This window comes from Lotus japonicus, chromosome 4 (assembly GCF_012489685.1).
Source record: "Lotus japonicus ecotype B-129 chromosome 4, LjGifu_v1.2".
Classification (NCBI taxonomy): domain Eukaryota; kingdom Viridiplantae; phylum Streptophyta; class Magnoliopsida; order Fabales; family Fabaceae; genus Lotus; species Lotus japonicus.
The window spans coordinates 76,431,293-76,571,104 of NC_080044.1; the positions used below are offsets into that span (position 1 = coordinate 76,431,293).

General features: G+C 36.6%; 13 protein-coding genes and 2 long non-coding RNA genes across 28 annotated transcripts; 9 read left to right on the forward strand and 6 right to left on the reverse strand.

Annotated features, from left to right (window-relative positions):
• The first annotated feature begins 996 nt into the window (after window positions 1-996).
• LOC130714781 (homeobox-leucine zipper protein ATHB-14-like) lies at window positions 997-7,673 on the forward strand. The gene is made up of 18 exons (XM_057564729.1): window positions 997-1,681; window positions 2,790-2,949; window positions 3,043-3,158; window positions 3,245-3,335; window positions 3,446-3,541; window positions 3,642-3,755; window positions 3,862-3,945; window positions 4,057-4,212; window positions 4,310-4,384; window positions 4,463-4,569; window positions 4,677-4,866; window positions 5,055-5,243; window positions 5,335-5,415; window positions 5,523-5,657; window positions 5,967-6,292; window positions 6,648-6,759; window positions 6,848-6,997; window positions 7,326-7,673. Exons 1-18 carry the CDS (start codon window positions 1,467-1,469, stop codon window positions 7,470-7,472), a joined length of 2,544 nt encoding a protein of 847 aa, XP_057420712.1. The 5' UTR covers window positions 997-1,466; the 3' UTR covers window positions 7,473-7,673.
• Window positions 7,674-10,672: 2,999 nt separating this feature from the next.
• On the forward strand, window positions 10,673-12,363 carry LOC130715089 (kxDL motif-containing protein LO9-177). The gene is made up of 3 exons (XM_057565128.1): window positions 10,673-10,898; window positions 10,985-11,137; window positions 12,163-12,363. Exons 1-3 carry the CDS (start codon window positions 10,765-10,767, stop codon window positions 12,263-12,265), a joined length of 390 nt encoding a protein of 129 aa, XP_057421111.1. The 5' UTR covers window positions 10,673-10,764; the 3' UTR covers window positions 12,266-12,363.
• A 986-nt stretch (window positions 12,364-13,349) lies between these two features.
• Window positions 13,350-17,587, reverse strand: LOC130715088 (YTH domain-containing protein ECT4-like). 2 transcript variants are annotated; one of them, XM_057565127.1, is made up of 10 exons: window positions 17,322-17,587; window positions 16,849-16,925; window positions 16,500-16,659; window positions 16,275-16,348; window positions 15,877-16,183; window positions 15,587-15,786; window positions 14,806-15,396; window positions 14,514-14,726; window positions 14,289-14,432; window positions 13,350-14,194 (listed from the first exon to the last, which is right to left on the reverse strand). In XM_057565127.1, the coding sequence occupies exons 1-10, from the start codon at window positions 17,347-17,349 to the stop codon at window positions 13,958-13,960; spliced, it is 2,031 nt and encodes a 676-aa protein (XP_057421110.1). In that variant the 5' UTR covers window positions 17,350-17,587; the 3' UTR covers window positions 13,350-13,957. The 2 variants fall into 2 exon arrangements, with proteins under 2 accessions (XP_057421110.1, XP_057421109.1); XM_057565126.1 differs by having other exon boundaries at window positions 16,470-16,659.
• Window positions 17,588-25,941: 8,354 nt separating this feature from the next.
• On the forward strand, window positions 25,942-31,860 carry LOC130714715 (probable serine/threonine-protein kinase PBL16). The gene is made up of 6 exons (XM_057564648.1): window positions 25,942-26,480; window positions 27,647-27,942; window positions 28,341-28,476; window positions 29,868-30,004; window positions 30,460-30,583; window positions 31,263-31,860. The coding sequence occupies exons 1-6, from the start codon at window positions 26,417-26,419 to the stop codon at window positions 31,646-31,648; spliced, it is 1,143 nt and encodes a 380-aa protein (XP_057420631.1). The 5' UTR covers window positions 25,942-26,416; the 3' UTR covers window positions 31,649-31,860.
• An 874-nt stretch (window positions 31,861-32,734) lies between these two features.
• LOC130714716 (protein MET1, chloroplastic) lies at window positions 32,735-36,835 on the forward strand. Its single transcript, XM_057564649.1, has 7 exons — window positions 32,735-33,292; window positions 33,971-34,077; window positions 34,189-34,283; window positions 34,441-34,517; window positions 35,175-35,295; window positions 36,337-36,396; window positions 36,468-36,835. The coding sequence occupies exons 1-7, from the start codon at window positions 32,877-32,879 to the stop codon at window positions 36,609-36,611; spliced, it is 1,020 nt and encodes a 339-aa protein (XP_057420632.1). The 5' UTR covers window positions 32,735-32,876; the 3' UTR covers window positions 36,612-36,835.
• A 185-nt stretch (window positions 36,836-37,020) lies between these two features.
• Window positions 37,021-40,438, reverse strand: LOC130714710 (beta-amyrin 28-monooxygenase-like). The gene is made up of 4 exons (XM_057564637.1): window positions 39,512-40,438; window positions 38,527-38,979; window positions 38,188-38,375; window positions 37,021-37,655 (listed from the first exon to the last, which is right to left on the reverse strand). Exons 1-4 carry the CDS (start codon window positions 40,008-40,010, stop codon window positions 37,323-37,325), a joined length of 1,473 nt encoding a protein of 490 aa, XP_057420620.1. The 5' UTR covers window positions 40,011-40,438; the 3' UTR covers window positions 37,021-37,322.
• Window positions 40,439-40,590: 152 nt separating this feature from the next.
• Window positions 40,591-52,260, reverse strand: LOC130714711 (beta-amyrin 28-monooxygenase-like). Of its 4 annotated transcripts, none has more exons than XM_057564640.1 (4): window positions 50,771-52,260; window positions 49,722-50,174; window positions 41,821-42,008; window positions 40,591-41,275 (listed from the first exon to the last, which is right to left on the reverse strand). In XM_057564640.1, exons 1-4 carry the CDS (start codon window positions 51,258-51,260, stop codon window positions 40,973-40,975), a joined length of 1,434 nt encoding a protein of 477 aa, XP_057420623.1. In that variant the 5' UTR covers window positions 51,261-52,260; the 3' UTR covers window positions 40,591-40,972. The 4 variants fall into 4 exon arrangements, with proteins under 4 accessions (XP_057420623.1, XP_057420621.1, XP_057420622.1 ...); XM_057564638.1 differs by lacking the exons at window positions 49,722-50,174; window positions 50,771-52,260 and adding exons at window positions 42,167-42,619; window positions 43,614-44,295; XM_057564639.1 differs by lacking the exons at window positions 40,591-41,275; window positions 41,821-42,008 and adding exons at window positions 48,640-49,034; window positions 49,386-49,573.
• A 164-nt stretch (window positions 52,261-52,424) lies between these two features.
• On the reverse strand, window positions 52,425-55,517 carry LOC130714714 (beta-amyrin 28-monooxygenase-like). 4 transcript variants are annotated; one of them, XM_057564646.1, is made up of 5 exons: window positions 54,508-54,634; window positions 54,221-54,312; window positions 53,857-54,143; window positions 53,522-53,709; window positions 52,425-52,941 (listed from the first exon to the last, which is right to left on the reverse strand). In XM_057564646.1, exons 3-5 carry the CDS (start codon window positions 54,128-54,130, stop codon window positions 52,642-52,644), a joined length of 762 nt encoding a protein of 253 aa, XP_057420629.1. In that variant the 5' UTR covers window positions 54,131-54,143; window positions 54,221-54,312; window positions 54,508-54,634; the 3' UTR covers window positions 52,425-52,641. The 4 variants fall into 4 exon arrangements, with proteins under 4 accessions (XP_057420629.1, XP_057420627.1, XP_057420628.1 ...); XM_057564644.1 differs by having other exon boundaries at window positions 53,857-54,312; window positions 54,549-55,517; XM_057564645.1 differs by having other exon boundaries at window positions 53,857-54,312; window positions 54,508-54,633.
• An 82-nt stretch (window positions 55,518-55,599) lies between these two features.
• LOC130714712 (beta-amyrin 28-monooxygenase-like) lies at window positions 55,600-59,126 on the reverse strand. 2 transcript variants are annotated; one of them, XM_057564643.1, is made up of 5 exons: window positions 58,300-58,315; window positions 57,614-57,705; window positions 57,250-57,536; window positions 56,612-56,799; window positions 55,600-56,070 (listed from the first exon to the last, which is right to left on the reverse strand). In XM_057564643.1, exons 3-5 carry the CDS (start codon window positions 57,521-57,523, stop codon window positions 55,771-55,773), a joined length of 762 nt encoding a protein of 253 aa, XP_057420626.1. In that variant the 5' UTR covers window positions 57,524-57,536; window positions 57,614-57,705; window positions 58,300-58,315; the 3' UTR covers window positions 55,600-55,770. The 2 variants fall into 2 exon arrangements, with proteins under 2 accessions (XP_057420626.1, XP_057420625.1); XM_057564642.1 differs by having other exon boundaries at window positions 57,250-57,705; window positions 58,300-59,126.
• A 3,392-nt stretch (window positions 59,127-62,518) lies between these two features.
• LOC130715537 (uncharacterized) lies at window positions 62,519-66,459 on the forward strand. Its single transcript, XR_009011686.1, has 2 exons — window positions 62,519-62,918; window positions 66,051-66,459. It is a non-coding gene; the product is annotated as an uncharacterized LOC130715537 (long non-coding RNA).
• Window positions 66,460-71,819: 5,360 nt separating this feature from the next.
• On the forward strand, window positions 71,820-75,234 carry LOC130716278 (uncharacterized). 3 transcript variants are annotated; one of them, XR_009011913.1, is made up of 5 exons: window positions 71,820-72,077; window positions 72,424-72,484; window positions 73,333-73,435; window positions 74,415-74,522; window positions 74,625-75,234. It is a non-coding gene; the product is annotated as an uncharacterized LOC130716278 (long non-coding RNA). The 3 variants fall into 3 exon arrangements; XR_009011912.1 differs by having other exon boundaries at window positions 71,820-72,071; XR_009011911.1 differs by having other exon boundaries at window positions 71,820-72,019.
• Window positions 75,235-79,906: 4,672 nt separating this feature from the next.
• Window positions 79,907-83,725, forward strand: LOC130711607 (uncharacterized). The gene is made up of 7 exons (XM_057561294.1): window positions 79,907-80,349; window positions 80,875-80,961; window positions 81,058-81,315; window positions 81,524-81,688; window positions 81,803-81,856; window positions 81,972-82,118; window positions 82,896-83,725. Exons 1-7 carry the CDS (start codon window positions 80,176-80,178, stop codon window positions 83,271-83,273), a joined length of 1,263 nt encoding a protein of 420 aa, XP_057417277.1. The 5' UTR covers window positions 79,907-80,175; the 3' UTR covers window positions 83,274-83,725.
• Window positions 83,726-96,328: 12,603 nt separating this feature from the next.
• LOC130715896 (calpain-type cysteine protease DEK1-like) lies at window positions 96,329-125,680 on the forward strand. Of its 4 annotated transcripts, none has more exons than XM_057566042.1 (31): window positions 96,336-96,837; window positions 98,915-99,165; window positions 99,274-99,456; window positions 100,035-100,170; window positions 100,442-100,572; window positions 100,703-100,817; window positions 100,906-101,914; window positions 102,107-102,217; window positions 104,372-104,430; window positions 104,816-104,975; window positions 105,680-105,953; window positions 106,066-106,216; window positions 106,326-106,437; window positions 106,531-106,696; window positions 106,794-106,864; window positions 106,991-107,082; window positions 107,204-107,366; window positions 107,516-107,587; window positions 108,072-108,449; window positions 108,538-108,653; window positions 108,736-109,033; window positions 109,409-109,728; window positions 110,274-110,625; window positions 111,312-111,632; window positions 111,703-111,807; window positions 111,923-112,051; window positions 123,305-123,685; window positions 123,987-124,124; window positions 124,278-124,514; window positions 124,605-125,010; window positions 125,200-125,680. In XM_057566042.1, the coding sequence occupies exons 1-30, from the start codon at window positions 96,707-96,709 to the stop codon at window positions 124,908-124,910; spliced, it is 6,468 nt and encodes a 2,155-aa protein (XP_057422025.1). In that variant the 5' UTR covers window positions 96,336-96,706; the 3' UTR covers window positions 124,911-125,010; window positions 125,200-125,680. The 4 variants fall into 4 exon arrangements, with proteins under 4 accessions (XP_057422027.1, XP_057422029.1, XP_057422025.1 ...); XM_057566043.1 differs by lacking the exon at window positions 96,336-96,837 and adding an exon at window positions 98,422-98,544; XM_057566046.1 differs by lacking the exons at window positions 123,305-123,685; window positions 123,987-124,124; window positions 124,278-124,514; window positions 124,605-125,010; window positions 125,200-125,680 and adding exons at window positions 112,404-113,690; window positions 113,879-114,182 and having other exon boundaries at window positions 96,331-96,837.
• Window positions 125,681-128,146: 2,466 nt separating this feature from the next.
• Window positions 128,147-129,861, forward strand: LOC130715155 (flavonol 7-O-beta-glucosyltransferase UGT74F1-like). The gene is made up of 2 exons (XM_057565210.1): window positions 128,147-128,897; window positions 129,037-129,861. Exons 1-2 carry the CDS (start codon window positions 128,229-128,231, stop codon window positions 129,766-129,768), a joined length of 1,401 nt encoding a protein of 466 aa, XP_057421193.1. The 5' UTR covers window positions 128,147-128,228; the 3' UTR covers window positions 129,769-129,861.
• A 475-nt stretch (window positions 129,862-130,336) lies between these two features.
• Window positions 130,337-138,637, reverse strand: LOC130711686 (uncharacterized). The gene is made up of 14 exons (XM_057561400.1): window positions 137,889-138,637; window positions 136,962-137,274; window positions 135,815-135,961; window positions 135,598-135,686; window positions 135,414-135,506; window positions 134,481-134,607; window positions 134,269-134,333; window positions 133,993-134,167; window positions 133,439-133,630; window positions 133,258-133,305; window positions 131,976-132,122; window positions 131,796-131,878; window positions 131,119-131,234; window positions 130,337-130,870 (listed from the first exon to the last, which is right to left on the reverse strand). Exons 1-14 carry the CDS (start codon window positions 138,446-138,448, stop codon window positions 130,788-130,790), a joined length of 2,238 nt encoding a protein of 745 aa, XP_057417383.1. The 5' UTR covers window positions 138,449-138,637; the 3' UTR covers window positions 130,337-130,787.
• Window positions 138,638-139,812: the final 1,175 nt, after the last annotated feature.

Genomic DNA, 139,812 nt, shown 5'->3' on the forward strand with positions numbered 1-139,812 from the left:
TTAAGTTGAAGTATTGATTTAGTATTAAATGTTAAATCTAAATTGAGTGAAAATAAATATTATTAATTTATGTTGTATGGTGGGACACGGGTAGGACCCTTCAAATAGTAATTTAAAAAACCATGGGTTGGAGCAAAATCTGCTTCAGTTTCTTAGGAGTTTCTTAAGTCTGATGTGGCAGTACGGACCCACAGGAATAGTGCTGAATAGTGTGTTAAGAAACCAGATAAGAATTTTGGGGTTGGAGTTGCTCTAATTACCTTAGAATTTAGATGCTGTTTGGGGGGTCAAAGCAAGGTCGTACCAAACGCTTGTCTGTATCTTGATGTCTGCTATCCACCTTCACGCCTAACGTACACTGCTAATCTCTCTCTGTCATCTTTCTTTTTTTGGGTCAACTAACTCTGTCATCTAACCACATGTATATCATACGTACATGCATCACATGCCATCTACAGCCTACTGGTTATGATAGCATCCATCTAATGCATGCATCACCCTCACACATCATCAATATTGTGTTTGAAGAACCATCTTTGATGATCATTTTCCCATGAAATAAAACTATACACCCAAAATCCAAATACAATGTATACCCACATTAGTACATGTTCAATTTCTCTTTAATCCCCTGCCAAAAAGGGGCCTGATTTGATTTGTAATTTAAAGTGAGTAAAATATGAATATTATGTTTGTATATTTATTATCACTAGTGTAAATACTTATGAAATTGTGAATCACTATGAACGACAAAACTTCTAATGTCTGCTAAAAACATGTTTCAAAATACTTATGAAATTGTGAATCACTATGAACGACAAAACTTCTCTATACTAAATATTTAACAAAGTTGTAACTATTAGAAACTCGAACCATAAACCTCTACTTAACCTAAAACAATCTTAGGTAGCTTTAATTAGCTACCTGTCCTTTATTGATTCTTTCTCTCCCAAAAAAATTCCTTTCATTTTGGTATCAAAGGGACAACCAGAGAAAGATAGAGAGAGGTTATATACAAACTAGAAAAATCCAAATGAATTTCATAAACTTATGGAGCCACTGCACCAGGCTTTTCATTTTTGTAGTCCCTGTTTGGTTATTTGAGTTTGCACCCACTGAGATACGTAGTGAGTAACACAACACAACACATACATAAAAAAACACACAACAAAACTCTCTTCTATGTTCCATCACTTTCTGTCTCTCTGTTCTCTCTCTCTGTCTCGAGATTGGCGTCTAAGATAGTAGTCTACTAGTATAGGCCAATATAGCACCACCCCTTCTCTTCATTCCTCAACTTCCTTACCAAAGTTTGGATTTTGAGACCATCTGATGCAGGAGAGTGGAAGCTCTCTTGGAGAAGAGAGCCTATCTGAAGAAGAGGACTCAAAGCTACCATTTTTCTGAAACCCCATTTCCTCTAGCTTCATCATTTTCTTGGTTTGTATTTTTCTTTACTTGTTATTATGCCTCTTTCTGTGCTTGGAGACTCATCATCAAGCAAGGACATGGATTCTGGCAAGTATGTGAGGTATACTCCTGAGCAAGTGGAAGCTTTGGAGAGGTTGTATGCTGAATGTCCAAAGCCAAGTTCTTCCAGAAGGCACCAACTCATTAGGGAGTGTCACATCCTTGCTAACATTGAACCTAAACAGATCAAAGTTTGGTTTCAGAATCGTAGGTAAGGTGTTTGTTTGAATGATTCATTGAATGGTTTCAGAGCTTCTACTTCATTTTAAAGTTTTGCTTTTTTACTTTTTTACTTTTTGGGTCTGAGTGTGAGTGTGAGTTGAGTTATCTGGCTGACATTTTTCTTCTCCTCACTTGGTCAAATGGTGACTTTGAGCTTCTTACTCTTAGTAAGGTTTCTTAGCTTGCAAATGGTAGTTTATATTGTCATTCAGTATTTTTGCCTTTTTTTTTTTTGCTTTCATGCTTGGAATGGCATTTCTTTTAATAAACTTGGAATACCATGAAAAAAGGTTTCATTTTTTCATATGCTTTTACTGTTTAGGTTCAATTTTGAAAGAAATATTCTTATTTGCTAGAAAGAGAAGAGTTTATCATGCCTTCTTGAGAGAAAGACATACTGGGAAAGTTACTTCATTTTTATCATTTTCCTTTTAGACATTATAGTCATTAAGATTATCGTTATTAGTTATTTTCTTAGAGAAAGGGATTTCTTTTCTGAGTGGAGATAATGACAACAAGTCAATTACTCCTGCTGTTGAAATTTTCTCTTCTGCTTTCCTCTGACTCCCATTATTTAGGCCATTTTATCATTTTTGAGAAAGATGCTGTAACAGAAATATTGTTATGATCACCTTTTGTTTTGGGGTTGGTTGTGGATGGAATGAAGGATAAAGACAGCTGAGTTTGATGACTTTAGCTTTTACTTTTGACTTTCATATTTTTTAAAACAAGTATTTGATTCATGCCTCATGTTTTGTTTTAACCTCTAATTTTCCTTCAAAATCTTGTTCCTGCTTTAATATTTTATATATTTATTAAATGCAAATGAATATTGATTTGTCATGTTTCCACTCTTTTGGCTTCACTCAGTAGTTTTGGTCTGCTTGTGGTATGATGAGAAAAGAAAATTGGGAAACTTCAAAGAAAGAAATGAATAATGAATAACTATCATACAATGTTGTGGCAAATTTTAAAGGAAAGTGGTTCACACCACATTCTACTTGACATGCTTTTTATAATGGAAATGTAGTTAATGTAGTCTTCAACACTGTTTCCTCATTGTTAACATGACTGATGTTGCCAATTTTCTTCTATAGATGCCGCGAAAAGCAGCGCAAGGAATCATCTCGCCTGCAGACAGTGAATAGAAAGCTGACTGCGATGAATAAGTTGTTAATGGAAGAGAATGACCGTCTGCAGAAGCAGGTCTCAAAGTTGGTTTATGATAATGGATACATGAAACAACAAGTGCAGACCGTAAGTACCTCTCTCTTTGGGTAGTTGCTCTTCTTAATTCTCCTTCTGAATGTGTTGTTAATGAAAAATCTTTTTTTGATTATGTCTTGGCAGGCATCTGCTACTACTACAGACAATAGCTGTGAGTCTGTGGTAATGAGTGGTCAGCAACACCAACAGCTATTCCCCAAAACTAAGCATCCCCAGTGGGATGCTAATAACCCAGCTGGGTAAGTAACTCAATGTATGCTAACAAATTTGTTCGACATATATTCACTTAATTGTGTCGGGATGTCCTAATTCTCTTTTATGCCAGTCTTCTCGCAATAGCTGAGGAGGCCCTGGCAGAGTTCCTTTCCAAGGCTACCGGAACTGCTGTCAACTGGGTCCCAATGATTGGGATGAAGGTATGATCTTCTGATAATTCTTCATGGTCATTGCATGTATAAATTGTTCTTTGGTACATTTCAATATTTATATTTTCCTTGTCATGCTTTCTAATTTCTCTCTCATGTAGCCTGGTCCGGATTCTATTGGCATCGTTGCTGTTTCCCGCAACTGTCGTGGGGTAGCAGCCCGAGCCTGCGGCCTTGTGAGCCTTGAGCCCGCAAAGGTGTGTAGTATATTGATGCATGTGTATTGTAAATTTTCTTCTTGTCACTGAGCAATGAGACTTCAATTTTGTTACTTAATTTCATACTTGATTGTTGCAGGTTGCTGAGATTCTTAAAGATCGTCCATCTTGGTATCGTGACTGCCGATGCCTCAATGTTTTGAGCATAGTCCCCACTGCAAATGGGGGCATAATAGAGCTCTTGTATATGCAGGTCTAATAGTTATTTTAATCTACAAAAGATGTCTAACTGCAGTCTAAATTACTTTTTGATTTCTACTATGTTGTTTTCTTGATATTTGGGTTTGGATTTTCCTTAGACCTATGCTCCTACAACATTGGCTGCAGCAAGAGACTTCTGGACACTACGATACACAACAAGTTTGGAAGATGGAAGTCTTGTGGTACGGAGCAGAATCTTGACTGTTGTGTTTTTCTTGATTTAGGATGTGACTTCCTTCTTAGCAAGCATTTGCCTTGAGAAAATAACTGCCTATTGTTTATCTACCTCGCAGATTTGTGAGAGATCCTTGACTTCTTCAATTGGTGGTCCAACAGGGCCTCCTGCTTCAAGCTTCGTAAGAGCTGAAATGTTTCCTAGTGGCTATCTAATTAGATCCTGTGAGGGTGGTGGATCTATTATTCACATTGTTGATCACGTTGATTTAGATGTGAGGATGACGATGCAATTGAAGTCATTTTAAGATTTCTACATTTTTGAATTTTGCTCTCCTAGTCCTAAGTATATTAACCTTGTTGTTGATATAGATTCGGAGTGTTCCTGAAGTATTGAGGCCCCTCTATGAATCACCTAAAAATTTGGCTCAAAAATCAACTATTGCTGTAAGATATCTTACAAGTGACAGATCTACATGTTTGACCATGTCAAAATTTGTTAACAATTCTGAATATACTGTACAGGCTTTGCGACATGTAAGACAAATTGCACAAGAATCAAGTGGAGAAGTTCATTATGGTGGGGGACGTCAGCCTGCTGTCTTGAGGACATTTAGTCAACGACTTTGCAAGTAAGACCATATCATGCTTTGTTTTTCCAGAATCATTGCAAAGTTGGGCATTTGACTAAGCTTTGCCTTCCTTATTGACCAATAATTATTTGAAATTTGATTCTTAGAGGGTTCAATGATGCTGTCAATGGGTTTGCGGATGATGGTTGGTCACTGATGGGTAATGATGGGGTGGAAGACGTGACAATAGCCATAAACTCATCTCAAAACAAGTTTTTTGGCTCTCATTATAATACATCGTTGCTCCCACCATTTGGAGGTGGGGTCCTTAGTGCCAAGGCATCAATGCTGCTGCAGGTACCTCCTAAGCAAACAAATACATGTGCAAATTATTATTTTTGTTGAAATTAACTCTAGTAAAATGATAATTGATTCCTAGGACTTTTCCTCCATGAGGTCCCATATTTTAACTTGCTGTCATCTTCTGGATTTTCAGTTTATTTATTTATCTTGGTTATTATTGATTACAAGACGTTGCTCTGCAGAATGTTCCTCCTCCTTTGCTTGTTCGCTTCTTGAGAGAGCATCGTTCTGAGTGGGCTGATTATGGAGTTGATGCATATTCAGCTGCATGTCTTAAAGCTAGTCCTTATGCAGTTCCTTGTGCAAGGCCCGTTAGCTACCCCAGCAGCCAGGTCATTTTACCCCTTGCTCCTACTGTGGAGCATGAGGAGGTATTAATCTCTTCAAATTAGTGATGACCAGTGAACTTTATTCTGTCTTGCTATTATGCATGCTCATTTGCCACCCACTGTAATGATGCAGTTCTTGGAGGTAGTTCGTATAGAAGGTCATGTTTTTCCCCCTGAAGATTTGCCTTTGGCTGGTGATATGTATCTCTTGCAGGTAAATGTCATTTGTCTACATATTTGTTTAAGTATTTAGCTGGAAACTATTGCTTTTTCATTGAATGATGCTTATTTACTTTTTACTTACGCTACTTGATATGGCAGCTGTGCGGTGGAGTTGATGAAAGTGCAATTGGAGCATGTGCACAGCTGGTGTTTGCGCCTATTGATGAATCATTTGCAGATGATGCTCTCTTACTGCCTTCTGGTTTCCGCATCATAGCATTGGATCCTAAAACAGTTCAGTTACACTCTAAGCTATTTAATAGTTTTGAAGGAATATGGTTATGAATTTTTGTCGGTTATTTTCCTTTCTTTTTCATTAGCATTTTAACTACTTGGACCCTGAAACGTTTTGCTTCGTTTGGAAATGCGTAGTCTCTGAATTGTTATGAAATTCCAAATTCAACCATGGAATTAGTAAAGGTAGAATGTTGTAGTTTATGTAAATGCATGTGTATAAATCCATCCTATATACCCTTATAGTTGCCAGTCTTTTTTTACTATCAAGGTACCTTGTTTCACCCCCCCCCCCATTTTTCTTGTCAGGATGGGCCGGCTGCAACTAGGACCTTGGATTTGGCATCGACACTGGAAATAGGATCTAGTAATGCTCGTCTAGCTGGTGAAGGCAATTTGAACAACTACAACCTGAAGTCGGTCCTTACAATTGCATTCCAGTTTTCCTTTGAGAACCATTTGCAGGACAATGTAGCTGCTATGGCTCGCGATTATGTGCGTAATGTTGTGCGATCTGTTCAGAGGGTTGCCATGGCAATCACTCCCTCTCCGTTCAGTGCCCAGCTAGGGCAGAAGTCCCTTCCCGGCCCCCCTGAGGCTCTTACTTTAGCACGATGGATCTATAGAAGCTACAGGTTTGTGCCATTAGTCTTGACTCCAACTCTCTTTTTGCTGTTATTAATTAAGCTTCCTCAACCATTTGATTTTCTTGTCTAGAGTTGTCTTGAAGATTAGTTAAAATTACTTGTCTGTTATTTGCAGCTTATAATTTTATTTAGGTTCTAATAACAAGATTTTGTCTGTTGAGAATTTTGACTTCATACTTATAACCTGCAGTTTGCTGTTTAGCTATATCCTGTGTGATTATCTGGTGACGGTTCATCTTCAGCCACAAATTGCATGGATATAAACTCACTTGATTCACTGGAAGTGAAATTTTACCATCTTTTTTCTTGTGTCTGGTCTGATAGAAAATAATGTTTCTTTCAGGGTCCACACCGGCACTGAGCTTTCTAGAGTTGAGTCCACATGTGGCGATGCAATCATAAAGAAACTTTGGCACCATTCAGATGCAATAATTTGCTGTTCTATAAAATCAATTGTAATGACTTGCTGCTTCTCTATTAAAGTGCTTGTCATTTGCGCAATAGCCTCTATTAATTTGTCTATTGATGCCAAAATTACTGCAGGCATCTCCAGTGTTCACCTTTGCAAACCAAGCTGGACTTGACATGCTTGAAACCACTCTCGTTACTCTTCAAGATATAATGCTCGATAAAGTTCTTGATGAAGCTGGCAGGAAGATTCTCTGCATGGAGTTCTCCAAGATAATGCAACAGGTGATTAACTTTGTAAACTTCAGATTATCTGTTTTGGCAGGGCTTAAAAATTAGTTTAATGGCATGTTTAGATCTGACTTTAGACTCAATTGTAGAAGAATTTCCAAACATGCTATAAGCCATTTTTCTTATGAGTGCTGGATTGAAATAAGAAATGGTTCCGCATTGGAAATTGCAGAACAAGTTATAACAAGTTAAAGAATCTGAGATTTTCTAGAACTTGGGGTAGGAAACTAAGTTATAACTTATAACATGTTATTTCTATCTTCTACATGCATATGTTTGAGCTGTGATTAGTGTCTTATGCAATAATTTCTTTACATTTCAGGGATTTGCATATCTGCCAGCTGGAATATGTGTATCCAGTATGAATCGACCTGTGTCGTATGAGCAGGCCATAGTATGGAAAGTTCTGGATGACCACGATTCCAATCACTGCCTTGCCTTCATGTTCATGAACTGGTCTTTTGTTTGATGGGGACACCATCATTAAGATACTTATATCTAGTAATTTATTTTGAGTACTTTCTGTCACAGACAAATGTAGTATGGTTATGTGTGCCATTAGTTCTACCAAGTACCAAGTATGTTCCTTTCTAAACTGATGACTGTATAACTATCTTGTTGCCTATGTAGGCCACTTATAATGTGTTTGCATATATGTTGCTTTTTGTCCCCTTTTATGTTTTATTCATAGGACTTTCCGTGTCAAAAGTTACTGCACGTCTTGGTATAATTGATTTTGATAAAATTGATTATGGTATAAGTAAGATGAAAATGAAGTGATTTATATTTTGATATGTTTATGTGAAAAGTGATTTCTGCAGGTAATTATTGTGAAATCAAGTTACTAAGCGAATTGATTATGTTCATTGCAAAATCTGTTTTCTCTAACTTGTCTGCATAATTGATTTTAGGGTTAAATCAATTTTATAAGTTGATTGTTAAATACATATATAATCTGCGACATTGGTTAATGAAAATTGATTCTAAAGCTTTCTAATGTGGAATCTAGCACTTATAACAGATGTTAGGTGCTTTTCAAGCGCATTTAGGCCCAGTTTGAAAGAGCTTATTTGATAGCATAAGTGCTTATGCCGGTGTTTGGGGGAGCTTATGCAAACAGTTTATGACCTGTCATAAGCTGTTTTGAGTTTATTTTCATAAGCTATTCATGATAGCTTATGAAAAAGAGCTTATACATATTTATAGTTTTTTTTTAATTTATTTCAATAAAATTTTTAAAATAGCTTATGAATAAGAGCTTATGACCATAAGCGCTTAACTAAGCCGTTTTTCCAAACGGGGTCTTAATCCTCTGTATGGAAATTAGTTTGGGGTAGTGTGAGTCCCATTGAATATTTGTTCTTTTAATTTGTTGAATCTCTGACTTGATACAAATTTCTTTCTTTTTTGAAACCCGCTATTATGATACTATATTCAAATGTAAATTCATCCTATCAAGCTTAATTTCAATGAATTGAAAACAAAATAGATAAAAGAGTTAAAAAAATACTTAGAATCCCAATACAACATATTGAAAACAGGGACGAACATCCCAGGATGCAATGTTTTGTTATATATTTTGCCCACAGATTGAGTAGGATATTTTGCATTGTTATTCTTCCCCAAACATGTCATGATGGTGTTTTTACTTGCTTGTGAAGCAAGTGTGCATTGGTTTCAACAGATTTGCATTATGAGGTCTTAAGAAGGAATGTTTTATGAATAACTTTCCATCCATTTATCACTTGTGTCTCTATTTTTAGTCTCACCACAGATTCAACTCACATTTCTCAGTGCACACGGTCTGTCAGTACCACTGCTCTTTCTTTTCAAACAAGTAATCTAATATGATTCTACTGGCAGTGGGTTTGTAATGTTGTATTAGTTTTTCTAGTAATAAATTATTTAAAGGTTCGTGTTGTGTTTGTAACAATTTTTTTTTTAATATTATGAACGTATTTAAGATTTAAAATACTTGAAATATATGATAGAAATATAAAAGAAAATATGAAGGAAACATGAGTAAAAATTAAACTATGAAATGTAATGTTTCATATTGTCAGGTTTGTATTAGGATCTCCCTAGCATATTTCAAATTAGTACATTATTTTTTATTCCTGTTTGGGAATTTATGGTACTTCATACACACAAGTGAAGGACAAAAACAACTTTCTTAGTTGTACAAAGCTATTCACAGGGAGCCATGATACATTAAGTGCGAACAATTTCCTAATAAATTCTTCATTGTACACATTATATGGGGGATTAAACACTCTAATTATCTCTCACTTTAGCTAGATGGGAAAGAAAACACATGAGGCAGTTTAACAATTAGATGTAAATTGTGGGTAGTTTTTGTGTGAATGTTCTTACATGTTTAGAAAATGATTGTATGTTTTTTCTAACTCTCAAACTTATGTTACTTATTACCCGGTTTAACTTACTTAACAATAGACGTGCATTTCATGTTTTTTTCTTTGTATTAGAAAAATAAATTGCACTCTTTAAAAATTGATAGGTAGACTTCTCTCCCTCAACAATGAAATTTATAATTCTAATAAAAATATGTAAAATATAAAAAAGGACTCATTTATGTATCGGTCATTACTCATTGCTCTTACCTATATAGTCAAATCTGTCAAATCCTGACCATATCCAATGGACTCGGATGACTTCAAATTTCATGGTTTTACCATATTTCAATAATTACCCGCAGCATGGTCGTCACACCTTTTTGTCAAACCCTAAGGCCATTGTCCCATCAATGAATCATGGTGGCTACTTGTGTCACTTTATAACCTTTTCTCCAAACTAGTTAATTAGCTGCCCTAATTTACAGAATGTGTTGATCATCACTTTTTAGAAACTAAGCTCAGTTCCTATTTGTTCTGTGATGGCTGCCATGAAAAGTTAATTAAATTTAATTCGTAAGATACTGGACGTGGGGACCCACCGGATCTTCTGCTGTGTTTACAGCGGTAGCAGGCTAGCAGCTAGCCTTGTAGGCTGTAGCACCTTTACCCTAGTCCATATGTAGTTATGTACGTTTACAATGGCATACCCTATACAATGTCATTATGTATGCATCAAAAAAAAATTCATCATGCATGATGATAATTCCAGAAGACACAATACTATTTTTATTTTTATTTTTAATTTTTGTTAACCAAGTTTTTAAAGCATTTTGTGAGACCAATTCATCGTTTCACTGTCAGCGCACTAAACAATAGAAGACTAATAAATGAATTTTTTATTTATTTGTAAAAGTTCATAATTAAACCCTCAACCACTTACTTAATAGACAAAATGTTAAACCACAACGTTAACCATACTTGATTATTTTGAAAGTTACCTAAAATGGCTTTAAAAGACAGTAGTAGTTCAACACTTCGTCCCTTAAGTAAGTAGTTGGAGATTCGACTCTGAACTCCTGTGAATGGAAAAAAAAAAACTCATTGTCTAGTTTTCTACCGCTTAGTGCGCTGCTGTGGGGTGATAGATTTGTCTCACGACTATCCGATGTGAGGATACCTTGGTAAACATCGGGGAAAAAATTAGAAGTTTACCTTACTTATTGGGCTTTTTAACCACGAGGCTTTTTAGATCAGGCCAAGAGCATATCATATTGGGCTGGCCCAGTTTTATGTTGTATTGTATCACTCGCGCGAATCGAAACTGTGCGTTTCGCGGAAGGGGAAAATCCATAGATGAATTGATTAATCAGTTGCAATTGCAGTTGCAGTTGGAGTCGGAGGAAGACGATGTCGCAGAAACAATCGGAATCGGAATCGGAATCGGAATCGATGAGGTTGGGCTCGGAGGAGGTTTCGCGTGAGTTCAAAACCCTCATCAATTCCGACGATCTTCAATCCCTCAACCATTTGCAGCACACGATGTACGCACGCACGCTCGCTTCTCTCTCATCTCGCTCTCTCTCTTGATCGGATACATTCTATTCTGAACTTCTGATTGATGTTGCAGATTGGGAAGGTTGCAGGACAGTAATGCTGTGTTATCGCATTTCAATGAGTTCTCTCAAAATTGCTTTGCTGAGATTTCTGGAGACATAGCCACAAACACTCGTGTATTGAAGTCTATGAAGTCTGATCTTGATTATATCTTTCTCAAACTTAGGTATTGTTGTTTTTACTATTTCATGATGAAGATGAAGATGAAGATGAATTCATATTGATGATGATGATGATGATTGTTGTTGTTGTTGCTATTGGTATTCATATGCATTTTTTATAGTGTGTACATGATCAAGGGTTGAGTTTACTCAATACTAGATATCAGGGATAATGTAGTTAGGATGCTAAAACATTATATATAGTTTTGTGAATTTGAGACTAGTGGCTTAGTAGGGACGGAACCAGAAAAAAAATTGGATGAGGGAGGCGAAATTTTAACACATTAAGCAAAACTAAAAATGTTAAATTAGAAGAGGTAGTAGAAAAATTTATAGGGGCAAATATAGTATCAATATACTATGCTATTAAGGAAAAAAATTCTCTTCGGGGAGCAACCACCCCATTTCTAGGACGCTTGGGTCCGTCCTTGTGGCGTAGTAGCCGCATGGAAGTAAAATTTGGGAAGATGTAGAGAGTGGAGGAACACCAATGATGTGTGTTGAACCTGGACTTGATGTTGTATTTAGTGATGACAGTGAAGGATTGGGATTAGGATAGTAACAAGGGGACAGAGAGGCTGATGTAATGAGCAGCAAACTGCAAACTGCAAAAGGCTCGTTGTGACTTCCTGATGGAAGAAGCAAGAGATGGAAGTGATGATAAATATGGAAATGAATATTATGAGGAGTCCTTGGATTCTTGAACTAATTTATATTTTTCCAATGAACTTAGGACTTCCTATAATCTAGAAGTGTTTATGTCTGTGCTATAAGTCTAGATTTAGCCTTTACACCTATTTTGGTTGTGAAGTGTGTAATATTTGATGAACATAACAGATGATAAGAGGAGGAAACAGTGAGAGAAAAATGATTTTAAGAGGTTATATAAAAGAACTTCCTGTGTGTGCTTGCTAGTTGCAACCCCTTGTTCCCTTTTTTTTTCGGTGGCTTCTTTTCTCACCTATTTTACATTATGAAACCAAATAATAAAGCATGGTTTATATTTTATCCTTTTTCAAAAAAATTGCAGAAATATGAAGTCAAAAGTTTTGACAATATTTCCAGACGCATTTCCTGAAGATTCAATGAACGAAGTGGTTGATAGGAGACCAGATCTTGAAGTTCCTAAGTAAGCAATGCTGTTATCCGAACACAAATTAGAAACAGGATGTTGTATGACAGTGTTTTTCTTTCTTCTTGCTTTTCTTATGGTAATAAACATGTTCAAGCATATTTGAAGTAGAAATCTAGACATGCGGGTGAATGAGTGGCGTGAGATCATCTATTGACCCAGAACGGCAAGGGTACTTTAACATGGTACTTTAGTATTCAAGGGGAGAAATTCTTAAACATGGTACTTCAGTTTATGACATAAAAAGGGGTCAAAGACCAAACCAAATTGAACTTAAAAGAGAAGATCATCAAAGAATCTGCATCATGCTTTACCAAATGATCCATGTAATCCCTACATTAGTTGAAGTTGAAGCTTGAGTCTTGATTGTCAAGACTAAGCTGAAGCAGGGGTGGAGAGGTGGGAAACCTTCATTTTAAAATCTTATACGCAAGATTAATCAGATCTGACTATTAAGTATTGGAAGCTACTGTTGATATCGGATAAGAATTGCCTAAAGCTCTGCCTAAGCAACGCTATAATACCCATTCTGGGTGGAAGAAAATGACAACTTGGCTTGCTGCTCAACTCATTCCTTCTAGCATCGGGCCATCACATCCCACTTTGGTGCATGGTTATGATGAGGCACTATTTCTTTTAGTCAAATTAGTTAAGGGGTGGATAAGGAAGGAAGGCTATTCATCGCAAAAGGGACCATGGAAGAGAGAAGCTCAAGAGCAATCTATAAGCTATCATCATCAACCATTGTATTAGTGATGAGTTAAACAACATTGATCCTCCAGCAAGTAATATATAATAAAATGACAACAGATCTAGAGAAACACAAAGTCAATCACTGGCACTAAGTTTGTTTAAATTTTGTTATGTCTTACATCTTATAAATGCCTGCAAAGGCATCAGATTTCAGGAAAAAAAAAATGGTTTAACGGGAGAAGATAAACTTCCTTCTTTAGACTTGTGCCGGGGCTACGGGAAATATAACTCTAGCTAACTCTACCACCCGCTATCTAGGCTTTGAAAAAATAATAGCAAGAGAACCAAAAGTTCTAAGCAAGTTGATTGTGAAAAGTACATTAAGAGCAAGATTACTGAACTAATGACCTTCATAGCCAGAAAGTACCCTATTACAACAATGATTGTCCACAAAGATTTCTTTCTCTATCGCGAGCGAGGCAACCATCAGATAGTAAATTAACAAACATGCTAAATTGGACAAAACCAAAAACTTAAAAGGCAACTATATTTCAATATCTCCTACCTTGCATCTAACCCTGTTGAAAGTAACAAAAGCTGCTCTGCAACAAGGTAGATCTGAATTTACAAGGCAGGAAACGACCAACCAAGGTAAAGAAAAAAGGTAGGATAAAAAAAAAAGAAATCCAGAACAAAAAACCAAAAGATAAGAATATAAGCATCTTAAGCAGAAAACCTAAAAACCCAAAAACCCTAGGAGTAAGAAAAACTGTTAGGAGCTACCACTGTAAACAAAACCCAACGAAATGGGGTTGGTGCGCATTCTATGAACTAACTCCACCGAGCCAATCTCAATATACAGTTCTTTATCTTCACAGGGTCTATCAATTATATCCTCAGACTGCAAGAGAAGGCAAGACAGATCCAGTCAGGCAGATCCAGGTTGCTAAGTATCATATTGCTACGGATTGGTGGACCGCCATCTTAAACACAGCAGATCTTAGCAACCATTAGCAACACCATTGACTACAATCTTACTCTCAGATACAACTGGTTTAGCACCCTTTGGGGCATCTCCAGGTTTTGCCACAGTTCCATTGTCCAAGAGTTTGGGATCCTCACTATCCTTCTCAGACAGGGTAGACTCCTTCAGCAATTCCGAGGTAACTTCAGATTTTGGAGCATTAACCTCCCCGTTGACCTCTATCTTCTCCTCAGTAGGTTTCCCTTCCCAAACCTGCATCAATAAATTAAGATGACAACAAACGGTAAGCACAGATCAATTTTGAAATGATCTTCAAAACTATAGAATGAATCAAAAGATGTCTTGCCTGCTTTGGGAATTGTTGCTTTGCTTTCTTCTCCAAGATTGTCTTCTGACGAGCCTCATAGAATCCAAAATCATCCAGAATGCATGTCTTGCTGCTATATTCCTTGAAAATTTTGACCAATTTCAGACCTGGCTCCAGCATTATCTGCAAACATAAACTTTGTTGATCAAATGAAAGCACAAGATTACAAGTAGACACAAAAATACAAGAGCAGAACTTATTTACCTCTTGTGTATCCCTACTGTTGGTGACAGGTTTGTTCTCATTGTTGTCCAAGGTAATGTGCCTCAACAAATTGTTGGGAACATCCTTCACAATGTGCCACTTCAGAGGGAAACAACCATTCCACTTGTCCTGCTGCCAATACTCCAGACTCTTGTTAAAATCAACTGGACCAGTCATCTCAGCAAGCCCAACAAATTGTCCACTGGTATTAACCTGCACATGAATTTAACAAATGAGACAAAAGAACAGATCAACAATGGACACTGTTCGACCATAGCACACCGATACTCACCGAGAAGAACAGGAAGACAGGGCAGCCACCAGGTTTCTGCTGGGCCTCCTGATATGCAGCATCAAGCTTTTTGTTACCATTTTGTGTGCTTGCCCAAACGTTATACTTGATGCTTTTATGGATATCATCCTCGCTATAAGACTTGATGACAAAAAATTTGGCATCAGTGTATTCTTCAGAGAAATCAGCCTTGTTATATTGTTCACGGTCTGGAATATTACTGGTCTTGTCTTTCTCCTCTTCTGTGGTCAGATTTGCAGGCAAATTTTGCCCTTTGACTGCCAGAATAGTTGGTGCAAAACCCTTTTGGTTCTTACCACCCTTGGCCCTAGGTCCCCTGTTCAGCTCATTCAAACCATCAGCATTCTCATTGCCATAGCCAAAGTAACCACCACTTCTTCCCCTGGTTTTGTATTTGTTGTCAACAGCTAGCCATGCCCGTCCATTTGAGCGAGAATCATACTGTGTTCCATAACCCATTCCAGACCTGACAGTGTTTCCATACTGACCATATAATTTGTTCGGATACATCCGGTTAATGAAGCCATGTGTTGCACCCATGGCAGGCATTGGTCTCGGATGATGCAAGCCCTAGCAGAGAAACACAAATAACAAAGATCACAAATTATGAATAAATATTTATAAAACCAATCCAGATATACGACTAGACAGTTTGCTACAAAAAGAAAGATATACAATTGGTAGAACAAGCAATAAACCCTCCTGCGCTCAAGCCATGATATATAACAGAATCACATGTACTAAACAAAACACTGCTTACCATAAATTGAGAATTTGGGCGGTAAGACTGGTTCCTTGAAGCAGTATTGTTGCCACCTGATATTGAAGAGGTGTTGGTTGTGCTACTCACAGGTCTAAGCTGCCCGTCTGAAAATAGTGGGGCATCTAGCCATGGGTTAGGTGAACGAGCTCCATCAAAACCAAATCTTGGATCCTGATAACCAGAAGCAGGGCCGCGACCTGGCACAGTAATACTTTGGTATGAAGCACTGGGAGTATAAGATGAATACTGATATATCAGATGATTGACATGAGCTGCATCATTATTACCTTTTGGACTACCACCACTAGGGACAGTATTGGAGTTTCCATTAGCTGCATCCACAGGAAGAGGCTTTTGATCAGCAGCTACAGAGGTTGAAATCTCGCCTTGAGGAAGGACTGAAGTTGGTGTGAATGGCGCACTGGTTGGAGTCAGTGGCTGGAAATAGGGAGGATACTGGTAGTGTTGAGGCCCATACAACTGACCATCATTCCCCATGGTTGGAACTGGGGACCCTGCTGGTGAATAAGGACCGTAGGGTGCATACCCATATCCATGGTGATACAAAAGAGACCCATTATCACCATAAACTCCCTGTCAAAATGTTAGGTGAGTGAAACAAATTTAGCTAAGGGTTTAAATATCAAAAGGGACAAAATGGAAAAAATGAGGGAAAAATACTCACAGAAGTCATGTCAAGTCCTTCCTGATTCACATATCTAGAGTAATCATCCCACTCATTACCAGTCCCATCATAACCTGCAAGAAACAAAACAATTCAGCTTGCATAAAGTTGCAAATACCCATCTAACAAAATTAAACCAAGACATCCAAACAATCACTATTAGTCATTTCTTTCAGTTTTCACCCATAAACTCACCACCATAATAATAAGCACCCATAGACTCACCACCATAATAATAAGCAGTGGATGCATAACCATTTGGCACGTAACACATGGTGGGATCAATAAAATCCTGCAACACAGGTGTTACAGACCGTTCATATGATGGGATCTGACCATTAGCAGCATTACCCGAATCAACCGTTCCATATTGATTCCCAGAGACCTACACAGAATTTCAAAAACTCTCAATATCATTCACAGAAAAATCACACAACAAGCTACAAATATAAATAGATATCACTCCATTCTCAGCAGTCAATTCAGCAGTATTCCAAATGCTACAACGATATCACAAAAGAATTCAATCAAGAATTTCCCACAAAAGCAGCAACAAATAATCAAAAAAAATTACCTTCTTGGTTGGCTCCGGAATTTCCAAGGGCTTGGCCTGAGTTTCCAACGATAACTTCTGCAGCAAATCTGATGCTTCTGTGTAAACCATAAGAATTAAGGAAGATAACAGCAACACAGTCGAAAAATCAAAATTTTCAAATACCGAAAACCCTAATCTTGCAAAACACACAAAAAACCCAGAAAACCCCCAATCTCAAATCCACAACAACCCGAAACGACTCAATTAGAACAAGAATTCAACCTCGAAAATCAATCCCAATAAAAATTCAAGCAGAACAACAATCATAACACAAGAAAACAGAGAACCCATCAATAAATCAATGATTTGAAATCAAAAGAAACCCTAAACGATAACAGATCATGAGAAACAGACAAATCCACCCGATCCAATCGGCGGTGGCCGACAACAGATGAATCAGAATCAATAAACAAAGAAGAAAGCAGGTAAAATCAAACAGCGAAGAAGGATACGATCAGCAGGACTAGCAACGGTAGCCATGTCGAAATCAAATCACAAGATCTCGTCCTTCAACCGAATCTGAATCGGAATCAAGCAAACAAAACCCAAGGGTTTTAGGTTTTAGCCCCAAATCAAGAGTTGAGAAACCCTAAAGAGAGCGCGATGAGAGAGAGAGAGAGAGAGGAGAGAGATAGAGAGAGAACACGAAACAAAGAGAGGGTCTCGCTCGCACACGCAGCCGCCAAGGGTTTGGGTTTTTGGGGAGAGAGGGTTTTGATTCTCCAAAAGCTGTGATTCAAATAGCACCACCACGCTCTCTTCTACTACTCTCTTTAGGTCACCCGCGGGTCACGTTGTGATCTCATTGCTGCTTTCTCATTGGTGGATCTGTACACGTGGTGTGTTTTTACTGGGTTGATTTTTTGGAAATAATTTTGAAGGGGGTTTTTTATTGGGTTGTGTTGCGTGTTGGGTTTGGTTGGTGGGGAGGTTAGTGTTGCCCATTCTGAATCTTGGAGATGCGAGTTTTGAGTAAAAGTTAGAAACCCTAATTAGAAAATGACACGGATGTCCTCGTCCAGCTGGACTTGTGGTAACCCTTCTAGCGTTTTTTCCTTCGGGGACCCTTCTGTCATGTGTTCCACCTCATATCATCATCTTTGATTTTGATTTTTCAACATAAAAATACAAAAAAAAAAATGTAACATTTTATTACAATTTAAATTTGTAAAAAAACTAATTAATAATTATTTATAATTTTTTTACTTAGTTTTATATCAAATAAAATTTAAGTATTAACTAAAAAAATCAAGAATATATCAATATCAATACCAATCAATAATATAAATGATAACTTGCTTTTTTTAATACATAATTTTTTTGACAGCTAATGTACAATTATAGTACATTGTTATTTATCTTAATTTCTTTAATTAATACTTAATATTTTTATTATTAACATTAAAAATAATAATATATTTCCAAACCATCATGGAATTGATTATTTGTCAATTGTGCAATTTTTTTTTTGGTGTAAGACAGATGTCTTCCTTAACATGCAATTTTGTTCAAGCCAAGTAGGGGTGTAAGCGGGTACGGTTTGATCAGCGAATTCAATCAAACCGATCCGAACCAAACACATTATAATGGGTTAGATCAGATGATCGGTTCGGGTTTTCTTTTTTTACTGCATTCGATTACCATCAGTTCGGGTATCAGATTTGAAAATTGAAAAATCGATCAATCCGAACCAACCCAATGAATTGAGAATTGTTTTTTACATTTAGTCCAAACACTTCGGCCTATTACATTGGTCTATTTATATTTTTATTATAAATGTTGGTTTTATTTGTATTATATGGATTATGTCATTATCGAATGTTTTGTTCTTTGAAATTGTTGGATTTTTCTATGTTTTTTTTATAACATTTCACGTTTTTATAATAATTTTCGTGCAAATTTCTAAATAATGTTTTTTTATTTCAAATCCGACTATCCGATCCGAACCAATCCATTTGGGATTGGATTGGTTTGGTTCAGACTTAGAAGCAAAAATCAGTAAATCCGAACCAACCCAAACTGAACATGGTTGATTAGTTCGGACATTTAAACTCCCTAAATACAAACCATTCCGGTCTGATTACACCCCTAAAACCTGGAATATTCACATTATGGTGGGACTAACTCTCCCAACGAGGATTTTTTTTCATCCGCAAGACTCGAACTCGAGATCTTGTTTAAGGGAAATCAAGCATGTCTCACTTGAACCAACCACCCGTTGGTATCAATTGTGCAATTTCAAACATCTACAAATTCAAAAAAATTAAACTTATATTTAATTATTATTTTAATTTAACCTTATACAAAATAGGTTTTAATGTTTAAATTCCACCAAAATATCTCATTATAGATTTTGGCCCTAATATATTTTTTCCCATTTTATGTCTTAAAAGTATATGGCTCGTTTATCACACTATATTATGTATGATAGTACAAGGTTATACAATACATTATGGGGTCATATATTGTTTGGTGCTAACATTGTATTGCATAAGCTTATACACCAATCCCTTTTTATACATTAAAATGATAGATTATTTAATTCACCATATGGATGATCGATAAGGTATGATAAGAGTGTACAGTATAAGCTGCATGAAAATATTTAATACATCGCCGCTGCCACAACCCTGCATCATCGCCACCACCATAACCCTTCACCATCACCACCACCACCCTTCACCTCTACCACTGTCATTTCCACAACCACCCTCCACCACTACCACCACCATTGTCACAGCCACCTCGGCTGCCAACATCATATTTCACTACCACCATCCTCATTTTTATAATATTTATCAATATTCGACATTTCAGGAAACATATACTCATGTTAATGTAAACGAAATGATAAGTTGTACAATGTACAACCAAACGTTGTATAATATTAAAACTTTATCAGTCCTAATACTGTTAGACCTAATATTGTCAGCTTAATACTATCAGGTCTCACACTATCAAACCTTACTACACTGTATACCAAACAGACCCTTATTTTTTATTTTAAGACTTGTTTGATACGTAACTTTAATCATGATAGTATGAGCTTAGACAATACATTATGAGATTATTCATTGTTTGGTGCAGACACTGTATTATATATATTTATCCATCAATACACTCTTATACATTAAAATGATTAATTATTAAATTCATCATATGGATGGTGGTGGTGATATAAGGGTGTGATACATAGGCTACTTGAATTTATTTAATTCACTGCCACAACCACCACAACACTGCCTCCATCGCCGTTACTGCCACTGTTATTGACTTATCGCTTCTACCGGCTTGTTGCACCATCGTCACAACCATCACCGCTACCACTATCACCCTTTGTCATCGCCACCACCATCACAACCAACTCCACCATCGCCATCCCCATTACCACCACCACGACTGCCCTTCGTTACTACCGCCACCATTTCTAGCACCACCACCACACAACATTGTCACCACCACCGCTACTACCATAAACAACTCCATCACCCCTCACAATCGACTCAACAACACTCCACTACAACCATTGCCACTACCACCACCACTCTAACGCCACCGCCATGACTGCACCCTCCATCGTCGTTGCCACCACCACTGTGGTTGTCGCCACCACCATCGTAACTACCACAACCATCGCAACTACCACCACAACCCTACCTCCACCACCCTCCACCACAACCATCGCAACTACCACCACAACCCTACCTCCACCCCCCACCACCTCGCTACCGCCACCACTACCATCACAACTACCACCCTCCACCACCACCGCAATCTCTACCACCACTACTATCAATCACCAAACATATGATTGTATCGATTTAGATGATATGATAAATCATGCAATGTATTACAAATTATTGTATCGTATTAAATTTTTATTAGATTTATTTTATCAGACTTAATACTATCAGATCTTAAACTATACATCATACAAAACGAGCCCTTAGTCTCTATTGTTAGTAAAATATCGTTTAGGCGGTTGACTTTCATCTCAATCAGCAACTACACACTAGCTCAGTGCCACGTGATAGTTGACGTAGATGCTTACTAGGATACTAAGGTGGATTTTAATAAACATATTTATCAATGTACATATGAGATTGCCACTTTTAGTCATTTTTGAAAAATTCATTGGGTTTAGCAGCAGCTTAAAATCCAAACACGTGAATCACCAAAATTGATTAGATCGATCAACTAGCAAATAAACCCTTGATATCCAGACCAATAATATCATTATTCGTCTAAATGAGAACTATTACATTATGAAAAGAATGAAGAGTAATAAAAGTGTGTTTAAATATCAATCGAGTAAAAGGGAAAATATTTTTATCACAATTTATAAAAATACTTTCATTTTACTTTTTATCTCAAAGTAAATGCTAACTTCGATCGGTTAGCATTGATGCCAACAGTTATCTAAATGATACAAATTCTTAAAACTCCTGCTTTATCAATTTGGAATTACTGGTGGACACACTCAAGCCAAATATGTATAGCCCTCTTCCTAATTTCGAGTTCTTTATGCTTGAATTGGGGTGCTCTCAGGACATAATTTGTCCACAAAACATGACAAGGTTTACGCATGCCATGCACAAGGTTAAAACAACACTGTTCACTAACTGTTCCTTTATCATAAAATGTTGCAAAGAAGATCTGATTGAGGCACTTATGATGCAGTTCAGCTACACAAGCATTCACTTGTTCATCATAGGTTGTTAACGGCCAAGTTGAATACTCATCGGATGGCCCAGGTGCTTCATATGAAAGCCCCTTTTTGACTAACAGAGCAGCAAAGATAACCATTAAAAAAAATCTGTTGAATGCCGCCATGAAATTCTTAAAGATGAAATCTGGTGTTTGGCTACTCGAAATGGTGTTAGTGGAAGTGATTATGGAAATCATATTTATAGCTACAAATTAATCTTAAACATTACATTATTAATGACTTCATGGTTACGTGTCCAATGAAACAAGCTTAGAAAATTAATGATTCTTTATTAGTTTTAATTACTTAACGCCACTCTTTATGCACTGAGTTAAAGAAACGCGATTATTATTGTTCACATCAAAACGTTTTATTTTTATTTTTTAATATCATCCGTTTTCAGATTGAAAAAAATAATTGATTATGAGAGAAGTTGCCCCATATATGATTGGACCTAGGGTAAACCACTAAAACCCATTGCTTTAGGCCCAATATTTCATAAGTGTCATAATTATATAAATGTTTCAAAAAAATAATTAATTATATAAATTATATTAATATAGCTATTACAAATGGACATAAATATATAGTAATAGGAACCTACTTTTTTTATTAATCGTTAGTATATTTTCTTCCTAACAAAAGGAGTATCAAATAATTACAGTTAAAGTATAAATTATTCTATGATTATTATTAAAAGTAAATATTTTCTTCCGAAAAAATTAGCATACTCTTGGTATAAGTACTATTTCTAATTAAAATGTTTATCTTCCATTATTATTCATTATTGTACAAACTGAAAACTCACTAAAATCTTGACACCCATATATATCAGGAACCTCTTAGAATAATTTAATTAGTATTTCATACCCCAAAAGTTTAAAAGATAAACTAAACATAAAATTCCAACAAATTTTCAAGAAGACATTTTTTTTTGTCCACTAACAAGAAGACCTTATTGTAAAATTCTCTTGAGTCTTATATCTATATTGGGCCGGCCCTAACCTAGAAACTCCAATACATGATTGGATGGAAGAGGAACCATTAGGATTAACAATTTCTCAATTTTTTCCTCCCTAAATTATCTCCACAACCAATAACAACCAATAGTACTTATGATAGATTAATCCCCTGAAGTTTTGATATAGCGTTAATTAAGTAGGTATGTTTTTTCAACAAATCATTTTTCATACACATCGCTCATGATTGATTCTTAAACTAAAAACACAAATATCTATCGATATGTGCTAGAACTTATTGGTAACGATTTCTTATTGGACTTATCCATAATAAAACATCACTAACATTATTTCATACATGTTAATCGATTTTCACCTCGTAGGAAAAAGCTTCTAATGTTGATTTTTATTCTAGTGTCCTTTGGTTTGTTGACTTAATTATAAGATATATCACAGAGGAGGTTGGCCTATTGTTGCTAGCAGCTAGCTAGCTACCATAAGCCTTTTCCTTTTCAGGAACTTTACTTCTAGTGCATGGGAGTGTCAAAATGTGACACATGACAACATTTGAGTGGCGTGATAAAATTGAAATATGGGGAAAATTGTTTAACACTTAATCTAACATTAAATATACAAAATTGACAATCTAAGTCCACACAGTGGAATAATATGGGGAAAATTGTTTAACACTTAATCTAACATTAAATATACAAAATTGACAATCTAAGTCCACACAGTGGAAACAAAGAGGACCCACCCTTTTACCATAAAATGAAAATATTTGTTCTTGTTGAGTACTTTTTCAATAGTATAACTTTGGAATGCAAATGGTCAAGATTCAAGAAGCTAAGGAGGTGGGACACAAGACTACTCTTCCCAACTTCCAAAAAATTCTACTTTAGAGGTTGGTATTTGGTGTAACAAGTAGTTCAAGTACACGTTTTGATACACCGTGAAAAATTATAATAAAATTATAATCACATTAAGTAACTCTATAAGTTATGAAGAATTATTTATGTTTATTGTGATTTTAATTGATCAAATTGTGAATTTTACGATATTCTAACATGTATTTAATCAAATTTAGTAATTTAACATGAGAAAACAGAAAAAGTATTGGAGAATCTATGTCCAATCTTGACCGAATTTAAAGGTTGTATTTTTTCCATTCTGATTTGAATATGACCTGCCGACTAGTTAACAAAAAGACAGAGGATGAGACAATAGTAAGATAACTACTACTACTTTCCTAAGCAATTGTACTGCTTTAGCGTAAAATTATAGTTTTACCACTTCTATTTGTGTTTAATGACACATGATGGCTTTTAAGGAAATGTAATATGTATCATTTTATGTCGGTAGTGAGAGAAACTACACATGAATATATGCCAATCTTTTGTTAAATGTGTATCAGGGTAGGGGTGTTCATAACCGAACCAATCCAAACAAAACCGACAAACCGATCCAAAAAAACCGAAATCCAATCAAACCGAAAACCGAACGACTGAAAATTGAAAAAACCGAAATTATTTATTGGATCGGATCGGATTTCGGATTTGATTTCCAAAACCGAACCAATCCAATCCAAAACCGAACATTCACAAATATGTATACTTTTAGTAATACATATATCATTCCATTTACACTTACATAGTACATATTTATTGATTATATCACACATGCTTATTTATAAAATTACGTTTTAATAAAAAAATTTCAAGTAATTATTTGAACTATATACATGCATCAAAGTAAACAATTATAATCATAATTTAAAAATATGTTACTATGTTATAGTTTATGAATGTTATATTAATGTTATAAATTATGTATCGTTGTATTTATCATATATTATATATTTTTAAAATTTATACAATACAATTTCAAAGTATAAAAAAGTGAAACAAAAACCGAATAATCCAATCCAAACCAAACCGCTATAGATTGGATCGGATTGGTTCGGATTTGAATTTAGTAAAAAATCCATTGGATGACAAAATCATTAAACCGATGAGATCGGATCGGATGATTTTTCTCCTCAAAACCGATCCAATCCAATCCGCGAACACCCCTAATCCAGGGTACTGTTCTACTGAAATCGGGAAAATTCTACAAGCCATCACGTTTGAAGCTCCCATCCCATGAACAAACATACATGCCAAGAAAGAAATTTTCCCCATGCTCCATTATATTGGATCAATTTTCTTAGCGAACGGCAATTCAATCATCTCCAACAAACTGGATGGAAGATTTAAGGAACGAATCTCCTCAGAGATTTGAGTTGAAACTTTAAGCTCTCCTAAATGTTGTCGGGGTAGTGCTTTCAAACATAAGTTGTTCAGGTTGTGTCATTTCTGACACTCAAGTTAGTATCCTTTTGTAAATTAATCAACGATCAAACCTATATTTATATGTGTGGTAAAGTTCGTACCTTAGGTGTTATGTCGTAATGAAGTATATTTGTATAAGTCTTTATGAGATAATGGTTGCTCATAATATAAGCAATCTTGTTGTGGTGTTTGCTGACTTGAGTTTGTTCAGATGTGAATTGGATAAGATGAAACTCACTTCTGATCATCACAGCTGATCCACATGAAGTCCACTCAGACATGGATTATTTGGAGTGCTTTGAATGATATTGCGTTCGATAACCTTTTTGGCCGACCGGCACAAGTACAATATATATTAAAAAAAAGTTTTAAACAAGGTAATTTTAACATAGTAAATGCAAAATACTTATTAAATGTCTGTTGTAATGGTTAAAAATAACTATTTAAACTTCTAACTCAAAAGTTCAATTACTGAGAGCCACAGTCTTAGTGGACTTTTTAGCTTTAGCTCATCCTAGTGTTGTGAGAGCTATTTAGTGGACAATAGTTAGTTTTTTTTTTAATTTTAATTTTATTGTTTTGTTTTTGCACTGCATGAAAGTTATGACACGAATTTTGTTGCTAAACTTTGAGATATTTTTTCTAGCCAAATAACTCACTTTATAGGCTATAGCAGTTTTGATTGGTTTAGGACAAAAGACAAAAGACAAGGATTCTTATATGGAAGAAGCATAAAGGTTAAGAGAAAAAGAAAAGAAAGCAACTCTGGTTAGGTGCGGTGGTTGCAAGTTTCCAAGGTAAGAGAACAAGGATTGGTGAGAAGTGTGAACCAGGACAAAGAGAAGAGAAGCAAAATAATTCGTGTACATTCAAACTACGCAGACACTCCCACATATGTCGATCGTGAGAAAAAGAAAATAATAATGTGATATGTAATATGATAAAAAAAAGAGATTGTGAGAAAATGGAATGTGCGTAATTTTGATGTGTCTAACTGGTTTGAGTGTCTAGATGAGAAAAGGGAATAAGCACATGAGTGATCAGTATAAAAGAAAGGGTGATCATGTATATATGCGTTGGAATGGAGAGTGATGGAAGGAAAAAGATTGGTGTGTGTCCATTATCAAAATCAAAACATGCACCTTCTATGCGCACTAACATCACCAAAGTGCACATTTTGAATGTGGGCCCTTCCATCTTCCCCCATAGCCAAGCCAACTAAGAGTTATCACCCACATCATCAACACTCACCTTCTCAACCCATCATTGCCATCACTGAATTCTCTCCCACTCTTTCCTTTCTTCTTGCTTTCCATTTCCCCATTCACACACTAAAATGAATCCCCTTCACAATACCAACAACTAGATGCCAATGTTTTAGATTTTTTTGCTTTAGTAATTATGTGTTTGTCTCTCCCTTGGTCTAAAATCTAAACCATCTTTTCTTGAAGGGTGAGAGAAAAATAGAAAAAAAGTTCTGATTTTTTGTGTGATGGGGTGTTGGTAAAGGAGCTGGTGCAAACTGCAAAGCTGTGTTTGGATTTGGCATAATGGGAAATTGCTGGTGTAGGTTGGAATCATCAGATTATAGAGTCTCATCCAATGTAAAGTCAGGTTGGTTTCCCATTTACCAAAAAAATTCCTTTCTCTATTTTGAATAATTTTCCTTTGTTTGGGTAATCATTATTTATCAGTTCCTGGAATGGTCAGTGTTTTTTTGGTGTGTGTCTTTGTAAAGGCTCTGACCAGATCAGATACCATGTTTCTCTCCTTCTGGTTGTCTCTCTAGAAATGGTTTTTTGATCTCTTTCTTTCTTTTGTTTTTGCTCTACTTTTTTGTTTCAATATGAGGCTTTCATATTTTTTTAGCATTCCAAATTTCCTATTTCCCTACTTGCTTTTGTGTTAATCATCCTTTGTGCTTTTTTGTGTTTTAATTGAAGTTTTCTCTCTAGTTATTAAGGCAATGTTTGGAAATCTTTCTATAGTTAATTTTAAAAACGAAAATCAATTATCAGGAGAATGAGAAGTTTTTGTGAGTAGTTATGCCTCAATTGATTATAAGAATAAATAAGCTAATCTACGAATCAACTAAGTCTCAGTAGAATTTTTTTATGTAGTGCTATAGCTTCAAAACTTTTCCTTTAGGCAAGCTAATATCATGCAAATCATTAGAAGAAAAAGTGAACAAGAAAACGGGAATCAGCATATAAGAGTCACATATTGTCTTCTTCAATTCTTTTTAACTTTTCTAAAGTGGCTCCAATGTAGAATCTGTTAATATGACCCCTGATCACCTTTTCCTTATGCATGCTTCCAAGTAGGTTGGCTAGCTTGTAGTTTTTAGAAACCTCTAACTCTATTGGTTGGGTTTTATCTTTACTATTTTCTATGAAATAATGAAAACTATTGGTGGGTTTTTAAAATATTATAGGTTGCTTCACTATTATAATATATTCCCATATCCATGCTTTTGAAAGATAACTTTTTCTTATATGCCTATTTTGTCTTCTGTGGAAGATATGAATAGGAGTCGTGTAGACATGATCACATTGGAACATTTATTTTCAGTCCTCATGCCAGTGTTAATTTTTTTATTTATATGTCAATAATGATTTGTGCACAGTCACAATGCACATCTAGCAGAAACTTCAAAAAATTACATTTCTAAAACTAATATTTTAATGTAATTTTTTTAGTGATTTGAAAACTGATTTACAAAACCAGGTAAATCAGGAAAACTGATCTAAAAGTCATTTCTCTTATTGATGCATCAAAAGAACAAAACCAGGTAATCAAACAAAGGCATGATGATAGTAAGTTACCATCCAACCCTGAAGAAGTAGAAGACCTTCGCCGCGATTCAGCAGCAAATCCATTGATTGCATTCACTTATGATGAGCTAAAGCTGATCACTGGAAATTTTAGGCCAGATCGTGTGTTGGGAGGAGGAGGATTTGGAAGTGTTTATAAAGGTTTTATTTCTGAGGTGTTAAGACAGGGGCTTCCTTCTGTTGCTGTTGCTGTTAAGGTTCATGATGGTGACAACAGTCATCAAGGCCACAGAGAATGGCTGGTATATATCTACAATTTATATTGTTGAAATCTATTTCGGACTCAACTTTTTGCTGTTGAATTTTCCTAAATTCATTGCATTGCAGACAAAGCTATTAAAATTATCTGACCAGAATTAAAAATTTGACATCAAATATACAACGAGTTTTGTTACATATAGGTTGTTTGATCATTTGATCTAATCAGTGTGAAGCTCTGACCGCATCAAATTTAGGAAACTTAGATTGTAGGAAATCCAAATTCATTTTCATTGTATTAATTTGGGGTGTCTCAAGGTGTTTACTAATCATTATTGTTTATGAAATCATGTTACTGACAATTCATGATGATGTAACTAAAAAATGATACATTGGTTATAGAAGTTTTGTAAGATTTATTGAGATTTCCATTGCTTTCTAGGCAGAAGTCATATTTTTGGGGCAGCTTTCACATCCAAATCTAGTGAAATTAATTGGATATTGCTGTGAAGATGAGCATAGGGTGCTAATATATGAGTACATGGCCCGGGGAAGTGTGGAGCACAATTTGTTCTCAAGTAAGTATATTATGTCACCTTTTATGAATATTGAAATTCTGCACACTCTTATTGATATTACAAGCTTGGACATTACTGGGACATGTTTATTAAGATGCCATCAATAATGCATCTAACCATGGCTAGCAAGGAATTTAAACAATGTCTAGAAGGATGCCACTTGATTTTTTAGATGCATCTCACCTTATTGCCTTGTCTAGGTTGTCTACAACAATGTTGACCCTTGGACATATAAAGTGACTTTATTCCATTTTTAAAGTTTCTACTTTCTAGAATAATGCCAAAGTTAGAAAAGTAGGTGAAGCCATTCAACCCTGGTCTTTGATACTTCATTAAGAAATGTGATTTGGATGGGTTTGATGAGGATATAAACATGTGTGACGGAAACTAAAAGGAACAAGCTGGTTATATGATACATTTACACTAACTCTTTTTCAATTCATCAATTCATCAATTTTCTTTTTCTTTTTATATCCTATTAGATATCATATATCTTCTATCTTATATTCTTATCTCTATTTAAGTGTGAGTAAAATTAGAGTGTGAAGAAATTATTTTCCTATAAAATATGACAAAATAAATCTACAACCTTTACTAATCATATATGATATCAATGTAAAAGATACTGGATCAGAATTCCTTCACAATTTGAGAAAGTTAGTGAAATTAAAATGAAGAAAAAACTGAGATGTGAATCAATAAAAACTCTTTTATTTTTGGTGTTTAATAGAAAAAAAAATCTGCAATGGTTAGACCGACGGTTAAATTCGTCCCTTTTAGAGTTCAACCTCTTTAAAATTTGATTATGCAAGGTGAGTCAGAATAAGCTGAAGGGTAAGGAATCCTGTCTCATTTTAGTGGATTGACGAGTTGACCCGATAGCCTAGATTAGACTTGTTTGCCAATCTTAATTACTTAAATAAAAATATAAAGAAAATTATGAGAGTAATGGGAAAAATGATGATAAATAATGTGGTAATTTAAGAGTGTTTACAAAATTATTTCAAACTCAAAATGAGCTCAATTACTTTAACTAAACTCAACATGGAGTCTCTCAAGACGAGATCCACTTTATTCATCTACCTAATTAATTTCATTTTACTCTACCCGATTTTAAAACAATCAAGCATTAACTAAACTCAACATTTGTCTAAATGATATGATATGATACTACTCCATTAACCTTTTTTTTTGAGTGACTGCTCCAAGGACTTGAGCTTGGTCAAATGGGTCAAAATGGTTTCTCTTCATTTTTGTTGCTCAGCCCACTGATCGAGTTGTTCACGTTGGCCCATTATGTATAAAAAATCATGTGTTCCTTGGTCAATTTGCCTGTTTACTTTTTGTTGTTCCATGATCTATTCTAATGTGTGTTTACTTAAATATTGCAGAAATTTTGCTTCCCTTGCCATGGTCCATAAGAATGAAGATTGCATTTGGCGCTGCAAAGGGACTTGCATTTCTTCATGAAGCAGAAAAACCTGTCATCTACCGTGATTTTAAGACATCAAATATCTTACTAGACCAGGTCAGTAATACATGTTATTTTTATATAGCATCAAATAGCATAAATGTTAGTTTTAATCCTGAACACCAAAGGCTACAAACTAGAGCTGGGTACGCGGGTGGACCGCCCCGCACAAGCCCGCCCCGCGTTGGCTCGCCCCGCGTAGGCCCACATTTTAGCGGTCCTCTATTTTTCGGGCTATAGTCCGCACTAGTCCGCGGTTTCGCGGGCCGATCCGCGGGCTTTGACCTCCCTCACCCCCTTTTTGCCCTAGTAGGCCCGCCCCGCATTGACCCACCCCGCGTAGGCCCGCATTTTAACGGTCCTCTATTTTCCGGTCTATAGCCCGCACTAGTCCGCGGTCTCGCGGGCCGGCCCGCGGACTTCGACCCGCTTACCCAACTCTACTACAAACTTTCCAAAATAAGCTTGCTTTTAACTAACCGTCTTTGTTTTTTTACATGTTTCAAAAACAGGACTATAATGCAAAACTTTCTGACTTTGGCCTCGCTAAAGATGGACCAGTTGGAGACAAATCCCATGTTTCTACTCGAATAATGGGAACATATGGCTATGCTGCACCTGAATACATTATGACAGGTAGAGTAACTTCAGAAGCTGGAATTCAACACTCATCTATACAAAAATATTCAAATGTGACCCAACTATCTCAGAATCTTCAAGACACATTGACTATTTCATATTATTAGTCTAACACGCCTCTCCATTGCCCTTAATATGTTGAACAACCATGATGCAAATTCATTACCGCCTAGGGCATATCCATGATTTATTCGATGGGAGCGGAATAAAAATATAAAAACGCTAGTTTTATTTTGGGTCAGACTAAGAATAAAAAAAATTCTATATAAAAGTACATATAGTCGGCAAAGAAATTAAAATTTTTGGGGTTGTGACCCCTATCGGTCTCTTAGATATGCCCCTGATAACATGTCAATAAGCAACACTCGATCAAGAGCTTAATTTGTGTTACATGAAGACACTCTACAAAAAATGTTAAGATGAGATTTCAATTTGACTAGAGATAGAGACCACTAAAAGACACATTATAGCAATTATGATGTCATATACATATATGAATTGTTACTTAGCCGCCCGAACAATGTACATACTATATTTTTGTTTTTATATCTCACTTCTTATTATATCTATCACATATTACATTTATTTTTGTGTGTTCTTTTCCTTTCTCAAGTCTGTGCAATATGCTACCAATTATTTTCGACATGAATTGGCATTATAGTTATCTATTTTGCAGGTCATCTTACCCCTAGAAGCGATGTTTACAGTTTTGGTGTTGTTCTCCTTGAGCTTCTCACGGGAAGAAAATCACTAGACAAGCTAAGACCTGCCAGAGAACAGAACCTCACAGAATGGGCACTTCCATTGCTGAAGGAAAAGAAAAAAGTACAAAACATTATAGATCCAAGGTTAGAAGGTCATTATCCAGAAAAAGGATTTCACAAAGCTGCAATGCTTGCATATCATTGCTTGAACAAAAATCCAAAAGCAAGGCCTCTCATGAGAGACATTGTGGATTCATTGGAGCCTTTGACAACATACAGTGAGGTTTCTATTGAGAAAACATTGACCATAGTCGGTGAGGTTCCAGAAGCTGAATTGAAAAAGAAAGATGAAAAATGACTCAAAGACGGTGTTTTCATTCTCATCATGTTCATAGGGAGAGGTTTTGCCTTAACTTCTTGTGTTTGTTAACATGACATAACAGGCAATTTCTTTCTATTCTAGCTATCCCTTTCTTTGCTTTCTTCAACATGGACTGCTGTATGAACTAATGTCAAATTAAGATGAAAAAACAAGCAAAATAGAGGCAATACAAGATATGTTCTTAAGCATCCTTTTGTTTTGTTCAAATCTAATGCCATTCCAATATTAAAAAAGAGTACTTCATCTCTCTCTCCCTGTTTATTTTTAGCCAAAATTGTTTTCGAAGTATCCTTATTTTACTTGTTTTAGAATAAAACAATAAAGAGCATATTACAAAATTCATGAGACAAATTTATGGTGTCTACCTCCAATTGAGTTGAATTTGTTTCTTACTTCGAATTGGCGTTGTTGCTGTGTTGGGATAGTGTAGTTCGTTTCTTTTATTTCATTGATTAAAAAAAGGGTCACAAATCTCTTGTAGAGAAAAAAAAGATGATGCATCGACGGTGTAAAGTTTTTTTACACCGTCAACCAACTCAGATTTCAAGGATATACCACGTCAATTAATAAAATTAAATTAAAAACAGATTTTCTCACATCCTTGAAATCTGATTGATTGACGGTGTAAAAAAACTTTACACCATCGGTGCATAGAAATTAAACTCATCTTTGTAAGATCTTGACACATAAATAAATATTCAATTAAATAATTGTTTTCGATTTATAAATTTATTCAATTAACATAGTAAAATATTAGCAAACAAAGGCTGAAATTATTTCAATTTAGTTAAGTTAGTTGTATACATTTTTGAAAACTTCAAATGGTGAAATTTTATATTTTCATTTATTTTGCTAACTAGATTGATTTTAATCATTTTTTTAATTTTATTTATAGTTATATAGTAGTATTCTATAAAAGAACCTTATATGACCTAGGAATATTCTAGTTATTAATCCTCTTTTATTTTCCCTTTCCCTAAAAATAATAATTGGAATAGTACACGTGGCATCATACCAGTGAATTGAATGGATGTGCCTTGAGAACCACTTCAGCAATCTTCATTCAGAACCTCTCATCTTTCTCTTTGTGGCTCAAACTCAACCTTCAAACTATGCAACAACAACACTTCACTCTTCTTCCCACAGCTCAAGAATTCACAGAGAGCTCAAAACAGAGACAACAAAGTTCTGAGCATACATAACCATGTCATTATCCACCACCACTAGTGGTCACTCTTCTCTTTACTCTGCACTCACATTGCCAAGAACCACCCATATCCACTCTAAGCAAAACCAAGCTCTGTTCATTCCCACCACCAAGTTGTTTTCTTCCAAAAGTGGTTTTTCTTACTGTTTCTCCAACACCCATTTGCATAGGCCGTTCCTTTTTGCGGTTAAAGCTTCACCTGAGGTGGGGTCAGAAGCACCAAAACAGGGGAGTGACAAGGGTGAAGGAGAAGAGGAGCCATATGAAGAGTATGAGGTGGAGCTGGATCAGCCTTATGGACTCAGGTTTGTGAAGGGTAGGGATGGTGGGACTTATATTGATGCTATTGCACCAGGAGGAGCAGCTGATAAGGCTGGAGTTTTCACTGTTGGGGATAAAGTACTTGCCACCAGGTATATATGCTGTTTTTTCCTTGCTCTTTATGCAAGTTTTTTTTTTCTTGAGAGAATTAGATTGAAGGTTTGTGGGTGTGTTATAACTTTGATATTAGTGCTAGCATATCATTATACATGTCCAAGTTGGAGTCCTTATTTAGTAAAGGTTGGCTCATGGTTATATGGATTTTGATATTGCATCAGGTGCAAGTTTGGAAAATCCTTTTATAATTGATTCTGGCTTCAGAATCAATTATGGGGAAAAACTTTGGGGAGTAGGTGTAGTTTCTAGGTTCCGAAATTGATTCTGGTGAAAGCGAAGCTGATCCAAACATGTTATTAAAACTAGTGAAGAATCACCTCCTTGAATATGACTTTAATACTTCAAAATAATTTAGGCATATCATACCATTCAGGTGATCATGAAACTATCCCATGTGTATTATATGGGTTGCTAGGTTCAAAATCACGGCTCACAACCGTGATTATGGCTGGCCACGTCATCATGGTTTTGGAGGTCTCTATGATTGCATCGTGACATGCATTTGTCCACAATGTCAACTGCGACCCCCACAATTTAAAACTTTGATTGGTTGTCCTTTTGTATATAAGAACTTAGAAATTCTTTTGAGAAGTACGATTTTATATTTTATGTTTGAGTAGTTGAGATATGACCAAAATATTCGCTATCTGCAGTGCAGTTTTTGGGACCGAGATTTGGCCAGCTGCGGAATATGGAAGGACAATGTACACAATTCGCCAAAGAATTGGCCCGTTACTCATGAGAATGCAGAAGAGATATGGTTAGTTTGTTATGCATGCATAACTTTCACTATGTGCCCCCTCAAGTGCTAGTGCATTCTCTTGTGAACTTTGCTCGCTTATCCCTGAGCCATGCTCTATCTTTTTGACAGGAAAGATAGAAACTGGTGGTGCGTTAACTGAAAAGGAGATTATCAGAGCTGAAAGAAACTCTGGTGTAATCAGTAACAGAGTGAGGGAAATTCAAGTAAGTTTCATAAAACTGCACAATTGTAATTGTAATTCTTAAGTTTTCAAACCTTTTTGTACAAGAGTTTTTCTCTTCTGTCAAAAGATTTCACTGCGGTATTTCCATGTGGGCTACAACCACTGCCATTCATTCCTCAAACTTGTGAAAATTTCAGATGACAAACTACATGAGGAGAAAGGAACAGAAAGAGCAGAGAGAAAATGATTTGAAAGAAGGATTAGTGCTATATAGGTAAGATTTGGTAACCTGGAACCGTTTTCTTTCTGAACCTCTATGCTTGATTTCTTTCCGAATCTCTTTGGTTTATGCAGTTTCCTTTCTTTCCTTCATTAGTCTTGTCCTTAACATTTCATATGGAAGTGTATTCTTCTAAAGGGATAAAGTGAACTTCTTGTCTTGAATCATTACTTCACGCGTCCTTTCAGCAACATACATACATAGCTATAAAAATCTTCAAGGTTATGCTAGATTTAAAAACTTTTTCCTTTATAACTCCATGGCATAATAAAATATAGATTTAAGAGTAGGTCACTTGTTTCTTATTTGACAAGAGACATGGCAGGAACAATATGTTTATATAAAAATTGTAAACTGTATTTTGTATCTGATAATAACTGTCTTCAATTGATATATAATATATTGTTATTGCCCTTCACTAGCTAGTATTTTGGGAAATTTAGTTTTGAATCCTGAAAGCTTTCTTCTCTATTTCTCAGTCAATCGATTACTTGATTGGATCCCTGCATGCCTATGGCCAAACAGTTATTTAAAGAAGAAAAACAAACTTCAAGTTCCAAGCATCAATTTCATTATATCTACACTAGGGCTAAGAGAAATAATCATATCTCTCTGATATTCTTACTGTGCACTCTGGTTTAAATGCTAAAGGAATGCCAAATACGAGGAAGCGCTAGAGAAATTTGAATCTGTTTTGGGGTCGAAGCCAGAACCTGACGAAGCAGCAGTTGCAAGTTACAATGTTGCTTGTTGTTACTCTAAGCTGAACCAGGTATATGTTTGTTCAAATAATAAATTACATGCTGCTGCTTTTCGCTAATTGATACATTTGTTTTGGATTGTACTTGTTGAGTGAATTTAGTCACTGTATTATACTTGCTCAATAGATTTTATCCCTCTATGTTTATGAGTAACAAACTTGGTCCAATAATTTAGAAATTTATCAGTCCTTGGTATGTATAGCCAGTGAGCCAAATTTAGAAGTTTAACAAGTCAGGCTTTGAATTGTTGAAAGTCCAAGTTAATCACCCACATATGTCGTGGAACAGGATCCCTTATCAATTTTTTTTCTAGTTTTATACCTACTAAGTCAGGCTTTGAATTTTTGAAGGTCCAAGGTAATCCTTCTACAATTGATTCTAAAGCCAAAATCAATTATAGGAAGAAGGTTTGTGAATAGCTCCTGGGTGTCGGAATTGATTATGAGAAAAGAGAAGCTGATCCAAAAATGTTATAAGCTAGGTGATGCATGAAAATACCATCTACCATTGACCATTCCATTTAAAACTTTTAGCTTTAGAAATTTTTGAAAATTGATTTAGTTGATAGATGATTGTTTTAATGATGTTTTAACTCCTTTAAAGTTTGCACTTTAGAGGATAAACTGCAGAATCATAATTAGAAAATAAACAGTTGGCATTGGATTAACTTCAAAGTTTCTCATACAACTCATGTATTCTATTACAATCTCAACTGTTGATTTTGTAATTTATTGTTATCCTTGCACTATTGTCTAAAATGCACCCTTCACTTTAGAGGAGCTAGATCTTTCTTTTTTCCCGATTGAATAACTAATTTATATGAAAATTTAAAAAAGTGTGTAACATAACGAAGAAGAAACGTGGCCATATGAAAAGGAGAGCCCGCACCAATGTTAATCCACTCAGAAGAACAAGGACTAAAATTTGTTATAAGAGTGGATAAAGGATAATACACTTCTTTGTTAATCCATTTTCTTTTCAACAATGGATCCAGTTGTTTCATGTATTTATCTAATTAATATACTAATAGAGTACAAATTTCTCTTGAACAGATTAAAGCTGCACTTTCTTCACTTGAAGAAGCTCTGAATTCTGGTTTTGAAGACTTCAAGGTAATCATCAACCTATAGCAAGTTCTATTATCTTATTTGTAAGCCACCTAACACTATTGTTGTTTTAACAGAGAATCAGAAGTGATCCAGACCTGGCCAACCTAAGGGCATCAGAGGATTTTGATCCCCTTATAAAAAGATTCGACGAATCATTTATCAATGAGAATGCCATCAATGCCATCAAATCTCTTTTTGGCTTTAATAAGAAACAATGACACCTTTGTGTGGACACAAGCGTTCAGTTTGGCTGACTAAGGAGTTGGTTGAGCTATATGATACCATGACATTTTATTTCCCCATGTATAACTTTACAGTTGACAGCAGGTCTCTCATTTTTTGCCCCTTCAGTGGGATCCTGTATTATGTATTATATAAGAAACTTTTGATCAATATAATTGTCCATTTCCAACAACAATAAAAATCCCTCATCACATCCCAATAGCTGTTTCAGCTAATACTTTGTTAAATATTGTTGCTTTAGTCCACTCACATGATCCTAGAGAGTCCAAGGTTCTGGTAGTGCAAGCAGTAAGTTACCATTTCAGATACAATGATGGAAGGTTTTAAGGGGAGCAGTACCCTGCTGTAGAGAAAATAAGATTCACAAGTTCAAAATGTAAGATATTTTTCTCTAACACATGCTCCACATAAGGTAATCATTTTCGAGTAGGAAACATTCACATTATGGTGTGTTAGCTCTCTCAGTAGAGACTTTTTTTACACATAAGACTCGAAGCACTTATCTCTTTGGTTGCTTGCAAGTTGCAACCACAAAGCTCTCTGTAAATTTTGGTATCAAGAAAGCATAGATATGAAGCACATACTATCCATCAACTTGAAGACAGGGTGAATGATCAGGGGAAAACTATTGATAGGCAAATGTAACATTTTAATATAAGGTAAAAACTTACAAATGAAGCTAATAATCAATGTATTATGTGTCTGGAGAAGGTATTTGGCAAGAGAGGTGAAGGTTGAAGTTGAATCGGGAGTCCTTTTTCTGGTTCTAGCAAGGGATCATACTTGAACTTCTCATCATGAAGCACTAAATTCCACTTGAAACGCTTGACTATATTATGCATAAACACAAGTATCTCTAACCGAGCAAACTCTTGCCCCAAACACATTCGAGGTCCTCCTCCAAATGGAACGTATGAAAAGGGTACAGGCCCTTCTCCTTCAAACCTCGAAGGATCAAAATTTTCAGGATTCGAGAAAAGTGTTGGATCTTTGTGTGATGAACCAGTGTTCCAAAGCAACTGTAAAAAAATGCATGCATTAGAAGATATGATGCCATGATCATCAAACATGTTTCTCTTCTTTTAGCTCACATGCACTTGTTTCACTGTTTATTTATTTATAAAGAAGCATTGCCTCAATAATCTTATTCAACAGGAATCAGCATTGTTAAACCTCAAAAGAAAAATGAAGCTCTTGTTCTAACTTAACATAAGAAGCCTCGAGTAATTCATGTAAACAAAAACAGAAATCAAAATTGAAGTAAGATTAAATTAAAGTTCAACTGATTTAGTGGTTTAATTAAAGTTTCTTTGTTAAGGTAAGAAAATAAGACTGTTACAGTAGGGAGTAGCATAATGACACAACTAAAAATACAAATTTGATGCATGAGTTTGAAGTAAAAATTTCAGATTGGATAGCATTTGCCTATTTGCAATCATAAGCAAGAGATGCTCCCAAGTTCCAAGGAGAGATTCCAATGAATGCAGAGTGAAGAAAGCATGATGATTGATGACACTTTAACAAACCCTTAACAAGAATGATGAAACATACCTTCCAGCCTTTAGGAATGTTATAATCAGCATAGGTGAAATCCTTTATCGCTTCTCTGTAAGCGCCTCTGACTGGTGGCGACAGCCTCATAACTTCAGATACAACATTCCAAGTATACTTCATTTTCTGAACATCCTCCCATCGCAACAACTCACCTTCCTCCTTCCCTTGGCTAATTTCAAGTTGTTCTGTCAAACAAACAACTTCAACTTTATCTTTATCAAGTTTTAGGTAAGAATATATGATTGGACTAAGAGTTATTGTCAGCAGCAACAGAACATATCTATTAGAAATATACAATCTAAAACTACATAAAGTAAAAAATGTTTCATTGAAAACCTTTCAACACAAGTTCATAAACTTGAGGTAACTGTCCGAGATAGTTCATGACTGATGATATCACTGATCTAGAAGTATCATGACCAGCAAAAAGCAGTAGTAATATGTTATCAATAATCTCCATGTCCGACAAAAACCTTCCATTGGCATCAGACGTAACAAGCAAATGTGATAAAAGGTCTTGGGTAGGCGACGCCCTCTTTTCTTCCAAGTTCACTTTCCTTTTCTTAAGAATCATTTTAATTTCTTTCCGTATTGCATCCGCAGCTTTCATTGCCCGATGAAACCTTGCTCCAGGCAAGTTGATGGGGAATGCAATGATCCCTTTCAGAAATACATCAAACAGTGAAGAAAGATTTGGTACCTGGCTGTCTTCAATGCTTAAAAATAAGCAACAAGCCAATTCAAACGTGTATAGCTGTATTATGGGATAGACAAGCACCTGCACCTTCCCTTCAAAATTGTAAGGTAACAAAAGTATTAAACTATTGATTAAGACATTCTTGTTAATTTTCATTTCTAATGCATAACCAATCTCATTTATCAAAATAAACTAATAAAGTCAACACTATTTCATAATCAGTAAACTTGTAAAACAGGTTGCCTGTGGCCCTCTTAAGACCAGTTCTGATCAAAGAGGACATATATTTGATAATTTCTTTATTTCATGATAAATGTAAAAATAAAAAGTTTCTAGCTAGTGCATGAAATTTGTAAACCTGTCTGTTAATGATGTCGCATTACTATCAACCTTTTGCTCAACCATTGATTCATAAATTCAATCAACAAGGTAAAAATTAACTATCATGTTGTCTTGAACTCATCATAAATGTCCAGTAGCGAAATTCTCCTATGGCCACTTGTTTCAATCAAATGAATGGAACATCTGAATTCAATATTCTTACCCAAAACACATTTGAATTGAATTAATAAATTATCATTTCTTTTTGCAACTGAAATTGAATTGTTAGGCTATATTTCTTACCCTCCCAGTGTGTCTTTATATGGCGCTGAGCAATGCTGTCCATTTTAGGCACAAAGTTTCTGAGTGTTTCTGCATTAAGAAAGCTCAAGAGCAACTTCCGCGTCATCTTTGCTTCATCACCAACCCTACTAACCAGAGACTGGCTCATCAGCTTCCTCACTGACCCGGGCCACCAAACTTGGACATTCTTGTTCTCATTGCTAAACAAGAACTTGTGCCCAGCTGGTCCACACAACACAGCAAGAAGACTTCCAAACAATGATGTCTTGAACACCCTCGAGTCATACTTGTCCATCCTCTCTTGTATGAACCTTGTTGGGCTGCCCTCGAGACTCCTTTTCCGAAACTCAAAGGTTTCTCCAACAACAGGCCATCCTGAGGCTCCCGGAGGAAGATGACGCAGGCTCGGACGGTTTCTGAGTTTGAGAAATTTGGTTATGAAATGCAGAGAAAGGACAAAGAGTGCCAAAACTGCTAACAGCTTTGCCACCTCTTCCATAGAGTTATTATATCAGTATAGTTTGAACAACACAGAGTGCAAAAGAGCTTGTTCTTTGGAATCTGATCGAACAGGAGAAGCTATAAATCAGCAAGGAAACCTTTCAACTATCATCAGATAAATACTATAAAGCCTTAAAGTTTCATTTGAGTCTTTGAAGAATCAAAACAATGCTAAAAGTATATCCACTATCCTATGACATGTTGTTGATTAAATTAGTCCATCTTCATGGGTTGAATCAGTCACCAGAATATATAATTTGAAGTAAAAATGGACTGATCAATATTATATAACCTCCAATCAAATAAAAAATGATGAAACTTGAACCAATGAATGGAATGGAAGCAAGAATTCAAGGGGAAATGGGGATTAGAACAGCACCAAGGACTTTCTGATGCAGGCATTGGTGGATGATGCTAGACCCTCCCTCGTTGGAAATCATGGAGTCAAACTTTGACTCTCTCTGTAGGTACATGCTGTCTTATTCATCTAACTAATGTTTTGTTTGGTTGAGTTAAGAAAAAGAGAAGAAAAAAAGTAGAGTAGAAAAAAAAGGTGAGAAATATAATAGACTTGTAAGTTGTTTAATATGATAAAGAGCATTGCTAAACGGCTCGAAACAAATTTAACGAATAACAATTACAACCAATCAAATTCACACCACACTGTGCACACACAATACAACAGAAAGATCTCAGGACTTTATCTGATCTTCTTATTTGGTTTTGGATTTCAATCACTCATCTCTCTATTTTCTTGCACCCTCAAAGATCTCTGTATATGTTGGCATCAAGAAAGCACACACACATATATATATATATATATATATATATATATAGACGTGTGTGTGAAGCAGATACAATTCTTCACATGAGGATAAGCTGAATATTAAAGTATTGATAAGCAAATGAAACAGATTAATATAAAGTGAGAACTTAGAAATAAAGCTTCTAATCAATGTATTATGTGTATGGAGAAGGTTGAAGTCGGATTGGGAGTCCTTTTTCTGGTTCTAGCAAGGGATCATACTTGAACTTCTCATCCGGAAACACTAAATCCCACTTGTAACGCTTGATTATATTATGCATAAACACAAGTATCTTTAGCCTAGCAAACTCTTGCCCCAAACACATTCTAGGTCCTCCTCCAAATGGAACGTATGAAAAGGGTGAAGGCCCTTCTCCTTCAAACCTTGAAGGATCAAATTTTTCAGGATTCGAGAAAAGTTTTGGATCCTTGTATGATGAACCAGTGTTCCAAAGCAACTGTCAAAAATACAATACCTGTATTAGAAGATATGATGACATGATCATCAAACATGTTTCTCTTCTTTTAGCTCACAAGCACTTGTTTAACTTTTTTATTTATTTAAAAAGAAGCATTGCCTCAAGAATCTTTTTCAGTAGGAATCAGCATTGCTGTACCTCAAGAAAAATGAATTTTTTGTTCTAATTTAACACAAGAAGCCTCATGTAATTCATCTAAAAAAAATCAAAAACAGAAATAAGAATTGAAGTAAGATTAAATTAAACTTCAACTGATTTAGTGGCTTAATTAAAGAGTTTTTTTTTTGTTAATGTAAGAAAAGAAGACTATTAGTGAAGGGAGTAGCATAATGATACATCTAAAAATACAAATTTGATGCATGAGTTTGAAGTCAAATTTACAGATGGGGTAGCATTTGCCTATTTGCAATCATGAGCAAGAGATGCTCCCAAGTTCTACGGTGTGATTCCAATGAATGCAGAGTAAGAAAACATGATGATTGCTGACACTTGAACAAAGATCTTACAAGAATGATGAACCATACCTTCCACCCTTTAGGGATGTTATAATCAGCATAGGTGAAATCCTTTAAGGCTTCTCTGAAAGCACCTCTCACGGGTGGCGACAGCCTCATAACTTCAGATACAACATTCCAAGTGTACTTCATTTTCTGAACATCCTCCCATTGCAGCAACTCACCTTCCTCCTTCCCTTGGCTAATTTCAAGTTGTTCTGTCGAAAGAACAACTTAAACTTCTATCTTTATCAAGTTAAAAGTTTGTACATATGGTTGGTCTGAGAGAAGTTGTCAACAACCGAATGTTACTATTAGAAATATACAATCTAAAACTACATAAAACTAAAAAATGTTAAAGGATTTAATTGCAAACCTTGCAATACAAGTTCATAAATTTGAGGTAACTGTCCGAGATACTTTATCACTGATGATAACACTGATCTAGTAGTATCATGACCAGCAAAAAGTAGTAGTAATATGTTATCAATAATCTCCATTTCGGGAAAAAACCTTCCATTTGTATCAGATGTACCAAGCAAATGTGATAAAAGGTCTTGGGTAGGTGACACCCCCTTTTCTTCCAAGTTCACTTTCCTTTTCTTAAGAATCATTTTAATTTCTTTCTTTATTGCATCTGCAGCTTTCATTGCCCGATGAAACCTTGTTCCAGGCAAGTTAATGGAGAATGTAAAGGCCCCTTTCACAAGTTCATCAAATAGTGAAGAAAGATATGGTACCTGGCTGTCTTCAATGCTTAAAAATAAGCAACAAGCCAATTCAAACGTGTATAGCTGTATTATGGGATAGACAAGCACCTGCGCCTTCCCTTCAAAATCGTAAGGTAACAAAAGTATTAAACAAATTTGTGTAAGCGTGGTTGCTTATAAAGAGTTATAGAATAGGGAACTATAAGGTTCGTGACAATGAGAGTGAGGGAAAAAATTTCAGTACTCTCGTAGTATGGAGTGTTCGGTCCTCCTTCTACTCAAATCATAGAACCTACCCATTTATGATTAGTTATCCATATTTTTTAATTCTTTTTTGGGTTTAATTTTTATATAAATTTGAATGCAATTTTTGAACTTTAAGGACCAAAACTACATAATGTGTATAAGTCAGGGTCCAAAATTGCAGTTAAATCAATTTTCTTGGTCACATGAGAGGCATGTGCGTTGCCACATAAGCCTTCTCCGTTAACAATTAGACGGAAGGACTAACGTTACAAACCGGGAGGGAATGTGAGGGACTATTCTTGTAATTAATTTAGGTGAGGGATTAAAATCGTAGTTTCGGTAAACGTTAGGGACTAAAGTTGCAATTAAGCCTTGATTTTATTATAGAATTGACTCTTCTCTAGGCATGTTGCACTGAACCATGTTAAATTTCAGTGTATATTTCTGTGATGCTTTTATCCAATTACTAGAGGAGCATGTGAGAAAAAGGGTTGTGGTTCTCTCCAAGAAGATTGGAAGAGATGCGGTATTCACCACAAAGATTGAAGAAAGGGAAATGGTAATCCCCCAACAGGAAGTTCCCTCTAGCTACAACCCTCCCAACCCCCCCATAAAATCTCTTGCATACAATGATATCAAACTTTTGCTCAACCATTGATTCATAAATTCAATCAACAAGGTATTGATGAACTATCATCTTCAATTGGTCTCATTGTAAATGTCAGTAGCAAAATTCTCATATGACCACTTGCTTCAATCAAATGAAATGAAAATCTTAGTTCAATATTCTTACCCAACACACAATTTAATAATATAAATTAACTATCATCTTGTACTAAATTTGAATTGATTGGCTAAATTTCTTACCCTCCCAGTGTGTCTTTATATGGCGCTGAGCAATGCTGTCCATTTTTGGCAAGAAATTTCTGAGTGCTTCTGCATTGAGAAAGCCCAAGAGCAACTTCCTCGTCAACTTTGCTTCATCGCCAATCTTGCTAACAAGAGACTGGCTTAAGAGCTTCTTCACTGTGCTGGGCCACCACACTTGGGTATTCTTGTTCTCATTGCTAAACAAGAACTTGTTCCCAGCTGGCCCACAAAACACAGCAAAATGACTTCCAACCAATGATGTCTTGAACACCCTTGAGTCATACTTGTCCATCCTCTCTTGTATGAACCTTGTCGGGCTGCCCTCAAGACTTCTTCTCCGAAACTCAAAGGTTTCTCCAACAACAGGCCATCCCAAGGTCCCCGGAGGAAGACGATGCAGGTTCGGACGGTTTCCGAGTTTGAGAAATTTGGTGATAAAATGAAGAGAAAGGACCAAAAGTGCCAAAACCGCAAACAGCTTCGCCACCTCTTCCATAGAGTTATTATATCAGTATAGTTTGAACAACAAGAGTGCCAATACTGCAAAGAACTTGTTGTTTGGAATCTGAATGAACAAGAGAAGCTATAAATCAGCAAGGAAGGCTTTCAACTACCATCAGATAAATACTCTCAATTTCAGATAAAGCCTTCACGTTCCATTTTAGTCAAAACAATGCTAAAAGTATATCAACTATCGTATGACATGTTGTTGATTAAATTAATCCATTAATCATGGGTTGAATCATTCACTTGTAATATATAATTTGAAGTAAAAATGGACTGATCAATATTATATATCTCCAATCATGAAACTTGAACCAATAAGGGAATTAGAATCTCCCGCAAATATTTGCATACAGCTCCTGCTGCAGAAATGTGGTCCGTCTGATCTATCCAAGGGTTCAGAAACTAACTACAATAAAATGGCTAAAACAATTTCAGACATCAAAAGACAGCCATTAGATACATCAAGTGGTGCAGAAATAAAATGCAAAAACTAAAATTCCTTCTCCCTTGCATTCCTACGCTCTTTCCTCCATGAACTATAACCTCCACCATTTCCTTCTCTGTTTTTTTTCCATTTTTGCTCATGTGCCTGGTATGAAATTGGCACAACTTGCCTACACTCACTAATTGAAATTTTTATTATTGTATTCTTAAGTCTATTGTTCTCTGTCTGTCAAAAAAGTGCAAACTTTTTCCTCCAGCCCCTCCAGCAATATTGTTGACCGTTTGATAGATAATTTATTAGAAAATTAAACATTAGTTATTTTTTCATTTATGTGACAAACACTTAAAAATAGGTTTACTGCTGCCGCAGGTTGTTTCTTTTCTTGGTCTCTTCAGCCACCACGCTCCAGATCTCGCCGTCGCCGGCTCCGATTGATAGACGATGGGGTTAGAAATTCTCAAGTATTCCAGTTTGTTTGAATCATTAAGAAGGTTAATTTACTATCTCCTGGGACGACAACGACCACCACCAATATTTGAACTCGAACTCCTCCCATTACTCCCTGAAGAACTGGTGGTTGGAATCTTGTCATGGCTTCCAGTAAAATCTCTCATGCGATTCACTTTGATTATTTCGGGTTTGGTTATGATTCTTTCACCGACACTTACAAGGTGGTCAATGTGAAACGTCAGGAGACAACACTCAATGTTTACATCATGGGTGATAATTGCTAGAGATAATAAATTTTCCATTGAAAGTTGTGATCCCTTAGGTTGTGTTTGGATGAGGGAATATTTGAGGGGAATGTAATTTTAGAGGATATTTCAAATCCCTTCAATTAAAATACCCTGTTTGGATATCTAATGTGGATAATTCTCAAATTACTAGTAATTAAATGAAGTATTTTACTCAATAGGATTTAGGGTAATTGAAATCACCTCAAAATATGAAGGAATTTCAAATTCTTGATCTCTCCCTTAACCCTATCTAAATTCATTCAAAAAAATTAATCTCGGCTTAAAACCGTAAAATCGGCCATAAACTCGAGAGTCGGACAAAAACTCAAAAATCGGCCCAAAACCCTAAAATTGGCCCGACACCCAAAAATCCGGCGAAAAACTGAAAGTTGGTCCAAAACCCTAAAAATCGGCCAAAGTCTCAAAAATCAGCCGAAAACTCGAAAGTCCGCACAAAACCCTAAAAATTAGCCGATAACCCTAAGAATCGACTGAAAACGTGAAAGTCGGTCCGAAACTCAAAAATCGACCCAAAACCCTAAAATCGGTTGAAAACTCAAAAATCGGCCGAAAACTCAAAAATCGGCACAAAACCCTAAAAATCAGTCCGACACTAAAAAATCGGCCGAAAACTCAAAAATCGGCACTAAACCCTAAAAATCGGCCGTTAATCCTAAAAATCTGGCGAAATGTGAAAGTCGGCCCGAAACTCAAAAATTAACCCAAAACCCTAAAATTCGGCCCAAAACCCTAAAAATTGACCCGACTCTCAAAAATTGGCCGAAAACTCGAAAGTCGGCACAAAACCCTAAAAATCAGCCGACAACGTGAAAGTCGGCCCAAAACCCTAAAAATGGGACCAACTCTCAAAAATCGGCCGAAAACTCGAAAGTCGACACAAAACCTTAAAAGTCGGTTGATAACCCTAAAAATTGGTCGAAAAAGTGAAAGTCGGCCCCAAACTAAAAAATCGACCCAAAACCCTAATATCAGGTGAAAACTCAAAAATCAGCCAAAAACTCGAAATTCGGCTTAAAACTTAAAATCGGCCCAAAACCCTAAAAATCAGCCGAAAACCCGAAAGGTCTAGTTTTAGGTTTTTCGGTAATTTTTGAGTGTCGAGCCAATTTTTAGGGTTTTGTGTCGACTTTTGAGTTTTCGGCCGATTTTTGAGAGTCGTGTCGATTTTTAGGTTTATGGGCTGATTTTTGAATTTCGAGCCGACTTTCACATTCTCGGCCTATTTTTAGGGTTTTCTGGCCATTTTAGGGTTTTGGGCCGCTTTTTAGGATTTTGTGTCGACTTTTGAGTTTTCGGCTGATTTTTTAGAGTCGGGCCGATTTTTAGGGTTTTCGGCCGATTATTGGGTTTTCGGCCGACTTTCGGTTTTTCGGCCACTTTTTAGGGTTTTGTGTCGATTTTTGAGAGTCTGGCTGATTTTTCGGCCGATTATATTAATTTAAAATAATTTAAATGAAGGAAATTCAATTATATTACCCAAACACATAATTTTACAATTGAGGGAATTTCACCATTTTATCCAAACAATAAAATTTGAAATTCAAGGGAATTCAATTGAATTCCCTAGCATTTAAAATCCCTTGAATTTCTACAATCCCTCATCCAAACACAACCTTAGTCTTGGTATACAAAATGTGAGATGTTTTAGAAAGTTGTGATCTCTTTAGCCATAGCATTTTTCTGTACTGGACAGTTACCCTCCGGTCACATATATAAGCAAAAAAGACATTTTAGGTTCATTCATTTAATGAATGTATCTAGTCATTATTAATGGTTAGATACATTTTTTAAATGAATGAACCTAAGATGTTTTTTTTTCTTATATATATATATATATATGACCGGAGGGTGTATTACCTTTTCCAAAAAAATAAAAGATATTTTCTTATCACATTTCTCTCATATTCATATCTCTATATAAAATAGGCTTAATCCAGTTTTTGGTCCCCATCTTTTGTCATAAATATGGCTTTGGTCCCTCGCCGGAGCAAAGGTGGGGGCAGGTCCCCAGTTTTTGGCAAAATAGTTGGCTTTAGTCCTTCTGGCCGGTTGGGTCAACGCCGGAGCTCCGCCAGCTGACGTGGCCCTTGCCACGTCAATTAGTGAACCTCGCTGGATTTTTTTTTCTTTTTTCATTAAATTAAAATTAAATCAAATCACAAAAATTAAACATTAATTAACTCTCACCAATTAACCTCCTTTTTAATTAATTAAAATCCTCACCCAGATTCTTCTTCATCATCATCACCATCATCCTTACTCATCTTCTTCTTTTCACTCTCAAACCCAGAAATTTATGGACACTCCATCCCCAACCCCAACCTCATCTTCGCCACTGATTCTTCACACAACACCAACCACACCACGACCCCCAAACCCATCTTCCCTTTCTTTCTTTCTTTTTCACGCTCTCTCTCTGCTTCTGTTACTAGGTTTCTCTGCTTCTTCTTCTTCTTTTTTCCTCTGAAACCCTAGCCACCTCTCCTGCGCCGCCGGCCTCTACTCCGCGCGTGGCTACGATGGATGGCCCGGAATTGACCAGATCTGGGTTTTTCTTATTTGGATTCAGATTTGGCGGCGAAGCGAAGCTCCGGCATGAGATCCAGCAGCTCCTTGACAGAAACTTCGGGCGAAGCGGTTTATTCACCACGACGTCGACAACAGGAACGGCCTCCCGGCGATCAGGTGCTCTTGCCGGCGTACGGGGGCTCCCAAATCAAGCTCGATGACAAAGAGTTTCTTTTGTTCAGGGATGAGGATATTCTGGGAATTTTGGGTGCTTGAGATCGGGTTTGTGCATACAGGGAAATGCTAATTGTGGATTGTTTAGAAATAATCTAGGATCTCATATAGAGAATGCAATTTGGTACCAACATTTATAAGGGAATTTTTTAAGCAAGTTTTGCTTCCTTGTATTCTGAGTAATTGCAATGTGAACTTTATTTGATCTCGTGTTTCGTCTTTGTTGTTTTAGTTCTCATTGTGCAATATGTTAATTTCTCTTGGCTGCTAACCTTTTTTTTTTTTTGAAATGTTGGCTGCTAACCTCAAAAAAAAAAATAAAGTTGATGATGTTGTTAACTAATTTAATAATTTGTGTTTTAATTTTTTTTAAATGAAAAAGAAAAAAAATCCACGTGGACTCATTAAATGACGTAGCAATGCCACATGAGATTCCCGGAGCTCCGGCGTTGACCCAATCGGCCGGAAGGACCAAAGCCAACTATTTTACCAAAAACTGGGGACCTACCCCCACCTTTGCTCCGGCGAGGGACTAAAGCCATATTTATGACAAAGGATGGGGACCAAAAACTGGATTAAGCCTATAAAATATTGATAAGTTAATGTAACAGTTTAATATAAAGTGAGAACTTAGAAATAAAGCTTCTAATCAATGCATTGTCATTGTGTGTATGGAGAAGGTTGAAGTCGAATTGGGAGTCCTTTTTCTGGTTCTAGCATGGGATCATACTTGAACTTCTCATCAGGAAACACTAAATCCCACTCGAAACGTTTGACTATGTTATGCATGAACACAAGTATCTCTAGTCTAGCAAACTCTTGCCCCAAACACATTCTAGGTCCTCCTCCAAATGGAACATATGAAAATGGTGGAGGCCCTTCTCCTTCAAACCTTGAAGGATCAAAAGTTTCAGGATTCGGGAAAAGTGTTGGATCCTCATGTGATGAACCACTGTACCAAAGCAACTGTCAAAGAGACCATACATGCATTAGAAATAGAAGATATGATGACATGATCAACATCAAACATGTTTCTCTTCTTTTAGCTCACATGCTCTTGTTTTACTGGTTTTTTATTTATAAAGAAGCATTGCCTCAAGAATCTTTTTTCACCAGGAATCAAAATTGTTTCCTTGCTACTGATTTCTTCTTATCTCAAAAATACAAATACTGTTTTTCCTTACATATCTCTGTTAATTTTGCATTATTTCCTATTGCTGGACTCAGTTTGTATCAGATTCCAATGAATGCAGAATGAAGAAAGCATGATGATTGATGGCACTTTAACAAAGCTTTTACAAGAATGATGAAACATACCTTCCACCCTTTAGGGATGTTATAATCAGCATAGGTGAAATCCTCTATCGCTTCTCGGTAACCTCCTCTCACTGGTGGAAACAGTCTCAACGCTTCAGATACAACATTCCAAGTGTACTTCATTTTCTGAACATCCTCCCATTGCAGCAACTTACCTTCCTCCTTCCCTTGGCTAATTTCAAGTTGTTCTGTAAAAAAAACAACTTCAACTTATATCTTTATGAAGTTTTAAGTAAGAATATGTGGTTGGACTGAAAGAAGTTGCGAGCAACAGCCGTTACAACAATTTAAAACTGCAGAAAACTAAAAAAAGTGTTCAAGAATTTTGTTGCAGACCTTTCAACACATGTTCATAAACTTCAGGTAACTGTCCAAGATACTTAATGACTGATGATAACACTGATCTAGAAGTATCATGACCAGCAAAAAGCAACATTAGTATGTTATCACTAATCTCCATTTCAGTCAAAAACCTTCCATTGGTATCTGATGTAACAAGCAAATTTGATAAAAGGTCTTGGGTAGGTGACACCCTCTTTTCTTCCAAGTCCACTTTCCTTTTCTTAATAATCAGTTTAATTTCTTTCGTTATTGCGTTTGCAGCTTTCATTGCCCGATGAAACTTTGTTCCAGGTAAGTTAATGGAGAATGTAATGATCCCTTTCAGAAACTCATCAAATGTTGAATAAAGATTTGGTACCTGGCTGTCTTCAATGCTTAAAAATAAGCTACAAGCCAAATCAAACGTGTACCGCTGTATTATGGTATACACAAGCACCTGCTCCTTCCCTTCAAAATTGTAAGGTAACAAATGTATTAAATATTGATTATGACATTCTTGTTAATTTTAATTTCTAATGCACCAATCTTATAAATCAAAATAAACTACCAAAGCCAACACTGTTTCATAATCAGCAAAATTGTAAAACAGGTTGCCCGTGGCCCTCTTAAGACCAGTTCTGATCAAAGAGAACATATATTTGATAATTTCTTTATTTTAGGATAAATGTGAAAAGCAAAAGTTTATAGCTAGTATAAGAAATTTGTATACCTATCAGATAATGCTTAATCCCCCAACAGGAAGTTCCCTCTAGTTACAATCGCCCCAACCCCCATAGAATCCCAGGCATACAATGATATCACACTACTATCAACCTTTTTCTCAACTATTGTTTATAAATTCAATCAACAAGGTGTTATTATTAAGTAACTATAATCTTGTATTGAACTCATTGTGAATGTCTGGTAGCAAAACTTTAAAATAACTACTTGTTTCAATCAAATGAAAGGAACATAATTCAATACTCCTACCCAACAGGCATTTGAATGGAATTAATTAACAATCATCTTGTACTGAATTTGAACTGATTGGCTACATTTCTTACCCTCCCAGTGAGTCTTTATATGTTGCTGAGCAACAGTATCCATTTTTGGCACGAAATTTCTGAGTGCTTCTGCATTGAGAAAGCTCAAGAGCAACTTCTTTGTCAACTTTGCTTCGTCACCAACCTTATTAACCAGAGACTGCCTTAACAGCTTCCTCACTGAGCTTGGCCACCACACTTGGACATTCTTGTTTTCATTGCTGAACAAGAACTTGTTCCCAGCTGGCCCACAAAACACAGCAATAAGGTTTCCAATCAGTGAAGTCTTGAACACCCTTGAGTCATATTTGAGCATTCTATCTTGTATGAACCTTGATATGCTGCCCTCAATACTTCTTCTTCGAAACTCAAATGTTTCTCCAACAATAGGCCATCCTGTGGTTCCAGGAGGAAGATGATGCAGGTTTGGATGCTTTCTGAGTTTGAAAATTTTGGTGATGAGAGAAAGGAGAAAGAGTGCCAAAACTGCTAACAGCTTTGACACCTCCATAAAGCTAATCAAGTGAATAAAGGGAGCAACAGAGAGTGCAAGACAATTGTGGGAAGCAGGAAAACTGAGACTGAGCCATAAGATCTTGTTCTTTGAAGAATGAAATTTATAGTAAAAGTAGATCCCCTGAATGACATTTTGCTCATTAAATTAGTCCATCATGATCAATTAACCTAGTCCCCAGAATGTATAATTTGATTAAAAAAATACACAGCTAAGAATCTCAATCATTTTGAATTATTAATTTGATTGTTTACACAGCTAACATGTTTATGGGAGTAAAATGGACTACTCAATATTATATATCTGATATCTCCAATCAAATCAATAATGATGAAACTTGAGCAAGTAAACATTACACAAGTTGTATATGTCTCTCCAAGTGAAACGACAAATGGAATCAAGTATTAAGGGGAAATGGGGATTACAACAGCACCAAGGACAAGCAGGCTTCAATTTTAATGTAGTGTCTGACATCATCACATAAAAAAACATTAATTATTTTTTTTAATTTATGTGACTAACCCTTAAATAACACTGATTGATCATACAGACATACATACATACGCACACCCCACACATAAATATATTTTCAACTTTTATATATTCACACCAATTTTTTTTCCATATGATTTCCATCAACTTTATCTTCTTATATTTCTTTTATTTTCCTATGACATCCTTGTCATATGACATACTTTTCTCTTTTCTATTCACATCTCTATTCACAGTCCACACCTAGTGCGGATGTGCAGCACACACTATAACAGAAACACTTTGATAATTGCTGCTAGTATACCTTCCTGCTAAACCAGTGAAGCTGTTCAAGTCCTAATCTTCCCTCAGGACTTTATCTGATTTTCCTATTTGGTTTTGGACTTGAATTTCGATCAATCATCTCTCTCTCACTCTCTCTCTATTTGCTTGCAACCACTAATATCTCTGTATATGTTGGCACATCAAGAAAGCATTGATATGAAGCAGATACAATCCTTCACCTTGAGAGCAAGGTGATGTTCAGTAGAAAAGTGATGATAGGTGAATATAACATTTATAAAGTAACTTTAGCACTAAAGTACATTCCACCATAATATGTTTTTGTCAATGCTTGCAAATTATAAATAGACCAAATCATTTTCGTAACAAACAAAATTACACATATAATTCATCATTAAAATCATTTCAAATTTTCATGCATTCCATAAAAAGATAATAACATAATGCATAAATAAATTTCATACAACTATTTGCACTCACATTATTATATTAATATTAACCCACGCTATGCGCGGATCACCATCTAGTTTCTTTTTTTTCTAAACAATCTAGTTTCAGTATAATGTGAAAATTTATAAATAAAGCTCTTAATCAATGTATTAGGCTAGAAATGGGAAGGTTGAAGTTGAATTGGGAGTCCTTTTTCTGGTTCTAGCATGGGATCATACTTGAACTTCTCATCAGGAATCACTAAATCCCACTTGAAACTTTTGACTATGTTATGCATAAACACAAGTATCTCTAGCCTAGCAAACTCTTGCCCCAAACACATTCTAGGTCCTCCTCCAAATGGAACATATGAAAAGGGTGTAGGCCCTTCTCCTTCAAATCTCGAAGGATCAAAATTTCCAGGATTCGAGAAAAGTGTTGGATCCTTGTGTGATGCATTAGTGCTCCATTGCAACTGCCAAAAAAACCATACAAGCTTAAGAAGATATAAATATGATGACATGATCCAAATCAAACATGTTTCGTGCATGAGTGTGAAGTAAAATTACTTATGAGGTAGTGTTGAGCAATGTGCTGATAGTAAGTGGAGACTGCAGAGTAATTGTTCTTAGTGGAGAGTTAAATTTGTCCATTGTTATTAATATTACTGGAGATATTTAGTGCTTAGTGGAATGATTAAAATGAGTAGATAAGACTCTTCGATGATTGTAACAATCACTTATCATCATATACATTCATGAGTATGACTGATGCTCAAATGTAGTGAGAAAAATTCAGTTAATGAACACTTCCTCTTACTCTATTTTCTACAAAACTATGCAGTACATCTAAGCCTATCATATTCTATCTTTTCTTGAGTGATTTGTTCCTATACCACCTCTAGAATACCACCCACAGGTAGCATTTGGCTATTTGCAATCATGAGCAAGATATACTCCCAAGCTCCAAGTTGTGATTCCCATGAATACAGAGTGAAGAAAGCATGATGATTGATGACACTCGAACATTGCTTTTACAAGAATGTTGAAACATACCTTCCACCCTTTAGGGATGTTATAATCAGCATAGGTGAAATCCTTTATCGCTTCTCTATAAGCACCTCTCACGGGTGGCGACAGCCTCATAACTTCAGATACAACATTCCAAGTGTACTTCATTTTCTGAACATCCTCCCAATGCAGCAATTCAGCTTCCTCTTTCCCTTGGCTAATTTCAAGTTGTTCTATCACAAAAAAAAAAAACTTCAAAATATCATGTTCAGGGTAAGAATATATAGATATAGTAGAGTGGTTGCCACTGGCCAGCAAAATTACAACACAACAATCTTACACAGCAGATTTTTTAAATGTTCAGGGATTTTATAGCAAACCTTTCAACACACGTTCATAAACTTCAGGTAACTGTCCGAGATACTTCATGACTGATGATAACACTGATCTAGAAGTATCATGACCAGCAAAAAGCAATAGTAATATGTTATCACTAATCTCCGTTTCGGTCAAAAACCTTCCATTGGTATCAGATGTAACAAGCAAATGTGATAAAAGGTCCTTGGTAGGCGAAATCCTATTTTCTTCCAAATCCACTTTCTTTTTCTTAAGAAGCATTTTGATTTCTTTTTTTATTGCATCCGCAGCTTTCATTGCCCGATGAAACCTTGTTCCAGGAAAGTTAATGGATAATGCAAAGATCCCTTTCAGAAATACATCAAACAGTGAAGAAAGATTTGCTACCTGGCTAGAGTTTCCAAAGCTTAAAAATAAGCAACAAGCCAATTCAAACGTGTATAGCTGTATTATGGTATAGACATGCACTTGCATCTTCCCTACAAAATTCAATCAACAATTATATCACACCACTATCAACCATCGATTCATCAATTCAATCAACAAGGTATATCTTCGAATTCAGGTTAGGCCTAACTCTACCCAAAAAGCTAGCTCAAGGGTGAATTAAGCCTAACCCAAATTCTAAGATAGTATCAGAGACTTGTTTCAATCAAATGAAAAGAACACTTAACTCTTAACCAACAGATTTGAATTGATTGGCTAAATTTCTTACCCTCCCAGTGCGTCCTAATATGGTGCTGAGCAATGCTATCCATTTTTGGCAAGAAATTTCTAAGTGCATCTGCATTGAGAAAGCTTAAGAGCAACCTCTTTGTCAACTTTGCTTCATCACCAACCTTATTAACTAGAGACTGCCTTATCAGCTTCCTCACTGAGCTGGGCCACCACACTTGGACATTCTTGTTCTCATTGCTGAACAAGAACTTGTTCCCAGCTGGTCCACAAAACACAGCCATATGATATCCAAGCAATGATGTCTTGAACACCCTTGAGTCATATTTGTTCATTCTCTCCTCTACGAACCTTGACGGGGTTCCCTCAGGACTGTTTCTGAGAAACTCAAAGGTTTCTCCAACAATAGGCCATCCTGAGGTTCCTGGAGGAAGGTTCAGCTTTGGATTCTTTCTGAGTTTGACTATTTTGGTGATGAAATGCAGAGAAAGGACAAAGAGTGCCAAAACTACTAACAGCTTGACCACCTCCATAGAGCTATATCAATTCAATAAAGGGAACAACAGAGAGTGCAGAAGACAATTATGGGATGCAGGAAAATTGAGGCTGAGGCATAAGATCATGTTCTTTAAAGAATAAAATTTATTTATACTAAAAGCATACCCCATCAATGACATTTTTTCATTAAAATAGTCCATTGTCATAGATTGAATTAGTCCCCAGAATATTTAATGCGAAGAATAAATTGATTTTTTTTAAAAAAGTTACACATGTTAGAACCTCAAGCATTAAGTTAATTTGAATATTGTATATCTCCAACCTTGAGGAAGTAAACATTATCCAAGTTTGATGCGTATACGTCTCTCCAAGTGAACTGAAAAAGTGGATTAGAATTACACCAAGGAAAGAGAGGGTTTCACCGGCGGCGGCAGCGAGACAGGTGGAGGGTGCGTGGTTTATGGAGCTTCTCCTCCGTTGCCGCCGTCTCCACATTTGCCCCATAAACTTCAGAACCTTATCTGATTTCTTATTTGGTTTTGGACTTGAATTTCAATCACTCATCAGCCATCTCTCTATTTGCAAGCTATAGAAGAATATTGAATTTGTGTTTTGCATTAATTAATATCAGAGTACAAAGCTATGCATATATAGTACATGATAAGAAACCAAATACCTAATAAGATGAGAGTCTTTACAACTTTGAAATTTAAAAGCTTCTAATCAATGCATTATGTGTATGGAGAAGGTATTATACTATTAGGCTAGAAATGTGAAGGCTTAAGTTTAATTGGGAGTCCTTTTTCTGGTTCCAGCATGGGATCATATTTGAACTTCTCATTAGGAAACACTAAATCCCACTTGAAACGTTTGACTATGTTATGCATAAACACAAGTATCTCTAGCCTAGCAAACTCTTGCCCCAAACACATTCTAGGTCCTCCTCCAAATGGAACATATGAATAGGGTGTAGGCCCTTCTCCTTCAAACCTTGAAGGATCAAAAGTTTCAGGGTTCGAGAAAAGTGTAGGATCCTTGTGTGATGAACCAGTGCTCCAATGCAACTGCAAAAAGACCACACATGCATTAGAAGATATGATGACAGAAGAAGCATTGTCTCAAGAATCTTTTTTCACCAGGAATCAGCATTGTTGAAATTCAAAAGAAAATGAAGCTTTTGGTCTAATTTTAACATAAGAAGGCTTAAGTAATTCAGGTAAACTAGAACAGAAATATAAATATATAAAAATTGAAATAAGGTTAATTTAAACTTCAACTGATTTAATGAAATATTTCTACAATTGATAGCCAGAATCAATTATGGGAAGAAACTTCTATGTTGGTTTCAAAATCGATTTTGAGGAAAGAGAAGTTATCAAAACATACTAGAAGTAGCATAATGATACATCTAAAATAACAAATTTGATGCATGAGTGTGAAGTAATAATTGCAGATAGGGTAGCATTTGGCTATTAGAAATCATGAGCAAGAGATACTCCCAACTTCCAAGGTGTGATTCCAATGAATGCAGAGTGAAGAAATCTGAAGAAGACATGATGATTGATGACACTTTAACAAAGCTTTTAGAAAAATGATGGAACATACCTTCCACCCTTTAGGGATGTCATAATCAGCATAGGTGAAATCCTTTAAGGCTTCTCTGTAAGCACCACTCACAGGTGGTGACAGCCTCATAACTTCAGACACAACATTCCAAGTGTACTTCATTTTCTGAACATCCTCCCATTGCAACAACTCCCCTTCCTCTTTCCCTTGACTGATTTCAAGTTGTTCTGTCACAAAAACCAACTTCAATATTTATCCTTAGAGTAATGATTCGCAGACACCTATGCAGTGCAGATACCAGAAGACACCCCAAAAAATTACATTCCGAAAACTAATTTCAGAAAACTAATTTTAAAATCACACTCTGGAAACTAGTTCCTGAAATGCAAAATCTTACATCAGGTTTTAGAAACAAATTTCCGGAATGTATCTTTTAACATTCCTGAAATTGGTTTCTGGAAGTATTATATAGCAAACTACATACCAAAATTTCCAGAATGAAATTAGTTATTGGAATATAATTTATTGTGTTGTTTGCTCAATGGCCACACTGCGGGGGTGTCCACTGATCATTATTATTATTATCTATATCAAGCTTAGGTTATCAGCAGCAAAAGCATGGGACTACAATCTTATACTGCAGAAAACTAAAAATGTTGAAGGATTTTAGTTCAAACCTTTCAAGACATGTTCATAAACTTCAGGTAACTGTCCAAGATACTTCATGACTGATGATAACACTGATCTAGAAGTATCATGGCCAGCAAAAAGCAGCAGTAGTATGTTATCAATAATCTCCATTTCAGACAAAAACCTTCCATTGGTTTTAGATGTAACAAGCAAATGTGATAAAAGGTCTTGGGTAGGTGACACTTTCTTTTCTTCCAAATCCACTCTCCTGTTCTTAACCATCATTTTGATCTCTTTGGTTATTGCACCCGCAGCTTTCATTGCACGATGAAACCTTGTTCCAGGCAAGTTAATGGAGAATCCAATGATCCCTTTCAGAAATTCATCAAATAGTGAAGATAGATTTGATACCTGGCTAGAGTCTTCAGTGCTTAAAAATAAGCAACATGCCAATTCAAATGCGTATAGCTGTATTATGGGATACACAAGCACCTCCACCTTCCCTGCAAAATTGTAAGGTAACAAAAGTATTAATCTATTGACTATGACATTCTTCATACTTTCCATTTCATTTTTTGGCCTAACACATGCACGGGAGCCAATTATGTTCGAACCAGGAACATCAACATTTAATGATTAGAGAAGTCATTCATTTGATAATTTTTTTAATTCAGGATAAATTTGAAAAGCATAAGTTTACAGCTAGTGGAAGAAATTTGTATACCTATCTGCTAATGCTGAATCAAATAAGTTGTTGCAAGTGTTGGAATTAACCCAAATTTCATTGAAGACAATTTTATCAATAGGAAATTGCCAAAATTTGGATTTAACCCAAATTGCTGGCTTCTCCGTAGAATTAGTTGTGACTAAAACCAATTTTGTAATTGCATGTTTGGAAATTCAAAGTCAAGATCAATTATGAGGAAATAAAAGCTTATCCCAACATGCTATAGTTGATTTTCAAACATCTATATAATCGTCTAAAAGTCATCCCGGTTAAACAGAATTGATTCTAAGGCTCCTAAACCTGGAATCAAACACACACACACTTAATTCTTAACCAACACACATTTGAATTGACTTGCTACATGTCTTACCCTCCCAGTGAGTCTTTATATGTTGCTGAGCAATGCTGTCCATTTTAGGCAAGAAATTTCTGAGTGTTTCTGCATTGAGAAAGCTCAAGAGCAACTTTCTTGTCATCTTGGCTTCATCACCAACCTTATTAACCAGAGATTGCCTTAAGAGCTTCTTCACTGAGCTTGGCCACCAAACTTGGACATTCTTGTTCTCATTGCTGAACAAGAACTTGTGCCCAGCTGGCCCACAAAACACAGCAATATGTTCTCCAAGCATTGATGTCTTGAACACCCTTGAGTCATGTTTGTCCATTCTCTCCTTTATGAACCTTGATGGGCTTCCCTCAAGACTTTTTCTTAAGAACTCAAAGGTTTCTCCAACTATAGGCCATCCTGAAGTTCCAGGAGGAAGATGGTGCAGGTTTGTATGGTTTCTGAGTTTGAGAATTTTGGTGATGAAATGCAAACAAAGGGCAAAAAGTGCCAAAAATGCTAATAGCTTGGCCACCTCCATAGAGCTATATCAGTATAGTTTATCAAGCCAATAAAGGGAACAAACAACAGAGAGTGCAAAAAACAATTATGGAATGCAAGAAAACTGAGGCTTTGAGGCACATATAAGGATCATTAGATTTGGCACCCCACTCATTAGAAATGTCACCCCACTTACGGAAATTTAGTTTCCGAAATATTTCGGAAATAAGGTTTCCGAAGCATTTTTTCACTCAAAAGTGGGGGGTTACATGTATTTTGCATTACAAATCAGTAATTAATTTCGGAATCTAAGGTTTCGAAATAATTCGGAACTTGAAAATCAGAAAATGGGGGGTGTGAAATCTAATGGTTGGGGTGGCAAATCCAGCTCTCATATATAAGAGCTTGTTGTTTGGCATCTGACCGAACACTTATTAAAAGGCCTTAAACTTTTAACTACCGTCACATAAATAGTCTCAGTTTATATCCATCAAGATATAAAGCAAATCTTGTTCCTCCATTTATTATTTTTTATGGTCATAAGTGTTCCTCCGATAATAAACACATCCATGTAAGCAATGAAGTGTTGATCCCTTGATCACAATAAAAATGAAACAGAAGTTTAAGCCATATAAATGATATCAATTTAGGTTAGTATTGCTATTAAAGAAGGTTGGGACACCCGTTTAAAAAAAGTCTTACTCCATGCCACACTCATAAAATTACAGGGTTGAAAGCGGATATTTTTTTTTACGAGTGTCTCCCTAACAATTGACTTTTTCAAGGATTGAACTTGTATTCTCATAGAAATCTAATTTGTCTACCACTGAAACAACACTTTATTAATATATTTATGTCATTATTATTAAATTAAATTAAGATTTTGATGCATATGCATTATCAGCGTTAAATTTCTTTATATATGCATCTAATAAATCTAATGATTGGTCGCCACATAAAATGTAACTTAAATTTAATCTAAATAAAAAGAATGTAACTATTTTTAGTTTTAAAAAAAATCACAACTGAAATTGCATCAAATTAACCTCTTTATATAACATGTTTTTATGAGTGGATTGCCTGAATGTTATATATCTCCAAATCAAATCAATAACGGTGAAACTTGAGGAGTAAGCATTACCCAGGTTGAAGTTGTGTACGTCTCTTCAAGTAATCAAGTGAACCGACAAATGGAATCAAGCATTAAGGGGAAAATGGGGAATATAACAGCACCAAGGGCTTAGTGGGATACATTGACAAGGCCACTTAATTATCTCATTGTTGGAGTTATGTTTTGTGAAGAAAAGTTTTATTTTTAATTTATAGTTAACCATTTTTTATGAAAAACAAGTTTGTATGAGTTCACTTCCAACGTTACAGGTATGCCCCAGAACTGTATGGCACATACACAGTTATTTGGAATAGTCTACTCTCAAGTGGCTGAATAATATTGTGTTTATTTCTTTATTCGTAAATATTTAAAGAATTCACATAACATATAGAGAGACTGAGACAAAACTTCATAAACTTGACAGAGACAAGTACTGGATGCTTCATCCATTGATACAATCCATGACAAATGATGTGGCTATTAAGGGAACACACTAATCAATTGTGTTTCTCGCTCTCAAGAGACAAGAGCCACTAATAAAGTTAGGCACGGTTGAAGGTTACTTCCTCTGTTCCTTATTATAAGGTCATTTTTAAGTGTTTTTTTTGTTCCTAAATATAAGTCCATTTACAATATCAATGGAGCATTAATTATTTTTTTCCAAAATTATCCTCATATTTAATATGAAAGAGACAATGAGATTTTGAAATAATAACTTGGAAAGAGAAATTTATAAGAAATTAAATAAGGGTAATCTAGATAAGTGAATAAATTCTTTTACAAATTTATTACTTGTAACTATTTTTCTTAATCTAAGAGAATTGGATAAAATGGACTTATAAATAGGAACAGAGGGAGTAATTAACAGTCAATATCAACGTTTTATGATTACCTACTGAAGTCTAAAGTTATGATAATTAGATTAGGATTCAATCCATATCAATAAAAAATATAATAAATATGATTTCTAGGTATTAAATTTATTTATTTTTAGGTTTAGAAAATCAGTCAAAAAATTGTCAATACTGATGCTGAATATAAGAATATAGCACTATAACAACCTAAACCTATCTTACTTCTTACCAATATAATATATTAATCGACTTAAAAAAAAATATATATATATAATATTAATCGGGTTAAATTCTAGTTTCAATTGGAGTTTAGGTGACATGTAAGTTTAATTTTTTGATAAACTCAACTAAACTCTAAAAAATTAAGATAAAACTTGTGAGTTCACGAGTTCAACAAAAATGGATCAAATTTTATTTTTTTTTTCAAAATTATGACATTTCACAACTCGTTGTTTACCGTAATATTTTTATTCTTTGTAAACCCTTATCTCGTTGTCCCTCTTTTTTTCTCTAATATTTCTTTTTCAAGCATTTTGAGTCATTTACTCAGATAACCTCACGATTCATATTACTATTCTAAGTTACTTGTTATAATTTTGAAATGTGAATTATCTGAAATCACGGTCACAGCTAAAAATGATTGATGACACATGAATGTGAAATTTTCCTAACATTCGGCACGAAATTCAAATATGTGATTTCTTGTAAAAGAAAAGATGCAAAGACATTTTGATTTGAGGATTGTGTTAGTAATCATAATCATTTTCTGTATAGAGGAATCATAATTCAGGATGAGAAAGAAGGCATCATATATAAATACATTATGGGGAAATCCAGATAAAAGTAATATACATGTAATTCAAGACTATCTATGTGTGTACAATATTATTTTCAAACCCCTTTCCTATAGAATCCTTCACCTCTACCTTGGATTTGCTTGCATCCTAGAACGCATGCCTCTTGGCATGATAATTCATCTGCAAATCTTATTTTCATGCAAATGGGATTGCATTGTTTCAAACACTCTGGATATGGCACCTTGCCAATACTAACCTTGTCAGCCGTTAAGGGCACATCTGCGTTTACCACCTCCGCCACCATTAACATGCATAGAGCCAAGATTATTACCACACCTAAGGAGGATTTGTTAGCCATTGTTCTAGTTTATTGTGTGCTAAAGAAAAGTAAATTTATCGAAATACCATGTAGAATGAAAATTCACCTTGAATGTTTGTGGTCAAAAATCAATGTATGACTTGTTCATATGTAACAGAAGATCAAAACGGTTTAGAAACTATTTTGGGCCTTATTAAAAAACTATCGAATTTTGGCCCAAGCGGGAACGGGCCGTAGGCTAAATGAGTTGGTAGATGGGCCGCACCCATATACACAACTCTAATCTTTTTGTAATGTGTTGGCTTAAAATGTGTAGGGTTAATAGTCAAATTAGTCTCTGAGTTTATAAGCGAATTTGATTTTGAGAAAAAGGATGATGCACCGACATTGTAAAGTTTTTTTACACCGTCAATCAATCAGATTTCAAGAATATGTCATGTCAATTAATGAAATTAAATTAAAAGATAAATTTTCTCACATCCTTGAAATCTGATTAGTTGACGTGTAAAAAAAACTTTACACCGTCAGTGCATAGAAATTAAACTCTTTGATTTTAGTCTCTCCGTTGAAAAAATGACGCATGACGTTTAGTGACAGTTTTTTGCGGGTCTATAAATGACATTTTTCCGTAAAGGACTAAAATCAAATTTGCTTACAAACTCAGGGATCAAATGTGAAATGCAAGGTCAAAAGTCAAACCTTGAAGATGAAGAAGAAGATGGAATTTGCAGAGAAAAATTGAGAGGAAAATCGAAGAAGAAATGGTGTTGAACAGCATGGTGGTTGTGACGGTGGCGCGTGTGTCATCGGAAGCATGGCAATGGCTGACTTGCATTGAGGAGCCTCTGAGCAGTGAGCAGCTCTTCGATCTGCTCTGCACCTTCCCTTTCCATCAACTTGGTCGCATCGCTCTCTGCTTCTGCTCCTTCTTCTGCCTCCCTCAAGCTCATCCTTTCTACTTCTCTGATTCTGATTCTGACTCTCTCACTCTCTCTCACCATTCTTCTTCCTCCAACCTCAATTTTGATGATTTCTATTACCATTCCCATTCCGATTGACTTTGCTGGAATCAGCATCTTCTCGTAAGTAACTTTTTTTCATCTGGGTTTTTTCTTATTTGATTGAAAGTCTTGTACTTTATATGAATTGGGTTGGTTTGCTTTTGCAGTTGTGTTGTTGATTTTATTGCTCACTGAAGTATTATTGGTTTATGACTTGATTGTTGACTTCCATGAATGTGTATGTGTTGGTTAGATTAGAGATTTTTTTCTGAAAAATTGAAAAGGCTGATGATGGGGCACATGAGGTCAAAACCCATGATGATCATGAATTAGTGAATTACTATAAAACTGCATATGATTTACTGTACCTCATAAAACAGGTTAGAAAACCAAACTCCATAAGTAGTTTAGAAATGTATGATCAACATTGAGGGTTGGCTAGCACCGTCAAAAGCGTCTTTGGTCTAGAGTTTGATCCTTATTACCTTTGGTCAGGTATTCTAATAAAAGTTGAATTTTGAGACGCGTGGTAGGTGGCCTTCCATGCTTCAATTCCAATAGACTCTTGCGTGAGGGGGCGTTTTAGGAGTGTAATATAAAAACTAATCATGTATCTTCACCCAAATGATAGTTTCCATGAAGATATATTTTGTCCAGCCATTTGTGTCCAAGATTTTTTCCCCTATGCTGCCCCTTTTGTTCAAGTTCTAACATTGGAAACCTATGTAGCAAATGAATGTTGTTATTGTAGAAGGATGCTGAACCTGGTTACTATGACTGGAAAAGAGTGTAGCAGTAGCACCACATCATTTAGGTGTGTGACGTATGCCTCTAAAGGATGAGTTGCTAGTTTTTGGGAGGAGATGCTTTTGAGGCATAGATCTAGCTTGATCTAGAAAGCTTCTTTATGCATGTTGTTGACACTATGGTTCACCAGATAGTCAATCTTTATGTCCGTTAGATTGGACAATTCATGAGTTTTAGTATGCACTGTGATCCCGATCACAACCAAAGACATGATGTGGATTTGTCAGGATTGAGCTAGTGTCGATGAGATAGCATGATCTCGCCATTCTTGTCAATATGCCGTTTTAAAAGAGTGAGAGAACTGGACCTACCAAAATTTTAAGACCGTTTCAAGCCTTAATATGTACCTTCTTTTCCATTTGGTCCCTTCAATTGAGTTCCCTCGGAGTCACCAAATAGCTTAAACTTTTGAAATAGTTGGTTCATGACAAGCTGTTTCTACTTGCTGGTTTGTCTAGGTGAGTGTTTTGATTACTGCGTTTTATGTGTTGTGCTTGCCTGACTCTGTTTTTCTGGTTTGATTCTGTTCTTAACTATGTGTGACTTTCTTATGCATTCGCGATAGTATTAGTCATAATTTAAAGGTTGTTTTTCTCATCCATGTTTTCTGACTTACATACATATGTATGCATGTATGTTAAGATCAAGTGTTTTTCACTTCTCCTTCCCCACTGTGGCCCTTCTATCCTAAGTACGTTCTCATTTTTCGACATGTTTGATGGTGCAAGAGTGGAATCATTTTACCTCTCTAAAAAAAAGTGTTTCTGCATGCCTCATTGAATTCCTAGCCTCTTTCCCTTAGTTGATTCATTTTGGCATTCTTGAGAACCCTTGGCTGATTTTATGAACATGAATTCACAACTGAAATCTTTATAGGGAGGAAAGCTACATATATATTGTATGGTAAAAACTTATGTAGTTGAAGAGAGCATTGTTAAGATCTCACATTGGCTAGAGATGACCAAAATATTATTTATAAATGGTAGAGCAATCCTCACCTCTGAGCTAGGTACAGTTAGGCCTAACCTGAATTTGAAGATTAGAATCAGAGCTTATCCTAGTTCCATTTATTTGGGTCACCCATAATTGGTCACCGCAAATGTCCTGTCCTGCAAGCTTCACGCTCTAGATGTCCAGTCCAACGCGTGATGGGGGATGTTAAGGTCCTACATTGACTAGCATATGACCTAAATGTTCCTTGTAAAGGGTAGAGTAATTCGCATCCATGAGCTATATTTTTGGGTAGAGTTAGGCCTATCCTGAATTCGGAGAAGGTCAACATTTGAATGAAGTGGTGATCCATTGATAGCATAAGATCTTAGCATTCCCTTCCAAGGCACTCCCAAGTCCCAACCCTATTAATTCTCTTCACAAAATAAAGGTCATCCGTGTTTATCAATTGCCTTCTTGAACATATTGGAATTTAGAGTTGTTAGTATTTTCTCCCATTCCTGGTCTCCTTATCCTTCATTTTTATCTCTCTTTCTCTCTAACTTTTGTCTGCTCTTTTTTTTCCTATAGTATCTAGTGAGTTTGCAGTTAAACTCTTGTTAAATATTTATATTTAACTAAACTGACATTGGGTTCTAGATAAGCTTGCTTGTCAGCAACCATAGAAAGGAATTGGACATTGCCTTGAGAACATCATTGCCACCAAATCATTCCCTCCAAAGTGGATGTAGTGACTATTCCATTGCTGGACTCATTTTTCAATAGCCATTACACCCTGTGTATTTTCTAAGATAACCAAAATATCTCGTGCGTCAACCATTACACTACTGCCACTCACTACTTCCATCATGGCCTTCATCATAACAGCCAACATCACCGCTTTAGAATAAGTCTATCCCTGGCCATACCAAATTGGATAAGAAGAATGATTTCAATCCTTTCCTTTCCACCTACCATTTACATCATGTCCATTCCAGTGAACTGATAGCTAAATCGTTCAGATGGAAAGCCACAGAATACCATTTCGTTCTAGTTTTGTCAGTATTATCACAAAGACTGTTATTTTGTGGTTGAGAGATGTTATTCCAATTATCTGTAATACGTGTACGGCGTACCCCTTGATTGCTAATTCAGAAGATGTAAACTTTTTAGATTTAGTTCTTGTCTTCGTGCAGTTAAACAGAATTTGAGATGCAAGAACTTTTGTTATGCTAGAAATTTAGTTTATATATTAAGAAGACAGGTTTTTTGCAGCATTGTTCTTTGTTGAAAACTTGAAATGTTCATTTTTGGGTATTTAAATCATAAGAGGTTGTTGGAAGGATTTTTGCATGGCATTTATGCAAATTCTGTGAGAATGAAGAAGCCTGTCACCATGATCCTTAATATTTTGTTGTGAAATATCATTACTCTTTATTATATCTCTACTGACTGTGTTTTATGCCCTTTTGGTAGGAACTTGCCATTTTATTAACTTCATGAAGAGATGCAGCGGTAGACTTTGTGTGATAGGACACAAGAGACCCCCAATTGCAGTCTGGTTTCTCATTCAATCCCTTATCTTATTGTTACTGAATGATGGAAAGTTTTTTTGTCAGAATAAGATGACACTGAAGGCTTATGTATTGTTTAAGCCGCCTTCTTTGTATAATAGCATCTTTTACTCTTAGATTATTGTAGTTGATCAATTGATCTCTTCATATTGTATACCTTTGATGTATAGAGTGATTTGTGAATTGTGAGTGTTAATATAGTTTTAAATTTCAATTCAAAAGAAGTGTGGTTGAGTAAGTTACTTCTATTCAGAAGGTTTGTACAAGATAAACCATCATTACATATTTCTTAAATTTTGACCTTTGTTTTACTTGTTTCTTTCATTTGACATCAAGCAGTTGGGAGGCACATTTGCTCATGAAGCTAAAGAATAAATGATGGTAAAATACAAAATTAAGGCATGCAGTGCTTCTCATAACCTTCATCACATATTTCTGAATGTCTTTGCAATATCCTTTTCAATACAAAAATTCTTAGTAAGTTAATTTCCACTTCTTTGGATGCTTGTTTACCAATTGACCTTTGGATATGTTGAGATTGGTTCTTAATATCCTCACATTATTTTACATCCAATCTATGAGATGAGTTGAAATTTTCTAAAGACAATTTACACTTTAACTTTCTTCCATTTGAAAAATTCATCAATTGTAAATGCATTTACATGTCACAGTTCATTCTCGTCAAGGAGATAGCATGGTAGACAATAATTTCCCCATCTTTATACTCCCTTTCCTTACCCATTTTATTTTTATTTCATATATATCTGAACATTGGATGAGGTGTAAATGCGTGGACTATCTTTTATGATTCTCAACCTTTTCTTTTTATTGTCATCATTTTAAAATTTTCCTTAAGCTACTTTATGAGTTAATTGAATAATTTTGAAGTATTAAGTTTTGAGTTAATTAAATATTTGTAGTATTAGTATCGATCCCACATAGCTTTGCTGACTCTGCATGCATTTCCCTTTATGCTATGTGCTGTCAGAAATGCTCCCTTAAATTACGCCCCAAACATATTCAGAGAGTGATGGTAATCATCCACTTCGACGACCAAAACCTTCAAAAGACACCCCTTTTCAAAGATACACCATTGAAAAATAAAGAAAAGGTAACGCTTTTAGATTTATAGTTTACATTTACATTTTTCCATTTTAGAACCAACCTATTCTGATTGACTTTAACAAACTCGATATTAATATTGTTTGGTTCAGAATTTTTTTTCTTTTCAGATTTATATTATATGTTAACTAGAGGATGTATGGGTTGGGTAGGGAAGTTCCGGGGATCGAATCCTGACGGACACAATTTATCTTTTCAATATAAAAAAAAGAACATAAGAATAAATCGTGATCGTTGGATTTAATTATTAATGGTTAAAATTAAGACATGAAGTCATGTAATTTTTTTAGTGGTCATGTGACTATTAAATTGTTTTAATCTTGACAGTTCATGATTAGATCTAAGATTGTGATTTATTCTCATGTTCTCACATAAAATCATATTTCTCATGAGATACATCCCATCCGAGGTTAACTACCCTTTTATATGTAAGTACCCATATATTACTTATATATATATATATATATAGAACATTTAATTATGTGTTTTCACATTTTCAAAAAAAAAAATTATGTGTTTTCACATTTCTATTTTATATGTTCCACTTTACTTTTGTGGAGCTCTTTTTAGCGAAAACCAACTTTTGGTTACTTTATTTGCACAAAGTATTTGTAATTTTTTATGCAAGAGATAAGTCAATAAAATATATATTTTCCAATAATCTTTCAATCATTAGAGCAACTATGCTACTAATGCTAGTAAAGTTTGGTTCTTAGCCATGATCAATGGTGAGTGTAGGAAAGGGAGTACAAAATGCATGTTTGGTCACATGATAAGTGCATTTATGGAGAAGATATGAGCATTGTATAGGGTGTTACAAGCACCATGTTGAACCATAAAACATTAAAACTACATTTGCTTGAACACGTCATTTTGTAGTTTTATAAAATACGTCCGCCTCTGCGCCCAGAATCACATATTACCAAACGAACACATACACATAACAATGAGTGTATTAAATTTCAACCTAAAATATACTATTTCTTGCTTCTGAAATACATGATTCTCATAAAAAATTATTTGATTGTATGTTAGAAGTCCCACATTGGCTAGAGATAGAGCATAGATAGCCTTTATAAGGGTAGTGCAAACCTCAACTCTTGAGCTAGCTTTTGTGGTTGAGTATAGGCCTCCCAATTTCTAATATGGTATCAGAGCATATCCTAGATCCAGTTGTTGTTTGTTGTGGAGACCTCCCATTATTGGGCCACCCGTTGTTGTTGATCCCACGTTCCAGGTTGTTCAGTCCTGGACGTGAGGGGGTGTGTTAGAAGTCTCACATTGGCTAGAGATAGAGCATAGATAGCCTTTATAAGGGTAGTGCAAACCTCAACTCTTGAGCTAGCTTTTGTGGTTGAGTATAGGCCTCCCAATTTCTAATATTGTACCTTATTTAACATGTGTTCAAACACACTTTAAAATTACCAACTTATGATGTATAGCTGGTACATATTTAAACCTTTTACGATGAATTTGAAAAAAAAAATGACTTTCAATAAAACTTACACATGTAAATAGCATGAATTATATGTTTTTAATATGGCCGCATATCGGACCCATTTTAAAAGTGTAGTGTTGGCATTTCAATTTTGTTTTAAGAAAAGAAAAGCTTATCTAAATATATATAAACATTCCCAACTAAAAAGAAGAAAACATGTCGTCCCCAAATGACTATTGTGATCAAGTTTCCCAGCTTGTACTCAACTATATGTCTAATGCAACTCATTTCAATCCTATAAGTCATAAGAAAGGTCTTCAGGACCATTTGCAAAAAGTTTCCACTTGCCCACAATCATAGGACCTTATAAAAGTGCAATGATTTGATGAAGCCGATTTTGTATCAATGCCTTTACCTATTGGGTCCAATCTTTCATTGCATGCATGTGTCTTGGAAGTTCACATTAATATTGGAATAATTTGATTAGCCATATTTTAATTCGGATGAACTAAATCCCGGGATATGGGAAATGGAAATGCGTCCTTCAAAGCAACACCGACACTGACACAAGAACATGCTCTGTTTGAGCATTATCGACGAGTAAAAATCAGCACCACATAACATAATCACATATTGTTGACAATGCATTATGAAGTAAAGATGCTTTTCTATGGTTCTTTGAAATGCAGAGCCTATTTTATCTACACGATGAAAATTGTAAGCACATTTAATTTGTTTGCAAATAAATTTGATTTTTTTTTCTTTTAGCAATCCAAATATATACAAGTTGAGATCTAGATAAAAAGCCAATCACTCGAGATAGTGTAAGTGATGAGGAGAATGGTAGGTGGAATGACAATCTTTGGGTGGCTCCATCATGTTTAAGCTCCAGGGGGCTATACTTGCAATAACACTCGACCCCCCGAGTTAGGGGGTGGCGATATGCAAGGAAGAAGATGCGAGATTATATCTGCCCTTTCGCCTTTTATAGGCTTTAGCTCACGGAGTCAAGGTTTGAGTAACATTAGGGGTATGAGTATGAGGTATGTGAGGAATCTAGGGCGGTCGATCTCTGTTGGATTGTCAGACATGGGAGCCTTGGCATTGTCGATCGAATGGTGCGTTGAGCTTTGTGTGGCATCTTTTCTGAGCATCGCATCTTCTCCTTAAGCAAAGGGTCGCCACTATAAGAAAACACGTTATTACAAACGACTTTTTATTGATGGATGCAAAACCATCATGAATTACGCACTTTATCGACAAATAGGTCGTCGGTAATAGCAATTAACCAAAAAAATTGTCTATGACATTGTAGGAAATTATGGTGCGTAAATTTATGACGACTTTGATTGTTGAGTACATATTAACATGAACTTATTTTCTGGCGGCAAAGTTGACCACAAACTTATCAATGGTTTGGACGTGGGTAAATTATACAACATATGTATATTAAAGTCGTTGGCAATGTTCTAACTGGTTGGATTGACAATAATCTATGAGTAAATTCGCATGAAAGTGTCGGTAGATTACCGACGGTCAAAATCGTCACTAACCTATATAGCTTAAAGTTCTCGATAATCTTTATATAACTTCAAATCAGAAGTAATACATCACTTAATTTTCACATCTCTTCTTCCAACTGTCATCCATACCATTACTTTCCTTATTTTTTATTTTTTATTTTATAACATAGTTTCATTTTAATACTTTTTAATTAATTTGCAATTTAGAGTTATTTTTTATATACCGGTTAGCTTGCTATTTGAGGTTTCACATAGGTTAATTATAGATACCTAGTATTTGTTTGATTCATAATGATATATTTTGTATTCTATCAAAACAACAAAAAATGATATATTTATAACATATATAGTGTATGATATTGAGGGCAAAAAAACATATTGTATGATAGTATTATTTTTTTTAGACCTGTGTGTATGGTGTTTACTTGGGTCAACAATGATATCATTGGATTCCTTTTGAAAGTTTCGAAGATATATTCAGCCGTTGCATGCGTAATTCCCTGTGTATTCAAACTGGCTAAGACCGTACGTACACACAATCGATTGATTCGGTGAAGAAAGAAGGTCACGGGTGAACGTGCGTTCCTGTGCCTCTGATGATGAGTGATTGTACCACGTACACGTGTATGGTTAGTGATGCATTTTCATCTTGTGATCCATTCATGGATTCTTCTAACTCCTTTTTCACTTTCATGCAACTGTGTCACTGCAGCAACCACCATGCTACATGACGATATCCCTGTGACTTCACCCTGTTAGCTACTATTATGGGTAAAGGATATATAACAATGACAACTCAATTACACTAATCATAATCATTTGATATCAAAATCACTTTCAAGTTTGGTTAAGTTGAAAATGGAGAGAAGTTAATTAAGTACTGAAAAGGTTAGAAAGTTATAAGAATATGTTTTGTTAAGGTACATTTTTTCTAATTTAATTTATTTATTTTTAAGACTGAACTTAGATGCATTGTTATAATCATAGTACAAAGCTTAACCATCATACCAACATAAGTAGGCACACCTAGCTGTTAGATCTGGATTTGAGCCTCATCACTCAAAGTGTGAGAGTTCGAATCCCTGATGGACAAAATCTCAAGTTGCACTACTAGAAAACTCGCTATTAGCGACGGATTTTTAGCGACGGGTGCATATCCGTCGCTAATAGCGACGAAATCAGCGAGGGGTTGCTGTTTCTTCGAATAATTTTTTTTAAAAAACTTTAGCGAGGTAATTAGCGACGGATATGTTTCGTCGCTAAGATTCCGTCGCTGATTCCCTCTCTAGTCTTCTTTTCTAGTCTTCTTTTTTGACATTTTGATACTCCGTCGCTAGATCCGTCGCAAAACGAAGATTTTTTGAGAAATGCGTTAGCGACGTAACGTTTTCCGTCGCTAATTCTTTGGATTTCTAATAAAGCAAAAAAATTTGCCACATCCAAGAGTTGAACCCGGGACTAGGGTAGTGTACAAATTGAGTCAAACCAACTGTGCTGTGATATTTTTGTTGATTGTAATAGAACAAGAATGTATATTAACTTTTGTTTTCTTTTAAGTTTCAAAATTCACCAAAACTACTCTGGATCTTTAACTTCCCAAATCACACATCACTTCACAACTCAACACTCATCACTTAAAACCCTAACGCGCCGCACCTGGAGACTCCCCCGCACCTCCGCCGTTGCGACGCTGCACCTCCGCCCTTGCACCGCCGCCGCAACTCCACCCTTGCACCGCTGCTCCATACACCATCGCACTCTTCATTCATTCCTCTCGATCAGGTTCAGGTGCGGTCTTCATTCTTTCCAAATCTTCTTCTCGAAATCACCTCTCGATCAGGTTCAGGTTTTCCCCTTCAAATCTACTTTCTATGTTCCTCCTCGTTGCTATCGTTCGCTTCACTCTTCCTATTTCGAAAACCTAGCCTCTGTACTGTTCTTTTTTTGTTAATTTTATGATAAATCATGAATGTAGTGTGCATGACATAATTACATGGATTTAAATCACAAAAACTTAACCACCTTGGTGCCATTAAATGGAGAAAATGCTTGGGTGCCATTAAACCTAGCCTCTGTATTGTTCTTTAAATTTGGGATCTTTTTTCAACTGGGTCGTGTTGAAAATGCTTGGAAAATTTTCATGGGTTTTCAGTTTTTATTTTCTGACATTTTTGTGTGTTTTGCTGTTGAAGGATTGCGTGTGATCTACATTACGGGGTTTGATCGAGTTGGGTTTTCTCCAAGTTTCAAGAGGTAGTTTCTCTTCCTGTGATCCTTTTCTTCTTTGTCTTTTTGAGGTGTTAGCACTTAGCAATAACAGCCAAAAGAAATGGAAATTGAAAGTGTGGTTGAGAGGTTTGGCCTTTGGGAGGGTTAGTGATGGTAGGAGAAGGATTTCTAATATGGGATATAGTTTGCATAGTCTTCCTGTTTTGTGTTGACTGCTCAGGGCGTAGCTATTCTACATATGGTGGCCTCTCATGGGAACTTTGATGGGCATTTATTTTTGAACTTTTGAAACCCTGCATTCCTGCAAAGTATAGTCATCATTAAATTATAATAAAGAAAGTTTGAATAAAGTGGGAGGAAAAGGCTTCATGCTGTACCATTCCAGCTTTCCTTTTTTTCCCTGTTATATGAGGATTCAAGCCCATGCAATGTAAACTTCTGTCATCATTGTGGGTTGGTCAGCCTGGAATATGGCTATGCAGCTAGATATTGTATTATGCGATAAAATTATTTTTCAAATTAAATATTGTTCTCTGTTCTTAGCTCCACTTTGATCTATACTTCTTGTTTGGAAATTTGTTATTCTCTGTTCTTAGCTCCACTTTGATCTATACTTCTTGTTTCTGGTTTATGTCCACTGTGCAGAAATTAATATTAAACCAATTTTTGTTAGAGTTTTGTTTTACTACCCTTGGATGATGTGTTTCCAAAAGATTCAATTTGTTGGTTAATCATATTTTATAGATGGCATTGTATTTGGCTGGTTAAAATATTTTTAGTCATTGTTGCTTCTCAATTGAAATGGGTTCAAATATTTTTTCATGGCTCTAATCTTAACCCAAAGTTTCTTTCTTTATTGTATTTGGCTGCAGAGTTCTGTGAAAGAAGGAGATAATCCAGATGAGAAAGTGTTGGTCTTGAGTTCAGAACTAGAACACCAAGCCAAGAGGAACCAGAACAGCTTTTAATATCAAGGTTTTTTTACTCAATCTGTCACTAACTGTCTTCTTCTCAGTTCAGTATGGTGAAAACTATGATGAGGTTATTATTATAATATGTTTTAACTATATGATTATTCTTTTCAAGTGTGGAAAACTTTGACCTCTTTTTAGTGAAAATTGCACAGTAAATGAAGCAACTTTTCATCCTCTTTACAAAACCTTTTAGTTAATCATGGTTGTAATCATGGCTTGTGATGTTTTCACCTTCTACTTGTGTACATTAGTGGACATTATTACAAGTACGTCTCACTTTTAAATCTCTTCCATTCGTTCCCTTATAGGTAAGCCTGTTGCTATAACTTTTCGGGCATACTCAATTTCTTTTTGGCTGGTTAGTGTGTGAGACATGGCCGTGCCAGAAAATAGGAAGTGGATGGATGCTAGATTAGATGGTCGTAAGCGCCTGACAGAAGAATTTGTTGTAGGAGTTCATGAGTTTATCAAGCATGCTTGTGAACATGATCAGTTTCATTTAAGCTTTAATTTGCTTTTAGATTTAGGATCCATTTACTGAACTACTACCATATGTTGCTTTGAAACTCTGCCTGCATGAGTTAAAAATGAGGAGTCGAGCCTTCAAAGTTCTGTGTAGCAGCACCTTGTTTTGTCAATTTAGAACTTAGGCATAAAGGTGTGATGCTACAAGTGTACTGAAATTTGACTTATTAAACTTGCAACTAATAAATCTAGAGGTAGTTAGATAAAATAGAAAATCTAAGCAGTGTCTAACAAGTTTTAAATTGTAAAGTTTGGATGTATTAAATTGAATTGTAATTTTACAACAACTAAGGAGTTCCATTCAGCATCTTAGTTGCTGGTTTTTTCTTTTGACTGCAAGAAGTGTGTTCTGGTTTATGGTATTTGTACAGGACAGGTATGTAGCACAATTGGATTTGGCCATATTTTGCTTTCTCATTTTATGAACATTTAAACTAATTTACAATTTTATGCAGAAAATTTCAAGTGACAAGGATCTAGGTTGTTGGGATGTATTTCTGAAGACCCATCGATATAAAAAAGATCCCACAAAGTTTGTCTCCCCAGTAGCAGAACAAATTGCAGTAAGTTAACAACATTTAAGATATTATAATTTTCATGTGATGTTTCAAGTGTGGTCCTATTTACATCTATCTTTACATCTAATATCTAAATGTTATTTTAAGGCTGATTATGAAAGAAGTGTTACTGTACGAGACTCACAAGAGAATGTTGAAGGTGCCAACAAAAAATCTGATGATGATATCTACTTGGAGGTTGTTGGAGGTGTGAACACAAAGGGGAGGATATATGGATTGGGGCAACTAGCTGAAAAATATAAACGTTCTGCAACAACTGTTGACATCTCACTTTCAGAGCATGAGACCATGAGGCATCTTGTTTCTAAATTATCAGATGAAAATGCGATGCTTAAGGATCAAATGAAGAGTTATGATGAGAAGTTTGAATTCATGCAGAGATTCATCATTGAGAGAACCAGTCAATGTCCTTCAACCTCTGCTAATCCACCTACCAACCAGCAGAATCCAGATGATGGTGATGATGATAATGAGTTTGAAGATTAGTGTAATGACCTTCCATTACTACCAAACATGTTCTGTTACTGAAGTTATGTATTTTGATTTGTGCTTTGGTGATGTCTTTTATGTTTGTGTTATTGTACTATGTTGTCTTTTAGATTTGTGATATGAATTGTACTGTGGTTATGAAGACAGTGTCTATTATCTTATATATGTTGACTTTATGTCTTAATATGGATGTGAAACTTTTATTCGATATTAGTTTTTTTATTTAAATTATTGAGGATTGAATTTGATTCAGGAAAAAAAAATTCTGGTCAAAAAAATAAATATGGCCTGGAATTCAGTTAGAATTTAGCGACGGATTTCTGGGCGACGGATTTCTAGTACAATTAGCGACGTCATTTAGCGACGGATTAGTGTCATAATTAGCGACGGATTAGTGTCACAATTAGCGACGGATAATTTACCATTTAGCGACGGATTTTATCCGTCAATTAGCGACGGTTGAAAACAATGATCCAAAACAAATTAGCCACGGATTTAATCCTTCTCTATTAGCGACGGACCAAAATAATCAGTCGCTAAAGTTTAGCGACGCCACTTTTTCAGGGGGATTTAAATTCGTCGCTAATTCCGTCGTTGAACGGTTAGCGACGGATTTTGCAGCTTTTAGCGACGGATTTCATCCCTCTCTAATAGCGAGTTTTTTAGCAGTGTTGGTGGACATTCATATTTAAAGAGATCCTCTGATGCGCTCTAGTATGCTATTCGAGTGAATTTTTTTTTTAAATGTAAATGTTAGTTGTCAGTAAATTTGTCATCCCTCAGGGTTCAAACCCTAAACTCTTCACCCATCATCTCATCTCAATTCTCAACTCTTATGTCTTCGAGCTCTTACTACTTGAGCTAATCTTCAAGAGACGAGTGAATCTTTGTTGGCTCCATACGGGTAATGAATGAGACAATCCTCTCATATAAGAGATCCACATTATGTAATTGACGCACCATGTCCATATCCATATGCTTGCTTGTGAGGGTTATGATGGATGGAATCTAAGTTCTTAATTATTATATCATATATATGATCGGATTCACTCTCCTGTCTTTGACTCTGCTTTCACGATCTTCGATCCCGTCAATAGTTCACTCATAGAATGGAATAAGGAAAAGAAGACCCTCACCTTAATTGGGTGCAAATTGTGCATGGTATATGATTGCAGGTAGGTTATTGAAGTTGTGATAGTTTTCATTGTATCTTCGAGAGGCAGGTGTTTGCAAAATGGGCATAACTCGTTGGACCAACTTATTTAATCCATTTTTGGGGGGGCTCGGTTAGGTATCGTCAATCTAATATCTCACTTTTAGCCAAAAAAAAAAAATTGGCCCATTAATTGATGGGCCAATGCGAGTCGGTTCATGACAGAGGCTCGAGCCATACATTAAAAGTATGAAAATATTTAAACTATATTGTTTGCATTTGTTTAATTGTAGTTTAAGATATTTAAACAATTTTTTTGGTTGTGTTCAAGGAGAGATTTAAGTGAAATTGTGGTTGTGTTATAATAGTTATAGTGATTACGGCTATATAAGTTGAAGTGATTTATTGGGTTTAGAACTTTAGATTCATCTTTGTATATAGGCAGATAAATAACAATGCTGCATTCCATATGTTCTATTTCCTTCTCAAGCTCTCATTTTTTCCAACTTTTTTATTTCTTTTTCTTTTCTCTCGCACCTACATTCTACAAGACAAGTGGTCTGCAAATCAAGGAAATATATCTCTAAACTTGTGCTTTCGTTATTCGGAAAGTAATCTTAATTATTTACTCCACAGTCCACATGTTTTGTTTATTGAATGATGCAGAATTACACTGTGGTTCCGGTAAAAGATAAAAATAATAATGGCATATGATTCAAAACGATAACATATTTTAGAATTGGAACAAAAGAATCTTTGTCTTTAGATTAAGTGATTAACACGAATAAAATAAAATAAAAGCATGATCGTGGAAGAAACGCCAAGTTGCCCAGACGATTCTCTATTGTGTTTTTTTTTACATGTGTTTATAGAAGTTCAGGAAATTATAATTTGCTTTTTTTTTCAACAAATGTATTTCTTAATGATCGAGTTTATGATTTCACTCTTGCACAAGTCTAACTTGCTTACTATTACACCAACACGTTGTTATTAGTATCTAAGAGTACAATAACGTGCATGCAATATCAATAAAATAAAAAATTTCCTTGGATTCCCTTGTGATTGATTAATATATAACCAATCATTATATGTTAATTTACTGAGAAATGGACCCACTCATTCATTTACGAAATGATGAATTATTGATTGACATTCATGTTACTGTGTTAGAGTGGACAATTAATTAGAGCAGAATTTCAACCTTTAGGCTTTGTTTGGTAAAGAAGAGAGAGATAGAGAAGAGAGAGTAGAGAAAAGAGAAATTGAGTAGAGAGAAACATGTGAGAAATAGAGTGGATTTATAGGTTGTTTGGTATAATAAAAAGAGAAGAGAGATAGAAAAGAGAGAAAGTCACTTTTTATAGTAAATGACATCTTTACCCACAAATATATAAATATTTATATAATATGATAAAATGTGGTAGGGTTATATCTGAAAAGTAAATTAAAGCATTCACTCTTCTCCAATTTCTCTTCAAAAGTCGAAGACCCAAAAAAGGTGGGTGGACCCACCATAAAACTCTCTCCTCCTCCTCGTGTCAGTAGAACCAAACGAGAGAGGGAGTTTATCTCTTCCCTATCTCTTTCTCATGTATCTCTCTCTCCACAAAGTCTCATTTAACAAACACAGCGTTAAAGTTTGGATGTAGTTCGAATTTATTTCATTGTTTTCTCATATGAGTTGTTTCCACATCGCGAATCATTATGCTGATGCGTAAAGGGTTTTCTAAAATTTGGTATTTTTGCTTTGAGACTCTCTTATTTCATTCGAGATTTCCACCTATTATGCACCTGCATTTTACTTAGGACTTCATTTTGCACTTCAGTCGTCATTGCACATTTGTGCTCCCGTAAGTGTTTCAAGCGAAAGCTTAGGTGCACTTCTTAGGTTGCAATCGGGGTGTGGCGACAATTTTGTCTCTTGCCTTTGTCATTGCCATGATTCGAGCAGGGATCTCGAATGTAATAATGCTTTGTTTAATTGAAATTCCACCTCATATGAGGAGGGTTTGTGGATATCGCATGCATCAGAGGTTCTTGCCTCGTACGGGCGGTATGAACGTACCTTCATGTTGATTGAAGGTGTCGCGCCCATCAACGACTTTGCCTTGGATGAGGGGACTTTAGGCCTTATGCATTAGAAGTCCTCGCTTTAGACGAGAGCCTTAACGTCCCTGCAGGAGAATGTGCATTCTGCGGTCACCATTAACCCTTTCTTCTCGTCGAACTCCATGTTTGTAGAGATTCTACGTCATAGTCGTATCTCTCTTTCAAATCAAAATTCTTCATTAAGGAACCCTATACCCCAAATTAAAAACTTGATCACAACTTTGGGTTGATGTTGGGTCAAAAGCAGTGGAATGAAGATTGCGTTAGGGGCTAAACGACAAGGAGGGAGAGCAGGTTCATATCTAAAGAGAGGGTTCTATATACACAGGCTTAGGGCAGAGATCGACAGAACCTAGACGACTGTCTTGTAGATGCCCGTGGTAGTTGGTTGGAGATTGGGAGCAAGGAGCAAGTGGCGGACGACGTCCGAATGGTTAAGCTCCCAACATTGATGATGATGACATGGAAGGAACAAGATGGTGGTTTTCAATTGGTTAGTGGCGACGATGGGTTAAGACCGTGGCATGTCTTGTTGTTCACTTTTATGTTTTGTCAAGGGTGAATACGCAAATAAAAAGAGTACTCCAATCGGTAATAGGTAAACAATCCTCGATTCCTCGCCATCTGATAAAAAAGTTGCACCGATGCAAGACCTAACTAGTAGTCCACATTAGAAGCCCCATTTTATTTTATTTTATATTTTGAGAAAAAAGAGATAAATTCGAAATGTAAAGGATGAAACGGTAACCTGATTCCAAATACCTATATTGGTTTGGTTCTGTCACAGGCACAAATTCACACAATTGAGTGCCTGTTCAGTGAAACGACAAAACTAATAGAGTGTGGACACTGCAGTATTCATGAATGATGATATACAAAACGTAAACAGATCAGAGACCCACCACCATTTTTATCTTCTTTATATATTAATCTTCTTTCCCCCATCCTTTTTGGTTTTCCCCCTCGTGCAAATAATAAACTCTTCCAATAACAAAAAAAAAATACCAATTTTTTATTTTCCTTAAAATTGACTGAGTGAGTGTGATTTTTAATGTTGTCGTTAACCTGAAGTGAGAGATAAAGGCTAAGGAAAATGACAAGAAAGAGGGACCTAGAAAGTGATGGTTTTTGGTTAATTAATTAAAGTTTAATAATCAAAGAGAAAAAGTTTGATGCACCGACGGTGTAAAGTTTTTTTACACCGTCAACCAATCAGATTTTAAGGATGTGAGAAAATCTCTCTTTTCATTTAATTTCTTTAATTGACATGTCACATCTTTGAAATCTGATTGGTTGATGGTGTAAAAAAACTTTACACCGTCGGTGCATCAAAATTAAACTATTAGTCACTGAATTTATAAGCGAGTTTGATTTTAGCTTCCCTCAGATAAAACAACGTTTAGTGACGGTCAAAATCCGTCCATAATTGTAAAAATGACCACCACATAACTTCATTTTTACTCAAAAAAAAAGTAAAATCAAACTCGCTTAAGTCAGCGACTAATTAGACCATTAACTCATTAAATTCTAGTTAATTTGATTTGATTAATTAAAGTGAGAACATAATGGGAAAGGAGAGAGAAAGAGAGAAATAAGGGTAAAAGAAAAAGGAAAAAGGTTTGCAATTTTAGGAAGTGGTGGAACAAAACAAAACACACTCTGTGCTGTGTAGTAGTGGGTTCCCCTTCAGAGAAAAGTGGGATAGAGTAGACCCACTGGGTTTTTCTTCTGTGGTTGAAGAAGGAGTAGAAGGAGGAGAAGGAAGAAGAGGGTGAAGAGTGAAGGGTCTCTCTGCAAGGGTTCTGTTTGTGTGTGTGTTTGGTTTGAAGTTTCAGGCTTAGAGGTTGATTTGATTTGAGTCTGGGTTTTGAAGGTGGTGTTGTTGTTATGGGTTCTTCTGGTTGTGGTGGTGCCACTAGTACTGTGGTTGTTGTTTTCTGCATATGGGGTCTCTTGATCTCATCACTCTCTTCTGCTGCTAGGCTCAGTGCTTCAAGGCAGAAGCTTGAGGTTAACAAGCATTTGAATCGCTTGAACAAGCCTCCTGTTAAGACCATTCAGGTTTTTCCTTCAACCCTTTTCACCTTTTGTTTTGGGTTCTTCTCCTTTTTCCCTTATTCTTCTGTTTCTATCTGTGTTTTGGTGCATTTGTTTTGAAAATGAAAAAATAATCACTTTTTTTTGCCCTATGATTTTCCCTTGTTTGCTGAAATGGTTCTGTATCTTTCAAACATTTTCACCTAATCATCTGAAGCAAGCTGCTACTACTGTTTTATTTTTCTAAGATTCTGAGATTTTTTTTTCTCTTTACTTTACATAAAAAAAATTGGATCTTGTGTGCTTGTTTTTACTTTCCTCTTTACACTCCTCCCTTCCCATCAAAAGGGAAAAAATCATAGCCCTTTTGATTGGATTTTGGAGTATTGAAGAAGGAACTGTGTAATGATTTGCCTCCACCCTTTCATAATTTTTTTTATCAGCTACTGTGTATAATATAAAGTAGAAAGATACTAGCAAGGTTGGTTTCTATTTTGTTTAGATATCATTTCAGATGTTAATAGCATGATTTTGTTGTCATTGTTGCAGAGTCCAGATGGGGATATAATAGACTGTGTGCATGTTTCAAAGCAGCCAGCTTTTGACCATCCTTTCCTCAAAGATCACAAAATCCAGGTTCATTTTCTTCATTCAAGATCTGTTGTACACCTGTTCTATTTTTCTTTCTGTAAATCTCTCAATTTTATTCTAACTATATGCTTTGTTGATTAGATGAGACCTAGTTTCCATCCTGAAGGGCTTTTTGATGAGACCAAGTTATCTGAAAACAAGGAAAAAACAAGTGCTCCCATCACTCAGTTGTGGCATTCTATTGGTAAATGCCCTAAGGACACAATACCTGTTAGGAGAACTAAAGAGGAGGATGTTCTTAGAGCAAGTTCAGTCAAAAGATATGGAAGGAAGAAGCACAGATCAATCCCTAAGCCCAAGTCAGCAGAGCCTGATCTAATTAACCAGAGTGGTCATCAGGTAAAAATGTGTTTTGAGTGCCTTGTAGAGCTTTTTGATTTAATTAACAAGCATGACTGCATCAGCTTGTTTTTCCTCAGAATCAATTCTGGCACCCAGAAGCTACTCAAGAAGCTTCACAACAGAATTGATTCTGAAATTTTAGAAGGATTTCCTAACATGAGTAGCTTTGGACTGATTTTTCTTTGTTTTTGTTGTTGTTGATCAGCATGCAATAGCATATGTTCAAGGAGACAAGTTCTATGGAGCAAAGGCCACTATAAATGTGTGGGAACCCAAGATACAACAACCTAATGAGTTCAGCTTGTCTCAGGTGTGGATATTAGGAGGCACATTTGGTCAAGATCTTAACAGCATTGAAGCTGGTTGGCAGGTACTAAGAATCACTATGCATTTATTCTAGTGCGGAAACTGGGTACAAGTTCTTGATTTGCGATCCTCATTCGCCTTGTAAATTCTTATGCCTGCATGTTCATGATTATAACAGGTTAGCCCAGATTTATATGGGGATAACAACACAAGGCTATTCACTTACTGGACGGTAAGCTTCTATTATTTTATCATTCCTAGCCTTGTGTGAGTTTCATTCTGTTCTAATTTTTATGTTCTGAGATTTCAATTTTGTTAATCGCGAACTCACTTGTTGCATTTTGCAGAGTGATGCATATCAAGCTACAGGTTGCTACAATCTTCTATGCTCAGGGTTTATTCAAGTCAACAGTGATATAGCAATGGGTGCAAGCATTTCTCCGATTTCTTCATACCGAAATTCTCAGTATGATATCAGTATACTTATCTGGAAGGTATAGCCTAAAAAATCCTCACCTCAAATTATTAATCTGCAATAATAAGCCAGCTAAAGCAGCATCAATCTCATCATTTTGCCAACTAGGTATTTCGTATGTGGACCATTGTAAATGTCCCTAGTGCTTGGCTTCTTTGAAACCTATCATCGAACCCCTATGGGTGTGAAAATGACACATGGAAGATTCAATATGCCCTTGTTTGATAATTTAAAGCTATGAGAACCATGAGTTTTTCTTGTTTTCACTAATTAACTGGCTAGTGAAAGCTTTTCTTTACTTGGTACTATAAGCATTCATGGTGGCAGTGGCAGCACTGTAGCAATCATCTTTGTAACACAGATCCTAGGGAGATCTATTCCCAATTTCTTTTGACCATGATAGGATGGACCCCTATTTTAATTGATGACAGGACACTAATAATTCAGCCTTCAGGAACTTTGACTAGTCATGAATGGCTTATAGCTTGTTTGAATCAGCTTCATTTTTCTCAGAATCAATTTTAACACCCAAAAATTTCTCATAGAAGCTTCTTCCCAAATTGATCTTGGCTTTAGAATCAATCATAGAAGGATTTCCTAACATGCAATTATTCTGATACTTACAATTGCACAGCACATAACACATTAGAATTAAGGTGACCTCTCTATGAACAATGGATAGTCATCCAAAAATGCTCTTTTCTAATGTTGGCAAACAAAACAAGATACTTGAAATCATGGAATTTGTTACTCCTATTAACTAGTTATTTTTATTTTCTATTTTTTTCCCTTGTAGGATCCAAAAGAGGGACACTGGTGGATGCAATTTGGGAATGACTATGTATTAGGTTATTGGCCTGCTTTCCTGTTCTCATATTTGGCAGAGAGTGCTTCCATGATTGAATGGGGAGGAGAAGTTGTTAATTCTCAGCCTGATGGTCACCACACCTCAACGCAAATGGGAAGTGGTCATTTTCCTGAAGAGGGATTTGGCAAAGCAAGCTACTTTAGGAACATTCAAGTGGTTGATAGCTCCAATAATCTCAAAGCTCCTAAAGGTCTCGGCACCTATACCGAGGAATCAAACTGCTATGATGTTCAAACAGGTAGCAATGGGGATTGGGGGCATTTCTTCTACTATGGAGGCCCTGGTAAAAATGGAAATTGTCGATGAGACTAACAAGAGATTAGAAGAGCCAAATGAAAAAAAAAATCACCCTTTTAGCATGTTTGGATCAGCATCTTTGTCATCAGAATCAATTCTGAAACATATTATAGAAGAGTTTCTGAACATGCACTTTGTATCAATCAATCCTAGTTTTAAAAACCTTTCTCTTCTATCTTGTATACCCTTCTGTAGTGGAAAGTTTTGACTGTTTTTTTTTTAATATTGATGAACTCTCCATGCCAACTAGTGTGGGGAAGTGTGGCCAAGTTTCTTTAAAGCCTAAAGAAACAGGCCTTGATAACATGTTTGTATTTTAATTGTTTGTCCACTCCTTGCTCTATAGGGAAAGAGTGTTTGTCAATTGCAATGTATTGAGTTAATTACCTAAACTAGAACTTGCACTTGTATTGAGGTACTTCAACTTGTCTCATGATTTTAAATGATATAGTTTGGTACCATGCCCATGCTTAAAGAATTGGTCAATTAAAGTAAGTGAAAAGTATGTGAGACCAATGAAAAGGAATTGAAAAGTGTGTGTGACCAATGAGAGAAAATGTGGTTTGCCTTAAGCAATAAATTAACTAAATAAAGATTCTAGAGGAAAAGGGGTTGCATGTGAGTGGCTGACATGACTTTTATTTGTGCATTTCAACTTTATGGAAAAAGGCTCCACCACCGCGCATTTTCAATCCCTTTCACCAACCTGCAAATTTCAACCCTTGTGTACGAGTATAGACAGTGAACATGTGGTGCCAAAAAGTCCTTGGCCCAATTTCTTCTGTTTGGATTGAATTTTCATGTGTAAGACAATGAATAAATGTGTATTTGAATACTAGTTGAGTGTAAACATAAATGGATTTTTATCATAATACATAACAAAATTCCATTATTTTTTATTTTGAAATTAGTGCTAATATTCGTTTACATTGATAATCGTGGATATCTAAATATAGCCGAATAGATACGTTCAGCTGAATCCTGCTCAACTGGATCCTGCAATGGAGCTCCGTTGAGTTTTGCGCTTAGAAATTCGGGAAGCTGATGAGGAGTTACGTTCCAACAAAGATGAAAAAGTAGTATGTTTGGATATTCGTTGATGTCAGTTCTAAAGGGCGCTAGTACTTTGAGGTTATGCAATGAACAAATTTTTCGTATGTATTTAGGATGAATGTGTTTTCACATTAAATTAATTGATATCCAAACACACTTAAATAAAACATACACTTAAGCATTGGATATGATGGACATTAAAAGTTTAGTAATGTTTAGCGTTAGATTGTACAATATTCTCAAGCTTAAATAGCCTGTCCTTTGTCATAATGGAAAGGTATATCAATTGAAGTATGTACAAGCCAACCAGATACATTCTAATCATAATATATAAAATTGCAAAAAAGAGAAACTAAAGTGATTAAATCTTTAATAATTTCTGAGGTAAGGACCTGACAAAGGAATCGTGACTCACTGTACTTAAATGCAGGGAATCTTTGTCATTAGTTTTTAATGTAAAATTAAAAGAAAAACATGATGTAAGAGAGATCATAGGATATAAGACTTTTGATTTGGATTTCATCACTTTGCTTTTATTAAAACTCCTGCCCCACCCCTATATTGTGAGCTACCTAATTTTACTCTATATAAGGTAAAAAGATTAGGTTGATCTTTCACCATTCAAAATATTAATGATTACAAAAAAAATTAGATGCTTCACAGAGGTTGAATTGACCTTTTGGCAGTGTGCTAAGCACCGCTGCTATATATCCACACTGTTGTTACTTGCAAGTTTAGGTATTGTAAGGAAAACAGTAACACATTGATTGTACCTTATGGTAGATCATAGAGTAGTGGGATAAGTAGGGGATAAATCCAAAAAAGTGTTTTTTCTTCAGAAAAAGGCTTGACCTGATGGCCTTGAACCTAAGGCATTTGTAGGCCCATAATTTTCTTCATCTGTTAGCAACACATATTTGGGCTTATTTATTATGGAGATCAAGAACCTCATCCCTCAGTTTGTTTCCATCGAGTTTGTTCATATTTATAGACAAACAAATAGTGCTGCAGCTATACCTTGGTGGTCTGGTATGGGCTGATCAATATGTATATTACTTAGGCTGACCGAATCATGTATTAAATGGGCCGGGTAACCCATGATCCAGCCGGATCAAAACCCAACTATAAATAAAGAAGGACCGCCCAAGCGGCAGGATCCTATCATTTTCACGCATTTTATTCGCTTTGTTTACTCTCGCTTACTCTCGATATTGGTTAGCCTTAGTCTGCGGTTCCATACCGGAACATTGGCGCCCACCGTGGGGCCCTGGATACTTTCCTAGGCTTCAATTTTCACCGCAATGGTGACTCGATCCGGGACGAATGGAGAGAGGAATCATGTTCAACAAAATGATGTTCCTCCCGATGTTCTTCAGCGGATCATGGACGATCTCAATGAACTTCGTCAACATAATCAACAGTTACAGAATCAACTTACTGATATCAATCAGACTCAATGTTTACGAGAGGGCGATCGAAGAATGGCTGAGACGGTGGTGGACTTTCAACCTTTTACAGAGGAAATAGCGAACACTGCTGTCCCAGACAATTTAAAGACATTGAAACTCGACTCTTACTATGGCGATTCAGATCCAAAGGACCATTTAGTGTATTTCAACACGAAAATGGTCATTGTAGGCGCATCAGACGCGTTGAAGTGCAAAATGTTGCCATCAACTTTTAAGAAATCGGCGATGATTTGGTTTACAACTCTACCGTCAAGGTCAATTGTTAATTTCACTGAATTATCTACAAAGTTCTTGTCTCAGTTTTCTACCAGTCGTGCACAAAAAGTAACTCCGGCGACATTATTTAATGTTCGTCAAGGACCAAATGAGACTTTGCAGTCTTACATGGGGCGTTTCAATCAATTATCTGTTCATTTGGAGGATAAAATGCCAGAAATTTGCATTGCAGCTTTTGAATTGGGCTTGAAGCCGGGTGGTTTGAACAGTAATTTGAGTAGAAAACCGGTGGAGACAATGGTGCATTTGCGCGAAAGGGTACAAGGGTACATCAGGGAGGAGCAGAGTGATCGGATCAAGAACAACCGCCCGAATGCAGCGGTTCCAGGGCAGAAACAGCAGTTTGAGACGAAGAAGGGAGCGGTTGCAGATCAATATTCGAAGGGATGGACCGAACGTAGCAACGCAGGGTATAATAATCGTAACCGTTATGACGGCCGATTTGATAACCGTTCTAATTTCAAAAATCGTGCTCAACCGTATGGAGTGCGTGGGCCAGGACATTCGATGACGTGGACTCGGAATCAAAATGACCGTGCAGTACCTTTGGCGGTTAATTTGACTGAAGCTTTGCACACGTGTTTGGAGGCGAATGTTATTCGTTTTCCACGGCAGCCAAAGCCGTCAACGGGTTACGTGGACAAGAAGAAGTGGTGCGAGTATCATAGGATTTCAGGGCATAATACTGATGACTGTTTTACTTTGAAGAAGGAGATTGATAAATTGATAAAGGCTGGGTATATGAAGCAGCTTGAGGGGCGAAGCAATTCAGATGAAGCAGGAACTTCAACAAGACGAACCGAAGATGGAAAAGAGATTGAGGGCGATAGTCAAGATAGACAGTCAGATGGAAAAGCAAAGGGGCGAATTCATTATATTTTTGGTGGATTTCGTGGCGGAGGAATGACTAATTCAGCTCGTAAGAGGTACGTTCACTCCATTAATGCTGTTTATTCTAACGATTGGGGAAGTTGGGCAACCAATCAACCCGATATAACGTTTACTGTGCGAGATTTTGAGGGAATACAGCCTCACGAAGACGATCCAATTGTTGTAATGCTGAGGATTGCTGATTATGAAATTGAGAGGGTACTTCTGGATCAAGGAAGCTCGGCGGATTTGATTTATGGTGACGCTTTTGAAAAGTTGGGGCTAAATGAATCTGATTTGTTGCCTTATGATGGTTCTTTAGTGGGTTTTTCTGGAGAAAAAGTATTTGTTCGAGGATATGTGGAATTGAAAACTGTCTTTGGAGAAGGGAAGAATGCGGAGGCATTTGCTATTAAGTTTTTGGTAGTAAAATGTACTTCACCGTACAATGTACTTATTGGGAGGCCATCACTAAACAGATTGGGGGCGATCATTTCTACAAGACATTTAACGGCGAAGTATCCATTGAGCAAAGGAGGAGTTGGAATTTTAAAGGCTGATCAAATAGTTGCTCGAAAGTGTTATTCAGAAAGTTTTAAGCAGTATGGGCACATGGGTAAGAAAGCAGTGAAAGAGGGGCATCGAGTCTATGAGGTGGATTTAGAACAGTCAGAAATTATTTTGGATCCTCGAGAAGGATTCAGTGAGTACAAGATGAAATCAGAAGAGGAAACTAAGGCGATTCAAATTGATGAGCGAAACTTGAAAGTTGGTGTCAATTTAACTACAAGTCAGGAAAACAGGTTGGTAAAATTATTATCTGAGAATATGGATTTGTTTGCATGGAGTGCAAGAGATTTACCAGGAATCGATCCGGAATTTATATGTCACAAATTGGCTTTAAATCCCGGGGTGAAACCTATTGTTCAGTTTAAAAGAAAGATGGGTGAAGAAAAGGCAGAGGCTGTAAAGGTGGAAACAAATAAGTTACTGGAGGCTGGATTCATTAGGGAAGTAAAGTATCCAACTTGGTTGGCGAATGTTGTTATGGTGAAGAAGGCTAATGGCAAGTGGCGAATGTGCACAGATTATACAGATTTGAACAAGCACTGTCCTAAGGATTCTTATCCTTTACCGAATATTGATAAGCTTGTGGATAGGGCATCTGGATTCGGAATGCTTAGCCTCATGGATGCATACTCAGGATATCATCAAATAAGAATGTATCAGCCTGACGAGGAGAAAACAGCTTTCATGACAAATCAGGCGAACTATTGCTATCAGACTATGTCGTTTGGGCTGAAGAATGCGGAAGCAACATACCAAAGGTTGATGGATAAGGTGTTTGACAAGCAGGTGGGGCGGAACATGGAGATTTATGTAGACGACATGGTGGTCAAGTCAGAGGAAATGATGGCGCATTGTTCTGATCTCGAAGAAGCTTTTGGCGAACTAAGAAAGCATAACATGAGACTTAATCCGAAAAAGTGTTCGTTTGGAATTCAAAGTGGAAAGTTTTTAGGTTTCATGATCACGAGGAGAGGAATTGAGGCGAACCCTGATAAGTGTAAGGCGATACTCGATATGCAGAGTCCAACCTCAGTTAAAGATGTGCATAAGTTAACAGGAAGAATAGCAGCTTTATCCAGGTTTCTTCCGTGTTCTGGGGAAAAATCAGCACCATTTTTTCAATGCTTAAGGAAGAACAAAACTTTTCAGTGGACTGAAGAATGTGAGAGGGCGTTCCAAAGTTTGAAGGATCATTTGTCCAAGCCACCAATTTTAGCCAAACCAGTTCCAGGTATTTCATTATCACTGTTTATTTCCATCTCTGATAATGCAGTTAGTTCAGTTTTGTTGCAAGAAAATAAGGATGATATGAGGATCATATATTTTGTGAGTCATGCTCTTCAAGGAGCTGAAATTAGATACCAAAAAATTGAAAAGGCTGCATTAGCTCTAATCATATCCGCCAGGAAATTAAGACCTTATTTCCAACGCTTTCCAATTGTGGTAAAAACAGATTTGCCACTTCGCCAAGTTTTGCAAAAGCCTGATCTGGCTGGACGAATGGTTTCCTGGGCTGTTGAATTGTCAGAATTTGAAATCACTTTTGACAGGAAAGGTCTAGTTAAAGCACAGGTATTGGTGGATTTTGTTGATGAAATGTCTTCTAGTGAGAAAAATATGGAAGTTGGCGAATGGAGTTTGTCTGTAGATGGTTCGTCTAATGTCAAGGGAAGTGGAGCTGGCATAATCTTAGAAGGGCCAGGTGGCGTGACAGTTGAGCAGTCACTCAAGTTTGACTTTAAAGCAAGCAATAATCAGGCAGAGTATGAAGCTATAATTGCAGGTTTGAAGTTGGCGATCGAGATGGGGGTCAAGAGCATAATGATTAAAACAGATTCTCAGATAGTTTCCAGGCAAATTCAGGGTGAATATCAGGCGAGGGACGCACAGCTGGCTAAGTATTTATTGAAAGCTCAGGGATTGATAAAGCAGATAGGCACAGTGCAGGTCAATTATGTTCCGCGGGAGGAGAATACAAGGGCGGATATTCTATCAAAGTTAGCAAGCACCAAGAAGCCGGGAAACAATAAGTCAGTTATCCAGGAAGTTTTAAGTAGCCCAAGTATCGAAGAAGATGAGACAATGATGGTGTTAAATTTAGCGAATTCAGATTGGATGGGGCGTATCAAACAGTGTTTGGAGGCAGAAGGCTCTAATGTGTTGACATTCTCTAAGGATCAAATTCGCGAGGCGAGTCGTTACACATTGTTGGGCGATCAATTGTACAGAAGAGGGATTGGAGTTCCTTTATTAAGATGTGTCTCTAAGGATGAGGCGGAAAGAATCATGTTTGAAGTTCACGAAGGTGTGTGTGCAAGTCATGTAGGGGGAAGATCTTTGGCGGCGAAAGTGCTCAGGGCAGGGTTCTATTGGCCAACTTTACGAGGGGATTGTATGGAATATGTGAAGAAGTGTGGTAAATGTCAAATTTATGCAGATTTACATAAGGCGCCGCCTGAGACTCTTAGCTCAATGAGTTCATCGTGGCCATTTGCAATGTGGGGAGTAGATATTCTGGGACCGTTCACTCCAGCAGGTTCTCAAATTAGATTTATTTTGGTGGCGGTGGACTATTTTACTAAGTGGATTGAGGCGGAATCAATGGCGAAGATAACAGCAGAAAAAGTCAAAAAGTTTTATTGGAGAAAATTGGTTTGCAGATTTGGCGTTCCAGCAACTATCGTCTCAGACAATGGAACACAGTTTACAAGCAGGAGTGTGAAGGATTTTTGTGCAGGAATGGGAATTGAGATGCGTTTCGCCTCAGTTGAGCACCCTCAGACAAATGGACAAGTGGAGTCAGCGAATAAAGTCATTCCCAATGGAATTAGAAAGCGTCTAGGCGAAGCTAAGGGATTATGGGCTGAAGAGTTAATCACGGTCATTTGGGCGTACAATACTACTCCTCAATCAACTACTGGCGAATCACCTTTTAAGTTGACTTACGGGGTAGATGCGATGATACCAGCAGAATTACAAGATGTAACTTTCAGGGTAGCAACTTATAATGAAGAGCAGAACGACATGAATAGAGTGGTTGATCTCAATTTAGCAGAGGAAACGCAAGCAGAGGTTCGTTTGAGGCAGGCAATGGTAAAACAGAGGTCGGAAAGGCGATATAATTCTAGAGTGGTTCCGAGGCAAATGAGAGTTGGTGATTTGGTTCTGCGCAGGAAGGCAAAGGGGCCTGATGATTCGAAGTTATCACCTAATTGGGAAGGACCTTACAGGATTCTGCGTGAGCTTGGTCAAGGGGCGTATCATTTGGAGGAGTTATCGGGGCGAAGGGTCCCAAGGGCTTGGAACGCACAGCATCTCTGTTATTATTACAGTTGAAGTGCAGGGTGGTTCGTTCGGTTTGTTTGGTTTTGTACAGTTTGTTTCAGTGTATGTTTGTCCAAGACTATGTTTCGTTGTTTCAGTTTGTGTGTGTTGAAGTCTACGTCTGTTGGTTGTATTGTTTAAGACTATGTTTGTTGTGTAAGACTAAATTCGATGCACTCTTTTCTCTACCCCAGGCGGGAGAGTTTTTAACGAGGCATCAATTATTAATGAATAACAGGTATGCACTCTTTTTTCTACCCCAGGCGGGAGAGTTTTTAACGAGGCATAACCTTTTTTTAAAAAAAAAAATGATCAAGGGCGTATCATTTTACTTATCTCTTTTACCCATAGCGGAAACTTATCAACTAAGGTCTATCAATTGGGCGACGTCAGACAATTGAGAAAAAAGTAAGTCTCTTAAAACAAGAGCATCCGGCCACGAATTCATAAGCACAGTCTTAAATTGGATTTAAGCTTGTCCAAACTAAGCACAAGTCTCCACGCGAACATACCAATGAAATCAAATATGTTGACTTTGATTTCCATGAATAATAACTATGTCAAAAATGAAAATTTGACTAAGTTATATACACAAAGGCCTTATGATTCCAAAGTAGTTGATTAAGTTTAAATTTTATAACATTTAAAGAAATCTATTCCAGAGTATTTTACTATGTACAGTAAAATGTGAGAGTAACGAGTTCAATTAAATGACGAAGGCGGACCGATTCGGGTGAAAGGTTAGTAAACGTTATTTATGTTAAGTTATATTTTGAAGTTATATGATAACTTGAATAACTAGGTAAAATTATGCTTATATTTTTTGAGTCATATGATAATCCAGGTGACTAAGTAAGGATATGCTTAGTTATAGAATTAGTTATTGTGATAGTTGTTTGGGTGAGTAAGGGATAGTGTTATTATAGAAGTTATGACAATTTCAGAAGTTATTACAGTTGATTGAGCGAAACGGTTAGATAGAGGGCACTCATGTGGATACTGAAGAAAATTTCATTATGATAAAGGAAATTGTTACATAAGGTAAGGAACGTTGAGTAATTTAAAGTAGAAGAGGCCTGTAGCCTTTTACATTGTCGGTTGAAAGAGATGGGGCTAACAAACTCAGAGCCTAGATCATTCAGATAGTTTCGCCACCTCCTTCTTTGTCGTTGACATTTCCTTCATCATCTTCTTGGTTTTCTTCTTCCTCTTTTTCTTCTCCTTCATCAACTCTTTCCTCATCCGCGTTATCCGGGCCGATCAATTTGCCATTAACAATGCGGGCGTAAGGGTCTGTTCCCGTCAAGTTGATCGCCAGGTCAGGATTAAGGAAAGTGACTTGAGTAAGTGCTTTAGAAAATCCAGCTTCAAACTGATCCAGAACGGAAATTTTCAAGTCAGCGATTTCGGTTTTCATCTGGGAATTTTCTTCAAGCATTTGATTATGCACAGTAGTCAATTGAGCGCAGTCAGCCTTGATTTTTTCATTTTCCTCATTCAAGGTTTGGAGGGTAGCATTGTTTTCATAAGAGGTTTTCTTCATTTTTTCCAACTCTAAAGCCAAATCCGCGGCTTTCTTTTCATTCGCCTTGTTCGACTTGTCCAGCAACTTGAGTGTAGCTTTCATTTTTCCAATTTCTTTTTCCTTCTCTTCAACAAGTTTGGCTGAAGCGAGACCATCGAATCCGGCTGATTCAAGGTCGATCATCTTGGAGATAGCAGCAATCTCCAAGCCCTTTGTCATCATGGCTTGACAAGCTTCCTTCAAACCTAGTTTCCTCATCTTATCACGGTCCGCCTCGAACACCAGATTTGTTTCCACCAGGGAGTTGAAATCAATTTTGGAGTCCCAAATTGAAGTTACATCATCCGAGGATAATTCCTCAAACTCTTTCAGCAAGTTTTTCCAACAAACGGGTGGGGTGCTTAATGAACAGCCTTTGTTCGCCAACGCAGATTCGCCTTTGCCCATGAACTTCTCCAGTGAGGTTTGGTTCGAGGCTTTGCTTTTGATAGAGGTAGGATCTTCATTCTTCTTTTTCTTTTTTGCGGGGCGGCCTGATTCAGTACCAGAGTGGCTGGTGGCATGTTCGTCTACCGACTTCGCGGGGTTCCTTTTTTCACGAGCAGCCTGTTGTTCGCGGCGAAATCGAAGGATGTCTTCTTCAGTTAGGCGAGCCATTGATCCTGCAAAAGAGTGAGCAAGAGTTAGAACTTGGTAAAGTCTTCTTATGTAATTTAAGGAAGGGGCGAAACAGGTTAGAATGTCTTACCAACATATTTTTCAACTGCATTTTTAGAGAGAGCAACCATAAAATCTGTAAGGTTTAAGCCTAGGCCAGATAGAAATTTGCGGTCTACTAATTCCTCGGGGGTAAGAGCATCATCGGGAATTTTGATGATGCTCTCGTATTGGTTCGTCCAATAGAAAGGAAATTTTGGGCTTCCATCGGCAAAGTAAAATATGTCTTTGCAAGCATCAGATTCGCGAAGTTTGAAAAATTTACCTTTGAAGTGTTTGTAATGGCTTTTATACAGGGTGAACAATCCTAGACCCCTAGCGGTGGCGAGTGAGACATATTCGCCCTTCACATTTCGTCCGCATGTTTCAAAGAAGTAAAAAAATTTGTTGCTGGTAGGTATGATGTGTAAGGTTTGACACAGGACTTCAAAAGCTTTTAAGTAGGCCCAGGCATTACCATGGAGTTGAGTGGGGGCAACGTTCAAAAGGGTTAGAACCGAGCAAGTAAAGTCAGAGAATGGCAAATCATACTTTAGATCGGAGAACAGACTTTCGAATAAGTAGGTAAAGTTTCGCCCTTGACCATCTGTTTTCCCGAAACAACATGGTTCATCAGGGGCGCATGGAATTATGTCTAGGTGGGCATCTAGGCCATCTTTCCTAAAATTATATTTAGTGACTAAGTCGATGACAGCTTTTGGGGTGCAAATCTTTGAAAATTGTTTTTTAATTTTACTAGAAACCCATAGAGAATCAGCAGGAGATGGAATGGTGGAGTCAGAAGCTTCCTTACGAGTACGTTTAGTAGTCATTTTCAAAGGATTCCTGAAAGGAAGAGTTTCAAAGTGTGAGAAGAAGAGAAAAAGTAGTTTGAATTTCTGGGTGGAAATGTCAAACTTTGATTTTCTGGGTAGAAAGGTAGAACATTGTGTTGAGTTTCTGGGTTTAGTAGAGTAAGTTTGTGCATGTGAGGCTAAAGTTTTAAAAACAAAAAAGAAATGTAGAAATTAGAAGAGGATGAGGTTTACCTGCGAAGGAGAGAAGTTTGAGCGATTTCTGGGATTTTGGTGATGAGTGCAGTGGGGTCGTCGAACGTTAGGCAAACTTGGTGGAGAAAATAGAAAGATTCTTACCGTTGTGGATGATCGGAGAGGATGATAAGGGTAAGAAAAGTGAAAATGAGAGTGTGAGAGAAGGGTAAGAATTTCGGATCTTATATAGAAAGGGGGAGGGGAGATGAAAAGGTGAATTGAATGGTGAGTAAAGGGACGCGTGTCCTCGCGTGTGGGCTGTGTTCGAGGCAAAAGTTCTGACGTTTGGACCAAAGGGATACGTTGGTCTGAAATTTTTTGAATTTGAAGGGATGTGATTTGTTAAGGGAGAAGTGGTGAGGGGTATTATAGTCTAAAGGCGTGACGTTTCGAGACTAGGTGCGTTTCAGGAGGAGGTATAATTTTTCGTTTAAATTTATAACACTTTATTACATTTATTGCAGCTTTGATGATTGTGTTAGTGGAATTTCGATATATGTGATAGTATTGTAGTATCAAGTTCCCAAAAATATGCAGGAAATCTACTTGATGAACTTAAAGCAAGTAAAGTAATAATGATTTCGAAATCTGCCACGGTAAGGGCATGTGAAGTGACAGCTGAGTGGATGTGACAAGGTTGGTTCAGCGTGCAAAGATGATATTCATTATGTGTTAGTTAAGATTTATAAATATTTGAATTTACACGCCTTTATTGATATTTTATGTGATGTAAATTGCTGAGGGCTTATCAAAGACACTTTCGCCTTATACTAAGCCTTAGTGTCTTGAGGGCTTGTGGTCTGGTATGGGCTGATCAATATGTATATTACTTAGGCTGACCGAATCATGTATTAAATGGGCCGGGTAACCCATGATCCAGCCGGATCAAAACCCAACTATAAATAAAGAAGGACCGCCCAAGCGGCAGGATCCTATCATTTTCACGCATTTTATTCGCTTTGTTTACTCTCGCTTACTCTCGATATTGGTTAGCCTTAGTCTGCGGTTCCATACCGGAACACTTGGGTATCTATAGCTTCTGCCATGGAACATTTAACTCAGTGACATTTAAGCTCTGTGTAATAAGGCAAGAATATACTAAAGAAGTGAAGAAAACCACTTTTTGATTCCAACACCAAATATTCTCAAAGGGAGAGATCAGAGATCCATTCGGTTCTACAAGGCTGGAAATAAGATTATGAATTAGCTCAATCAAGATAACATGATGCAATTTACCAAGAGTCACCCATGATCATATCCCATACATCATTCACTTTGAAGTTCCTATTAATAATTTTGACAAGAGACAATAATGCTCTGTTTGGTAGAGAAGAGAGAGATAGAGAAGAGAGAGTAGAGAAGAGAGAAGTTGAGTAGAGAGAAATAGGTGAGAAATAGAGTAGATTTATTGAGTTGTTTGGTAGGGTAGAGATAAAGAAGAGAGATATGAGAAATAATGAGGTGGAAGAGAGAGAAAAAATTAAGTTTTGATTAAAAAAATCATTTTTAAATGCAAAAAGTGAAAAGTTGGGTGTCAGATACAATTAGTGGCGGTTTTCCAGAAACGAAAAAAAAAAAAAAAAGAGAGAGACAGCCCATCTCTTCGCAATTTGCGAAGAGATTGAAAAGGGCAAAAGTTCCACCCCCAATCTCTCTCTCACCTATCATTTATACTAACCAAACAAGGTAATTCTCTCCTATCTCTCTCTTCCATCTCTCTCTTCTAACTCACCTTAAACAAACAATGTGTAAATATTGACATAAGGCATCTTTATCACAAGGCACTTATTAAATATTAATGATGAAACAAATATTTTTAAATATCTATATTTTGGGATCCATCTTATTTTTATTTTATTACATCATCCATTAACACTGTTACATTACTTCTATTTTTTTTTTCTTCTGAAAAGTAGATGTGAATTTTCTATTATTATTTTCCTACATCGGAAAGATAAATTACACCATTCAGAAATTGAGTTTTCCCTATCCAACTTATATGTCCCTAACTTTTACCACTTGAACTATTATTCGGAGACAAATAAATAAATCCAAGTTAAGACAAATATTTTTTGGGACATTTGTCTTGATAATAAAATATCACACACACTCTCTCTCTCAGACACAGAGGAGAGAGAAAAAGTTAAAAGAGTTTTTGATTTTATCTATTTATTTATCTTTACTTGAAGTAGTAACTGAAGCAGAGAGAGAGAGAGAGAGTAGGGTTTTTAATCTTGTTTACAATAATAATTCTTACCCACTCAACTCTGCAACAATCTCAGAGAGACTGACTTTCAGTAACAGATTCATACCCAATTCCACACAACATACAAACAAACAATTTCACTCTCTGCTTTTTCCTAACCCTAGCTACCTCACCTCTTAGCTTAGCTTAGCTTAGCTTAGCTTCACTCTCAAACCCTAACTAGCTTCACCCATTTCAGCTCAATTCACCATCATCATCATCATCATGCTGCCATTTCATTCCGCAACAATGAAGTAGCTGCATCCTGCATCGCCCTTTTCCTTCTTCTTCTTCTTCTTCACATGCATCATCATCATCATCACTGTAGGTGCATGCGCTTCTTCGTTTGAGAGAACAGCAACATGGAAGAAGAAGGGGGTGACCATGGGGTTCTCCTGGCTTCTGCGATTTGCGGGACCCTCTTCTCGGGTTTGGCTGCGGCTTCTTTCTCCATACTCTGGGCTGTCAATTGGAGACCCTGGCGAATTTATAGGTAAAACTAAAACCCCTTTCCATTATTTTCTCAATTTCTGTTTATAATTCAGCTATGTTGTGTAGTTTTAAGGTTTAATTATCATGATACACTGCAAATGCTGTTGAATTGTTTGTTATGATTGGTAATTAAATTCATACTTGTTTTGAAATTAAATGAAATTTACTGGCATTGGCTGCTTTAGGGTACTCCTGTTGTTAGTGACAATTTAATTTGGGAAATAACTTAAATTGTCAGGGGGGACTCTCTGGATTTTTGGATATTCTATGGATTATAACTGTTTGGCTCCGGTCTTGAATTATGAGCAGTTTGATTTTTGATAACTTGAAAGAGATTCTATACACTGGTATTTACGGTCGTATCGCGATCTTGATCTTTATAATCTCGAGTGTTTTTCATTTTTGCTTCTTTTTAAATTATTTTGTGGGATTCCACGTGGAGATCGTTTGCTGATGTGACGGATGCCAAATGTAAGATGAGCAGCAAACCGGAAACGTTCAATTTTTGGTATATTTATGGTTATTGTAGAAGACAACCTTATCTGTCGATGTCTTATACTAAAGCATCAAAATTATTAGAATTTGGTTTACAATTTTACCATAGTTATATGTATTAGGCTTATAATTTTATGATGGATGCTTGAACTTTGAATATTAAGTAACAATTGACGAAAACCCAAAAGTGCTCATGAGATGTCAACATTAGGGTTTTTTTTTGGGTTTCTACATCTGAAACATAATGAAAAGGTCTGTTGTAGTAAAACCCCCGGCTTCTTTGCACTTTCCACGCCTTCTCTGTCCCAGACTCCGAGCTGATCTATTGTTGAGTGACCAAGCTAACCCATCGAGCAACTGTTGGCCAGCCACCTCGCATCCCTTCAGTGACCCTTCCCTGCGATAACCATCTCTCTTGTCTCAGTTTTCAAAGTCCAGCAGCTTTAGGATTCTGTCTTACATTTCTTTGTTTTTCTGGTTCTTGTGATTTATTTTGTCTATCTGGTCAGACATGGCGATTATTCTCTCTTAGTTCCCTTTCCCTCTTTTTCTTTGTGTTGTTGGTTCTATTTTGTATGTTTTGTTTAAGACGCCTATGAATTGTTATTGGTAATTATGAATGCAATGAATTTTGTTTTTGGAGTATTTTTTAGCATTTGTCTATATATATATATATATATATATATATACATATAGTACACATAAGTTGTATAAAAAAAATCAGCATAGCGACCATCCTGCTATTCACTATATCACTATAGCATATTTGAGGTTAGCTGTGACATGCCGCTATTCCGGGTTGACAACACTAGTCCAAAGCGTAGTTATTAGTATTCGTGCGATTCAAATTGCGAATCGATACATTCAAGGGGTGTAGAGATTCAAATCGCAGTGTATCAATTTGTGTCATGAATGGGCTGAATCGTTATGTATCGCAAGAATCGCGAACAATGAATCGGACGATTCATACACATAAGCAGTTCTTCGGGAAAACGGGTCGGGTTACGTAACTTGTTTTCATTTTTGCGGGTTTTGTGCTTCTTTTTATGTTTTTTAAATATAAAGGGACAAAGGGGGTCGCTTCCCTCGAAGGACCCACATAATTCGCTCAAAGGACTCCAAGCTTCACCGCTTCATCTTTTTTGCTGTAGCATGAACGTGCTCTGCTCTCCCTTTCTTTGTCAGCCTGTTTATTCTTAGTGAGTTGATTCAGGTCCGTCCCACTTTGGCCCGAAATCCCACTTTCTTATGTTTTGCGGATGGTTTGTCAGCTTGTTAATTTGAACGTGCTTTTTTTTTTATTATTACGGTTGCTACTGCAGGTTTATTATATTATTACTGGTTGCTGCTGCTATTTTATTTTTATTGAGATAATGATTCAATAAAGATTATGATTATGTTCTACGATCAAAGCATAGGAAGTAGGAAAGTAATTTGCACTTTGTCATCTTTAACCTATAATGTTTTGGGAAGAAACTGTTGTTTTTTGCTGATCTAATAATGCAATTAAATTACGCTGAATTTTTTACCCTATGCTGGGCTTCTTTACATATGTAATTTTATTTGTTGGTTTCTGTTTCCAGTTGGATCTTTGCTCGGAAATGGCCAAATATCTTGCATGGTCCTCAACTCCATTTGCTCTGTGGTTTCCTGAATCTTTCTGCATGGTTTGTTGTTGTTTCTCCAATTATGGTGCTTATCATTTGGGGCTCCTGGTTGATTGTAATATTGAATCGAGACCTGATCGGTTTGGCTGTAATAATGGCCGGCACTGCTCTTCTATTGGCATTTTATTCTATTATGTTGTGGTGGAGAACACAATGGCAAAGCTCTAGTATGTATTTGCTGACCAGTTTGTTATTTAATAAAATTTAACTTTATGTCTTATATGTTGGCTCTTGCTATAATCCTTCTAGCTAATATTCACATTTTTCGTTCACAGGGGCTGTTGCAATCCTGCTTCTTCTGGCGGTTGCTCTACTTTGTGCATATGAACTTTGTGCAGTATATGTTACAACTGGATCACGAGCATCTGATCGTTATTCTCCTTCTGGTTTCTTTTTTGGAGTTTCAGCAATTGCTCTGGCGATCAACATGCTATTTATTTGCCGAATGATATTTAATGGTATGTTTTTGAGTCACTAATTGTATGCAAATTGTTAGTGATTATTATTAGAGCCAGAGGTTAAAATATATCATTGGTCATTATGTATGATTCTCATTTTCAATTTGGTTCTTATACCAAAGTTTTCAATTATCCAGTTATGTACAGTTACTTTGAATACTTTCAATTATCCGGTTATGTTCCCTGAGATTGCCATGGTGTTGCTGTAAATTACAGGGACTAAGTTGAAATGATTATCACACATAGGGACCAAAATGCTATCTTTTTGGTCCCTATAAATGATACTCATCTTATGTGATAACTCCAATATAGAGTATTATAATAGCAGTTGACTAAACTAAAAATGGTTATATGTATAGGGACTAGATTGATAACTTTTTTATAGGGACCTAATTGAAAAGTGTCATGTATAGGGACTAAAAGTAAATTTTAACCATTGTTAAATTATGTCTTGATTATAGAAACATTGCATCCTGATGTACGTTGATGATGTAGATGGTTTCCAGTTGTACTTACTTTATAGGCTTGATTCTGTTTTTATATAATGTGAAAATTCTTATTACCATTATTCATTGCAGGGAATGGTTTGGATGTGGATGAATATGTGCGAAGAGCGTACAAATTTGCTTATTCCGATTGCATTGAAGTGGGTCCTGTGGCTTGTTTACCTGAACCACCAGACCCGAACGAGTTATATCCTCGGCAATCTAGAAGGTTTGCTTTTGTTCTAGTTCTTGCTCTCAACTTTGACTATCTAAGTGGAGACTAAACAACTCTATGGTATTTAAATAGTTTTCATTATTTGGTGTTGGTCATCTAATTACCTTGGTTTGGCTCATTTGTTCTCTATCTTCAGACAATGACTGAATGGTTAAGCTTTAGTTTGGCTTTTCAAATCTCAAATATTTATGTGGATATAGTGATTACTTGATTTACTTCAGTGAATTTTCTTTCAAGTTCTTATTGGTTTTTATCTTCTTGGCAGGGCTTCCCATCTTGTACTTCTTTATCTTGGCTCGGTATTTGTTCTGGTGGTATACTCCATCTTGTATGGTCTAACTGCAAAGGAGAAAAATTGGCTTGGAGCAATCACATCAGTTGCTGTTATTGTTCTTGGTTATTTAATTAACCCTTACTGTTATCAGTTATATTGATCTTTAAAGTATGCCTGCAAATAAAATTCTGATTCACTTTATAGCTCTGTTTAATTGATTTGCTCTTTTTCTGTGCATTTTTTGTCCTGTAGACTGGAATATGGGAGCATGCCTTTATGGTTTTCAACTTCTTAACAAACGTGTTACAGTACTATTTATTGCTGGAACATCTCGGGTGTTTCTTATCTGTTTTGGAGTACAATACTGGTTAGTTCCTTCATCTGAAATGTGTAGTCTTTTAACCTAACTACATTTACTAATGGTTTGTTTACTCATCTCTACTTTCCTCGTATAGGTACCTGGGGCACTGTATTAGTTATGCTGTTATGGCCTCTGTACTTTTAGGAGCTGCTGTTTCTCGCCATTTATCAGTCACAAATCCATTAGCTGCAAGGAGAGATGCCTTACAAAGTACTGTAGTTCGCCTGAGAGAAGGATTTCGTAAGAAGGAGCAAAACAGTTCATCTAGCTTCTCTGAAGGCTGTGGCTCAAGTCTGAAACGAAGTAGTAGTGTTGAAGCCGGTAATCTTGGAAATGGCACTGAAACTGCCAGGGGTATGACTGCAGGTGATGGGAGCAATGGGAACAATGCCATGTCTCAAACTGCTAACTTGCCTGATGGAATAAATAGTGATAAAAGCATAGATAGTGGAAGATCAAGTTTGGCATTACATAGCAGCTCCTGTCGCTCAGCTGTTCATGAGCCAGAAGTGGCAACATCATCTAATGATAGAAATTTGGATCACAATAATTCCTTGGTGGTTTGTTCCAGTAGTGGCATTGATAGTCAAGGGAATGACTCCAGTGCATCAAACTCCGCAAATCAACAAACATTGGATTTTAATTTGGCTCTTGCATTCCAAGAAAGGTTGAAAGACCCTAAGATTGCAACTATGCTGAAAAGAAGAACAAGACATGGTGATATAGAACTGAGTAGTTTATTACAAGATAAAGGCTTGGATCCAAATTTTGCAATGATGTTAAAAGAGAAAAGTTTGGAATTAGATCCAACTATCCTGGCATTATTGCAGAGGAGTAGTCTGGATGCAGATAGAGATCATCAACAAAATACTGATAATACAAGTGTTGATAATGCCATACCTCATCAAATTTCATTATCTGAAGAACTGAGGCTACATGGACTTGAAAAGTGGCTTCAGTTGTGTAGACTTGTATTGCACCACATAACGGGTACTCCAGAACGAGCATGGGTTCTGTTTAGTTTCATTTTCGTACTTGAAACCGTCACTGTTGCTATATTTCGACCAAAAACAATCAAAATTATTAATGCAACGCACCAGCAGGTTAGGGCTTAGTCTCACCCTATATTATTTCTTGCTTGTTTTGGGGCAATGATTTATATTCAAGAAAATTTATTTCTGGAAGCCTAATTTATTTATTTTGTTTGTTTGGTTTTGGGGTGGAAATCGTTAAAACCTAATTGTCAATGTCACATGTGCTCATCTTGATGTTTTATAAACCTTTATTGCTTGTAGTTTGAGTTTGGCTTGGCAGTACTGCTGTTGTCTCCTGTAATATGTTCAATTATGGCTTTTCTACGATCACTTACAGCAGAAGAAACGACCATGACATCGAGACCAAGAAAGGTACTGGATTGGCTGATTTTGGATCAAATATGCGCAATTCTTCTACTGAGATGCATGAATTTGATTATCCACTTCTTTTTATCTTATTTAAGTAGGGGTTGCTCTGTCTACTTGACTAGTGATTGTAATATAGAAAGTGCTTCTGTTCCTTTACAATGTTATTGGTCTGAGTTCTGCAGTATTGTAGTCTTTTGAGGTTTGTTCTCTTGTAGAGCACATGCATTAGCTTTAGACGAGAGTGCTAAGTTGACTGCTGATCTCTATCATTTCCGCTTCCCTTTGTAGTTTCTCATAAAAATTGCCAATGATTCTTTCAAAATCTTTTTAATCTGTGAAGAAAATCTATTTGCATGTTCTTTCATGTAGACTTTATATCATAATCCTGTAGAATGAATATTCTGTGCCATATGACTTCACAAACAACCATAACAACAACATCCAAGCCTTTTTCCGCTGGGTCGGCTACATGGATCAGCCTACGCTATAATGCCTTGTTATAAATTAAGTTTACAGATAGGTTATTTACCTCTAAATCCTTCTTAATAACTTGGCCTATAGTTTTCCTAAGTCTCTCTCTATCCCTAACTGTTGGAGGAGAACCGGCATCAGCCTTGACTCTCCTAGATCAGGCTATGATACCATGTTAGATTTCATACAAGCATAGTAGTCAATCGCGGCAAATCGCGCCGCTATAGCGCCGTCGCGTCGCGTCGCGGCCCCTCCCCGCGATTCTGAAACAATCGCGTCGCGGATTGCTGTCGCGGCGCGATTTGCGGCCGAAATCGCGGTCAATCGCACCAGATCGCGGCGCGACAGGGAGAAGAGAAGAGGAACTCACGTAAAAGACTAAATTGCCCTTGAATTTTTACAATTAGGTTAAACTTTGAGGGTACTTTTGGTATTTCATTCTGAATAAATGAAACGCGCATTTCACTTTCTTCACTATTCATCTTCTTCTTTCTTCTGCGAATCTGGTCATTGTGCGATGCGACCTCCTTCAGCCACCGCCGATCAGCACCCATGGCCACCACCCGACCTCCGACAAGCACCGCCCACTTCCGGCGACCACTGTGCGGTGACTTTCAACCAATCTCCGGTGACCACTGCCCCTGTTTCCCTTGGGCCTCTGTTATGCTCTGTTTTTTGTTATCTTTATATTCCTCTATTTTTCTTTCCTTTCTTTTCCTCTTTATTTTTCCATTCTCAATCAATTCATTTTGTTACCTTTGGTGCTGGAAGATCCTCCTATCCTCTCTATCATTTCATCAGGTTATGAATTTTAAGTTATATTTTATCATTTTTTAGTTATTATATGTATATATGTATATAACTATATACTATTTTACTATTAATTATATAAAATTATATATGAAAAATCAGAATAGCGGCCATCCCGCTATCCCACTTTTGGGGTCGGCCGCTACGCGCCGCTATCCGGGATTGACTACTATGCATACAAGTTAGCGAGAGGGAGAGAGAAATCATGAAGTAAAAACTCTGATTTCATTACTGTATGATTATGATACAAAGAGTTTAACTATATAAAGCTAACCGATTATAATCAGTTAGTAACTAACTAAACTTAACGACCCATGTGCACCCATGTGTTAATACAAGCTTTTGCAACAGCTGAACTAACAGAGTTGAGTTTATCATCCTGTACAACAGGAGTATACTAACAGCTGTTAGAAGTATGATTGTTAGTTTGTTAGTTGCTGCTTAACTATAGTTAAGAGTTTGTTAGAGGATTAACCGTAGTTAATAGCTATTGGCACTGATTGTCGTGGGAATGCTTTTAGCTACAGTACAATTACTAAAAGTTAACTACAATATGGGATTCCATATAGTCCTTGTGTTTGTTTTCATGTTCCTCATTTATATGTTTAGCCTGGATAGAAATTATGTTGTTCAGTCTGTTACATTTTGTTGCAATGCATGCGTACTATTTCAGGATGATATGTGATACATTATTTATTTGAAGTTTGATTAATAACTACTAATATACTACAGCAACAACCAAGTCTTTCCCCGCTAGATGGGGTTAGCAACATGGACCACACTACGCTATAATATAGCTAGTCATGTATTAAGTTCAAAGATGATCTTCTAATAATATACTATCCCTGATTTTCCTTCATGATTTGCTGTCTTCAGTATGGTTTCATTGCTTGGCTGCTTAGCACATGTGTGGGATTGTTGCTTTCCTTTTTGAGGTATGCCCTGCTATTCCAGAAAGTCATTCATGCCTTTTTATTTTATGACCTTATTTTGACTGAAATTGTTTATGGAAAACATTTTATGATTGCAATTGAGTACATAACTTATATTCACAGCATATTGAATTTTGTTAAAAGTAATATTTAGTAGGATTGATATCAAATTATGACATTTACCAATTCCTTTCATTTTATGAAACAATGAAATCTATAGCATTTTAGGAGAATGATGCATTTGCTTATGAAATTGAACCAGATTTTTGTTTTGAAGTTTTCATCGTTTCATTCCAGTTAATTTAGTTTCTTGTTGGTCAGGCAACCACATAATAATGCTCATGCATTTGTTTTCATGTTATTAATTGATCTTTGTATAATTTTGCAGCAAATCTTCTGTCCTCCTCGGATTGTCCTTAACTGTGCCACTAATGGTGGCATGCCTTTCTGTTGCTGTTCCTATATGGATTTGTAATGGTTACCAATTTTGGGTTCCCCGTGTAAACTGTACTGGAAGCGCTGGAAATGATCGAATTCCTCGTACAAAGGTTAATGCACTGCTAACACCTTTCCAACCTACCATGTCCTTTATGGTGTCTATAAATTAATTTTTGCTGTCTTTAGCTTTATCTCCTGATGGATCAGTTTGTTTTTCATTGTAAGATATGTCATACTTACATATCTATTTTTTTCTACTATCACTAGACCTTAAAGGCCATGTATTTACTTCTTGTTTGGCTTATTTTTCTTAATTAAAATTTCTTCTTATCTGTTTTTCTCTCTTAAGTTGATGTTCTTTCCCTTTCAGGGTGACATCCATGGAGTAATATTTCTCATTTTTGGGAAATGATAAATGTGTGATCACTTGCATTAAATTTATTTAATTTTCTTATAAGCTAGTTTATTGTAGGGAAATGGTGCCTAGGTGGCTAGGTCCTTGAAAGTTGAAGTGTTAATTAAGAAAATAATAAGAATAGATATAATGGGATCTGATATCATCCTCCACATAGACCACAAGGTAAATACACTGATTGAAGGATGAGTGTTTACAGAATATAATGGGATCTGCTTCACTGCGAATCATATCAACATCAATGAAGCATGTACTTTAGTTTACATGACTGGTAAAATGGAAGGTTGTAATTCAGGGAGTCATTACTTAGGGGGGTGATTTTTATGCATTTTGTTACACTTGTTTTTGGCCAAGTAAATTCCTCGTAAATGCCTAATTTCATCTTGTTTTCTTTTACAGGGTATAGTTCTCATTTTTTGCATGTCAGTATTTGTTGGATCTGTGCTGGCTTTGGGAGCAATAGTTTCTGCAAAGCCCTTAGATGATTTAAGATATAAGGGTTGGAATGGTGATCAGAAAAGCTTGGTCTCCCCTTACACATCATCTGTTTTTCTTGGCTGGGCAATGGCATCTGCCATTGGATTAGTTGTTACTAGTGCGCTTCCAATAATTTCTTGGTTTGCAACATATCGGTTCTCCCTTTCATCTGCTATCTTAGTTGGAATATCTGCAGGTATTTTCTCATTTTGTTTATACTATTCACAGATTTAAACACCGATGTATACACTATTTTTTATTCCAATTGCTGATTTCTTTATTTTTATACCCTTTTTTTCTCGCTGCAGTTATCCTTGTAGCATTTTGTGGTGTGTCTTATTTAGAAGTTATCAAATCTAGGGAGGACCAAGTTCCAACAAAGGGTGATTTTTTAGCTGCTTTACTTCCTTTAATCTGCATTCCAGCAGTGCTCTCACTTTGTTGCGGATTGCTTAAGTGGTTGGTAAAACTTTCTTGTACTTGTCAATTTATCTGTATGGTTAATTGACACCATTGTTGCTTTGCAGTTTGATGTGTTCCTGATCTTTTCTAAAATGTCTATTTGCAGGAAGGATGATGATTGGAAGCTTTCTCGTGGTGTATATATTTTTGTTATAATTGGGCTGATGCTTCTGCTTAGTGCTATTTCAGCTTTGATAGTTGTCGTCAAACCTTGGACTGTAAGTTAAATTTACTTCGTTCTGTTGAATATAATATCACCAGCTTCCCTCTTCCAACATTTTGGCTGAACGTCTTCTTTCCTGCTACTACAGATAGGGGTAGCTTTCCTTTTGGTTCTTCTTCTTATGGTACTAGCAATTGGTGCCATTCATTACTGGGCCTCAAACAATTTTTATTTGAGCCGGAAACAGATGGTCTTCGTTTGCTTGCTTGCCTTTCTTTTGGCTTTGGCAGCATTTCTTGTTGGGTGGTTTGAAGGTGCTAGCCAAATCTATTATATTGGCATTGATATACATACCTTAAGTAGAAAGTGCCTCATCTGCTAATGTTATCTTCTTTATTTTCTACTTTCTAGATAAACCATTCTTTGGAGCATCCGTTGGTTACTTTATATTTCTTTTTCTTCTTGCTGGGCGGGCATTGACAGTGAGTTCCTCATTCAAATTTTCAACCTTATATATAATAGTCAGCATGTTCTGAATCTTGAATACTCTAATGCTTCATCTTTAATTTGCTTAGAGGATTCATTCTTTTATTTTTTCTGCTGTCCAGGTTTTGCTTTCAAACCCTATTGTGGTATATTCTCCCCGTGTTTTGCCAGTGTATGTGTATGATGCTCATGCAGATTGTGGAAAGAATGTCAGGTTTATCCATATGCTCTAAGTTTGGTTATTCCTTCTAAAATATTTTGATTGATTCTTTCTTTAATTTACATATATCTGATTTATTACTTTATGATCCTCTGCTTGTATCTGCTATATACAGTGTGTCCTTTCTCATGCTATATGGGATTGCCCTGGCTACTGAAGGCTGGGGGGTGGTTGCCAGTTTAAAGATTTATCCACCTTTTGCTGGTGCAGCTGTATCAGCAATAACACTTGTTGTTTCATTTGGTTTTGCTGTCTCCCGTCCTTGCCTAACTCTTAAGGTTTGAGTATTAGTTGTGACCATCATTGAGATTTATAAGCTACTTCAGAATTCAAATGATTGGATTCATAAATTTCTTTGAAATCTATCATAATCTGCTGAATGATTACATCTTTATAATTGAAGTTCCAACCTTTCTATAATATACAGATGATGGAAGATGCTGTTCATTTTCTCAGCAAGGAAACTGTTGTTCAAACAATCGCTAGATCAGCGACGAAGGTCTGTAATTTTTTTAATGAGATTGCAGGACCCTACTATGCCTGTATTTTTATTTTATGCTTGTGCTAGTCTTAGCATTGTTTGTAGTTGGCGTACACACCCACACAGACATAACTAAAAAAATTCTTTGCTTAAAATATATTTTACTGCTTTATAGTTAGTACCTATGTATATTTGTACAGCTGAGAACTTTTTTCCACTGGCATAAACATGTGATTTTTGCTATATTTATTTTTAAGTACTGTAGTTCACTCTCCAATCATCCCGAGTTTGGAGAGTTTTTAGTCCTTGCATCCGTTTCTTGTGCATGCATCTATGCTTTGAGAAAAAGGGTTTTTGTCTTGCTAGTTATATCCTGACAATTAAAATAAAAAGCCTCTAAACATATGGAGATGTGTTAATTGCTTGAACTGTACTCTTTGATATTGGACCCTGCACGTCAATGTACTTAAATAAAAGTTGATGTTATTTGTTTGCTTTGTAGACCAGAAATGCATTATCTGGAACTTACTCAGCACCACAGAGATCAGCTAGTTCGGCAGCACTTTTGATTGGAGACCCTACTGCTATGCTTGATAGGGCAGGGAATTTTGTGCTTCCCAGAGCTGACGTCATGAAATTGAGAGACCGTTTGAGAAATGAAGAATTGGTTGCAGGTTCATTCTTTAGTAGATTAAGGTATGGAAGGACATTTCGCCATGATCCGACCAGTGATGTAGATCACAGAAGAGTGATGTGTGCTCATGCGCGGATTCTAGCACTAGAAGAGGCCATTGATACTGAGTGGGTGTACATGTGGGACAAGTTTGGTGGTTACTTGCTTCTGTTGCTTGGTTTGACGTCCAAGGCAGAACAAGCACAGGTAAAAGAACAATTGTAGCTGCATTGCATGCAGTGGATGATATCTAGTTTTAACTCGTCTAACAATGATAATCCATTTTTCCTCGTAGGATGAAGTTCGTTTGAGACTCTTTCTTGATAGCATTGGATTTTCTGACTTAAGTGCTAAGAAAATAAAGAAGTGGATGCCAGAAGATCGCAGGCAATTTGAAATCATTCAGGAGAGGTACTATCTCATACATCTTATATTAGTAAGTGTAGGACTTACAAGCTATTTCTATCTAAATATTTTGTTATGAATTTTCTAGTTACATAAGAGAAAAGGAGATGGAAGAGGAAATCTTAATGCAAAGGCGTGAAGAGGAGGGGAGAGGGAAAGAGAGGAGGAAGGTCCTCCTTGAAAAAGAGGAGCGCAAATGGAAGGAGATAGAAGCTTCTCTGCTCTCCTCCATTCCTAATGCTAGCAGCAGAGAGGCTGCAGCCATGGCAGCCGCAGTGCGTGCAGTAGGTGGTGATTCTGTTTTAGATGATTCTTTTGCTCGTGAGAGGGTTTCAAGCATTGCACGTAGGATACGTGCTTCACAGTTAGCTCGCCGTGCCCTTCAGGTTCATTAACTGTCTTTGCTATTACTTCTGAACTCTGATGGTAATTTGTAGTAGGAATAAAAAAAGAATAGGCATAGGACATGGACTATAATGGACATTCCTTTTATCTATCATCTTTCATGTGGTTAATAATGAAATGTTTACCATTCCTATATTTGGCATTGGATACTCATTCCATTCCCACAATCCCATTGCAGCGTATCCTTGTTTGTTTAATGGGTTACTCACCACAAAAATTATGGCTTGAAACTGCTTAAAAAAATTATTATATTGACCCTGCTTGTGGTAAAATATTTTAATTAATTAGGGTAACTCTTATGGAGATTTTCAATTAATGTGGTTCTGGTACTAATGACTATTTGGTATCTTTGGCAGACAGGAGTGACTGGAGCAATATGTGTTCTTGATGATGAGCCAACGGCAAGTGGCAGGCATTGCGGTCCAATTGACTCCAGTCTATGTCAAAGTCAAAAGATTAGCTTCTCCATTGCATTGATGATTCAGCCTGAGTCTGGTCCTATTTGCCTTTTGGGCACGGAGTTTCAGAAGAAGGTTTGCTGGGAAATTCTCGTGGCTGGTTCTGAACAAGGTATTGAGGCTGGACAAGTTGGGCTTAGATTGATTACTAAAGGTGATAGACATACAACTGTTGCAAAGGAGTGGAGCATTGGTGCAACAAGTATTGCAGATGGAAGGTTTGGCCTTTCACTTTATTATACGTGTCTCATGTTTGGTTTTCTAAAATTGAAGTTTACATCTTTCTGAGTTTTCGAGTTATCATTTACCTGCTGTTGACTTGTTCTAGGTTGATTCCAAATGTGCAACAAAAAGTTTCTGAGTGTAATTTATTGCTAATATTATTATTTTATCCAAAAGCATTTTCTAATTACATGGTTTCAGTTACTTGTTACAAGTCTTTCCTCAAGATTAAGCTTTAAGATTTCATCAATAACTTTGAATCCAAAATACAAAGATTCTATCTCTCTGTCAGCTTCTTTTAGATGTGCAAGATAACTAGATCCAATTAGAGACTGTTAGCTCCAACTTTTGCTATTTTGGCTTTGTAAATCTGCATGAGTCTTTTAGGACTCTATTTAATGTGTGAGATTCTTAGGAAACATTTAATTTTCTTATTTGCTTGCTCGATTATGCTTGTATTAATATATTTTTAAAATGTCGTTTCTACAAATAAGTTATTGTTGTACTGCTAACATTTGTGTTTGAATAAATCATCTTGCAGGTGGCATATTGTAACAATGACAATTGATGCTGATATAGGTGAAGCAACATGTTATTTAGATGGTGGATTTGACGGCTACCAAAATGGATTGCCATTGTGTGTGGGTAGCAGCATTTGGGAACAGGGGACAGAAGTGTGGATTGGAGCTAGACCGCCAACAGATATTGATGCATTTGGTAGGTCAGATAGTGAAGGGGTTGAATCCAAGATGCATATTATGGATGCTTTTCTCTGGGGAAGGTGTTTAACAGATGATGAGGTTTCTGCTCTCTATACCTCAGTGGCTTCAGCGGACATCAGTGCACTTGACTTCCCTGAAGATAATTGGCAGTGGGCTGAATCACCTTCTAGGGTATGCTTCTGCTCAGCCCTTCACTATTTAAATGGAAAGGAAGCATAAATGAAATTCTAAAAACAAATTACATCACGAAATGGAAGAAAGCATAAATGAAATATTAAAACAAATTGGTTTAATTGCACTTTTGGTCCCCCAACTTTATCCTTTCTGCGAAAATCATCCCCCAACTAAGAAATTAGCAAAAAGGATCCCTGAAGTTACCCTCCGTTAACACATTTGGTCCCTTTAGTATTTTCCATCCAAAATCTAACAGTCTGAGGGATCAAAAGTGCAATTAAGTGGACCAAATGGAAAATTGGGGTACCAAAAGTGCAGGTCACGATGGTGTGGAAGCTGACTTAATTGCATTTTGGTCCCTTAAACCGTTAGATTTTAGATGAAAAATACTAACAGGACCAAATGTGTTAACGGAGGGTAACTTCGGGGATGCTTTTTGCTAATTTCTTAGTTGGGGGACGGTTTTCACAGAAAGGGCAAAGTTGGGGGACCAAAAGTGCAATTAAGCCAAACAAATTATATCACGTAAACTGAGTAAGACGTTCTAGTGACTATCACATGTTTTCACTTTGCATCATACTATTCAGTCTGCTTTACTATTAAGAATAGTATAACAAGAAATGTAATTTTGGCTAGCATGTTAACTATGGATGTCTAATCTTATCAATGCTTTTTGTACGTAGGCTGATGGTTATGACAGTGATCCTGCCGATGTAGATTTATATGACAGAGATGATGTAGATTGGGATGGACAGTATTCTAGTGGGAGGAAAAGAAGATCAGAACGTGATGGCGTGGTGTTGGATGTGGATTCCTTTTCCAGGAAGTATAGAAAACCTAGAATTGAAACGCAGGAAGAGATTAATCAACGGATGCTATCAGTAGAATTGGCTGTCAAAGAAGCTCTCTTGGCTAGAGGAGAGATATGTTTTACAGATCAGGAATTTCCTCCAAATGATCACTCTTTGTTTTTGGACCCTGAAAACCCCCCCGCAAAGTTACAGGTGCTTATCTTTATTATTATTTTTTAGTTTAGTTTAATTGTATTTTTCTCACATCGTTTCCTGTATACAGGTTGTTTCTAAGTGGTTGAGACCAGGTGAAATTGCTAGACAGAACAATCTAGACTGCCATCCCTGCTTATTTTCAGGATCTCCAAATCCTTCTGATGTTTGTCAGGTTTCATCCTATTACATCTCACTGGAAAGAATTTGGCAATAAATGCTTGTTTTTACACATGTGATAGATTTGGGTTTTGCATTTTCTCTTAATAGTTGCTATGTATACTGAATAGGGTCGGTTAGGTGATTGTTGGTTCTTGAGCGCTGTTGCTGTTCTAACAGAGGTTTCACGTATATCGGAGGTGATCATCACTCCAGAATATAATGAGGAGGGAATATACACCGTTCGCTTTTGTGTTCAGGTAATTAGCATATAAAAAGAGTTCACTTTCTTATTGTTGATCTCTTGTTTGTTCATGCTGTACCTGGTGTTAGAGTACATTGAGTTTGTATTTACTATGCTGCTGCATCATCTTTTGAGTAGTTATGACAGCTGACATATGCAGCTGTTTGTATTCTCCTATTTATGTCAGCTGTTGGTATTCTCCTATTTATGTCAGCTGTATGTTACAGCTGTTGGCATTCTCCTGTTCTTCTATATAAGGATATCACATCTTCTGTAATCACTCAGATTATCAATAATACATTTTCTGCTATATTTCTATTTCTCTCTTCTCTCTCTCATTGCTTCTCTAATTTTAACATGGTAATCAGAGCTTCAATCGGTCCTTGATACATGGCTGCTGCACCTGCTTCCGTTGTCAATGTTCTTGAGTCTCTGTCTCGTACTGCAACAATCAAGCTTGATGATTCGAATTTCTATTCTTGGCGTCAACAAGTTGAAGGTGCGATTCGATCGCATCAGCTTCATGATTTTCTGGTTGATCCAGAAATTCCACAACGTTTTCTGACTGAAGAGGATCGTGTAGCTGCGACTGAGAATCCAGCTTATACGACTTGGATTAAGCAAGATTCCATGGTGTTTACATGGCTCTTGACGACTCTATCTCCGTTTGTTCTTCCAACGGTGATCAACTGCGAGAGATCATCGCAGGTTTGGCGTGAGATCCTTGACTTTTTTGAGAATCAGTGTCGCGCACAGTCTGCTCAGCTCAGATCTGAGCTGAAGAACATAACCAAAGGTTCGAAGTCGATCACTGAATATCTTCGACGCATCAAGACGATCGTCAACACTCTGGTTTCCATTGGTGAACCCGTAAGTTTTCGCGATCACCTTGAAGCGATTTTTGATGGTTTACCTGAAGATTATAGTGCTTTAAGCACGATTATCTTCACTCATGCTTCTTCGAGCACGATTTCTGAGGTCGAAGCGATGATCATTACTCATGATGCTCGCCTGGAACGATCACGGAAACGTAGCCTTAGCGATTCTACTGCTTCTGCGTTGCTTGCGCATACACATGCGTTCGCATCGGTTCCTGCTCCGATTTACACATGCGAGTGTCTGCTACCATCGCGCCGTTGGAGGTGGTTCTGTACAGAATGGCACCTTTACTAATATGCCTAGTCCTGCACCTTTTGGAGCCTTTCCTCCTATGCCTCTTGGTTCTGCCACTTTTGGCTCTTCCTCACCGTCTTTTTATGCTTCTGGACCTGCTCCGTGGAATTACTTTGGCTCTTCCGCAGGACCTTACAATGGTGCTTACCCTTCAGGTTCTCAGTTTCCTGCTTTTACTGGTGGTTCTCAATATTCTGCACCTGGAGCTGTTTTTGGTCCAGTATCATCTTCTTGGAATTCACCTCGGCCCTCACCTCCATCTTATCCGGGCCTTCTTGGCTCTCAGCCTCGCTCTCCTGCTCATGCAATGCTTGCTGGTCCTCTGCACCATGCTTCTTCTTCCGCATCTCAGCGTCCTGACAAGCCTACTTTGTGGTATCCCGATTCTGGTGCCACTCACCATGTTACCAATGCTGCTGGAAATTTTTCAGACACTTCTTCATTCACTGGAACTGAGCAGATTTTGATGGGCAATGGCCAAGGTTTGCCAATTTACTCTATTGGTTCTTGCACCATTCCCTCACCATATGATTCACACACTGTTCTCACTCTTAGTCAACTGCTTCTAGTTCCTTCTATCACCAAAAACCTTGTCAGTGTTAGTAGGTTTGCCAAGGATAACAATGTTTATTTTGAGTTTCACGCTTCTTTCTGTCTTGTTAAATCACAGGATACATCTAAAGTGTTGCTTCGTGGAAGTGTTGGTTCTGATGGCTTATACACCTTTGATGATGTCAACGCTGCTAGTGTCTCTTCTAGTTGTTCTAAATCTGATTTGTCTACTAGTACTCCTTCTGTTTTATCTACAGTGTATCCAGGTACTGGAAAATCACAGAATATGTCTTCTGTTTCCAGTTTAGGTAATTCCAGCTATGACTTGTGGCATTGTAGACTAGGTCATCCTCATCATGAGGTCTTGAAAACTACTTTACAACTATGTAATGTTCCTTTGCCTAATAAAACTTCTTTTGCCATGTGTGTTGGTTGTTGTATGGGAAAGGCACATAGGTTGCCCTCTTCTTCTTCTTCTACTGTTTATACTCTGCCTTTTGAGTTGGTTTATGCTGATTTATGGGGACCAGCTTCCATAGAATCCTTTGCTGGTTTTTCATATTTTCTTACTTGTGTTGATGCTTGCACACGATACACTTGGATCTATCCCTTAAAACACAAGTCTGACACCTTTCAGACTTTTAAAAACTTCAAAGCTGTTGTAAATAAGGAATTAATATAAGAATTATTATTAGAAGATTATATTCAGTATTAGGAGATTTATTCTCTTATTAGGAGATTGTGTACATAATTAGTTATTTCCTTATTTAGGATTAGTCTTCTTCTATATAATGTAATTACCCTTTGTATTCTGATTAAGAAGTAATAATACAATTTCTCCTACTTTCAAGTTGGTATCAGAGCTCCCGATCTTGGGAGTTCTGCTTCTGCGAAAAAAACCCTAGCCGTCTTATTACGGCCCTTTTATCTGGTAACGTTTCCTGTTTTGCCACTGTTGGCTTATACCGTTTGGAGGCCTGTGCTCTTCACCACCGGCCTGCCATCCTCTGTTCGTTACTCCGATTGCACAGAGAGGGTTCCCCGTGCCTTTTGGTCTTGTTCTGAGGGTCGTTTCCTCACTTTGTTGGTGTTTTTTCTTGAGAAGCCTTTGGTTCTTCCATTCAAGGAGAGTGCAATCTTCTCTGTTTCTGTTATTTTTCCTCTTGTTTTCCTTCTACAGTAACATCTCTCAGTATGTCTGGAGACGAGATTCCCATACCTAAGGAGAAACTCACTTCTGGAGTGAAAGTCTCTCTTCCACCTTTGACCCACAAAGATCTCCCGGTATTACAAGGTTCCTTTCGCTTGGATGGGCGCAACTACCTCCAATGGTCTGAGCTCATCCGTCACACTCTCATAAGTCGCAAGAAAATCAGTTATATTGAAGAAAAAGCCCCTGCTGAAACTGATCCACAATATGACACATGGCGTGAAGAGAATTCTCTTATTATGACCTGGTTTTGGTACTCCATGATTCCGGAAATTAGCCGGAATTATATGTTTTTCCCTACTGCTAAGGAGATTTGGAATAATCTGGCACAGGCATATTCTAAGAAACAAGATCTCTCAGCTTGTTATGAATTGGAAAATAAAGTTTTCAATTCTAAGCAAGGAACTCTCTCCGTGACAGATTACTATGGGACCTTGAATGGTCTATGGATTGAATTAGATCAGTATCAAAATCTGAAGATGAAGTGTGATGCTGACTCCACAACATTGAATAAATTTATTGAAAAAGCGCGAATCTTTAAGTTTCTCTCTGGGCTTAACTCTGAATTTGATCCGATTCGGGTCCAAGTTTTGGGTAAAGAGCAACTCCCTTCTCTCTCAGAGGTGTTCTTTATAGTTCGTGGTGAAGAAACTAGGAGGACAGTGATGGTGGAAGACAAATCAGTTGATGGTTCAGCCTTAGCCTCTGGAAAGGGTCCCATAAAAGGATCCACCTCTTCCGGACACCCTAACCGTGATGATCGCCCCAACCGTGATGATCGCTTCAACCGTGATGATCTCTTCAACCGTGATGATCGTTGCACTTATTGTAAGAGGTCTGGTCACACCAAAGAGTACTGTTTCAAACTTTATGGAAGGGAAAACGTCCTTAGACGTATGAGGGGGTCCAAAGGTGCTCCGCAGAGGCGCGCAAATCACACAACTTTTGACATGGAAAATGATGGTGAAGTCCCACCTGTACCACCAGCAGAAGATGTCCCTAGCCTTAGCAAAGCAGAATTGGAGCGTCTGAGAGCTTTTATGGACTCATTGAGTAAGCCCTCTGGTTCTTGTTCTCTCACAATGACTGGTAAGAGTTCTACCTTCTTATCTCTTAATGCTTTGAGTACTGAAAATGACTGGATTATTGACTCTGGTGCTACAAATCATATGACACCTCACCCCTCACATTTATCTTCTTATTCCACTTACCCTGAAAAACACTATATCACTGTTGCTAATGGATCCCAAAACCAGATTACGGGATGTGGTAATATTCACCTTAGTCCATCTCTTCCCTTAAAGCATGTGCTTCATGTCCCAAAGCTTTCTAACAATCTTTTGTCCATCCATAAACTCACTCGAGACTTGAACTGTGCTGTAACCTTTTTCCACTCACATGGTGTTTTTCAGGATCTTGCCACGGGACAGATAATTGGGATTGCTAAGGAACAGGACGGGTTATACTGTCTACGGCACGAGGAAAGCAAGTGTCATCAGACGAGTTCAGAGTCCTGGAATACTTCTCAAATATGGTTGCGGCACAAGCGTCTTGGGCATCCTCCTTTTAGTATTCTTAGGACCATGTTTCCCCATTTATTTTCAAAAGTGTCAGTCAAATCTTTTCATTGTGATGTTTGTCAGTTTTCTAAGCATCATCGTTCAACTTTTCTTCCTAGTAATAATAAATGTGCTCAACCTTTTGATCTTGTTCACTCTGATGTGTGGGGACCTTCGTCCATTTCTAATGTTTCTGGTGCAAAATGGTTTGTTACTTTTATTGATGATTGTACTCGGATTACATGGGTTTTTCTTATGAAAGATAAGTCTGAGGTGTTTCAATTATTTGTTAACTTTTTCCACATGATTAGAACACAGTTTGGGAAACCTATTAAGAGGTTAAGGTCAGACAATGGGAAAGAGTATGTTAACAAGAATTTTTCTGAATTTCTTACAAAAAATGGTGTGGTTCATGAGTTGACTTGTGTTGACACCCCACAACAAAATGGGGTTGCTGAAAGGAAAAATCGTCATCTTCTTGAAATCACTCGAGCTTTACTCTTTCAAATGAATGTTCCTAAGTTTTATTGGGGGGAAGCTGTCTTGACTGCTGCTTATTTAATTAATAGGTTACCTTCTAGGGTTTTATCTAGTGTTAGTCCTGTGCAGGTTATGACTAGCTTCTTTCCGTCTGTGCCCATTAAGTCAGGTCTTCAAAGTCGTGTATTTGGTTGTTCCGCCTTTGTCCATGTTCACGGTCATCATCGGGGTAAGTTAGATCCTCGGGCTATTAAGTGCATCTTTATAGGATATGCCTCAGATAAAAAGGGCTACAAGTGTTATCATCCTCCTAGTCGTCGTGTCTATATATCCATGGATGTTACTTTTCAAGAATCAGAGTCTTTTTATCCCAATCCTCAGCTTCAGGGGGGGAATACTCAGGAAGTTGAGTCTCCAGAATTGTCTGTTATTCCTCTTCTACAGGATCCCTTGATGCCTTCCTCTATTCCTATCACTGAGGACAGTGATGATGATGACAATGGTCCTGAACTAGTACCAAATCAGAATGATGACAATGGTCCTGAACTAGTACCAGATGAGAATGATGACAATGGTTCTGAAGTAGTACCAGATCAGAATAATGTTGACAGGTTCAGGATAAAGTACCAGCGGAAAGTAAAACCCGTCCTGATCCAACAACAAGTCCAATCGTCTGATCCTGAGGTAAGTGTTGCGAACCCTGAGCCTAGTAATTCCTATGAGCATAACCTTGATGACTTACCTATTGCCTTACGAAAAGGAAAACGTTCTTGTGCCAAGTACCCTATATCCCAGTTTGTGTCTACTCAAAATCCTTCTGTGCAGCATCAGAGTTTTATTTCAGCTATTGACTCTATTAGAGTCCCTACATCAGTACAAGAAACATTAAAAGATAAGAACTGGATTCAAGCCATGAATGAAGAGATGCATGCACTGGACAAAAATGGAACTTGGGAGATTGTTGAGAAGCCAAATGACAAGAGGACAGTAGGTTGCAGGTGGATTTATACCGTGAAGTACCGATCTGATGGCACACTTGACAGGTATAAGGCGAGGCTAGTTGCAAAGGGATACACCCAGACCTATGGAATTGATTATGAAGAGACATTTGCTCCGGTAGCAAAAATGAACACTGTAAGGATCATTCTTTCCTTAGCAGCTCATTTTGATTGGGAGTTGCAACAGTTTGATGTTAAAAATGCTTTCTTGCATGGAGATTTGGAGGAAGAGGTGTATATGGAGATTCCACCGGGGTATGACCCTACTTCAGGAAGAAATAAGGTGTGCAAACTGAAGAAGGCCCTATATGGGCTCAAACAGTCACCCCGAGCTTGGTTTGGGAGATTCACCAATGCTATGGTGTCTCTGGGTTATAAACAAAGCCAAGGTGATCATACCCTCTTTATCAAACATACTCAAAATGGTAAACTCACTCTTCTGTTAGTCTATGTAGACGATATGATCATTGCAGGTAATGATGAACTTGAGAAGCAGAATCTGAGGAAACAGTTGGCAGCCCAATTTGAAATGAAGGATCTTGGAAAACTGAAATATTTCCTAGGTATGGAGGTGGCATACTCGAAGCAAGGGATTTTCATATCTCAAAGAAAGTATGTCCTTGATCTTCTCAAAGAGACTGGTAAATTGGGTTGTAAGCCCATTGGAGTGCCTATAGAGCAAAACCACAAGATTGGAAGTAGTGAGGAGGACCTTAGGGTTGATAAGGCTCAATATCAGAGACTTGTGGGGAAGCTCATTTATCTATCTCACACTAGGCCTGACATAGCTTATCCTGTTAGTGTTGTCAGTCAATTCATGCATGACCCACAAGAGAGACACTTACAGGCTGTGGATAGAATCTTGCAGTATCTGAAGGCAAGTCCAGGGAGAGGTCTGCTGTTCAAGAAGAGTGAGCAGTTGTCAATTGTTGACAGGAGATCCACTACAGGATATTGTATGTTCTTGGGTGGAAATTTAGTTACATGGAGGAGCAAGAAGCAGAATGTAGTTGCCAGATCAAGCGCAGAGGCAGAGTTTAGAGCCATGGCTCAAGGAGTTTGTGAACTGTTGTGGATGAAGATCATACTGGATGATTTGAAAATAAAGTATGAAGCTCCCATGAGACTCTTCTGTGATAATAAATCTGCCATTAGTATTGCTCATAATCCAGTCCAACACGACAGAACAAAGCACATAGAGATAGACCGGCACTTCATCAAAGAGAAATTGGATAGTGGTCTAATATCTACACAGTATGTCCCCTCAGGACTTCAGTTGGCTGATGTGCTCACCAAAGGACTTCCCTTGGAGCGGTTTCGAGAGCTTACTTGCAAGCTGGGAATGATAGATATTCATTCACCAGCTTGAGGGGGGGTGTTGTAAATAAGGAATTAATATAAGAATTATTATTAGAAGATTATATTCAGTATTAGGAGATTTATTCTCTTATTAGGAGATTGTGTACATAATTAGTTATTTCCTTATTTAGGATTAGTCTTCTTCTATATAATGTAATTACCCTTTGTATTCTGATTAAGAAGTAATAATACAATTTCTCCTACTTTCAAGTAAAGCATTGGTTGAACTGCAGTTTCAATGTAAGCTTAAGAGTGTGCAAACTGATGGAGGAGGAGAGTTTCGATCCTTGATTCCCTATTTTACTAAGTTAGGGGTAGTTCATCGTGTGACCTGTCCTCACACACACCATCAAAATGGGAGTGTGGAGAGGAAACATCGCCATATTGTTGAAACGGGACTTGCTTTGCTTGCTTATGCCAAAATGTCATTGCACTTTTGGGATCACGCTTTTCTTACAGCTACCTATCTTATCAATCGGATGCCTACTTCTGTTTTAGGAGGACAAAGTCCTTATTTTCAGTTGTATGGTTCTCAACCTGATTACAAGTTCCTCAAGGTATTTGGGTCAGCTTGTTATCCTTTTCTGCGCCCGTATACCAATAACAAGTTGGCATATAGGTCCCAAGAGTGTGTATTTTTGGGCTACTCTTCTCAACACAAAGGATACAAGTGCTTGGATGCTCAAGGCAGAGTCTATGTCTCTAAAGATGTGTTGTTTAATGAGCATAGGTTCCCTTATGTTGAAATGTTTCCTGATTCTGCTACAGAAACAACTTCTCCAGAATCATTTTCTTTGCTGATTCCTCTTGTTGCTGCTCCAAATATTATTTCTAATGCTTCTCCAGCTGCTGAGCCTGCTTCTCCTGCTATGACAATGCATTCTGCGGGTTCTGATTCTTCACCCTCTGGCTCAGTGGATGTCTCTCCTTCGTCTGAGCAATCTCCAGTTATCTCTGCACCTGTTTCTCCTGCTGTGACAGTGCATTCTGAGGGTTCTAATTCTTCCTCCTCTGGTTCAGTGGATGTCTCTCCTTCTTCTTCTGAGCAGCCTCCAGCATCAGCTGCTACACCTGATAATGTTCAAGCTGTCATCCCTATTAATGCTCATCCAATGCTCACCAGAGCAAAGAATGGCATTGTCAAGCCTCGCTTGTTTCCTTCTGTCTTGTTGACAGAAGTAGAGCCTACTACAGTCAAACAAGCTCTCAAGAGCAGTAAGTGGTTCAGTGCAATGCAGCAAGAGTATGAGGCATTGATGACTAATAAGACCTGGACTCTTATGTCACTTCCAGCTGGAAGAAAGCCTATTGGTTGTAAGTGGATTTTCAGGATTAAAGAAAATCCAGATGGAACAGTGAATAAGTACAAGGCTCGACTTGTAGCTAGAGGGTTCAATCAAGTGCATGGCTTTGACTATTCTGAAACATTTTCTCCAGTGGTCAAACCTATAACTGTGAGGTTGATTCTATCTCTTGCTATTTCCAAAGGGTGGCCTCTTCAACAGTTAGATGTGAATAATGCCTTTCTCAATGGGAACTTAGAAGAAGAGGTTTACATGGTTCAGCCACCTGGATTTGAACAGGGTGATAAGTCCCTTGTGTGTAAGCTTGACAAAGCTTTGTATGGCCTAAAACAAGCTCCTCGAGCCTGGTTTCACAGGTTGACTGCCACTCTTGTTCAATTAGGGTTCAAGGCTAGTAAGTGTGATCCCTCCTTGTTCACTTTGTCCTTACCAACTTGCTGCACATATGTTCTAGTATATGTGGACGATATTATTATCACAGGAGGTTCTTCAGTCCTAATTCAACATCTTGTTGACAAACTGAATTCTTCTTTTGCTTTAAAACAGTTAGGAAAACTTGATTATTTTCTTGGAGTTCAGGTTACACACTTGTCTGATGGCTCTTTGCTACTTAATCAGACCAAATATATTGAAGATCTTCTTGAGAGAGCAAATATGTCTGAAGCCAATGCTCTGCCCACTCCTATGATTAGTAGCAGCAAACTGTCAAAGTTTGGAGGTACTTGCATGAATGATCCCTTTCTCTATAGATCCATAGTTGGAGCATTGCAATATGCTACAATTACCCGGCCGGATATCAGCTTTGCAGTCAATAAAGTCTGTCAATTTCTGTCTCAGCCTCATGATGAACATTGGAAGGCAGTTAAGAGAATTCTGCGGTTTCTTAAGGGTACCATTCATCATGGGTTTCTTTTTAAGCCTTTCTCTCTTGATCGTCCAGTAGCACTTCATGCCTACTGTGATGCAGATTGGGGTTTTGACCCGGATGATAGACGGTCAACTTCTGGCTCATGTGTGTTCTTTGGCCCCAATTTAGTGTCTTGGTCAGCTAAGAAGCAAACTTTGGTTGCTCGCTCAAGCACAGAAGCGGAATATAGGAGTCTGGCCAACATAGCAGCTGAGATTCTTTGGATTCAATCCTTGTTGACTGAGCTGCATATTCCCTTCCAAACACCAACAATTTTCTGTGATAACCTGAGCACCGTAGCCTTGACTCTTAATCCGGTCCTTCACACTAGAACTAAGCATATGGAAATGGATCTTTTCTTTGTGAGAGAGAAGGTTCTCAATAAGACTCTTATTGTTCAGCATGTTCCTTCTCTTCTGCAGAAAGCGGATATCTTTACTAAAGCCCTCTCTTCAGAAAGGTTTCATGAGCTTAAGGACAAACTCAATGTGGTTGACAAATTTTCATTTGTCAAACCACCTTGAGTTTGAGGGGGTATGTTAGAGTACATTGAGTTTGTATTTACTATGCTGCTGCATCATCTTTTGAGTAGTTATGACAGCTGACATATGCAGCTGTTTGTATTCTCCTATTTATGTCAGCTGTTGGTATTCTCCTATTTATGTCAGCTGTATGTTACAGCTGTTGGCATTCTCCTGTTCTTCTATATAAGGATATCACATCTTCTGTAATCACTCAGATTATCAATAATACATTTTCTGCTATATTTCTATTTCTCTCTTCTCTCTCTCATTGCTTCTCTAATTTTAACACCTGGATAGTGTTTTCAAAATGACTTGCAATTATTAGGAATTTATGATGTTTTGAGCTTCAGAGACACTGATGAACTTTTAGCTTTGTTTTGCTTTTTCTCTTTTCCCAGAGAGGCTAGTAACATGATTGTTAAAACTTACAACTAAATTACCATCTGCGCTTGCCCAAAAATTAATAGAAATTGAAGATTTATTTGATTATCTTGGTTTAGCTGCTTAACCTAAATAATGATGTTATTTGAAGCAGTTTATAGCGAAGCTTTTAGTAGAAAAAAACATGAAATTATTCCATTGATGAATAGTTTTCAAGATAGATTCATTATAGCAGGTTAAAATATTCTCGAAGGATAATTTGTCTGGTGTTTTTATTTTTATTTTTATTGTCTTGAGAATAAACTATCATTTAAGTCACCTTCATCTAATTGTAAGAACTTAATCAATTTTTTGATAAAGAATGTAGTTGTATTGTCGCTTTGCTTCTGTACATCACTTGCATCTTACCTGTAAAGTTCTGGAAGGTAACATCTCTATCCACTTCTAGAAGATGTAAAGGCGCCATTAGCCCTAAAGTTGTTCAATGAATTCCTTTTTTGAGTACATATATAGGTAAAGTGATTTGTAACTCAGTGGTTAACAATGATGTTAGGGCTCTTAAATATGAAAGTATATCATTAGAGTTTTCTCTTCTGCATTGTTGGTGACACATGGTTTTGCGTTGCTTTCATTTACTTAACTCATAAAATACTTGTCTTGACAAGTTGGCATTGAATATCCTACATATATGATCTGAGGTACCAGACAATGATATTTTCATATCGGCTCCATGTTGTTTCTAGTTGTATATTTACCTGATGTTTGCCATAGTTTCCTATGATTTTGACATCTTAGTCATTGCACCTTCTGGTTTATATCTAGGGTGACTGGATCCCGGTTGTGGTTGATGATTGGATTCCATGTGAATCACCGGGTAAACCTGCATTTGCAACTAGTAAGAAAGGTTATGAACTTTGGGTTTCCATATTGGAGAAGGCATATGCCAAGTTGCATGGTTCTTATGAAGCACTAGAAGGTGGGCTTGTTCAGGATGCTTTGGTTGATCTAACTGGGGGTGCTGGGGAGGAAATTGACATGAGAAGTGGTGAAGCCCAGATTGACCTTGCAAGTGGTAGATTGTGGTCTCAATTGTTACGCTTCAAGCAAGAAGGTTTTCTGCTAGGTGCAGGAAGTCCTTCAGGTTCAGATGTGCACATATCTTCTAGTGGCATTGTGCAAGGACATGCATACTCAATACTGCAGGTAATGGGATAACTTTATATTGATTGTATTTGTCATACTTGTTAGGCATAATAAGACCATTCATAATCCTCCACCAAACGGCTTAAGATTTTAGGAGAATTGGTCCTTGCTACCCTCATTCTTTAAAATAAAAAATTGAATATCTGCACTACGTTGAGGTGGGTTTGTACATTATTCAAGCTCAAGCCGAATTGCTCCTATGAGAAGGTGTATTTGATATAGAAATATCTTACAACTTAAACCTGTTGGTTCTTGCCAATCCTAATGATTTTCAGTGATCATTGCTGTCATACAATTTTAGGTAAGAGAGGTAGATGGTCACAAACTTGTTCAGATCCGAAATCCATGGGCCAATGAAGTTGAGTGGAATGGTCCCTGGTCTGACTCATCACCTGAATGGACAGATAGGATAAAGCACAAGCTGAAGCATGTTTCTCAGGTATTGTTAATGCTTTACTGTTGTGGGTTTGTCATATGCTTTGACTCCTTAGCTTTATGAATGAGCAGGCTATTTGCTCTCGGCCAGTGTTACTAACATTTATTTACTGACAAGTTACCCTTTAATACTTATTTTTTCCACTTTTTGTAACAGTCAAAAGATGGTATATTCTGGATGTCCTGGCAAGATTTTCAAATTCATTTTCGATCGATATATATTTGCCGAATCTATCCATCCGAGATGCGTCATTCTGTTCATGGTCAATGGCGTGGCTATAGTGCTGGGGGTTGTCAGGATTATGACACATGGAATCAAAATCCACAGTTCAGACTGACTGCAACTGGTCAAGATGCATCACATCCAATTCATGTATTCATTACATTAACTCAGGTATTAATGGTATTTGATATTCAGTAATGCATTCATTGGGAAAGAAACATTTCCCTTGAATTTCTTTAAAACCTTATTTTATTTTTACAGGGTGTGGGATTTTCAAGAACTACTGCTGGTTTCAGAAACTACCAATCCAGTCACGACTCACTGATGTTCTACATTGGAATGAGGATACTCAAAACACGTGGCCGGCGTGCTGCGTACAATATATACCTACATGAATCAGTTGGTGGGACAGACTATGTTAACTCTCGAGAAATATCCTGTGAAATGGTTCTGGAACCTGAGCCTAAGGGATACACTATAGTCCCTACTACTATACACCCTGGGGAAGAAGCACCCTTTGTACTTTCTGTTTTCACCAAGGCATCAATAAATCTGGAAGCTTTGTAGTGCATAGGGACACCTTACCTGTTGTATCTTGCCCTCTTGATAAGTTTCTTTGCTGGGGTTCTCGGGTGTGCTTGCACTGCTGAAGCTGCTTAGATCACTGGTAATTTTCTCTCCGAATTTCATAGAGTAGTAGTCTGTATTAGCATCTTTGGATCGGCTTATTTTTTCTCAGAATCAATTCTGTATTAGCTTCTTCTCATTCTCAGAATTGATTCTGGCTTCAGAATGAATTATAGAAGGGTTTTCAATCAATTGATGTTTTCTAACTTTCATGTTTATGTTTTCACAGCCTGTGGTTGATGTTTCTTACATGAGGGGACTGCTTCAGAGCATTGAGATTCTATTCCTGATGGGAATGTCATGGCATTTGTTGTAAAGAAGAAAGAGGGAGACCTGTGTACAAAAATGCTTGGTCTTCCAATATGATGTGCCATGATTGAAGAGGGCTCTCGGGGTGTTTTGTGTACATAGAAAGTGGCACTATAGGAGTATACTTGTAACCATTTAAGCAAAGTGGGAAAGGAAATAGCTGAAAATAAGTAGGAAATTGCTAACAACTGGTTCAATTGGACGTGAAGGGGGATGTAGGAGGTATAGTGACAAGCATTGAGTAATCGATTGTAAATTCCTCTATCATTTTTTGCTATTACTACAAAAAATTGTACTAATGTTAACAATTATTAATCCCTATCATTTATTGACCTTTGGGAAAATTTTGTATAAACATTTTCTAATCTAATTTGATTTCAAAAATTAAGGAATTTTGGTTAGATATTTTCATCTCTGCGTTGAACACTTGACAAACGCCATATAAATATGTGGCTACAAGTAATTTTAAGGTGAACAAACTCCTCTGTGGTCCTGTGAAATGAACAATATATGATCTCTATAATTATCAGTATTCAGTATCAGCGCTTCGTGGACGTGGAGAAGAGTCATCGATGATGGGTTAAGTGAAAAAAATAGTTCGTGACAAAAAGTTCACTTTCACATCTACTTGGGCTGAGAGTTTATTGATTCGCTCATCTCTATCGTTTAAGAAGTTTGTGCCATTTGACCAAAAAAAAAAGAAGTTTGTGCCAAAAAGTCCTCAACTTATTTTTCACATCAATGTGGGTTGAGAGTAAAACCAAAAATGTGGGGACTAGCATGTTGAATATCTACATGTAGTTTTAGAGTTGAGATAGTTATTGAAAATGTTGGTTATACACCTAACTAGATATTATACCCGTGCGTTGCATGAGTTTCTTTACAACATTTTTAACATTAAATAACAATGATTATAGTTTAAATTATTATATAAATATTAAATTATTTTTTATTTTAAAAGAAATAATAATAATTGTGTTCAACATTTCAATCATTTCAAAAAAAAGGAGTTTTTAATAAATATTATTAGAGTTTTCTTTGTAAATAAATTAATATTACTCAAATTCAATAATTAATATTTAATAATCAGCATTGGGTCATTTTAAAAATTTAATTATTTATTTATTTAATAATGTGAAAAATATTATTAAAAAATAAATTAATAATTTTTTAATAAATATTATGAAAAAAAATTAAGCAATAAGTTTTTAATGCCATCAAAAAAGTTGTTTTACCATTTTTTTGTACTTTTTACAGAGAAAGTCATTTTGGGGACACAATTTCCCAAACAGGATTACACATGTTAAAATTGAGAAAAATAAAGTAATATCATATTTTTCAACTATTATAAAATATAAATTAAATAGATTAAGTTTATTCAACTTTGGTCATAACTTATCTATTAACCTTGCTCAAAATCGTTTTTACTAATATATAATAAGATCATAAAATTATATTGAGATTTTTTCGTCAAATAAAACACACATACATTATAGTTAATAGTAAATACCTTAAAGTGTCATTTTTAGATTTAATTTTTTTATCTAAATTATTTATTTCTAACATTATTTTGTCATTAATCAACTTTAATTTTAGTTATTTTTTCCTAATGCAAAATTCAAGTCAATTTTTATGTTTATGAATATTATTATTCAATTTAGGTAGTTTAATTTCTATTAAAAATACAATTTCTTTCAATTTTTTATCTTATTATTTAATATATTAATTACAAAGAAATTTGTTAAAAAATAAACGATTATGACTAATATATATTTTTTAAATATTTTTGTGTCTAATTAAATATTTTATTAAATCAGTATATTAACGCGTATTAACCTTCCTACCTCAAATAAAAGTGTAGTTTTTGTTTATTAGAGTTTTTTTTAGAGAACTAAAGTGTTTATGTTTAAGGAGTCTTTTGTCATGTTCTATTCTACCTTATACAACAAACATGAAAATTAGTTGGTAGTTGAATAACTAATTGGTCTAAAAAAATTATTGATCAGTTTTTAGTTTAGTTTAATGTATATCATACAAATAATTTTTTTTGGTTTTTTTGTCTATTTATAGCAAAATTTCAATTGAGTTATACATTTTAGTAGGTAGTTGAATAACTAATTAATGACTTAGACAAATTTATTAATTTTTAATATTTTAATTTAATTTTTGTAATACAAAGGAAAATATTAATACAAAGGTTCAAAGTAACTTTTACATTTTAGTAGGTAGTGCAAAAAATAGTAATAAGTTTGCTCAATACATTAAATGCATTTAATACTTATAGCTCAAGTGAGCTTTACATATATATATATATATAGATATAGATTGATGTAAAACCTTGAGAGGGAAAAAATGATATATGATGTTGTGTGATATGTGGGGTATCTGTGTTCTATTTGCAGTCTACATATGATTGTTATTGTGTTATACTCATTGGAACTTTCGTGATATTTGAATCTTTGCATGCTATTTGCACATCCGCAAGACACCTCATATATGTAATGTGTTCTATTGAGCCATTTTACATATGTTTGAATAAATTATTTATCTTGACACCCCATGTAAAATGACTCAATAGATCACATCACATATATGAGGTGTTAAATTTAGACTGACAAACCAGCCCATAGTTTGCGTTTCAAAAATTATATTATAGGATCAATTATATTATCACATTATATTATGATTTATAAGCACTCAAAAGAGTATACATCCACATACATGTCATTTTTCTCTCTAACTTTCTTATCACATCAAATCATATACCACATCCATTACCTATCTTTCATTTCATCATTTCTTACTCTAGGTATCTGCACCTACTTGCTGCCCACCAAACATTTTGCTTTATAAATAGATGTGTGGCTCAAATCATTTCAACAGTTTGTGTTATTATCATCACCTCCACCATAATTCAGTTCTCTTTGTGCTTGTGTCAACATATAGGTGATGGACGAGAAAAGGAGCAAGGAGAATGGTTGCAGACATGTGTTAATGATTCCATACCCAAGCCAAGGCCACATAAATCCAATGCTTCAATTTGCCAAACTCCTGAGCACCAAAGGAGTCAGAGCCACCATGGTCACAACCATATTCATTTCCAAAACCATGCATCTCCTATCATCATCACTCTTACCAAATTTCATTCAATTTGACACCATATCAGATGGTTATGACCAAGGTGGTTTTGCTCAAGCATCCAGCATACCAACCTATCTTTCAAGCATGAAAGCCACAGGCTCCAAGAACTTGAGGGAACTCATCCAAAAATACAAAATTTCTGATTACCCCATAGATTGCTTAGTTTATGACTCTTTTCTTCCATGGGTTTTGGAAGTGGCCAAAGAATTTAGCTTATTAGGAGCTGCTTTTTTCACTCAAATGTGTGCTGTTAATTGTATTTTTTATTATGTACACCATGGACTTTTAAAGCTTCCTATTTCTTCAACACCAATCTCTATACCGGGGCTTCCATTGCTTGATCTAAAAGACACACCCTCCTTTGTTCATGAGCTTGGTGTCTATCCAGCTTACTATGAGTTAGTCATGAATCAATTTTCTAGTCTCCACGAAGCAGATGTCATTCTTGTTAATTCCTTCTACAAGCTAGAGGACCAGGTTTTTCAGTTACTTCTTTACATTCCTTGTCACACTTGCACATTATTTTTTACTCCTTTCAAAAATGGAGCAATTTAAGGTTCATGAGTTGTAGTAGAGTGTGGTTAAACAATTTATGATCCCATGAATTTCCATACAGGTGGTGGATGCCATGTCAAAGTTATGTCCTTTTGTGACGATTGGGCCTACAGTTCCATCCTTTCATCTGGACAAAGAAGTCCCAGGTGACAGAGCAAATAATGTGAATCTCTTCCAAGTAGACTCATCAGCCATCAACTGGCTCAATCCAAAGCCATCAAGGTCAGTCATTTATGTATCATTTGGCAGCATGGTCTCCTTTAGCACAGAGCAGATGAGGGAAATAGCACTGGGCTTAATGGGAACTGGCTTCAACTTCTTGTGGGTGATCCCTGCTCTAGAGGCAAAAAATCCCCCTGGAGAGTTGTTGGAAGAAATGGGTGCAAGTGGAAGGGGTTTGGTGGTGAATTGGACCCCCCAGTTGGAAGTTCTATCAAACCAAGCTGTTGGTTGCTTTCTAACACACTGTGGATGGAACTCAACCACTGAAGCATTGTGCTTTGGGGTGCCCATGGTTGCAATGCCACAGTGGACTGACCAGCCTTTGAATGCAAAATATGTTGAGGATGTGTGGAAGGTGGGGATCAGAGTTAAGGTAAATGAGAATGGGATTGTGACAAGAGAAGAGATTGAGTGTTGCATCAGGGAAGTAATGGAAAAGGAACATGGAGGAGAACTGAGGATTAATGCTAAGAAATGGAAGGAACTTGCTATAGAAGCACTGAGTCAGGGTGGCACTTCAGACAACAACATCAATGAATTTGTAAATATGCTGAAGAAATGTCCCTATTAGTTCCAATTTATGTTTATTATGGATTCCCTCTAGAATACAACTGAGGGAGAGACCTCAAAATTGGGTTGTATGATAATTTGATTTTCCTTCTGATGGTGCTGCCTCTACTTGTTTTTTTATTATTATTTTGATTTGAACCACAGATACCTGCCCACCGAGATAATCAAGTTTAAGTAGGATCAGATCATTATTAGTAGCATATCTCACCCTACTAGTATTTAACGCATACGCATTCGCAAAACAAAAACTTGAATTTGAATGTATATATTGTGTGTGTGACTTTATACCTGATGCTCTGAATTTGATCTTGATGAAAAATTGAAGCCGAATGCTAGCATTTCTCAATTTACAACTACTTTTAGATCTGGCTTATGATATTTAACATAAGTCCATTAGATGTAAGTTGTGATTTGATACGTGTAAACCACTTGATTGAACAATTATACCAATAAGTATTTACCACATAAACACTTATTTATAAACTAAAACTTACCGGTAAGTAGTACATGTATATAATAATAAGCTAATCGTAGAATAAGCTCAATAACTTAATACATATTCTAAGTGATTATGCTATAAAGGTAAGCTCAAATATTATAATCATCTACCCTTGAGCACATTGACCCGAGTGTTCAAGAATATCATGTATGACAAAAAAATGTTCACAATTCTAAGGACAATTGTTGAGGAATTGTGTTTCAGTAATACTTCACGGATTAACTTCCAATTTTAGTAAGTAGATGCGGCCAAATTGCCAGCAAGGTCCTACCTAGTGTTGCATCATGAGTATATGTAAGTACATTTGTGTGATCAGCTGCCATAAATTTACAGGGCTTGCACACACTTTGTTTTTATCTGACTGCTACACTTGTCTACTTATTAATATCAATACATGAATACAAAATCAATGACTAAGGTATTCGAACTCGGAAGACCTACAATATATTTGTGCGCCACTTTTTGTAGCATATGGAAAAATAAAAAAGATGTATCTGGAACTCAAATGAGGGATCATACCCTCATTGTCTCTCACCTTCAGCTGCATTTCCATCTTCCCTCCAACTACCTAATTTAACAATGTCCTCGACGAATATTTTCCCATCTGTAGCAACAAAAGATGATTGCATCATTATTGTATTCAAGATTTAATCTTCACAAAGAATGGACAGTTTAATGACCATAGTCACCGTAACCGAATATATCATTCAGATAAGCATTAGAAGTGTCCATGGTATTAAAACATAATCACATGATCTATTTTATGTGCATGAACATAAAGATAACACCTTTATAAAAAATTAATGAGAATTTAAAAGGTACTGCTAGATTTATCCGAGAGAAATGACAGACCTCTATCTTTGGAAAGACTACTGATGAGCTCTTGTATACCCTCCTTGCCCAACGTATCCTTTAAGTACATTGCAGCAGCTGCTACCTCCTCAGGAGTTACTTTGCCATCATAATCTCTGCAGAAAGGCCATAAAAATAAACTTCAAATCTTTGCGCTGTAAGTCTTTATAAACATACATTGTCCCAGTCAAGTACAAGACTTGGGGCAAACAAGATGAAATCATGCACAAGAGAACATTCTTTTACATCAATCATTGATAGAAAATGCTTGGAAAAATAGATTCCCAAATCCCAATCCATAACCAAATGTGAGCAATGGGAACCAAAAGACATGACTCTCATTTAAGTAACTTCCTTGAAGCAGGTATACTCAAGCTTCCAGTGACAATAATAGTTCAACTTTCGCTCAACTGCATTAATGCTGAGTGCAGCATGATATTTCACTTTAAAGAGGTCTAATTAGTTAAGGACAAAATCACGACCAAAATGTATAATCAAAGAGCCTTAGCTCAAGTGGCACCGAGTCCCTTTAGAGACTTCTTGATCATAGGATCCGTCTCAGGGGCCACCTTGGCAGCAATTTAGCATACCTCTTCCCTCCCTACATCAGGTCATGGACCTCCTTTGTGATCCCTAAAAAAATAATTTAAAGACCAATGATGAAGATCAAGTCAAACCTATCCAGCAGCCTCCAACGGTCACCGATTTTGGCATCCACATCATCTATTTCCTTCTCAAGATTTTGGAGCATAGAATCAACCTGAAAGAATCAGATAATTAAAAATTCAGAGGTGAAAAAAACAGTTTCTACTTTCTAGCTTTTATCTCAAGAATATATAGAATGATATGGGTCTTACTCTCTCTATGAGTGCTGATGACACCTTATCTCCATCACCCGACTCAGTAGCATGCCCATGTTCCTCTCGGGCAGCTTTATATGCCCTAAAGGCATCTTTTTCACCATCTGAACCCTCTTTCTCTACCATGCTGTTATAGAGCTCAATCTGGAGACATACAAAACCAAAGATGAGGGGAGCAAATGGATTTTATTGGAGGGTACATGCAAGCACACATAAATTCACAGCATCACAACAGTCATACACAGACACATGTTAAGTATAGAGCATGAGGATGTGTCACACAGTTAAAATAGAATTCACACTCTCTACAAGTCAAAATGTTAATTATTAATAATCTCAGAGATGAATTGTTTGTAGAATAATTTTTCGAGTAGATAGAGAGAAGTATTTGAAGTATTTATAATGAAAATGTCAAACAAAGGTAATTGGGTCAGAAAAATCTGTACACTTATCTTAAAATTATTTTATATTATTGTAGTTTTCCATGCAAATAATCTTACAATTTATTTCTAGTGTGCGTATTACCTTTGCCCCGTCACCACAATAAAATGTTTGGGTTCACCATTAACACTAGTGCAGTTCTAATACATGAAAATATCAACATTGACTGTATATCTTTCAAGCCAAATTTTAGGAAAACTAAACAAAATTAGTTTGTAATAAAAAGGTTGATGTTTTCATTAATTTGAAAAACATATCTAAGATAAATTTTAAATACATTTTGATGGAGTACAAAATGGTTTTAGATGAACTACAAGCAAGGTAAAAACTTTCAAGTTTCAGGCCGGTTTTGAAAGAGCTTATTTGATCTTGTACCCGTTTGAATGCAAACCAAAGTATTGAAGCATGTTCATTGTTTTTTCCAGTAGATAAGCTCGAATAAGCCCGCATCCAAACAGGCTTCTTATTTATGTCATAAGCATTGATGCAGGTGTGTGGGTAAGCTTATGAAAAAAGCTTAGTTTTGAGTTTATTTTCATAAGCTGCTAAGATTAGCTATTGAATTATCTAATAGTTGGATACATAATCATCAAATAATATTATATCAACATAAAAATTAATTGGCTTCACGTTCCGCGAAAAACTGATTAGGTAGTACAACCTGGCGTGAACTGATCCTCAATATGACACACACACACACACACACACACATAAGAACTGATTAGGTAGTAGCAGCTGATTGAGGAGTACCCATGCAGAAACTTTTGCATACCACTAATCATTTAAGGGCAGATATAGATGAAGAAGAAAATAATGAGAATTGAAAGTTTAAAAGCACCTCTTTATTAACCAGTCTCAGAAAATCTTCACGCTCTGTACTTACAGACTGCAATTAGAGTAAAAGACAAAAGCAACATTAAACTGCTAGCATGTTCATTAGTAGGGATAACGCAAAAATAATAGCAATTCACCAAATTGTAGCAACTGAAAGTTTTAAAATTTAAACATCCAATTCTCACTGATGCAGAAGATAAAACAGCTAATGCACGACTAAGTTCACAAAGCTGCTCTTTGTTTTCTACTGCTCTGGCTCTAGCAAGTTGTTGTGCTTCTTTTGCTGTTGAAATATTCATCTCATTAAGGGCCTTGTCATCTTGACTAGAGTTATTCTCCATTCTTGCTTGCTCCACCCCCTCTCTCTCCTCCTCCTCCTGCATATTATTTATAATACAACATTACTAATCAAAGTATTGGGAATCATGAATCTATAATCAAAATAAAGTTACGTAATTTACATCAATGCAGAGTCATTCAACCTAGAAAATGACCTTTACGGTGTGCATATCAACACCAGACAACTTAATTCTTTAACCATATTATTTAGACTCCAATTGAACTCTGCCAAACAAAATATTATAATGATTCTATTTAACTTTATTTTTTTAGCATATTCTTTCATATGAACTAAAGTAAATATCACAAACTGATGAAAGAGAATAACTTTGACATCCTAGTGAAACAAAGGGACCTTCTAATAGGACAAGTATGAAGAGAATGCAATTCCAAATTTTACCTTAATACGCTCTTCTTCCATTTCAAGGAACTCCAATTTCCTTCTCCTCTCTGAAACAGAATCCTCAGAGGGTAAGGACGTAACCTGTATAGTATCTACAACCTCATCGGGGAGAGAAGAAATTGTAGCCTGAACAGCTTCTTCGGGTTTCAATCTCCCAGACACCGTAAATGACCTATAAAGTTTATCAAGCAAGATTTCAATATGCATATCCAGAAGGTTCGTTCTTTAATTTTTCATTGTTTGGTCCTATCAAAGGGCCCTTGCAAAATTTACCTTGAAAGTATCATAAGAGATGATGGCACAGAGTGATTTAGAGATAAGTCCAACCAATCTCGAAGCTGTACAGGCAGGATCAAAAATTTTAGAATAGATATCAACTATAAAGTGACATTGGATATTCATGAAAATTGATGTGGTAATATCATTATCCAGATCCAGTACTCCAGTAAAACATAAATAGCGCTGAATTGTTCCCAACACAAAACCTGTTGGCGCATTTCTTCAACAGAAAGCAACCCAAGCATGCCTCGCTCTCTACAATCTTCCCGAAGTTCAGCTTCTGAGAGAGAATCCACACCTTCTGCTTGAATCAATATATCATCTTCCTTGATCCTAGCAAGAGGGAAATTGGTGTATGTTATAAGATTGTGATCATGAGGTCCGCCAAGTTAAATGGTTAATTAAGTACAGCGTCTCATGGTTAATTACGTAGCATCTCAAAATGTGAAAAAGTAAACTTTTCTTGTGAAGTTTGTCATTTATGATGCTAATCATAGTCATCGCAGAAAAAATGATGATATCGTATACAAGAGCAGATTGAAGACAAAATTCTCTAATCAAAATTAAATTGAAGACAGATTAAGTGGAACCATGGCCACATTTGACATTTCAATTCAAGACTTGTACCAAATCTTATAGGGCCGTAGTTGTGTCTTGTGGAGTTTAAGCCTGATGTCTCAAATCTGTTTCCTCCCCCCATCCAAAGCTTCTAATATATGCCTTTTAAGGTGACCAGAACAAAAAGAGGAAGAAAAAAAAAGAAGGTATTCCTCTTGAAATGTTTTATTTTCAAAATAAATTTCATCTTCAATTATTCAACTTAAACAAATGGAAAGAACCTATTCTTGCAATAATTTAATGAGAAATGGTGATCCCAATTCTCAGAAATTAACAAACAAAACATTTAACTCCAATCAAAACATAAAAATATGAATTAGTAGGCCTAATTCCAATTTCAGCCCAAGTCTAGGTACCTAAATGTTCATATCGTATTTTCAATCTTTTGTATTTATATTTGAATGGCACAATTTACAGAGGATTATTTGCTATCTGCTTTAATTTCTCAATAAAATTCCAACTAGCAATTAAAATTAGCAAAGAAAAAGGCTATACAAACTAGTATGATAAAATGCATTTACCTCTGTAACTGATATCGTAGCATAAATCGTAGGTATGCATTAGTGCCAAAAGGGCTGATTCCCATGTACTTGCACATATTGACTAACCGTGGCCTATGAGCAGTAAAGACACAATATAAGTTATGGCACCATCTCACAAATAAGAAAAACAGCATATTGAAGTTAAACAGGATTAAAGACCAACCTGCTTATATTATCTAGAGTAAGTTCATCATTAAACAACTTGGCAAACCCCAAAATTTCTTCATTAGAGACTCGTGAACCTCTTCTAATCTGTAGAGGAAAAATAAAGCATACAAATGACAACCAAAGGGGGGAAAACATTTGGAAAGAAAGATTGATAAGGAATTTTATAAGCTGAATTATTATTTATTAACCAAGTTTTTTTTTGGTAAACTAACCAAGGTTAAAAAATCATCAAGATCTTCAGCTGTTTTCTTTAGTTCTCCACTACGGGTGTTTTGAACTTCTTTTGCCATTTCTTTGACAGTATCCTGGAGAAACCTTGCATACTCGATTCTTGCCTTGAGTCTCCTTTTCAGTGCTTCCTACACAATAAGCAACAGAATCACCCAAGCAGCCTACAATGGCCAATCAAATCCCACACATTCATAGTAGCTGCATATATTAGCAATGCATGAAAACCTTTTTGATATAAACTGGTTAAGGCCAAAATATTGATGATGTCACATAAACAAACATTTAAAGCCATCACTATTCACTACTCATTACCAATATCTACCAGAAAACAGAGAACATATATTTTAGTACATTCTCATGTAGAATGGTAACTGAAGATGCAGATTAGTGAAAAATAGACATTAAGTTGATGTTGATCTTTGGGAGCAGTCCTATGCATAGGGCCACCAACACTGGCTAGGACAGGACGTGCAGTTGCTTAGCTATAGTATTTCTTTTTCACGGGTAACAGATGGAATGGAACAAAAGGTCTTAAATGGATCGACAGTTTTAACAAGAGATTAAAAACATAAGTATCACTTATGCAAAAGTATCTATCCTCCAGATCAAGATATGGGGGTCAGCCTACAATGGCTGAACCTTGGTCCAATAGGCTTTACAGCCTAATTGAAGCAATGGCCCTACCTGAACATATCCACCTGCCGGGCCGAATTAACCACCAATCATCCCATTTCTTTGTCATACACTACTATACACTACTAATAAGCAGTAGAGGTCTAGAATGGCATTAGCACGTTTCATTTCCCATTTACTCTAGTAGTTAGCCTGCCGACTACCCCAGTTCCACTCATGTATAATACTATGCAAGGGAATCGAACCCAAAAGGTATGGAATCTTTGGATCATCTTTCAATCCCCCTTTCAAACCCACACTGATGTTGCACGTACCCCACCTATGATTCCCATTACTTAAACCACTCAAATACCCAACCGGATCAATGCAAACATTCTATGGAGGTGAATTCTTCATCCTTCAACCATATAGATGAAAAAATTATGTACAGTTTATTACAAGCAAACATAATCTGCGAAGAGAATAGACAAACAGCAATTCGATCTTAGTGCTTACCTGTTCTTTCATCTTGTCTTGAAATTGTGAAGGCAACATGTTGGGGAATAACTTCAGAAACACTGGTAGGAGGAATTCCATAAAGGGAACGATAATGAAAACCGCAAAAGGAACTAGCCTGAAGATATCGGCAGTTGTCCGCGTCAGTTGTTGTCTCTCCCTTCTAGAGAGACTCTTCCCGCCAGCAAGCTTCAACAATAACCTGGAACTGATTCTCACATCAGCCCACAGCAGCTTAAAACCCAACCAATAATGCTGCAATGTCGATATGATTTCCCCTTTCCAGTGAATGAGTTTTTTGGCCCAGTCCTCCCTGCAGCACCAAGGATTGGGAAACCAAAAGTCAAAATCATCACAGTCCGCAATAGTAATTGCCGCCGCAATTACGGAAGTATCCGCAGAATGCAGCCACGTCAGCAGCATTTTGCAGCAACTTTTTGCCATTTCTATAACCGCAACTACAATTTAAAATTATATGATTTCCACAATTTCTATAAAGTCAAGGCAACATAAGTAGAGTGTAAAATCATATAATGTCTACAGCTTCTATAAACACAAAGCAACCATAACCGCAATTTAAAATCATATAATGTCCACAATTTCTATAAACGCGACAAAGCCGTAACTATAATTTAAATTCACATAATGTCCAGTGTCTATATTCGCAACGCTACGGCAACAGCAACCTAAATTAAAACCATATAATGTCCATAATTTCTATAATCACAACGCTGCCGCAACTGCATTTAAAACCATATAATGTCCACGATTTCGATAAATCATCAACAGCAACCTAAATTAATAGTGTCTACATTTCATGTAAACGCAACGCAGCGGCATCAGCAATTTAAAACCATATAATCGCAACGCAACCGAAACTGCAATTTAAAACCATACAATGTTCAAATGAAGGAAAATGAGCCAGACCTGCTCATTGACGCCACAGCTCTCAACGCAGGACCAATCCCTAAGAACCCAGCCCACACTCGCTTCAAAACACTCTGCACTTGTTTAGGAGCTTCCAGCGCCTTCTTCGCCTTAGCTTTGGCTTTCGCAGAGGTCAAGCCTTCAACCGCTTGATCGCACTCCTCAGGAGACGCCTCTTTCCGCTTCTTCCTCGCCGCAGCAGCCACCTCATCCTCGTCCCCCTCCTGCTCCGGTTGTTTCACCGCCGCCGCAGACATCTGCGACATCCACCTCACACCGATCGGCGCATTATAAACCGTAAAACCAACGCGAACACTGAATCGGTGAAAATGTTGCGATTGTTGCCCTAAGCCATAAATCTTGAACCGCTCCGGTTTGCTGACTGATGTTCCGTCGCAACCGTTTTCGTGGTTAGACGACGGAGGAGGATGAGATAGTGTACCGATACCGATAGCATGTTGTGGATGAGAGTGATAGGTGAGAATCGAAGAAGTGGAACGGTTCAAGTATTGATGAATGAGATTATTATTCCTCTTCCGTAAAATTGCTCTGGACGCCATTGGAAAGCTAATAAACGTGCATCTGAGATGAAGCGATGACGAGAAAATTGAGAGAAGAAGAAAATTGCAGAGAATTGAGTTTGGAAATGAGATGATTGTTGAGGAGAGGTTGCAGAGCGAGAGTTGAAGAAGAAGAAGGAGAAGAGTGGAGAGAAGAGAAGAGAGGTTGTTAGGGTGTGGTGAATGGAAGAAAGTGTCAGCCGAAGAAAGGTTTAAGGATTTATATGCAGCGGGAGGGGAGATTGGGTTTTTTTACGATATTGTCCTTACGTATTGCTACTTACACATCGCCCTTCGTTTCTCACCGTTGATTTTTTTTACCTTCAGTTTTTGGGTCATGTGGCCTTATTCATTTTGCTTGGTACTCAAGACGGGATTATGATATTTTTTTATTAGGGTTTAGAGATATTTCTTTTATACTTGAAGTGAATGGAAGATGAATTTAATTGGTTTATTTTGTATGCTTTTTATAATTAATTAATGTTCATTTTAGTGCACAACATGATCACATAATCTCGGAGAAGCTGAAAATAACTCATAATGTAGGAGAGAAAGTGGAAATGAATTGTACAACACATTTGATTTAACACCTCTCGACCCGCTCTTGAGAGAAATTTCGCCTTCCACCCTTTTATCTTCTTCCATGCCCTATCATACACAAAGTCAAAAACTTGCTTCTTGGACCTCCCCTGCTTCCCACACAAGTTGGAAGGCCCAACTACTTCAAATGTATCTTCATCATTTTAACTTGCATCCATCATTGGATCAAATTTTCTCTATCTATATGAACATTTCAACTAAAGGTGATTTATGACTTACAAAGTTAATTTGTTTTTCCATAAGGTAGCCGATACTTTTAAAGAATGTCAAATTGTACGGAGCTGCCGGTATTAATACTTGGAGAGTTGGAGGGTTTCTTTTGCTGCAATTTACTGCTGGTTTATGAACCCGCTCAGCTGTAAAAAAAATTCCCAGACGTGTCTTTTGAGCCATGCTCTAGCCTAGGTGTATTGCGGGAATTGGGTTTAACACCCCAGCCCTTAGGCTTCCCGCCCCACTTAAAGTGGGGAAATTACCGGAAACCCTCCGGATTAATATCGGTAAATGATTTTCCGATACGTATCGGTTTATCATTTCCCGATTCGTATTGATATAACAGCATCAGATAGGTTTTGAAACACATAATTTTCAAAACTCATTTCCCTCCCCAAATCACTCCCTCTTCAAATCTCTCCCAAACTTGCGTTCCACCACTCCAAGCTTCGGTCCCATCATCATCAAAGCTTCCTCAAAGCACCGGAACTTCCATTCCATTACATTCAAAAGGTAAATTTGATTTTTATTGATTCTCTCACATTGATTGA

Bases quoted from the DNA above. Each gene is read 5' to 3' on its own strand.
- LOC130714781 (XM_057564729.1), top strand. From the start codon at position 1,467: ATGCCTCTTTCTGTGCTTGGAGACTCATCATCAAGCAAGGACATGGAT. The intron at 2,950-3,042 runs GTAAGTACCTCT...ATGTCTTGGCAG, and splicing joins TGAAACAACAAGTGCAGACC to GCATCTGCTACTACTACAGA. The intron at 6,293-6,647 runs GTTTGTGCCATT...TGTTTCTTTCAG, and splicing joins TGGATCTATAGAAGCTACAG to GGTCCACACCGGCACTGAGC.
- LOC130715089 (XM_057565128.1), top strand. From the start codon at position 10,765: ATGTCGCAGAAACAATCGGAATCGGAATCGGAATCGGAATCGATGAGG. The intron at 10,899-10,984 runs GTACGCACGCAC...TTGATGTTGCAG, and splicing joins AACCATTTGCAGCACACGAT to ATTGGGAAGGTTGCAGGACA. The intron at 11,138-12,162 runs GTATTGTTGTTT...AAAAAATTGCAG, and splicing joins TATATCTTTCTCAAACTTAG to AAATATGAAGTCAAAAGTTT.
- LOC130715088 (XM_057565126.1), bottom strand. From the start codon at position 17,349: ATGGCTACCGTTGCTAGTCCTGCTGATC. The intron at 16,926-17,321 runs GTATCCTTCTTC...TGGTTTACACAG, and splicing joins CGTTGCTAGTCCTGCTGATC to AAGCATCAGATTTGCTGCAG. The intron at 14,195-14,288 runs GCAAGACATCTT...TTATTGATGCAG, and splicing joins AGCAACAATTCCCAAAGCAG to GTTTGGGAAGGGAAACCTAC.
- LOC130714715 (XM_057564648.1), top strand. From the start codon at position 26,417: ATGGGAAATTGCTGGTGTAGGTTGGAATCATCAGATTATAGAGTCTCA. The intron at 27,943-28,340 runs GTATATATCTAC...ATTGCTTTCTAG, and splicing joins AAGGCCACAGAGAATGGCTG to GCAGAAGTCATATTTTTGGG. The intron at 30,584-31,262 runs GTAGAGTAACTT...TCTATTTTGCAG, and splicing joins ACCTGAATACATTATGACAG to GTCATCTTACCCCTAGAAGC.
- LOC130714716 (XM_057564649.1), top strand. From the start codon at position 32,877: ATGTCATTATCCACCACCACTAGTGGTCACTCTTCTCTTTACTCTGCA. The intron at 34,078-34,188 runs GTTAGTTTGTTA...TCTTTTTGACAG, and splicing joins GAGAATGCAGAAGAGATATG to GAAAGATAGAAACTGGTGGT. The intron at 35,296-36,336 runs GTATATGTTTGT...TCTCTTGAACAG, and splicing joins GTTACTCTAAGCTGAACCAG to ATTAAAGCTGCACTTTCTTC.
- LOC130714710 (XM_057564637.1), bottom strand. From the start codon at position 40,010: ATGGAAGAGGTGGCAAAGCTGTTAGCAGTTTTGGCACTCTTTGTCCTT. The intron at 38,980-39,511 runs GTAAGAAATATA...ACAATTTTGAAG, and splicing joins TATAAAGACACACTGGGAGG to GGAAGGTGCAGGTGCTTGTC. The intron at 37,656-38,187 runs GTATGTTTCATC...ATTTTTTTACAG, and splicing joins ACATTCCTAAAGGCTGGAAG to TTGCTTTGGAACACTGGTTC.
- LOC130714711 (XM_057564638.1), bottom strand. From the start codon at position 44,112: ATGGAAGAGGTGGCGAAGCTGTTTGCGGTTTTGGCACTTTTGGTCCTT. The intron at 42,620-43,613 runs GTAAGAAATTTA...ACGATTTTGAAG, and splicing joins TATAAAGACACACTGGGAGG to GGAAGGCGCAGGTGCTTGTC. The intron at 41,276-41,820 runs GTATGGTTCATC...TATTTTTGACAG, and splicing joins ACATCCCTAAAGGGTGGAAG to TTGCTTTGGAACACTGGTTC.
- LOC130714714 (XM_057564644.1), bottom strand. From the start codon at position 55,041: ATGGAGGTGGTCAAGCTGTTAGTAGTTTTGGCACTCTTTGTCCTTTCT. The intron at 54,313-54,548 runs GTAAGAAATTTA...TGAATTTTGTAG, and splicing joins TATTAGGACGCACTGGGAGG to GGAAGATGCAAGTGCATGTC. The intron at 53,710-53,856 runs GTTTGCTATAAA...TTTTTGTGATAG, and splicing joins TTATGAACGTGTGTTGAAAG to AACAACTTGAAATTAGCCAA.
- LOC130714712 (XM_057564642.1), bottom strand. From the start codon at position 58,795: ATGGAGGTGGCCAAGCTATTAGCATTTTTGGCACTTTTTGCCCTTTGT. The intron at 56,800-57,249 runs GTTTGAACTAAA...TTTTTGTGACAG, and splicing joins TTATGAACATGTCTTGAAAG to AACAACTTGAAATCAGTCAA. The intron at 56,071-56,611 runs GTATGTTCCATC...GTCTTTTTGCAG, and splicing joins ACATCCCTAAAGGGTGGAAG to TTGCATTGGAGCACTGGTTC.
- LOC130711607 (XM_057561294.1), top strand. From the start codon at position 80,176: ATGGGTTCTTCTGGTTGTGGTGGTGCCACTAGTACTGTGGTTGTTGTT. The intron at 81,316-81,523 runs GTAAAAATGTGT...GTTGTTGATCAG, and splicing joins TTAACCAGAGTGGTCATCAG to CATGCAATAGCATATGTTCA. The intron at 81,857-81,971 runs GTAAGCTTCTAT...TGCATTTTGCAG, and splicing joins GGCTATTCACTTACTGGACG to AGTGATGCATATCAAGCTAC.
- LOC130715896 (XM_057566042.1), top strand. From the start codon at position 96,707: ATGGAAGAAGAAGGGGGTGACCATGGGGTTCTCCTGGCTTCTGCGATT. The intron at 102,218-104,371 runs GTACTGGATTGG...TGCTGTCTTCAG, and splicing joins TGACATCGAGACCAAGAAAG to TATGGTTTCATTGCTTGGCT. The intron at 111,808-111,922 runs GTTTCATCCTAT...TATACTGAATAG, and splicing joins ATCCTTCTGATGTTTGTCAG to GGTCGGTTAGGTGATTGTTG.
- LOC130715155 (XM_057565210.1), top strand. From the start codon at position 128,229: ATGGACGAGAAAAGGAGCAAGGAGAATGGTTGCAGACATGTGTTAATG. The intron at 128,898-129,036 runs GTTTTTCAGTTA...ATTTCCATACAG, and splicing joins TCTACAAGCTAGAGGACCAG to GTGGTGGATGCCATGTCAAA.
- LOC130711686 (XM_057561400.1), bottom strand. From the start codon at position 138,448: ATGGCGTCCAGAGCAATTTTACGGAAGAGGAATAATAATCTCATTCAT. The intron at 135,962-136,961 runs GTAAGCACTAAG...CTTATTGTGTAG, and splicing joins AAGACAAGATGAAAGAACAG to GAAGCACTGAAAAGGAGACT. The intron at 133,631-133,992 runs GTAAAATTTGGA...AATAATATGCAG, and splicing joins TGGAAGAAGAGCGTATTAAG to GAGGAGGAGGAGAGAGAGGG.